General features: G+C 34.9%; 6 protein-coding genes and 1 pseudogene across 9 annotated transcripts in view; 4 read left to right on the forward strand and 3 right to left on the reverse strand.

Annotated features, from left to right (window-relative positions):
- Nucleotides 1-6,027: 6,027 nt before the first annotated feature.
- Nucleotides 6,028-6,525, forward strand: LOC140800167 (VQ motif-containing protein 11-like). The gene has a single exon (XM_073154828.1). The coding sequence runs from the start codon at nt 6,028-6,030 to the stop codon at nt 6,523-6,525; it is 498 nt and encodes a 165-aa protein (XP_073010929.1).
- Nucleotides 6,526-9,277: 2,752 nt separating this feature from the next.
- LOC140800385 (protein REDUCED CHLOROPLAST COVERAGE 3) lies at nt 9,278-29,900 on the reverse strand. The gene is made up of 23 exons (XM_073155135.1): nt 29,650-29,900; nt 29,405-29,466; nt 29,227-29,319; nt 29,065-29,137; nt 25,510-25,848; nt 25,352-25,410; nt 24,598-24,729; nt 24,310-24,351; nt 23,684-24,202; nt 23,433-23,587; nt 22,574-23,078; nt 20,990-21,052; nt 20,799-20,900; nt 20,381-20,698; nt 20,210-20,302; nt 20,016-20,117; nt 19,811-19,915; nt 19,256-19,389; nt 16,198-16,381; nt 15,603-15,734; nt 15,405-15,517; nt 15,245-15,326; nt 9,278-11,602 (listed from the first exon to the last, which is right to left on the reverse strand). Exons 1-23 carry the CDS (start codon nt 29,717-29,719, stop codon nt 9,911-9,913), a joined length of 5,169 nt encoding a protein of 1,722 aa, XP_073011236.1. The 5' UTR covers nt 29,720-29,900; the 3' UTR covers nt 9,278-9,910.
- A 10,719-nt stretch (nt 29,901-40,619) lies between these two features.
- LOC140800389 (uncharacterized) lies at nt 40,620-45,066 on the forward strand (annotated as a pseudogene).
- Nucleotides 45,067-53,450: 8,384 nt separating this feature from the next.
- LOC140800320 (proteasome subunit alpha type-4) lies at nt 53,451-54,976 on the reverse strand. Of its 3 annotated transcripts, none has more exons than XM_073155044.1 (2): nt 54,851-54,976; nt 53,451-54,361 (listed from the first exon to the last, which is right to left on the reverse strand). In XM_073155044.1, exon 2 carries the CDS (start codon nt 54,347-54,349, stop codon nt 53,597-53,599), a length of 753 nt encoding a protein of 250 aa, XP_073011145.1. In that variant the 5' UTR covers nt 54,350-54,361; nt 54,851-54,976; the 3' UTR covers nt 53,451-53,596. The 3 variants fall into 3 exon arrangements, with proteins under 3 accessions (XP_073011145.1, XP_073011146.1, XP_073011147.1); XM_073155045.1 differs by having other exon boundaries at nt 54,702-54,857; XM_073155046.1 differs by lacking the exon at nt 54,851-54,976 and adding an exon at nt 54,598-54,662.
- Nucleotides 54,977-77,149: 22,173 nt separating this feature from the next.
- Nucleotides 77,150-89,876, forward strand: LOC140799867 (putative clathrin assembly protein At5g35200). 2 transcript variants are annotated; one of them, XM_073154374.1, is made up of 16 exons: nt 77,150-77,454; nt 77,855-77,992; nt 78,094-78,163; nt 79,552-79,649; nt 82,918-83,059; nt 83,138-83,238; nt 84,588-84,671; nt 84,779-84,829; nt 84,931-84,996; nt 85,074-85,139; nt 85,963-86,043; nt 86,165-86,242; nt 87,906-88,073; nt 88,159-88,234; nt 88,318-88,439; nt 89,274-89,876. In XM_073154374.1, exons 2-16 carry the CDS (start codon nt 77,894-77,896, stop codon nt 89,637-89,639), a joined length of 1,668 nt encoding a protein of 555 aa, XP_073010475.1. In that variant the 5' UTR covers nt 77,150-77,454; nt 77,855-77,893; the 3' UTR covers nt 89,640-89,876. The 2 variants fall into 2 exon arrangements, with proteins under 2 accessions (XP_073010475.1, XP_073010474.1); XM_073154373.1 differs by having other exon boundaries at nt 77,414-77,569.
- Nucleotides 89,877-99,319: 9,443 nt separating this feature from the next.
- Nucleotides 99,320-116,850, forward strand: LOC140800073 (uncharacterized). Its single transcript, XM_073154716.1, has 3 exons — nt 99,320-99,847; nt 107,106-107,293; nt 116,142-116,850. Exons 1-3 carry the CDS (start codon nt 99,460-99,462, stop codon nt 116,664-116,666), a joined length of 1,101 nt encoding a protein of 366 aa, XP_073010817.1. The 5' UTR covers nt 99,320-99,459; the 3' UTR covers nt 116,667-116,850.
- Nucleotides 116,851-123,930: 7,080 nt separating this feature from the next.
- Nucleotides 123,931-144,179, reverse strand: part of LOC140799501 (26S proteasome regulatory subunit 6A homolog) — a 22,820-nt gene continuing 2,571 nt past the window's right edge. Inside the window, exons 3-10 of the mRNA XM_073153818.1 lie at nt 143,435-143,542; nt 142,743-142,934; nt 142,379-142,570; nt 134,049-134,167; nt 132,243-132,330; nt 128,326-128,445; nt 127,280-127,420; nt 123,931-124,237 (exon numbers count right to left, since the gene is read on the reverse strand). Of these exons, the coding sequence (XP_073009919.1) occupies nt 124,160-124,237; nt 127,280-127,420; nt 128,326-128,445; nt 132,243-132,330; nt 134,049-134,167; nt 142,379-142,570; nt 142,743-142,934; nt 143,435-143,542 (1,038 nt within the window). The 3' untranslated portion in view covers nt 123,931-124,159. The remainder of the gene's footprint in view (nt 124,238-127,279; nt 127,421-128,325; nt 128,446-132,242; nt 132,331-134,048; nt 134,168-142,378; nt 142,571-142,742; nt 142,935-143,434; nt 143,543-144,179) is intronic.

Genomic DNA, 144,179 nt, shown 5'->3' on the forward strand with positions numbered 1-144,179 from the left:
GGGCGGTTCCACGGGTGGAAGTCCCTGTAATCGTTTCTCCCTCCTCTATTGGGAGAATCTCTTCTTCATCATCTCGCCATGCAGCCATGGATCTGGTTGTCGTCATTGGAAGCGCTTGTCTGAGGAACAATGGCTCTGATACCAGCTTGTTGCGATCACGCCTCTGGCTATGGAGCTCTGATACCAGCTTGATACGATCTCGCCTTTTTGGTGAAGGGTCGATCTCTTCCAATTCTTGATCTGGACTAGATCTACTATGGAAGTTTGAAATAAGATCCCGAAATATTCCGCCGTCGGATCGACGTGAAATTTTGATATATTTTAGGCCCGGAAAAGAACTTTCCAACAAATCTAGTTGTAGGCGAATCGAAGTTGGGGATCTCACGATATCGTTCGTTTAGTGGACGAACATCAGGATGCTCTATTTTGGATCCGTGGATGGAGGCACGAGATCCTAGGTAATGGTGGATGGTGGACGACCGGCGTTAATGGGGTGGCACCGGTGGAAAAGTGGTGGTGGAAAGGTTATGGATGATGGAAAGGTTAGGGCAAGTGTTGGATAGATTGGAATAAGGGGGAGGAGAGGGCCACTCCTAAGGGACTAGGGTGATTGGCTAGTCGAGGGAGATTAGAAGCGGCGTCGCCGGGGATTGAGAGAACGGGAGCGAAGAAGACGAAGGAGGCAAGGCAAAACTCAATCTCAATAATCAATAATGCATTTGGTTGCCTACCACATCCTTTTATAGGCTAACCAATAACTCAAATTAACCCTAAAAACACAATTTTTGTCGACAGCGTTCGAACTCGCCCGACCGCGTTCGAACGCACCGAGTTCGCTCTTCTGGATTTGCGAACGCGATGCAGGCATTCACAGTGCGTTCGAACGCACAATATATTCTCTTCACCACGTTCACAACCCCGTTCACAAACCGCGTTCGAACTCACTCCACCCACGTTCGAACGCGACTTACAGAAAATTTATTTTAATGGAAATTAAACACTAAAACATGAAATAAAAACACTCCTAAAGTAAATCCATGCTCGAGACAACGTCGGTGAAATCCGAATCGTATCAAAAAGAAAACGAATAGAGTATTGTTTTGTTGCTACGGGAGAAGAATAGATAAGACTTTATCCGCTTAATTATGTATAAAAGTTTTAGGGTCCTTTTAGAGTTAAAATGGGTAAAGATATAAAGAAAAACTAAAATGAAAAGAGACGCAAAATTATAAATTATATTGATTTATGGTGCAAATTGCCCAAACTATTTTGAATTATTTCATGCAAATGGTCAAAGTTAAAAGATCATTTAACTTATTTGATAGTTAATTAGAAATTACAAATAATCTGCTTGACTGTTCCCAAATGTTGAGAAGCATTGGATGTTGACCAAATTGGTACTCCTCAAAAATTTATTTGCCCAAATAATTTATTTTACAAATTTTAATAGGCAAGACTCTTGGCAAAAAAAAACATAGACCTTGTCAATGTTTTGTGTAAGTTATGAAGTTTTATCTCAAATATAAAATATTGATCTTGTCACTTTATTCTTATTAGGAATATAGATACTAAAAATGAAAAGATTACTCTTTAAATTATATTTATCTCTTAATTAGATAAATTAGAAAAAAAAAAACTAGACAGATCTTTTAACATTACTATTGGATAAACCTAGAAAAGATAAATAAAAATTAAATCTTCTCACCCTACTCACTCTCCTCACATATCCTTATAATTAGTACACAATTCTTATGTAAAGTATTAATTAGATCAACATTCCATCGAATATGAGGGCAGCAAAGACCCACTTATTTCAAAAAATAAAAAGGGGTTAAAGTTTCATTCTAATTAAAAGAAAAAGTGAGATTAGAGAAAAAGAAAGAGAAATCTTGATAGGGGAAGAAAATGGTTTTCTTGAAAAGGTTGTGAAATTCATATTAAGAAAAGGAGGTGAAGATTTAACCAAGTCATTCTCAAAGGGCTTTGAGAAGCATGATACTAAATTGATAAGATCTCGAACCAATTTGTTAGGCTCTGATACTAATTTGTTAAGCTATGATACCAAATTGTTAAGCTCTGATACCACTCGATAAGTACTTGAACTAAAGATAGGCTACACAACAATCCCTTCAAGATATGGATGTATTATAGGAATTAGTTCGCGCAATTGTGGGAAAATATTTGTCAGTCAAAAAATTACGAAACTAATTGAGTTAGATCCGTAACTTCTTGATTTACAACTTTCGTATTTATGCCCTTTACATATTCGAACTGTAGCAGGGACGAAAACACGGAATAACGTGGGTGATGATGGTAGTGACGAGTAGAGTGGATGTTAGGGTTATAAATGGATATGGAGATGAAGGTGAATTGTAGATGTGATTTAGGGATATAGACGAAGAAAACGAAGTGGTCGAGATCCCAAAGAAGATGGGTGGCTCGATAGTCGAGGGAGATTAGAAGTTAGAAGAAATCTTGCCAACGATAAAGGTGGAAGGATGGTGAAGAGGAATGAGGGAGAAGTCTAAAGAGAAGATAGGAGGCAAGAAATTAATATTCCAATAGCATAATGAAGTTGGCTGCCATCCACATATTTATAAAGGCTAGCCAACAAGTCCTAAAATAATATGAAACCCTAATTCTAGAGGATTCCCGTCGATCGCGTTCGAACACGCTCGATTACGTTTGAATGCACCAAAAGACGTTCTCTATATGTGCAAACGCGATGCAGGCGATTCGAAGGCGGGCATTCGAACTCGTCCGACCGCGTTCGAACTCACAATATGTGTTCTCTATATTTGCGAACCTGATGTAGGCGTTCGCAAGGGCGTTCGAACGCGACCCCTCCTGCATTCGAATACGACCTACAGAAATTTTATTTTAATAAAAATAAACTCCTAATGCAATAAGAAGAGATCCTAACTAAGTGTATCAAAGCACTTTGTGAAACTCATCATTTTTAGTAGGATTGTTCTCATTCTCCAGTGAAGTTTTAGTCCCCTTATTTGATTATTTCTCTATAGTTATGATCTACTAAGGTGATACTTGATTTGTGATCGTCTAACTTTGCCTTAAAGAACTTTATTAATCTATTATTTTAATAAAGAATTTTTAGAAGTTAAATTTCGAGTGACAAAAGGTGAGTTCTCTAATTCTTTTTTAAAGATTATCTTTCTTTTACATCAAATCATTTATTATTTTCTTATGTTGCTCCTTCATTTTGGTATTTTTATCTACCATCGCTTCGAGTCTTTCTGAAAGCTTCACATTAGCCTTTTTTTTACATTATATAATTCTTTAAATAATTCAACGTAGGCGATTTGGATGTTCATCTCTAGTAATCATCTAAATCGTATACATTTTGTTCACCTACACTTACACATCTCACAAAAATTAATTATCCAGTTTATATGGTGAGAGACTTGTACAACTCTACTATTTTCTTATGAGTTCAAATTTTTAGCAATATGACTATAGTCTTCGCATTCATAATATTGAATTACTCCTCTTTGATTTTCGCTCTTAGGCTTATTGTCCGAACTATTTTTTGAACTTTTAGAAAAAATTATTTAAATATTTTCATAAAGACCCCCATCAACTTAGAATTAATATAATTATCATCACCTGACTCTAGAAAAGCAAGCAACTTGGTTTTCCAAGATAAATACATTAATCTTTTTAAAAGGGAGGTCTAATAGTGGATTTATCTCTCAAAAAATTTATCTCGTAAAATGGGAGAGATCTGCTCTAATACCAATTAAAATTACGTGAAACTAAGTATGCTCTAACACTAATTAAAACATGTGAATCGATGTTAAGCTCTAATGCCAATTAAAAATTTTAGGATAACCCTGATTTAGGAGATAACTAACTAACGTAGAAATACAAATATAGGCAAATAACTAGAAATAGATATGAAAGCAAACACAAATAATCTTTACGTGGAAGATCCTCAATTTGGATAAAAATTATAAAATAATAATGTGTAAATGTAGAACCACTAACACCGCCCACTAAATTCATAGCTATATCTGAAATTTTCTTACTCATTAAAATTAGTAATAAATTACTTTAAGTAGTTGATCCATAAATCTCAGTGACCTTTAACATCCAAAGACATGTCTCAATGACCCTCGAGGCAACAACTCACTCTAAAGAAGCTCAAATATTTCATCTTCTCTTATCACCAATGAACCCTACAAAGTCTCATCTAGGGCTTCGAAAAATGTTCTCTTGTCATACAAAAAAATATAAATTCTTGTAAAGTATTTGTTAAATATAAATTCAAGCGGTCTATAATATGCTAATACAAACTATTTTAAATACATACAAAAAAAGATTTTTGTATAAGAATTGCCAATACAAAATACTCACAACTATTGGATACCTTTTGTGTTCTTTGTGAAGCATATTAAACATTCTAAAATATTTTTTTTAAAAAGGAGGAAAATGATATCTATTAAGGTCCACAATTACAAAAAGCTTCGTTAGAATCGAAAGTCAAAACTACATAAAATCATAAGAAAAGGACCCAACTCAAGTACAACCATAACATATGATTTTACCCTCAATTAGTAAGCCAATCAGTAGCACGATTAGCCTCTCTAGAGACATTATTAATTTTACAATTTTAAATATTGCTAATTATGAATTTTATATCATCAACAAGAATTGAACGGTCTAAGAAATTTTCGACCCAACTTTTAAGCATTCACGAGTAGGAGAGAGTTGGATTCAACGATAATGTTAGAGATATTATAAACTTGAAAAAGAATTAGTACCTTTAGTCAAATTATTCCTTCAAAATCAACCATAATGATAATTTAAAAAAAAACCCGAATAGTTTCACTATTAATTACCATATTTTACGGCAATCATCTAAAACGAATAGGGGCATTTATATAAAAATATCTTTTAGTTTTCAAAATAACAAATATAGTCACTTGTGCGCATCTCTTGTATAAATTATGCGCACTTTATTATTAAAAAAAAAAGTGATTTTTTTTTCAGCAAATAGTCTCAGAAAAAAATAACTTCCCATTTTTCTTTCTTTCCAAGTTTCAATTGATGTATGGATTAGCACTTAGCAGCCAACTAAGGAGTGCAAAAGTAACCCCGAGCGCACTAAATTCCAGCATTCAAACCTGCAGACGATCCTCTGACCCTTGTTTCTCCATTCACGCAAACCTCCTCAGCCTTCTCCTGAAGAGAGAGAGAGAGAGAGAGAGAGAGAGAGAACGCAGTACTGCAGCAGAGAAGGAACTCCTCTCTCCTCTCCTCTCCTCTCCTGTTTCTCTATGAGGCCTCAATGCCCGTACTACAGGGAGCAGTAGCATGGAAAGGATGGCAACATTAAAGGCAGGGAAGAAGAAAGAGAGTGTGTGCATCTCATTTGCAAATAAGCACTTACAGTACTGTAGTAGTATATATTATGGAAGATCGAGTTAAAATTAAGTTTGACTGCTTTAGTTTAGTTAATTAAGAATCATCTCTATCGTTATCTTTGAATGGAGAAAGGGAGTTAATTAAGAGTAGGGGGTGTTTATATATATACAATCAAGATTTTAGTTAAAAACATTATTGTCTTGTGATATAAAAAAATTAAAACCACAAGAGAGTTAAACATCTTTTGGCTGGCCGACTACTATCCGATGACAGAGGTAATGAGTTCAAATTGCTCGTAGGCATTGGGCATAAGAATTTATAATTGATCGAGTTTTTATAATAGCATTACATGTGCATCTCTTTTCGTATTTTTAGAAAGATTGATTCCGTTATTCAATCTATATATTCGAGAGGGTTAACCTATGTGATTTAGCTAGCTAGACTCTGAGCTCATAATCTTTTTAAAAAAAATACTATTTAACCTAAAAAATTTATTGAAAAAGAAAAAGGTAAAAAAAAAAGGTGGTAATTTGCAAAACAAACCTCCAAGAGCTACCATAAAAAGGCACCCCTTCCACCTCCCACATCTCAAACCCACACTCCTCTCTCTCCTCTCCTCTCCTCTCCTCGTATTCCATTCCCATGGCTTCCACCGGAGACTCCGACCCCAACTCCCCTTCCACTACCTACGTGCATGCAGACCCCTCCACGTTCCGATCCATCGTCCAAAAACTCACAGGCTACCCCAACAACTCCCCCCATTATAATGTCCTCCCCCATAACTACCCCCCTCTCCCTTCCGCCAAGCGCCAAAAGCTACAGGAGAGGAGGAAAGCTCCCACCAAGCTCGACTTAAATCTTCTCCAATCTCCACTTCATCTCTATGGGTTGTCGTCGCCGGTTTCTACCGTGGATGCCTCCTTCTTGGTCTCGTCGTCGCCGAGTACTCCCACCACGCCTTCCCCTTCTTCCTCTTCGACTACAAGCTTGGTTGCTTTGAGATTTAAGAAGGAGATCAAGGAAGAGAAGGCGATAGTGGAGAAGGGATTCTACCTGCATCCTTCGCCGAGGAGCCACGGGAAGAAGCCACCCAAGTTGTTGCCTTTGTTTCCGGTGGATTCGCCGAGGGATTCAGCTTAATTTAGCTTCTTCTTCTTTTTTATGTTTGTTTCCTTCTTGTGGCTGGATACATTAGGCTTAATTTTCTTATTCTGCTAGCTTAAGTTTAATATATTTTAAGACTTAACTTCTGATGGGCATTATAAATTATTCGCATATCGATCACAACTTATATTTTAGTCACAAACCTTTTTCGGGTATAAATAAGGGAGTATCCATTCATATATTATTTTTTAATTAAATTGTCATTCGAGTTGTGAGAAAGGGGGACACAGAGGAAACAAAGATATAATTTGGTCAGACATAATTAATGGAGGTAAATTGAGTATTCCTATGAAACCATGCTGATGTGGTTAAAAAAGAAGAAATAAATACACCAAAACGAATGAATTATTTTGAAATTTTTGCAGTGCTGGTGAAATGCAAAAGACCTTGTATACTCTTGTTATGTTGGAATTAGCCTACAGTGGTGTGTTTGAATTGAAGGGGAATTTACTGACTGTGTTATAGATGTAATAAATGAGACAATAAATAAATATTTGGTTCTCAAGGCCAGGGAGTAATCCAATATTAATATCTACAACATGGCCTTAGTTGGATCTAAGTAACAGCTATTGGTTCATGCTGAGCCTTGTAAGAATTTGAATGCAAAAAGTTTTAACTTTTGATTAATAAGTCAACTCATATACTACGTATTAATTCACGGGTCCTCGTATTTATTAATATGGAGAGATTTGGAAAAAAAAAAAGGAGTTGACTGGTTCTGGAAGACATGACATGACATGAGATCTAGCTTACTGGCAGTGCCTATCTTAATGCCTGTGCTTGAAATCTGACCATAGTTGACACTTCAATGTCTATGAGTTAATGCAGCACTATCAATATGCCGACATCAAGCACTTTTTTCAAATATTCTGCAATCAGAATGACCTGGCAAAGGAGACCTAATTGGACTCCGACTTGCTAAAATTCTTGTATTAATTTTTAGAAATTCTTGAAATTAATTTGGAGGTTTTTCTATTAGTGTTACTTTTCTTTGCATATTATCCTTAGGAAGAATAATAGTTATCTTTATGTGGTTTTTTTATAGCGAACTAAGACTCTTTTATCTCTCTTTCTCTCTACGAGAGCCGATGAATATAAGAGGATTTTAAGAAAATTTAATACGGCACACAGTTTAATATTATAAAAATCTATGAGAGATCCTATAGGATTAGAGTGAAAATATAAAGAGAGAATATAAATTAAATTTTTGGGTTAGGTCGAGAGTGATTTCTCTCCTTATAATTTATTTAGTGAAAGTGGTGGAATTTTTGTGGACATAGGTAAATCATGCACATACAAATTTTACTTCTCTTGTGTGATTATTTTTGTGCTTTTCTCCGTATTCCGTATATTTAGATTTGTGTGATATTCTTAAAATATATCAATTCTTAGGCACATTTTTGGTCTTATTTATAAATAATTTTTGTATCTCAATTGAGGGGGTGTGATAAAATTCTCACTCTTTGATGTAAGTTGCACCATATATGTATAGTTTGTTTGTAGAATGTATGTAAAATATTTGTGGATATTTTTTCTTCACAAATTATTTACACCACTGCAATACACTGTTTGTAGTACGTATGTTTACACTTTAGAGACTTCCATTCTAAATATATTTGTGTTGTTAATGTCTAACAATAAGGGAAAATATTAATTTCTTTGCTCTTTGTTATGTACAGTGGGACTGACTGATCTTTTTAAAAAATAATTTTCTTTATAAAAAGAATAGTCGAACGTAAAATAATACATTGGAATTGAGGAAAACAAAATATTATTTTTTAAGTTCAAATTTTTGACCATTCTAAGTCCTTGCACCAAATTTAAGTACTACGTGAACTAAAAGTGGCATGCAAATAAATAAGTTTGAAACTAATAACCTACTTAGTTTTTTGAGTTTATTAAAATATTATCCTTTGCACTGTAACACTTGTCCTAAAAGAAACTCAGAATTCCTCACCTTTTTATCCCAGTGAAGGAAGCCGATCGAAGGCCTTTCTTATGATGTGATACCATTGGTGTCTTTTTTATGCTCACAGTGTTAGTCCACTTGTACTTGGCTTTGCCTTTCTCCATTTCTTTCCTCAGATAAGGATAAGAAAGTAGAGATGCTACCAGCACTAACTGCTGCTGCTTAACTTGTAATTCAAGACTCGTAATTAATCGTAACAAATCATTAAAGCCAGTGGTTAGACACATGATTGTCTCAGTCTTGTAGGCTCCACTCAAATTGAAGGGTAAATTATGATTTACACATCTGTGGTGTTAGGCTAAAATTCAAAAATGGATGTATAAATTTTTATTTTTTATTTTATGTATGTCATTTAACCCCTGGTTGTGATCTACGTGCAGCTATTAGTTTTTCTATCCAAAGATATGGGAGAAGATATTTTTCGTCTAAAGTGTAAAGCATTTAATCATTTCCATTTTATCTTCTCTCCTTTTAGAAGATTTGTGACGTCCAAAAAGAAAAGGTGAGATTTTTGAGATGAAAGAAGTTCAAAACTCTATATTTTCACACCAAAAAAAATCTATTTTCTCAACTGGTTGTTGTCAATCATATAGAGCATTTTGGTCTTTTTCATATTAAAAATAACGTCTACCAAGTGATTGTATATATCTTTAAAAAAATTCTCACAACCACAAGGATGATCTCATTTAACCCTCATATGTGAGCATACATTAAAGACGGATCCTATATTAGAATTCCAAGTATCTATAGTAGGCCATATTATGCATGAGCAGAAAAAGCTCTGCAAGTGAGTATTCTAGAATATAGCAATTTATTGAATACAGATAACTCATGCTGAATACAAATAACTCATGAATTGAGAATGATTACTTCATTTGCATATTTAGCCTCGCATTGCATTATTTTCCTCACAGTACCGTACAGGATTCACATATTGCTTGCATATTTCCAGATTCCACTAGGAGTATCACCAGTCTAATGGATACAAAGCAACTATGAGCAAGAGTAGGACAGCTCAATGAGTTGCCTACAAAGGCAACCAGCATTGAAAAAGTTATTAGATGACCAAAATCATGTTCCCCTGAGAGATTTCGTGTAAATACTGTTGTAACCATGCTCTTGGAGGCAGCATTTCCAAATTTGTCCTTTTTTTTCCTTTCCTGGAGATATTGCTGTACTATGTCCGAGCACCCACATCGTTGATACAGATATGATGCCTCTGAGAGATCCACAAGAAATAAAAGCTCCTTTGCAAAGACAAGCTCCTCTCTGTAGAGTAATACTTGCATGGGCTTGAAAGCTCCAACACCAAGAAACTATATCAGTAACATCTTATATAACAGCATTATGTTCTTCGATGATCATATGGGCCGTTAGAAATGGGCAAACTATTCAGCTGACTGTCGTGCATATAGACTGCTGACTATACAATCCACTAACAGCACTCATGAATTGCTGTTTGCTTCTTCTTCTCTTTGAAACTACTGTAAATCCTTCTGTATCTTTGTTTCCTTTATGCATGTCTGTTGAAGCTTGGTCACCAGATTCATTCTTCAATGGGTTGCCACTCTGCTCTCTACTTGCTTTGCTCTCTGATCCATTTTGTTTTGTAATTTCCTGAGTTTCAACTGAAGTGTCCAAACTATCATGGACAGACCTCACTATGAAGTTAAGCAGAATCTGCCTAGCAAGCTCTGTCTTGTAAGAATTTTGTGTGCCACCTTTACCTTTGCTTTCCCTAGCTTTACCTCCATCACTGACTTTATTATCTTGTCTTTTCTGTTCTGTAAGAACTGTGTCAGCTTCCACCTGCTTTGTAAGGATTGGCAGATTTACCTCTGAGCTTAAATTAGTTACAGGATTTTGAGCATCTGGATCTTTGTTGGTATCATCTGGTTGTTGCCAAAGTTTCCCAGGCACAAACTCAGCAGCATGAGGATTCATGATGCTGGGGCTGGGACTACTCCTAGCAACAGTGTTTTGGCTGTTTGAGTAACCTTGCTTTCTACGGAAGGTATGACCACTACGATAATACAAAGTTGACCTAGGACCCCGAGGTACTCTAGTATCAACAGAGTGAGGGGAGGTGATTTCCATTCTCTGGCTTGGGGATGTTGAATGAGCAACTCTCATGTCATAAATTGCCGCTGTATTGTATGGATGAGGCATAGACAACAGTGAGCCTGGACTAAATGGAGGAGCTGAAGCTGAAAGTTTGCTTCCATTTGTTGTGTCTTTCTTTGGTCCTGATGGTTGTTGGTTCTCATTGCTCTCAGGAGACTTTTCCATTGTACTGACCATCTCCACTTGACTTGAGTGAATCTCTTTCTCACCATCATCACTTGTTATTTCCTTGTCCAATTCTACTTCTTTTACTTTTTTCTCTTCATCTTCCGATGTCTCCGGCAGATCAGTGACTTCCTCAGAATCAGGATTCTCCTCCTTACTTTCTTCTTGTTGCTCCAAAATTGGCTTCAAGACTGTGCCAGGAGGTGATACTGCTACTTCTTTGTATGATATCAACTTTGATGCAATAGTGGTGAGCCGACTGGAACCAGACACTTTCATGCTTTGTTCTGATTTAGCGTACAAATCAGAGGTCCTGGTCTGCAAGTTATTTGAGTCCTTTTCTCCTGTTACATATACAACCTTCAGACCTTTGCCAGGTGCAGAATCATTAGAAGGGATTCTTGGTTCTATTATGTTGCCTCTAAGTGCAGGTGATGCATTTTTCCTTTTGTAGCTATTACTCACATAATGTGTATTATCCGAGCTATCGATATTTAATTTAGCAAGATCTGGTCTTCTCCAGCCAAATTTTCTTCGCGTATGTCCAGAGCGTCCTTTTAATGTGGCCTCTTGCCACCCTTCATCAGAAAATTCTTCAGGGGATATTAAATATGCTTGTTGTAACTCATTGGTAGTTAACACATTGATTTCTTTAACCTTTTCTTGTAGGGGCTCTTCAGGTATTCTTGCAACAGTCTGTTTCTCTATTACTGTTTGACTGTTTGGGGATTCCACATCATGCTGGGAATCATCTACATTTCTGATGGATTCGTCTTGATTAGATCTGCTATTATTCTGCATTAAATATATTATAATGTGAAAAGGCAATAAAAATTATCTGAGGTCTCAGGTACATAATAAGACAAAGAAAGGGAAACACAAATGATTTTGATATTGTGAAAAAAATATTTCAAAACTGGTTATGCAATGTACTGGCAGAGAGTAAAACAAGTTACATGTGCTGAACATTTTTATCCAAAAAGATAGCTAAGATTATCTTTTTCAAAAAAGTTGACTGAGAATCCAAGGTAATCTAATTGTAATGCGGACATCAGTGACATATTACACAGACACATGTATTAGGTGCTATTCATTCTACAAGGGATTAGTTTTGAGTCAATTAGTTTTATTATACATCTATTATTTATGTGTTTAGAATTATATTTATTTTTAACAATTATTTAGGGTGTTGTTTGCTAATTATCATTGTAAGGTCCATATATATGCCAACTTTTTACTGAATCGAGGTTAATAAAAAAAATAAAGATTTTTTAAGATTTATCTCCAATGTAAATTTTGGGTATAAAACCCTAGTTGAGGATGGAGATATGAAACCCCATTTCTTTTGAATATGATGAGTTTCGAGTCACATGAAGAGATCACCATTTTGGAGGAACAAAAAAAACCCATCATCACTGCGAAACCACAAAGTAAGATCCAATGGTCACTAAAAGTGAAGTGTTCATGCATCATCCAATAGTTCATCATCACCTAAATCAATCTTTTTCTTCGTCAAAGGTGAGAAAAGAGAGAGAGTATGCTTGAAAAAGAAATTTTGAATTTCAAAATTTTAAGAATTTCGAGCAACCTAAACTTTGAAATTTAAAATTTAAAATTTTGGTGACTTATCATTTCTTTGAACAACTAATCTTTTTATCTTCCCCTAATCTTCTTAACAAATCCTAACTATGCAAAAACAACCCAAGCCTATCTCAAAGTTCAAATGTTAACTTTTCCCCCAAAATACAAAAATTCACTTTCTTTTCTCCCTTACCATAATTTCACATTTTAACTTTTTCCGCCAAAATACCAAATTCCTTCACCTTTTCTAACCGATTAAACCCAAATCCATATGAATCCAAACCTACATAAACCCAAATCTACCTAAATTCAAACCCACCTAAACTCAAATCCACCTGAATCCAAAGTCCAAAACCACCTAAGCAAACCAACTCAGCTCACCAACTCAACCCTATCCAAATCCATTAGGACTTAACCCAATCCAACCCATTCGCCTTAACCCCAAACCTATTCCCACCCATTAGCCTTATGTCATCTTCAACCTCAGTATATCTAAACCTACCCCAACCCCGACCCGGTTCCTTTCTTCACCAAACTCTCTACTCCAGCAACTTCTCCATCGATGTCATCGCCGCAACCAGTGCTCTCCACTAACGTTGACGCATCTTTTCTGAACTCCATTGCCTATCATCGTCGGCTCACAACCGCCAATCCCCATCTACTGTCGCAGCGTCCCAATCGATTCCCTTCTTCTCTCATTCCCATGATCGATGCCCATTCTAAAACTTAGGACAAATATTGACATGAAGAAGATTTAGGTACGAAACCTTAGCTTGAAAGTGAATGTGAAACGTATCCCTAAATATGATAATACTTAGCTCAATTGAAGTGACTTAGAATAATAGGAGCCCAATAGGTTATAGTATAAGAAAAGTCTCAACACATTGCTCAAAGTCACTAAAGACAAGTTTTATTATCAGAAAGATTTGAGTGCAAAATCATAGCCTGAGTGGATGTGTGAAATCTATGCCTAAAATCTAATAATATTTGGCTTGATTGAAGTAACTTAGATTGACAGGAAACCGTTGGATTGGAGCAAGACGAGTACTACAGAGGATACACTCAATAGAGTCGAATTCTCTCTCACCTGGGAGGTATGATGCAAACAACACTGATATATTACACGAGCATATGTATCAATGCAACTCCGCCTTCAAAGAATTAATTTTAAGTCAATTATTTTTATTATACATTTGTTATTTATGGTATTTAGGTTTTTTTTTTTTTGTAGTTGTCTAGGGTATTATGTGCTTCTTGTCATTGTAAGATCTATATTTAATATTTAGGCCAACTTTTTACTTAGTCGAGGTTAATGAAGAAATGAAGATTTTTTTAGATTTATCTCCAACGTGAATTTTGGTTGAAACCCTAGTTGAGGATTGATGTGTGAAACCTCATTTCTTTCTCCTTTCTAGCATCATCTTTCTTAGAATCCGAACAATCCCGTTGTTTCACATCAAATTGGCCTCTAAGAAAATTGGTTCTACCATTCTGTATAAGGCTATAAATAGATGGGTGGTAGCCCTCGTTATTGAGAAAGTCACTATCACTATCAAGGTCATCAAATCATGTGAAATTTGTCCTAGGAGACAAATTTCCTCACCTCTTCAACTGCGTAGTAACTCATAGGGTGATTGCCTTACTTCCAATTGTCACTACTAAGAATAGCACCTTATATACCTCAATTTGTCAAAAATGCATCAGTATGACAATGATTACTCAATAGTGTATGAAATGATGAATGTATTCATACTACTTGTGATTGAACCCTCCATCACAATTTTCATATGGTCGCACTGTACTTTGTTTTCATGCTACCAATTTGACATTATCACTGAAAGAATATGAAAATGGGAGCAAGATGATACCCTAGTGGCAAATTAAGGAAGATTTGAAGCCCCAACCCTAAGCTCAAATTAAGGAAGATGATACCCAGCAAGTATGTTGAGGAGAATGATGCAAAAATAATGAAAGCACAGAATGCAACAAGATTATGGCCCAATAAGCCATGTTATTGAGAGGGCTTGCTCATGTTGTCTAGCTCACTTAACCTATGGCCTCTGATACTAAGTTAATTGTTCTCCAAAAGCTCAAGTCTAACATTGGCAAATCTAATCATGGTTTTGAGTTCCAGCCAACGTCGATGGATTTTATTTGAGAGCATCCAAAACCACTCAAAAACCGGTAGAATCACTGACTCTAGAGCATCTTTCGACCTTTGGTCAATATCTGCTCATTCGAAGTACCAATTTCAATTACTAGTTCTGTTTGAAACTGCCAAAACCGAAAAATCCATGATTTCAAGTTTGATACTTTTGATTAAGTTAGAGTGTAAGATTTCTCTCTCACCTCTCTCTCTCTCTCTCTCTCTCTCTCTCTCTATAACCGGAAAAAAATTGAAATTTCTAATAATATGTACAACAGAATGATCCACTGTGTTGTCAACCAATGCATTCCTTTTGTTTCTCTTAAGTATGCAGGTTCTTTATCTTTGTTTACTTACATCCTTCTCTAGCTAGAAGCTCATTTGGTCAAAAGCCTATCAATCAGTATATGCGTTGGCTTTTGGATGTTCTTGATTAATTTCAATAACTGTTGGATAACTTTCAGTTTCAAAATAAAATCAGATTCCTACAGCTACAGCTTTATCAACATTGTGGGAACAAATTCTGCAGTTCAATAATTTTTTCATAAGATTTTCTGGATAATAAAAATCAAATTCTTACAACTTACTAACATTTTGGGAAGAAATACTGCATTTACTTTAGTTTAACTCATGGTACCTTATTTTGTTGAGTAACTTCATGTAACTTATATTGTTTTAAAAGAGAAATAACAGGAAAGAGACATAAGCACCTTTGCACGCCGATGTTTTCTTTCTGCATATCTCTCCTTTGCATCTTGATCTGGGCTTATGTAGTCAAGGAGATCTGATACACTGAAAATTTAAAAGTTCTAAATCTGGAGAAAGATAATTTTAATTATTAAACAGTTAATAAATAGTAATAATTCATACCTGAGGTGACCTTTGCTTGCAATAGATGAATCAGGCTTTGGAATGCCTCTTCGAGAAGCCTCTTGCTGCTCTACAGCTTTTGACTCAAAATATTCGAGCCACGCAGCTGCATCCTGGATGAAAGATACAACAGTCAATTTCCAGTTGCACGCACAATATGTGCATTAATATTTACATATAGAACATAATTAAAGTAACCTGAGTACGAAGATCCTCAGATCCAAGTTTTGCCTGAAGTATCTGTAAAGTCGTTTGTTCATGTTGCACACTTAGGGAGTATGCTTCCATCATAGAAAGAGCTATAGCTATGGCATGGTAGCTTGCAGCAGTCTGTCATATATAATAATATCAGCAAATAGAAATGGTGTTAGTGTTGGTGTTGCAACAGTGAAAGCTAAGAGGATATTTAATATTTATTACATTCAAAAGCTTCTCATTTCCAATTAATCTGTACTTTGTATATCAATTTAAATGGCCATAGATGCCCTTCCATATGCTTCCAGTTTTATTTATGTACTTCTTAAGTTCTTTCTAGTTTCTATGCATCCTATACTCACGTATGTACCTATGCACCCAGAAATCTACATAATAAAATAAGAAAATCATACACACAAAGACAAACACAAAGGCATACATGTCTGCACACAAAAAAGTAGGAGAGAGAAAGAGAGAAACTGACATATGTGTGTGTGTGTGTGTGTGTGTGTGTGTGTGTGTGTGTGTGTGTGTGTGTGTGTGTGTGTGTGTGTGAGAGAGAGAGAGAGAGAGAGAGAGAGAGAGAGAGAGAGAGAACCTGTATGTGATCAGCTCCCAGCAATCTCTTGTTGCACTTAAGTGCCTCATGCAGGTATCTGAGTGCAACATGAACATTACCCATGCCCTCTTCCATCATTGCCACATTTATATAGGTTGCAGCAGAATTTGGGTGTGACAGTCCACATGAGAACTGTAGAAGATAGAGTGCACGATTCACATACCTGGAAATGAAGGCATCAATAGTCATGATCTTCTTTCATCTAATACAGTACTAAAAACAGATACTACTGCCAGCTTTTCTTTGACAAATGATGTTCATAATTTGTAGGGGTCCTTTTCAAATAAAGAGGTGAAGACTATCACTTGATAGTAACACTACCAGGACATACTTCTCTATGCGCATACATGTGAATTTTACATCTCGGAGTTAAAGACCATCTTAACAGAAAGGTTTTCCAGATTGTTGCATAACAGTACCATAAGATTGCTTTACGAAGTCCGAGGACCTTTAGTACCATACCGAACCAGCAGCCTTCGTGCCAAGCGACGACCGCCCTTGTCCCTTTCCTTTTTCCCAAGAATTTAATTCTAATTAAATAAGAGAAATTGACTCAAGGGTCAAGACTGCCACCAGTATTTTCTCAGTCCATCTCATCTCCAGAGTTGAGAAATGAGAGTTTATTTATGTTGCAGTTCTGTTTGAATATTTTTGTCCTCCTAGCCTCCTAGGCACTGCCTCTATAGGAGGCTCATGCACTAGATAAATTTTTAAGGTTCTGATCTAAATTTCTGCTGATAAAACTCTTAACACTTAACAAGACTTGGCTTGCTTTTGAAAGCAATCTCTAGATAGGATTCAGCAGTTTTGACTTTTCAGTTTACACAAAAGATATTATCCTTAGATATACTAAATTGTTCAATAAACACTTTCATCAGCTAGCTTATGTTACACGGAAGATTTCTACATTCAGAAAGTCCAGAAACTTAACAGTATACAGAGTCATAAAAGTTGCAAGGCTAAATTTAATGAAATATGATGCTCGTGTCATGTTGGATGGATGAATATCAGAGCAATGCTCAGGACCTACCCCACTAATTATTCAGAGGCAGTAATTTGTTGACTTAAAAGATCCTTAGACCAAGAACATAACAAGGAAAACCATGCCAGGCAATGAAACTAAGAAAAGAAATCAAGTAAGACAAAGGGGCCTCAGGTGGTGGTGAAATACAGGTTGACTGCGGTGAAGATTTCTAAGTGGATTACCGAGTCTCGTTATCTGGTTTCTCAAATATCCCAGTCTAGGCTATTTTACCCATATTGATCTGAATGGATAGGCTGACCAACTTAGACCAAACAAATCCAAAGAATTTTTTTTTTCTATGCCAAGTCCATAACCAAGGTTTCGGGAATGGTTTGCAACTTTGCATTTGCATATTATAATGCATTAACTTCTAGCTAGTTAGTTCATCACTGTAATGAGAAGTGATCAAAATTCAACTGAAGTTATCAAGGTCTATCTGCAGTTTTTGCATCTGTTCCTATTGACCAGTGGCATTTAAGTGCTAACCTTTGGCCATTCCATGAGTCTTCCTGATTTCTCAAACAAACAAGGAAAGCATTGAATGGAATCAACACCAAGGAAATATTGAACAGCTTCTAGCACATAATTTATATGAGAGAAGAGAGAATTTGATAGGTAGATAGACTCCCATAAACTGCTGAGATGCAGATTGGCGCATGGGAACTGTACTGCATGTGAAAGAATTTAATGTGAAGGATTTAGTAGATGGTCACAGTCTCACAGATTCAATTGTTGACTGTGATTAGTGATTACATATATAATAAGTGCACGGTAGTATGGCACTCACATGACCTACATGCAGTTATAACTTATAACCCAATTGCAGTAACTGCGGACAAGAACAAAGAAAACTAGAAGATGAAATTATGTCCAGAAGTGTAAAGAGAACAAGCTAGCTTACAAGGATAATTAAGATAAAACAAGAAATATATGATAGAAGAATAGATAATGCTAGGAACCAAGGGAAATGTTTACAGGTCTGCTTGTTCACTCACAAAGTATTAACTCAAGACTAGAGTTGTACGTCTTCACCACCCAAAGATGAAAATTCCGAGGCTCTACACTCCAAGGTAGAGGCAACAACTAGAGTTGCAGAAATAGGTGGGTCAGATAATCTTGAAAAGGGTGGTTATACTAAATCATAGTCATAACAGGTGTGGTTCTCTGAATGAAAGTTCAAAAATCCTCTAAAAGACTGATAAGGGCTACTACCTCACTGAGGTTTTGTGCATTCAAGTTAGATAGACTTATTGCAATCATCAGGTCATCAGAGGCTCAAGTGGAGAGTTGTAGATCCAGAATCCAAGATTAAGTCCACAAAGACAAGAGCGCAGGTCGTAATTTTTACAAACATAAATTCCTAGAGGTTATGGTAGAGTAGGGGGTCTTCTTGTGGCTTCACTGCCTTAATCCTCATGGCCTTATACTGTACTACTGCTGCCCACCAAAACATCCAACAGTGAGTTGTCATTATCGTTGCCACCAAAAACCGCTCCCTCTCCCTCTCCATCCCTTTTCACTTTTTCAGTATATTTTAACAGCTCCACCAGCAGAACAGCAGTTACATGATGTTGGCGCAAAGATTAGCGCTCTTATAAGTGATAAAACTAGAGAAGTGAAAAACTATGACATGCAGGTAAGAGGCAATGTCATTACGACATTTAGCATGATAATAATCTGAAATTATACAGCATCAGTTAGTACATGTAATTAATAAATGTAATTACTGAAAGCCAACGATAACATAGCAGGAAATTGGCACAACTATTATTCAGCGAGTACTGTTCAAGTAACCCATATATGATGTAAAGATTCTACTATAGATACCTGATTGTTTCTATTTAACCCTATACTTCCAATTTCGTTTGGCAAATTACTGAAGGAGACAACATCTAGTTATAATTGAAAGAGAAAATCAAACAGAGAAATATAATACCACAGATAGGATACTTAAGAATGGTAACTGATCTTTAAGTAAGACTTCTTAGAAGGAAGGATTCTAGCTGAACTTACTTCAAAGCCAATTCAATGTGTTGGAGTCGATAGTAAAAAACAGAAAGATCCCCATAACTTTTCATTGTTTCAGGATGGTCAAGGCCAAGCTCCCTTTCATTGATATCAAGAGCCTTTTGCTGATATATAGTAGCCTATAAAACACGAGAGGAAGTTCAGCACAATCTGACTGCTACTCATGACGGCTTATCATTCATAGTCTTAGGATCTTAGGTTTTAAAGATTTAGTATTCATGCCAGAGAGGGAAGGTGATAGACTGATAGCAAAATGATCATAAAAACAGGATATGAAGAAATTGAGATATGCACTATCATGTCTGATTTCTGAACAGTTTTGAATTGTACTATTATTCATGCACATAACACAAGATCAGAAGGCATGCAAGAATCTAGTATTCTTGACTGTCAAAGAAAACCATAATAATTTTGATTCTCATTTTAATCTGTGCTTATATAAGGAAAAACACAAATTGATACGGTACATCAGCAAATAAGCAGTGTAGCACATTTGCATGTAAATGCCATCAAGAATATATATAGCTGCTCAATTATTACCTGATCAAAATCTCCAGTATGATAAAGAACTACTGCCAGTAGACTGTATGCATTAGCAGTCATTCTATTATATGGCCCACAAACCGCTATCAATTTCGACAATGCCTTCAAAATAATGTAGAAAAGGTGTTAGAAGATCATAATGACAAATTTTTTAACTGAATCCACGATCAAAAAAGGTGAGAGCTAGAAATAGTTCCTGCACCTTTGTGCCATAACTGACAGCATCATCTAGCTTTCCTTTATCCAGTGCTGTCTTTGATGATTCCAGTAAGTTCCGACCATCTGCAGAGGAACAGACCTTGTGCTGTAGCAAAGAATTCCAGTATTTCAGCAAACACAATTGGTAAAAGTCTTTAAAAAAGAGTTGTAGTATTATATTTATATTCTGGATCTTACTTTGTAAACAGGAACCATGCTGATAATATCAGATTTCTCAAATGGGCTAGGGCTATTCATGTCATAGTCTCGAGCAACCAATTCCAGTCCAACCTGTATCAGATCATGTCAAATATATCAGTTTTAAGAGGGGATGACCAAATATTTGCATCTTACTCTAGATTTTCATACCTTATTGCAAAGTCCTCTGAGAATTACAAACTTCCGTAGGTGCTGAAATTCATCTTTTATCCTCCAAGAAAATCTTTTTGAAATAAAGTTTTCAACCCACTTCTTCATAAGAGTTTGTTCTGTAAGAGAATCTTGGTTATCATTTTCCTCTTTTGATGAACCAAGCAAGATGTTCAATGTTTCGGCAATTGCAGAAGACAACTCTGATAAATTCTCGACTGCTGAGACAACAGCACGTATAATGTATTTGAAAGCTCGAATAACCATCTCATGAATGCATAGTGATTGTATATGGGGTTGCTTCTCTGCAAGCTCAACCTATTTATCAAAGAGAAAATCACAACAAGTGCGTCTATTCTCAATACAAGAGAACTTCAAGGAAGGCTAAAGGACCAGTAAACGAGATACTTGTACTCACCACGTGCCCTAAGGAGGACATATTAAGTCCCCGTGTATGCATAAAATCAGTTAGGGTTCTTCCGTCAACTGGAGAAAGCTCAAGTGATGCAAAATCTGCTACCTAGAGAGAATGTTAACAACGAAGTTAGTCATGAAGGAGTAGAAGAAAAGAAGTGAGGTTTTAAGACAGCTACCAGATCAAACATTTACCAGCTTTGGAAGTGCAACATCATCATAAAATTTATGTGCCATCTTGATGAGCTCATCCGCTGACTGTTTCAAGCACCAATACAAAGCCAAGGGTGAAGTGACTTGTAGGAAGACTGATACCAAAAAGTACTCTTGCAGCATCCACTTAAAGATTTGATAGGTAACAGATATTACAATCATTATTCATTATAAAATCTATCGACTGACAATAATAATCTAAAACTTCCTCCTTTTTTTGCATCCCAGATGATATGCTACATTTACTTGGTCTTACAATTAGCTATATAATGATCATAACCAATATCCAACTAGGGAAGAACATCATTTCATACATAATGCGTATAAATGTGCCTTCCGCAAGACATGATCATCAACATCAACATTACTCTCATCTAATAATTTTCCAAACAAATAAAGGTAAGCAGTACAAAATGAGAATTAAACGACAACTGTTTATGATAATTAAATGTCAACTACTTATAGAAAGATTAACCACATCTTTACAATTGCAGATGAAGACATTATATCTATAGTTCGAAGTATTGGTGGAAAATGATAAAAATCGACCATCCGAAGGTGTCGGCCATCAGCAGATACATATCTGTTGCATCAACCGTATCAGCCGAAGATAAACAATTTTAATACCTTTTTTAATGCAAACTAGATGTGGGCTGGATCCTAGGTTGGGTATGACTTGAATCCAACTCGAGACATCAATCCTAATGTCTCAATGTGTCTCGTTTTACATCTCCCACCCATTTTTTTTCTCTATTTTCCTTTTTGTTGCTATACTTCTTTTTTCTCTCCATTCTACTCTTATCAACCTATTTCTTGTAACACCCCCTACGCTCAACTCTGTTGTAAAGATGGTTGTTAGCGTCATCAGCAAGTGGCTTTCAGCCACCTTTTATTGCGAATGTGATGATGATGCAGAGCATATATACTTACTAAAATAATCTGAAATTCAATATTGTCCCTAACATTTTTCACTTTTCGATTTATGTTGCCACTATCTTATGTGAGTAATCTAAATTTTCTTACTTGTCTATCATTTTTTCTGAAGTTTTTAAGATCTCATATGTTTTATATCATTTCTTGAATTAAAGTATTTAAAAAAGAGACTCAAACCAAGATGTATGATACAAGGGCAATTATTGTCAAGACATCATTTTTCCAACGACTATATGTATGCTATTACAGATATTTAGAAAAACCTTGATGTATCCTTGTCTCCACCATCCTCATATTTTGTCAAGCTACCTTGTTCTACTTTTCTTCCTAAAGTACTAGATCTGCTTTATAACAAACTTTATATTGACAATTATTTCTGATTTAATTATTGTGTCTTTGTGCCATATGAAACATTTTAGTAATATTTGATTTGTATGTGCATGTTTTCTTGCAATATAAGTTATTTGAATTCAACAAAGGGATGCTCAACTCATCAAAAGATCCTTAACGATCATATGTCGATGGCATTTTTAAGTACTTAACATTCAATACATAGAAACAGATGGATGAATGCATTCAAGTTTGACTTCACCAAAAATACATATTTGCTAGCAATCAGGATCGTTATCTTACCTTCTGATGAAGACCAGTCTCAGAATCTTTCAAACGGGAAAAGGCATCTTCCTTAAGAAATTTCCTTACTTCAGTATCTTCATTGGATTCAAACTGTTTTAGATTCTCTAAGTCAGGTGCAACTGTTACAAGTATGTTGCTACTCACAGTCTCTTCCTTTTCAGACCTGCTATACACATCTGTTCTCTTTTTTATTTTCCGTAACTGCTCAAAATTTTCTCCAAGACCTTTAACAACTGATTTAACCTGAGGATCTTCACTCTTTCCTTTAGGCTCCTCTGCTGCTGGCGTCTCCTTTTTCTGTAAGTCTTGCAACCAGCAAGCACCAAGTTCCCATCTGATAGACCTGTCGGTAGTGCTAGATTCTTTCTCTAGCTTGATCAAGCTATCACTAAGTACTCTGCGCACTAAATTCCTGATTGCACTAACAGTATGACAGCCAGACAGGCACTGATTTCCCTCATGTCGATCCATATTGGAAAACTTGCTGAGGACAATTCTTAAGCTGAAGAAATATTCCACAATGAGTTCACATATACTTTGATATGATTCAAAGAAATTAAGGGAGAATTTAAGGTTATAAATTTTATTGAAAGAGAAAAATTATATGAAACATATAGCAGAGGTTCGCTCTCCATTGTAAGGTACACGAGAAACATCATGACAAAGATGGTAGTAAAACTCTTATTATTTCTTTGAAAATTTTTTTCTTTTTTTGGAAGAAACTTGTTTCTCTGATGAAATGACATCTTTTTGGAAGTTATTGCAGCTTGTTTCCATGTAAAGAATCAAAATATTTTGATACATTGTGCACTTTAAGACAAAGATTTGCAAATGCATTAATATTTATTCATATAACCTGTTGATGTTCAGGGCATTGGAACCTCCATCTGGTTGATCATCTACATCGATGTGCTGAATGTCATTTTTAGTGCTCCTTATAAGTCCTGAAACCTTAACAGTTGCAGTATATCCACAATGCTTAAGAATGACAGCTCCTAATGTGGGTGTGTCCTGAAAAACATGTGTTAGATCTATTGATACTAATTATGGCAGGTGGTAGTATTAAATAACCAACTTAAGAAGAATCACTGAGCCGTGAGTTCTTACTTTAACAACAGCACTCTCATCAGCAGTCAATCCTTTGAGAAGATTTCTTAGGGCGACATCCTTAGGGCACATATTAAGTAATGCACTCCCATCGACTTTCTCGTCCTGCTTCAAGCTGGCATCTGCCGGATCCCTTTTAATAATTATGCACAAGTCACCTGTTTGTTCTTCATGAATAATACCTCGTGAAGTAGTTAACTTCAGATTGGAGTCGATGAGACAATGTATTGCTGAAACAGCCTTAAATATTGCTGTATCCACAAAAAGACTGTGCAGTAAGAAGGCCTTCCTGTCTCTTACAAGTCTCTCCTCTTCAGTTTTACATGGCATTCTTGCCAAAATTGAAAACTCTGTTGCCCACCGTCGTTGATCATATTTACCATCTCGTCCATGACCACCTCCATTCCCTCCCCAATTCTCGTCTTCTATCGGCAGTGAGGGGCACTTTGAAGAAGATTCAACAAATATAGGAGGGACAAGCCATGTATTGGCACGGAATCCATATGGAAGATTACCAAACTGAAAGGTGTAAAGATTTTATTGTCAGCAGAAAGTTCTACAAAAGAGAGCATCATCATTAGTTCAACTTTGAAGCAAATTACTGTAAACAAGTTTGGCGTAAGAACCTTATTATGTTCAACAAAAGCCTTCATTAAGGACTCATAAGCCTGCATGTAACAAAGAATGATTATGATATTAACCTTCCTTTCCAAAATGGAAAAAAGCAAAGAAGTGACAGGTATTTATCCTAATCAGAACTGGGACATTTTTTACGAGCAAAAAAGTAGCAAAGCAAGAAAATTCTTGTATGTAACTATTCTGTGTATGATGAGTAGTTAAGTTGGAAAATGACTGTTGACATTGGAAAATATGACTCCATTTGTATAGAGCCAAAAGGTAATACAGTCACACACATTTGCAAATGCACTACTGAGTTGCTGCAGAAGATCAACAAGGGAGTGCCTCATAACATGTTGTTTCCCGGTAGTACAAAATCCTTGGGCAGAGGATGTTACATTTATAATCTTCCCATTACAAACTTTCACCTGTGTAATGCAAACAAATGCAACCTTAGTTACTATAAAAATGACAGGAAGATATTTCAATGTGAATGAATCAGAACCCATCATAGTAGAGAGGAACAACCTAAACTGTAAAGTAATATATATATGATAGTATAATATAATTTAAGAAATCAACCTAAAACTTTTAGAGCATTGCTAGAATATTTCATTCATCTATTATATCTACAGACACCTTGGATAATTCGATTTAATATTAAAGTTCATCAACCTGTAAAACTAGTGGAATGCAATCTTTCTCATTTGAATAAGGTTATAAATAAACCAAACATATGACAATCAGGCCACTTTTGGTTTTCCAGAGAACAATATGTTCTTGGAACAAATTGTAAGTTATATGGAACATAAAACTGACCAAGCCGAATGCCAGTGAGCTACGCCAATCTCAAGATTAGCTTATTTATTAATTGATTCTCTAATGACTCCAATATCGAGCCAATTTTAAGACGAATGACACCCTAATTTGACCGTCACAGTGTTAAGGACAGGCCAACCAAGCAACAGGTTTACAAGTATAAATTTCTTTTGAGCATTTCCACAAATAAGAAATGTGCGCCGTTATGAATACATTCCACGCGAGAATCACCTCAATTTCAAAATAATCTCCTCCCCGCCTCCTTCCATCAATCTCACGCCTCCGCAGAACTGCCAATAAAAGGTAGAAACTTTACCAATACCCACCAAGCCAAAATCCCAAGCAACACAAAATAATCATCGTATGAGAGAAGAAAAAAAAAATCGTACATTGGATAGGAGAGGTCAGGTGGGAGAAGGAGAAGAAGTCGTAGAAGTCGGCAAGTTTGGGAGGTGGGTGGATGGCCGCCATGTCGAACTTCTCGGAGATAGCGGGGATCGACTCGGGATCTCCGGGGACCGGAGAAGAAGACCCACGTGGCGATCTGCCATTTGCTGCAGTGTTGACGGTAGCTGTTGTGGGCGTAGTAGCGGTAGGAGGAGAAGACGAATTGTGCTTCCGCGATTTGCCGACTCCATCTTTGTGCTTCCCGAATACCGTGGTGGACGCCACGATATCTAGGAGCCTCCGCACGTGCGCGATCGCCTGCTCCTCCGTCGAGTAGTCCTCTGCCACGTGCAATGCCGATTAGAGAAATGTTACCTACGTTAGAGCCCAATGGCCTCGGCCCATGGGCCATAATTAAGGGTGCATCGAAAATCGTGTGCTATCTTTTTTCCTATGAAAAATTTATACCTAACACCCTACTTTCCAACGTAATTGTATTTTATACCTTACATTTTTATTATTTATAAATTGAGCTATGATTTAGCTAATATGTGTAAAACATACCTAAGGTTAGATTTAAACTAACACCATGAGAATATTCCATTAAGTAGAAATAATTTATTTCTAAAATAACTAAAATGTCCTTATTTCTAAAATGATTAAAATACTCTTAGTGTGACTTGGTTGAGGGTATTTGCATAATTTTCTTAGTATAGTTAACTTAATTCAGATATTTTCTTAAGTTTAACTAACTAATCTAACGATAAGGTATTTCCTATATATTTACTTATTAAAATATAATAAACTATAATTTTATTAAAAGATAAAAATGTTATATACAAATATAAAATATTATATAATTATCATTAAAAACATTTAAAATATCATAGTTGCATTGCATTCTTTAAAATATAAAAATTACGATCAACATCATATAACTCTTTCATAAATGTCATCATATCAGTTAAATCTATTAAAATACTATTAAAACTGAACTTGAATTATAAAGGACCGTCCATCTTGCTCATATATAAATTACTTTAAATAGTTATAAAATCATACAATGTTAGACAATATCAAAAAAAAATATAGTGATAAATATTTTAAACTCTAGACTTCAACAAAGAAGAATATATCCTAATTAAATGTAGTGATAATTAAAGTGAATTAAAAATTTATTAAGACCCTAATTTTTGACCCAAAATTAAATACTAAAATAAGTTTATTTGAGTGCGGCCTTCGTTACGCTAATAAATTCGACATTTTACTTTTTAAAGTTCGTCAAAAACTCTTTACAACCTCCAGATTTAAAAGCAAAAGAGGAAAAGTGTTAACGGAATTTAATTTTGCATAAAAAACTGAGCAAAGCTGCGGTTGTTTTATTTTCCATTCAACCCCCTAATTTTTTGTGGTCCGTAAGATATACGTTGGGGATTGCGATAAAAGCGCCCATAAAATTTGACTGATTGGATGCCCGAGTGGATTTCATATTTTGTAGGGTTTAAATTGTAAAATATCCGTCTAACTAATATTTGCTATCGACGCCTCCCTTTTTCTAATTATTATGCAGGAAAAGAAATTAGTTAATAGATCGTAAGAAAAAGAGCAGGGGGCGAAATGAGAATAACGGAAAAGGAGAGGGGGTTAAAATAAATATGCAAAACAGGAAAACGTGCACGACAACGACGTGACGTGCTCCGAGTCCCGACAACCACGTGTTATTCCACAAATATTCCCGAATTATATATATATATATATATATATCTATATATGAGCTAGAGAATAATATATCCAAATTATTTATTCACATATTATTTAGATTAAAATATTATAAAATTAGTGATATAAAAAATTATATATTTCTCTATATATTTAGATTTTAAAATTTTTAAAATTTATTATATTTATATCATAATTATAGTAATTAAATTTATTATTTTTGAAAGGAATTCATCTCCCATCCCAAAGATTAAAAACTCAAAATCTCTTATTTTTTTAGTTTCAAGGTGAATTAAACACACAATAAATAATTAAAACAGCAATAAAAAAAATAAAAAACTCTCATAATTGTAGTACATTTTACGCGTTAGGTGGCCATCTTGTCTCATTAGTTATTATAGCTTTAAACCAAACACTCCAAACGACAAAGATGACAAAGATGTGGTGAAAAATTATGGCCGTTGGCAGAGGGGAAAAAACCAAACACGTCAGTGATAGCTCCTGTCTTTCCAAAGCTTCTTCTTAATGATTAGGTTAGCAAAAAAAATTAAAAATTAAAAATTAAAGTGAAATTAAATTAAAAAAATTTACGGCCCATTATGGAGTCACTGTTAATGCTAATATTTTATGGGATTATTTAATGGTCTACCAACGGACTAGGCTTTTTTAAGAGAGAATTAATTTAAATTATATACACACATACATATATATATATATATATATATATATATATATATATATATATGTCACTATGTAAGTCTAATTATGAGTTCTGGGAGAATCTTTAGATTTGGTAACGTCCAAAATGGCACCAGATGTTTGAAGAATTCCTTACCGTCAAAGATACTTCTAATAATCTTTTAGGAAATTTTATAATTTATACCTTACCTTCCCTGTTATTATCAATTAACATCTTTATCATATGAATAGCTAAATAAATAAATAAAATTATATTTCATCCATTTTAGAAATAAAAAAAGGTTCACATACCTAAATATCACTCTTTCCTCCCCCCAATATTATTTAAATATTTTGAAATATTCTTTGATGAACTAATAATTCGACCCGAGAGCCAATAAACCGGTGACCTAATTTCTAACTGCATCAACATAGATCCAATTTCCCTAATTAAACTTTTTTTAATTAAAATTTCCCTAATTAAACTTGCATATGGTCCATTAGCCAACCAATTGAAAGGTGCATGGATGATAGTTATTTGTACGGTTAGGGATGCAGGGAATCCAATCATACCTAAAACGGCATGTACGTAGTTAAAGCCTGACGTACCCTTCTTAAATTCCTCCTCAATATTTCCAACTAAAAACTCCAACTTGATTACAATTTGTCTAATTGCAAACTATATTCAATTGGATATTATAACATATATCTCAACAAAATACCCAAAAAAAAAAAATCTCAGAATTTTATCAAAAGCACCCTACATTTTACCTTTATTATTATTATTATTATTTATATCATACTATATTTTTTTCTAAAAAACTTATTCAAGGATATTAAGATCATTCAGCCTCTATTGTTAACTTATCTCATTTTTTATGTGATAATAAACAACAATGTGTTTTCAAGGCATTAAAAGTAAAATACAATGATTGATTAACGATAATAAAAGTAAAATAAAGGGTGTTAATGACAAAGTTTGCTTTGTTTTTTATTTTTCTTTAAATCGTATCAAACCTACTTAGAACCACTTTTTGAAAATCGAATAACAAGTTATAAGGCAGGTTTACCGTGAATACTAAAAGACAAAGTTTAAAATGCGATTAACAAATAATATAGGGTGCGAAACGAAAAATATACTAGAATCAGTCACTACTTACCTTCCACTATTCTCAGAACCGATGGTTTTAGAGTCACGATTTCCACGCCGTCGGTTAACCGGTGCCCACGGACCTGCCATGATAATTAATCCCCCATTTTTTACATTAGCAAATCCTAATCCTCCCCTAAAAAAGATAATTATGAACACTAAAAATAATTACCACATGAGACAGTGAATAATTTGTGAGGTGGCAAGTCTCTACATGAGAGCCCAACAACTTCCTCACATCCAGAATCCTATCAGTAGATATTCCCTAACAAAGAAGAAGAAATTAGCAATGGATTCAATTTAATTGTTCCAGAGAATATAAACTTAAAGAAATGAATGGAAAACAATACCTTGAGTGTGACCTGGGAGTCATACGGGGTGACCACTGTGACATCGATTACACTCGGAACAACTGTAAAGATTCATAGAGAGAGTTGAAAGATAAGGAAGGAGGAAGGAGGAAGGAGGAAGGAGGAAAGAGGAAGGGGGGAGGAATAACTTTTGCATTCGTATCCAGAAAGTTTGGAAATTAACAAAACAAAACCAAAAAAAAAGTATTAAAAAATAAAAAGATTTCAAACGAAACCAACGAGACCTTTCTCCTCTTTCTTCTTCTTCTCTCCTTTGCCTCTGTTTCCTTTGCCACGGCCAGCCTTCGGAGCCATTAGAGAAAGATAAAAGAGAAAGAGAAAGAGAGGAGAAGAAGTTTGAGGGGTTTTAAGAGTAAAGAAATAAGAAGAAGAAGAAGAGATAGATAGGATAAGGAGATGTGAGAGGGATTTAATCTCACTCACGGATTTCTCTTCAATCCTAGCCTCTCATTCTTGGGTTTTCTCTTCTCTTCTCGGCTTCTTCTCTATAAAAGGCTCTAATAAATGGGCCCTAGGGGGGGGGGGGAGGCCTGAGGACAAGATGGTCAGAGGGATATTGGGTTTGAGCCACGTGGAAGGCACGAGGTGATTAGTTGGTGGATTTGTTCTACTGGGTGTCAGTAATGGAATCTGATTGAGCCAATCAGGTGGAGGGTGAGCCCTAATTAATTCATGTGGTTTGGGTCTTAATCCATTGTGTAGTTTTCTATCACTGGGGTTGTCCTGGAATACTATTTTTCCTGAGCTTTGGATGTTTGACACCTGTCCTCACTTTTAATCTGGACCGCCCGAATTACGAGTTAATGTTGTAATATAAGAACAAAAGCCTACACTTATACTCCTTATATTATTAATTCGGATTCACTTAAGAAGACCGTCGATAACGATTTCTCAAAGCTAAGGACTGTATCCAATTTGAATTAAATCAAGCCTAAATATGAAAGATTGAGATTTAGTGCGGGCCATCATATATACTCGATCACACTGGCTAAATTTGTATTCTTTCTGGTGCACATCTAATAATACACTCGGACCGACTCACATAAGTCGGTCTGCATCAAATCTAACGTCAAATATAATTCTTAGTGCAAATTTTTGTAACATATATGGTAACTTTTTATTCAAAAAGGAGCGAAACAAGAAGAATAAAAATGTAGAATTGACTGGGTCAAGAAATATATTCCATCCAAATTTAGGTTGTTATTAGTTGAAGGGTATGCTAGTTGCTTGGTATTAAAGATACACTAGTACAGAAGATGCATATAACTACTCATCAAAGCTAAAGAAACTTGCTAGTGGAGTTATTGTAGAAGTTAATAGTCCATGACTAAGACCTTGAAAGGGTTCCCACCTTTCACGTTCTTGAAAATATTGGTGCCTTTGATTAGTGGAAATTTTTAGTAATTGTTATAGAGTTATAATAAATTTCAAATATTATAATCATCTTTATATATATAAATTTTTTTGAGATATTATAATTGTTGTAGAAATTATTAGACTCTTTTAGAATTGTCATTTCTTTATTAAATATAATTGACGAGATATAAAATTTAACTAAATAATAATTTACTCTTATATAATTCGTTTGTAATTGTAGAACATAAAATGTAAAATAGGATCTAAATCACGATCAAACTATCTTTTATTTTTATCTTTTTATAGAAATCAGTGATATATTTAACATTCTAAATATTTTTGAGATAGAAGAGTGTTTTTGTTATTTAGAAATATTTTTAACTTTAAAAGCCATTTGTTTTTCTATCCAAAATTAATATGCTAGTAATAAAACATGAGGCTAATTTTTTTTACTCTCATCTGTGCCAAAATAACTCTCATCTTCCTCTCCAAACTTATAGTAAGCATTTGTATTCTATCCCTCTAAATTTTTGCCCATCAATTTTCTTTCCTAATAACTATTACTCTTCTTCCTCTCTAACTTTTTCAAATTCCCAATCTCTATCAGTTTTCTTCCTAAATTCTATCAATCTCTTAGAGCCCAAATGTATATAAGAATTGAGTGTAAGTTTGTAAAGGGTGTTTGGAATATCCCTCTAAATTTGATATTTACCCATATATTTTTCAAACACACGATTTTCATATGTATACCTCTGTGTATACTTTTCAAACGCACGGTTTTAATTACCTAACCGTTAAAATTTAAATAATTTAGACATAGAAAGACCAAACTATTCTTATTCTAGTTTTCATTAAAAAAAAATTGTTAAGAGTAATTTTGTCTTTTTTTATTAAATTATCAAGACTTAACTTGAAATATAACTAAACACATATCTATGCAAATAGCATATATTTTGATAAATATATATTTATATACCCTCACAACTTCTTAAGGTATATAAATAAATAAGAAAATTTTGAAGTGTATACAGGTAAAAAAAAAAACCTTTTATAAAATTAAATTTTCCGCAAATGATATAACTCTCTGAAGAGATTATAATAGTTCAAAGAATTTTAATCTCACAATTAAAATTTTTCATCAATGGGTATAGATGGTACTTGGTAACAGTGCAGGGTCTACCCTGAAATTTAGCCAATAATTTTATTACCTCTTAGTGGGTTTAGTGGGTTTAGTGGATTTATGATATTTAGCCACTATAAAGATTAGATATTAAATGGTTCAAATAAAATCTAATCTAGTGCCATTTCTGAGTAAGATTTAGATTTAAGAATTCTCTTTTGAGGCTACATATTACATGCATAAAAAGTCTAAATGTCCGCTAACTTTCAGAATAGGAATAATTTTATTCTAGAATAAACCTTCTTATTTTGGTATAGTAATTAAATAACAAACTATCTTATTCTGGTATAGTAATTCATCATTTTATCTCATCTTATTTCATATAAATTTTAAAAATAATTTAATAGTAACTCATAATTATTCTTTTGCTCATAAATTAGGCAATACTTAATTATATATCACCTGAACTATAGTTGAGATTCCTATCTCTTCACTATTTCTTCTCTTAAATATCGGTCATCTCAACTATAGTTAAAATTTTCTCTCTACTTTATTCTTCTCTAGGTATTGGTCATCTTTACCTATTGTTGAGATTCCATCTCTTTCCCAGTAAATTTTGCAAAAGTGAAAAAATATTAAGCTTGTCCTCTTTCTACATAGTTATTTACTCGTAATATTCTGAAATATTATAGAAGTACGAGGTTATTTTTCTCAGAGTGTAGACTTATAATCCCGCATTGATCTAAATTATCTTACAATACATGGTTATTTTCTCGTAATGTTCAAAAATTTTATTGCAATGCAGGATTATTTTTCCGTAGTGCGTGCTTATAACCACATAGTACAGGGTTATAACTCTGCACTAATCTAAAATTATTCTACACTGCATGGTTATTTTCTCGTAGTGCATGGTTATTTTACATAAAGTGCGAGGTCATTTCCCTACGATGCATGTTTATAACCCTGCATTATTTATAGTGCATGGTTATTTCTTTGTAGTGCAAGTATGTATAGAGAGTATTTTAAGTCCACAATTGTAATAAAAAATATCATAATTTTAGATAAATATATATTACTACTACTAATTTATATCCGATCAAGAGTATTTTTATTATTTGGTATAAAATATCAATAAATTTCCAATACAAATTCATTATTCTTTAATAATTTAATATCAATTTTACGTCACATCAAATATAATTATTACTCGTTATATTAGTATTGAACTAAATATTATAATAGTTTATACTAGTATTAGCTCTCTCTTTTTTGTATTAAAATTACAATTATTTTATCTTATTTTGCTTAATGAATAAGGCCTAAAATACCAAATTTGAGTGAAATTTGATCTGACTAATCACTAGAAAAAAAAAATTTGGTATTGTGTTACGATCCGACCACATGGGTTAAGTTGAGTCAAATCGAGTCGAGTCAAATTAGTTACTTAGCTTTATCTTTCTATTTTGAATTTCAAATAAATTAGATAATTTGCATGTGAATCCGATAGAGATTTTACTCCTATAAATAGGGGTGAGCATGTGTTGATAATTATCATAAAGAGAAATGTGAGTTTAGCCAGTTATTATTTTCGTCCTTATCTTTTTACCTTAGCTGATACTTTTTAAGCATCCAAATCCCAGCCACCTCCTACCTCCAGCCGTCCACCACCCTCCGATGATCGCCACAACGTTAGAAATTACTGTTCTGCCCTCCTTTACCTATCTCCACTATTTTATTTTTATCTTTTTATCCCGATCTTCGATTTAGGCGAATCAGAGCCAATAGAACCTTAACTCACAAGGCTACCTCTACCTAAATTTTCATAATTTTTTTACAAACGGATCGTTCCAGATCTGGTTCGTAACATGTTGACTCATCCTAGGGTTATCATCAATTTAATCAATCTAAATGGCCCAATTATTAGAATGGTGTCTCTTTCTTCTCCCAATTGAGCTACAATCTATTTAAAAAATACACACAACTAAGAAGATGAAAACTTTTTTTTACACCCTCCCAATTGTATTACAATCTTTAGAATGGTATTTCAAACGTACTCCATTGGACACAGTGATATTAGATGGCATTAACTCTAATATTATTTTAACCTAATCATAGTGTGTTATAATTTGTATTATAAGATTTCAAATTTAGGGTAAGATCATTCTGAAATTTTACGAACGATAATAAAAGCAAAAGAAGGCAGCAAAGTAAAATTTTATTTAAAAGTTTCAAAATATTCTGAACTACAAAGGGATAATAGTTTTTTTCTCTCTCTCTCTCTTCTTTCTTTTGATAACAATTACATAACTAGATAGTAATATGGAAAGAGGATTCATAATTAGAATAAATTTTATAGATTCTCTTTTTCTTCTTAATTTGTTAGTAAATTAAACTAGATAGTGAATGGACTTGTCCTTTGGTGTTGAGATTTGGTCACATGATCAATTTCATCTTTAATTAGATAAGCAATGGACTAGCTTGCCCTTTGTTTTGAGATTCATCATCTTTTGGGTCCTTACATAGAGAAACTTCACATTCCAAGTTGTCACATAATAAATATGATCTTTAATTTAAGGAAAATTGATATATACCATCGTGCATTTTGACGAAATTATAGTTTACACTACGTTTCAATTATTTATAAATCGAGAACTATAAATTTAAATTTAGCAAATATATGTAAAAAAACACCCTAGGTTAGATTTGAATTAACACCGTCAGATTATTCTGTTAATTAGAAATATTTTATTTCTAAATGACTAAAATGCCCTTCGAATAAGTTGGGTTTAATTGGGTTGAATTTATTTGGGTTAGGTTAAGTTACTATATGTAAGGTAATTATAACTTGGCGGGAGTATTTTCCTTCTTAGTATAGTTAATTTAACTCAAATATTTTATTAAATTTAGCTATCAGATCTAACATCAGAGTGTTTTCTGTATATATTCACTAAATTACAAAACTCGATTTACGAATATATAGGACGTAAACCATAATTTCGTTAAAAAATAGGTCTCATATATAAATTTCTCTTAATTAACGAAAAAAACTCAACATCCAAAGTCGTGGAGGCCAAATTTTTTTTTTAAAACAAATAGTTCGTAGCCCAGAAAATGACATTTAAACCAGAGTTATAGTTTCCATCCATAGGTGGATCAATCCAGGTTTTTTTTTTACTAACAAGCGAAATCCACCTCACACATTTATTAATTACATTGAAAATGGTCCAGTTGATATTAACTATCAACTAAGAATCACTAAAGAGCAGCCAACACAAAAGGAGAGTTCTTTTAAACCTTTTGGAGGTCACTTTCTTTTCACACAAAATGAAAGTCTTGTTCAATAAATTTTCATGCATACATTAAACATGAGCCTAATTGTCAAGTAGGTGGTTAATAATATACTTACATTAAAGCATTAAAACGTGATAAAGAAAAGACTTTGATCACTTATTAGCATTTTTCCCCTTTATCTTTTCTTATCTCAAATTTTGAGATGCTTGCAATATCCAAAATTTAGAATTAGTGAGATTTGGGGGTGAATAGAAGCCTATTTCTTCAATTGATCACCGTAATTAAAGCCTATTTTCCTTTAATTAAAGTTGATATCATAGAATTAGTGCTTGACTCTTTTTTTCCTTAAACTTTGTTGCTTGACCTAATTGTACTATAAATTGTCTAATTTCTTTAGTAATTTGTTTATCATTTTTAAAGCTTTTCATTGGTGGTGAACTACTCATGAGTCAAAAGTTTCTTATTTTTTTTATCTTTATTATTGAAACACCAATTCTATCATTATTTAACTAAAGGATTGGAACTTGTATTGTACTTTTGAAAAAAAAAGTTGATTAAGGATCATTATTTATATGGAAGTAATCTAATAAAAATTTCACATGTTGAAAACCAGTTCATTCTCAATATGTGATTAAAAACAAGAGCATAAATAATTTGGTACACATTTTTTGTCTTTAAATATTATGTGAAAGATAGAATTTATCCTAAATCAAAAAAAAATTATAATACTTAATCATCAATTCGGGGCTTGAATAATAAAAGTTAATATGAAAAGTTTATTAATTATAGTTGGAAGAATTTAAAGAAGAATTTGAAATATTTCTATCAAAATTTTGAGTTGGATGAACATATGGGTTTTTCCTTATAATTGGTTAATATTTGGGTCCCTCTCAAGGCTTGATTAAATACTGGACAAAGATTAGAGCAAGAGTGCATAAGATTGATGCATAAGTTCAATCTAGTAATAAAAATGAGATTGGGCATAATGCTTGGTCCAAAGTACTACATTAAATTAGAACGAAAGTGATTAAGGTGGAGATTTATATATGAAAAAAACATTACCTAATAGAAAGATAGTAGGAAGTGAAATTAATAGATATGAACTCATTGAGCATTCACTGAGCCCTATTCATTTTAAGAATGATTTTTTCTCATTCTAAAATACAATCTCTTATTATAAAATAACAGTTAAATATAATGATAATCTCATTCTAGAATACAAATATTATTCATCAAAATTATATCTTATATCACACACTAATCGAATTACTAATTTATCCTTGATATCTATCCCATCAACCACTATTTTTTTTTTACTTTATATCACATCAGAAGTAATTAATACACTTATTCTATAATACAAGTGAACATAAGAATAGTTATTCCATAACTAAAGACATCATTTTGGTAATAATAAATATGAATACCTATTCTAAAATTGATCTTATTCCTAAAGTAGATGAGGTCTTAAATGGCTTAAGTTATAATGTTGGGCATTTAATAATATATATCATATCATTAAAATGTCTTTTTATATGTGACCCATGATATATAATAAAATGTACATTCCACTCTACCGTATTCACTAAATAATTTTTTTAATGATATTTCACTGTTACTTATTACTCTTGTCAATTTATGATAAAAAATAGAGGAATTTGTTTAGGAGAGAAATGATTTTCATCAATCTCATGAGCATGAATTTATGATTTTATGTTCGATTATTCAAGTTTGGTCTTACTTATATATTTGTAAAAAACTTGATACGACTTATATGCTACAAGCTTATTGTATATCTTTGACTTAGTTATGAAATTGATTCTAAACAGATTGATTTGCTAAAATTTAAATATGAAAATTAATTTGAAAATTATTTTGAAAAATATGTATCAAAACATTGTCATCACATATGTTTTTAGTGGGGTTTCTAGTATTTTTTTTTCTTCATAGGGATTAAATGCAAATATTTAAAGTAAACTTATGTGTCTTAACCTTAAGATATTTTATAAACTATAGAGAATTGTTAGCAATTATGCTTCATCACAAAATTATTAAGAAAGAGATTGCAAGTATACTATTTTTGTAATAACATATTCATTGACAAAATTATATGTAATTAAGTCTAGATTTAAGTGTATAGTCAAATCATATAGCTTATGGAAGATTAGATTGTGTGAATAAATCAAGATATTAAAAGCAAAAATTATAATTTTATAGTAATTTCAAAACCTTATTTGATTAGGGTCAATGGAGTTTGAATGGCTGAAATAATACACTTAAGAAAACTTAAGGAGTATTCAGATAACACACGCAAGACAACAAAGAAAAATTCAGATTCAGAAAATTATTGGAGATTCTTTTGGAGGATTTTCCTAGTACAAATTATAAACATTTTTCTTATCTATTTAAGTGAACTAGAGGAAGGCGTCCAAATGATTTATCCAAGATTTTTAGAAATTTTTAGTCTTATATTAAAAGAATTCTTTAATTTCTTTCTAGAATCATATGTCTATCTAAGTGTGAAGAGAACTTTATGATATATTTGATTGCTTAAGCTATAACTGAGGATGATCCATATACATCGAAGGAGCTAAAATATTTACAGACATCTACTATCACTATAAATATTTGCATTTGAGATTGATACGTCACTTAAATACTTATTGGAGAGAGGTTTTCTACTTCATATGGATAATTAATCAAACAGTTACTATTTAAAGAGATCACTTAAACACTTTAACATTAGAGTATCTAGAAATGTTACAAGTCTTATTTCTATTGTTTAGTAAAATAAATTGATCACATTTGGAAGGGTCCTTAGTTTTTTTCTCTTTATACGAGAGATTTTCTACTTTAAAAAAATATGTTATAGTGTGTTTGTTGTACTTATTTTTCTTATCATTATCTACTTTTAGTTTCTTACATGTACTTATTTTTCACTCATTGACTTGAGTTCAAATTTTTTAGTTTGAGTAGGATTCAAATTTTATTTTCTTACTTAGCTTCAATTTTTAAAAATACAATTGTAAATTATTTTTCTAAACCTATATAAGATTTAGTATTTCCCAAACAAATCAAATTTTGTTTTTGACTTTCATATTATCTAAGCTTAATTGTACTAAGAATTATATATCCACGAAATTTTATGCCTAAAACTATTCATTTTACTTCTCCCATTCTCCTACAATTAAACACATTCTTACATATTTAAAAAATCTCTAACCTCAACTATTTATGTCTTCTTTTCTTTTCTTCGCAAATCAACCGCTAGCGATTGCGGACCATTATCTTATCTTGTTATCTTTTTTATTTCTTGTGCTCCTTGCATTTATGTCATGATAAAGCATCATAGAGATTTACATCATTGTCGTAGGCATTATAAATTTTAGGTTTGTATTTTAGAACAAAAAATCTTTGTGGTTTATATGTTTTAGATGTTTGCTTTTCATAGATCTTAGATTTGTGTAGAGTATTTGATTCTGATTCTTCTTTCTAATTGTAAGAATTTGTAATCTAATGAATGATATGATGGAAGTTATTATCAAATCACTTACGCTTAGAAATTAAAATCCCCTATTTTTCTTGTATTATCATTTTGGTTGTTAATAATAGATGAATTAATGTTATTTGTGTTTTCTATCCATCTTAAAATTTTTACACTTTTGTGAGTTACAACAAATAATACATCTCAAATAACATTTTTGATCTTATGAATCCAAATATCATATCCATATTTAAACTTCTCCTAGTATACTTATATTGTCACCCATATTTCCAACTTTAAATTTATCTTCTTCTAAATTTATTCTTATTTTGTTTTCATAAAGAGTAAGAGTAAGTGAACAAAATATCAACACACAAATGAAGCTAAACTTTTTAAATTTAATTAAATTCATTCAAACTTTCAGGGTTATTGCTAAATTTTTTATATATAAATAGGTTATATCCTAATTTTACTTATTTTTATTGCAATAATATTACTTTTACTTTGTTATAGTTATTACTACATATATATAGTACATATGGATAAGATTCTACATAAGATATTTTAGTAATTATGCTTGAGATAGACCTATAACTAATATATGCAATCTACAATGATAAATAAATAATTAATTAGCTATTTGTTGGTTAATATAAGCTATATTATTATTTGAATATAAAATATAAAAACTATTATTCTCATAAAGTTTTAAAGTTTTAGTTTTCGTGAGTTAATATGGTATTAGAGTAAAAGTTCTAAGTTTGAATCCTATCATACGATCTCCACGTTATTTCAATTTATCAAATTTCTATCTATTTAAGTTAAATCAACTTCTTGGTCTATCAAAACATTTTTTATTTAAAAATAAGAGAGAATGTTAGAATATAAAATATAAAAAAATTATTCTCTGAAAGGTTAAGCTTTTAGAGTAGTTGGTGAGTTAATAATTACTATCTAGTACTCTTTCAACCACCAATAATATAGTTCATAATGGTAGAAATTTATCATAATTAGAAATTTATCCTAAAATTATAAAATTATAGTATATGAAAGTATAATTTTATAAATATTTAATCTTTTTATAATTATCGTTGTTATTTATCTTACACATTATGATTAATATTTATAAATATGTTTGAAAGAAATTTCTAAGACAATATTGTGCATAATTTGCAACCGATGGTGAAAATAAAATAAAAATAAATATTGTATTCTTGAATGAAAATAATTTAACATGGTCATCATATGAATTTAATATAGAACCACTAATTTTCAACAAAATAAGATCATATTAAGCTTCTAAATAATAAATTATTGTTTGGTGTGAATTTTAAAGATGATTAGTGATACTTTTTTAAATAGAAGGGTTCTAGGTCACCATTGTCGCCCAATGTTTAAGTTTTACTATGTTGATCATGAGTTTAAATTTCCTTATAAACATTGAGGTTGATATTTAATAGATTTTCTATCAAAATATTATACGTATGCTTTAGCTTGTTGTGACCCAATTGTCCGACCTATTTATTAGATAAGTCTGACCCTATTATCTAGTCTATAATTTACTATAAATGATCTATACAAATAATATAAAAATAAATATAAGGGTGTTTTAATTTTTGCCCAAACTTCAATTAAATATGTATTTAGTTGCTAGAAAGTGTAGTTCAATGAAATGTTTAGTTGCTAGAAAGTGGAGTTCAATGAAATGACTCACTTTAATGAAGTGACTATTTAAAAAAAAATGTCAAAAAGAGAAAGTGAGACTATTTTTGGTAAGTCAATTTTTTAATTTATTTATTCTAATTAAAGATTAAAAGTAGAGAAAAATTGAAAAATAAGTACTTTCTTCGTTTAATATTTTTAGAAACTAAACTCGCCCTAAATGTAACTTCCCAACTATATATTTCTCGGGCCGTGCCAGTTTCCGGTACTACGCGGGCCGGATGGCCCACGAACCCACGAACCACCTCCCCCTTCCCAAAAACCCTAACCACCAAAACAACCCCTCGCAAACCCAACCCAACACTCACCTCCATTTCTTCCTCCTCCTTCCATGGCTCTCCACCTCAAGCTCAAACCCCACCCCGTCTCCACCTCCTCCCCGTTCCTCTCCCTCCCTCGCTTCTCCTCCTCTTCTTCTTCGTCGCCGACTTCTTCTTCTCCTCCTCCCCAAGACCCCAACTCCGGCGCCGACAATGAGCCCTCCCCCCCTCCTCCTCCTCCGCCTCCTTCCTTCTCCTCCTACTTCAGCGACATCAAGGAGCGCCTCAAATCCCCTCCTCCCCCTCCTCGCCGCATCCCGACCAACCCTTCTCCTCCGCCCTCCTTCTCCTCCTCTTCCCCCTCCCAAGCCTCCTCCCCCACCTCCCTCGACGAGATCCGCAAGCATCTCGCTAGCTTCCGCCGCTCCTCCCCTTCCCCGTCCTCCTCCGTCCCCACCATCTCCTTCCAAGATCTCCTCAAGAACAACGTCCTCACCAACCCCCCCAACGCTACCCCCGGCGGCGGCGGCGCCGCCGGATCCGGCGAGGAGCACCGCCTCTCATTCGACTCCATCCGAGAGAGCCTCCGCCAGTTCCGCCCCTCTCCGAACGAGCATTCTGCCCCCGCGCCGCACCCTTCAGCCTCAAGTCGTTGCAGGAGAGCTTGCGGAGCCGGGTGGCGGAGTCCGACTCTTTGCCGGAATCGATATTTGGGAAGGAGAAGAAGGACGACGGGGATGGGGCGGGGAAGGCGATGAGGACGGAGTTCGTGAAGATGTATAGCTATGAAGAGCTCGGGGAGAAGCTGAGGAGGTTGCGGCCTGAGGATGCGGGGAAGGGAGGCAAAGATTGGTTTTCTTTGGAGGAGTTGAATGAGAGGCTCGTGAAGCTTCGGGAGTTGGAGGAGAAGGAGACGGAGTCGAAATTGGGCGGGGTCTCGTTTAGGGATTTGAGGGAGAGTCTTGTGAGGCTTAAAGAAGCGGATGCGAGCAAGAAGGCCAACAGTGAGTCTTCAAGTGCATTTTTACGTCAAATTGTTAAGAAGCAGGACGTTTAAGTGCATTTGTTGATTTGATCATGTTTTCATCTTTTACTTGTGAGCAGTGCAGAGATTGTCCATCTTGGCGAACATTGGTGGGCAGGCGACGCCAACTTTCTTGCTCAAACCACCACAGGAGCAATTACTGGAACGGGTAAGCGGCTAAGGTTTGATCGCCCTCTGGGTGATTCTCTTTTGTTACTTGGTGGCTCCAAATTTTAATTTCTTTTAGTTATTTTCTGCAGTATTTCCATCCCGATCACATGTCCTCAGCAGAAAAGATGAAGTTAGAGCTCCAAAGGGTCAGAGATGAATTCAAGATGTCAGAATCAGATTGCGGTTCTGCACGAGTTCAAGGTAAAAGAATGGATTCTCGCTTTTTTCTTCCCAGGTTTACTTTAAATGAGATTTATGAAATGAGGCATAATACCCATCCAAAGTTCAAACTATATAAACTTGTACAATTGTATTCTTTTGGTCACATATATCATGTAGAACTTTTTCTGTAGGCTGTTTTCTTAAGTATCCCACTTAAGTTCAACAACCATCAAGAGAGAAAGCTCAAGTTTATGAAATATGTTATTCCTCATCCATCAATACGATGACTGTAGAAAAGAAATAACACTTGCTTTGAGATAACTTTTTTTAATCTCGCAATAAAACGACTGCAGAAACTAGAAAAAAAATAATGCTGGCTTTGACATGATATTTTTTAGGGTTGGAGCCAAGATTGAAAACCCAATAATTAAACTTGAGAGAGTTCTCTTGAGAGATGTCATGCTATCTGTATATTTCCATTTGCGGTGCAACTTAAACCAGCCAACTCTGTGACCTTGGTGATACTTGGAGAAATTGCATTGCTGATTATTACTTCACAAAGTGATCTTTCATGTTTGCCTTATTCCTTAGGGTGGAGGTGGATAATGTAGATACAGACCTTTTTGTTGGCATTATGAGGGGTTTATACAGAACAACTCAACTCCACAATTAGTACTATGGCCAACATGTTCCTCCGTACATCAGCTGACGGTTCACTTATTGTTACAATCCAACTCAACTTTGCAATTATTTGCTCATTTGTACAATCAAAACCTGGGATCAACCCTCTATCAATGGTGCTAGATTCTTGGCCACAAAGATCATGCAGTGTATGGGAAATGCAATAAAGGCAGTAAGTCAATTGGTGGATAAATGATCTACTTTCGTGATTGCAGTTAAGCTTATACAAGCTTGGAGCAAACTCTTTATAAAATCATGTAGTATTGTATGGAAATTATTTAGACAAGAGGAAAAGATGTTGGCTTATGATTTAGTAACTTGTCTGTCTCTTTAAGGTACAATTAGAAAAAGTGGACCGAGTTAAGCTCAACCCCATGGGGCTGTGAGTTGATAGGAATTGAGGCTGGTGCGTAATGTCAACTCAGAAGTCAGACCGATATAAAAAATGAGAAATGGCCAAATTAATGAGTTATATTTTTATAGCTTGATGTTCCATCTTATATCTGGTCAAGTTTGCTCTCTAATCATCAATTTATTTTAGTAGCTACCATGACTGATTACGAGCTGTATTAAGTGTGAAAAACCTAACCTCTTTAGGTAGTATTAGTACAATTAAAACCTTAGTTGTACTAATACTACATGATTGTTCTCTCGAAGAATTAGGCATGCAGAGCTGAATGATGGATAAGAATTCATATGGATGAATATAGATCTTAAGAACAAGAAGATACGCTTTTGTTGCTTCTTTTAGATTGTATCTAGATAAGCCTACCAAATTGCAGACTTAGTAAGAACTATGAACAATTAATAATGCGGATAGAACTACATATTAAGTACCAGATTGAGTAAAATGTAATTATGCTCTTTATATCAATGCACTTCTCTGTTCTTCCTATCTTGGTGGAGAATCACATCTCAAGTGACAAACAAATGCTTGTTGGCAATTTGGGATGAACCAAGTTCTCTTTTGAACATCCAAAAAGTACAGCATGTGGCTTGCCTAAGCTTCTGAGGTGGTTTCTTTTTTTTTTCCCTGAGGAGATAAGCTTGCAAGTCCTGGTGACACTTAACTCAGACTTGAACCACCAACTACTGAGAGCTGCTTATCAAATGAATGAAATGATGCATGTTGGTTTACAATAAATTTCTAATACATACTATTTTGCACCTGTACTATGATGGTTTGGACATGTCCAATCAAGACTACATAGTGCACTAGTAACAAGGAATGATTTTAGTCAAATAGAAGGTTCCTCACGAGAGAGGAGGGAAGACCAATAGTTACACGGGGAAATTAGTAAGAAAATATGATAGCATTTGACTTTGTAACAAATCTGATGTACTAATGACTGAAGAAAAGGGATCCACAGCAGAACTGATCTCAAATTATTGATCTTGTTAAATTTTGTTGGTCGTGTTGTGGTTTCAGCCATCCATGTTAATACCTCTCTTGTTAAGTCAATTTTAGCTAGTTGGCAGTGATGTGTAGTGTAGCAACCACATTTTAGCTTCTCTTATGTTTTATTTGCTTTTTTTTTAAATGTATTAAACACCAATATTATGGTTGTGTGTCTCCAGATTTTGTTCGCGTTGTGTCTTTATTTTCAGTTTGTTAGGATTGTCAATGTGCAAAAGCTGGGCCAAGCTAGTGCAAAATGTAACTAGGCTGGATTGCACAGCACAGTCTAACAACATCATAAATTAGGTTTATTTGTTGGCCAGTTGGCATATCTAGCTTGATGATTAAATATCGTCTATCATTGATATGCTCATTTTGTTTTGCAGTGGCACAACTAACAACGAAAATTAAGCATTTATCAACTGCTTTACATAAGAAGGTATCTACAACAAATCTATTGCTTCTTTTCTTATTTTAGCTTCACATCCTTAGTGGACCCCCTTGAATGATCTACAAGTTTGATGGTGCAACTTTGTGACAATTTATTCTGATGGACGACCCCCTTGTGTGAACTTTACTGTGGTATAGGACAAACATTCCAGAAAGGGACTTCAAGAGATGGTCCAAAGAAGAAAGAAGCTTCTCAAATATCTGCGAAGGACAGACTGGGATTCCTACACTCTCGTACTGTCAAAGCTCGGACTTCGGGACGTACCGGAATATAAGGCGCCCGATTATAAGATCAAGTCATAATTTTTCAAGCAGGACTTCTCTTCCACCTTGCGAGTTAGCCTTCTAGCCTTGGAAGACATGCGTGAGGAATAATCCAGCTGGTAGCCAAAAAGTTTTAAGGCCTATTTCATCAGGTCTTGTAACTTATCATCCTTTTTTTCTTATGTAATAGATCCTTGATAGCTTGATAGCATTTCTATCAGCTTTTGCTTTTATAAGAATTAAATCTTTCGAAGAAATTTTGTGGTGGTCTCTCTTCATCGTCGTTTCATTAACTGGGACATTGTTTGCTACTTTAAGAGGAAACCTTTTTATTTTTTTATTTTTTTATGATGAGCTTATATTTTCTTATGTTATTCCCTTTTGTTGCTTCTCCTGGAGTTCATTGTATCAATTAGCTTCCTATGCTCTGCCATGGGTTTGGTGTTAGCTAACCTTTCTGTGAGCAAATAGAGTACTCTCAGCTAGCTGAAGATTAGAGGGAACATACTTCAAGGTGAAGTGTCCCTCGGTTTACTAACTCACGAATGTAGTGATAATCTACTGCAATATGTCTTGACCGAGGTGGAGTCTGACTGGATTGTATGCCATTAAAATGGCACTTTGAGCGAGAGCAACCGTGCTTTGCTTCTTGTCCCTCCTTGAGACTAAGATTCAGTAAGACCTTCGTGTGTCTTGGACTGCCATCCCAATCAGCATCTAAATATCCAAGTAGATCACGAGTTGAGTTGGTAGAAAGATTTTAACCTATGATCATATGTCTCTTTACATAGCAAAGAATGCGCTCGAGAGAGCTTTGAAGTGGTCCATGGTCTGGGCAGTGGGCATGCATTTATGGACACTATGGGAGAGATCCGGTCTTGTGATGGTTAAGTACTGTAGAGCACCAGTAAGAGATCTATATTTGGTAGGATTATTAAAAGAAAGCACCATCACGAACAAGGTGTCGAATTTATGTTCGCTAGGATCATCACAAACAAGGTTTTGATAGACAATGGAAGGAGTACTAATTGGAGCACAAACTAAAAAATAGGACATTATTTGGTATATGTTGCACCTCAATACCAAGGATGTAGTGGAGTCTACCGAGATCATTCATAGAGAACTCCATACCAAGACGAAGAATAAACTGACGAAGAAGGGCAGGGTTGCTGCCTATGAGTACCATATCGTTGACATAGAGAATAGTATAGATAATGCCATCTTTTGCTATGTGAACAAACAAGGAGGGTTGGAGGAGTCAGGACTTGATTGAAAACCAAGCTTGAAGAGAAATGAGCTGAAACAGTGAAACTATGCTCAAGGAGCTTGTTTGAGACCAATAGATTGTCTTTTGTGAGCAACAAACATAATCTTAAAAAAAATGAAGATGAGTGTACCAGGCGATTGCCCCATGTATATATACTGTTTCTTAAAGATTGCCATGCAAAAAGACATTTTTAACATCAAGTTGATGTAAAAGCCATCACAACATAGATGACCTGAGTATATACCCTTTAGCCATGAGACGAGCCTTATAGTGCTCGATAGAACAGTTGGCCTTGAGTTCAATTTTGAACACCCATTAGCAACCAACCACTTTATAATCACAATATCCCAGGTGTGATTCTGATGTAGTCTAGTGATCTCATCATTCATAGCTTCAAGCCATTAAGGAGACTTAGCAACATATTTGAACTCTTTAGGATCTTTAGTAGCAAGAGGTAGAAGTGATTTGGTGGTAGAACATGCATGGCATGATAGGCTCTTGGCTTAAACACCTCACACTTAGATCTAGTGATCATTGAGTGACTATTAGAGAAGCCAAGTGTTGCAGTAGAGGTTAGTACACTTGGGTCTTCGAGCACGGTAATAGATGTCTCTGAACAGAAGAAATTGACAATAGGTACTTCCACAGCTACAAAGAATATAATATTAGCTAGCTCATGAGGTATGTCGTATTTTTATTCTTTTCTTTTACTACACTTTCAAAAAAAAAAAAGAATAGAAAAAATATTAAAAAAATTCCTCCCCTTTGAGCACCTTTACAAGTATTTAAGTCAGCTTCTATTATACGATGATTATGACGATTAATCACCTCCGGAAGGCCTATAAGCATTGCCACCAAAGCTTCACCTAGCAAAGGAGAGATGCTTGGAGTAAGCTTCTACTCCTGCCTGTAGCAACTAAGCCCCCTGGAGTCCCAGATGACAAACACTGCTCTCCCTTGGTAGTCCTCCACATATGACGAGTTGTATGAATCATGATCCATCCCGCCAAGAAGGGCTCCCAAAGAACTTTTTTTATTTTCTTTTATCTTTCAAGAGCTTTTGAAGGATAAGCATATGCTAAACAAAGAGCTAATCCTCTCTAAATACAAAAATATTTAAGCTCTAGTAAACTCTAGCTAACATACTGAACTGTTTAGTTTAGGCTTCAACTCTGTGTATGTCACCGAGTTATTACTGCGAACTAAATGTGACGCTACCGAGTTGCTCCTCCAAGTGACCGCACCGTTGAGTCATCAATTGAACCGAGCCACTAAATAATTTTACCATAATAATTATAGGGTTGGAATCTATCATGCGACCTCTTTTCGTATATAAAAGGGTAGATTTATAAGCTAAATACCATTAGGTTATGGATTCTCTACAACCTAGGAAACTAGAACTCTAGATAATCTGAATACATGGTAGAGAATTTGCAATTACCACCCATCCTTGAGCAATTTTGTAATTCAAACCTTACTCCGTTGCTACAAACCTCTTTAAATCTATCTGCCGTTAGCTTTGCATGTATACCCTTCTAAATGCGTATACCCCCCAAAATTCATATATATATATATTCCCGTTCCTCAAAACACCTGATTTTTGGTACCCTTTAAACTTTTATTTCTGCATAGATATCTAAGAAAGTTAACAGAGAGTTATATTTTACGTTATATATTTTTACTATTTATAAATCGAACTCTATAATTTAATAAATATGTGTAAAAAAATATCTAAATTAGATTTGAACTAATACTGTAAAAATATTCCGTTAAATATAAATATTTTATTTCTAAAATAATTAAAATACCCTTATTTCCAAAATAACTAAAATAACTTTAATATGACTTAGTTGAGGGTATTCTCGTAATTTTTTAATATAATTAATCCAGAGATTTAATGAAATTTAATTAATTGATTTAACGATAGGATATTTTTTTTACATATATTTACTAAATTATAAGGCTAAAAATATAGAGTATAAACCGCAATTTTATTAAAAGACAGAATTGCAAATTTTCCTATATTTTAATATATTTAGAATTGTTTACAACAAACAAATAAAGAGCTTATGACGGGTAGAGTACAACATGCAAGAAAATCCTAAATTTTAATCAGGGAATGTGGTTAAGCTAACAATAGACTTAAGCTTGTCCTTAATTAAATCAGGCCTACATACGTACTCAATGCTCTCTTTCCTCTCTTTTTCTCCTCTATCGTCAGTAGAGAAACTGATAGTTCTCTCAAGGAAATAGAGAGTGAAATAGGTTACCAGTTTCTTGGGTAAAGGTATAATAAAACTAATACAGCTTCAGCAAATAATTTCTTCTATCGATCCCACTCAATTTTACAGCTGAACAATTATGCTAATCACTAAAACATTGTTGCTTGAGATTTGTCATGATTTAAATAAAAAGGAACTCACAATCAATGGGATCTTCAGTATCCACAAGCTCTCATTATTATCTACTAACCAGGAAGTAAAACTAAACGCTCTGAACAAGCATTCTAGACTTTTGAACCTCTTTTAGGCTTCGAATTGCGATAAAGTAATCCTTGATAACCTACTGAAAGAGTGAGAATGATTTTTCTTGTAAAGAGAGAGAAAATCTAATAACAAGGACACACTCTGGTCTCTGAAACTGGTAGGATTAAGATTGCAAGCATTCATACTACCTTCACTACAAACTAGTGTCCAATTGAGACACCCAAAAAATATATCAGAATAAAGCTAGAAGCTCGAAAGAGAAGACTGTCAACCAGAAACGGAAGAGGGCAACTAGCAGGTAAATTTTCAAGCCAAACTCAGCATAGTATCACCAGGAAATAAATATAAGAGAGTACTGGAAAGGAATTACTGCATCAATCTGCATGAAAATATCAATATCTGAAGAGAGGACTACTAGCACACGATGTCTTCAAACCATATTCAGAATAATATAACTAGGAAATAAATATGCAAGTTTCCTAATTAGGAGAGTATTGAAACGGAATTACTGCACAAATCTGCATGGAAAAGATCAATAGCTGAATACAAGGCAAGGAAATTGAGATGTTATAACCAATTACATTTTCTGTGGTTAAGAAGTTGAACCCCAAGTTAATGGATTTAATGTAATGAGTCATGATTACTGGACAATACTAATGGGAAAAGCCCAAACAACTACCTTCTGATAAAAAGAAATGAAACATGCGCTAAAATAGAGCCAGTAGAACATGCAAGGCTAGCATGACAAGGAGATTAAGAAGCAAGGTAATGGAAGAGAATATAGAAAAAGAAATGACCAACTAAAGGAAAATCAGAAAAAACAATATTAGCTGGTCAGAATAAAATGTTTTAATTGCAAAATAAAAGGCAAAAAGGTCAAGGCAATCATATCCACATGCCAATCATTGGACTGCACTCTTCCAGTTGAATGAGCAAAGGTAACTGAGAATAAGAGGTGACAGAATTCCTTTCATTTCTTGGTCAAGTTAGACAAAGGAATGAAATTGGAAAAAGAAATCGGTAGTAGAAGTAAGAATAATCGTAGGTTGCAAATAGGGATGGCAAAAGTTGTCCTGACCCAATAACCAGACACAATAACTCGGATTTTAAGCAAGTTTGGATTTAGTCTAATTATTATTATTATTTCTTTTTGAAATAGTAAGCTATATTTAGCTGGTTTCATTCTGTCTATTTACTTGGCCAAAAGAGTCAGAACACAATTTTAGTACAAAGATCAGGGGGAAAGGGGTCATCCGACCCCCAGAGCATAAGCGCGGAGGACTCTCTAGCCTGATTTTCTGTGCAGTCAGCGACTTTATTAGCCTCCCTAAGAACATGAACAATTAAAAAAACTTGAAACTTGCTAAGTAGATCTAGGCATTCAACCAACATATTCTTTAGCCACCATGGGCCTTTGTTTTCCTTGCAAAGAATCTGAGTCGCTTCCAAGGAATCTATCTTCAAGATTAATTTAATTAGGTTTTGGTCATAAACAGGTTATAACCCGCCTAACTCAATTATTAAACGGTTTGTGTTCGTATTTATTACCTCAACCCGATTAACCCGTTTATGACCTAACCCGCTAACTCATTTATAACACGATAACCTATTTATGACTCAACTAACCTCTTTATGACCCAATTAACCACACGAATGATCCCATTTACAACCCGAATAACTTCTAAAATTTGAATATTTTGTGTCACTCAATGACCCGTTTATGATTCGTGTAACCCATTTAACAAACGGGTCGTGTTGATGTTTGCATTATCATGACCCGACCCAAACTCCGCTAACTTGACCCGATTGCCATCTCTCGTTGCAAACTGCCTTACTTGTCCTAGTCAGCGCTTACCTTATAAGCTAAGGCAGAACACTTGAAAAACTAATTAGGCCATTAAAATCAGAATTACCAGAATCACTATTTTCATTTTCACCACTATCATATTTTCTTGCATTTTGACTCTTAGTTGTGCAGTGTAGATATAGCTTGTTCCTTTTCCAAATTTTGCTCCATCTAGCATAATAGTAGCATATAGTATTCCTTGTCCAAATTATTATCACAATGGTGTAGAACAGTAAAAGTCTAACAAAGTTTCCTATAATATATGGCATCCACAACTACAATATCACAAGTATAGGACTAGATTACTTGAAAACCCAGAATATGAATGTAGGTTTTAGGAATGAAGGTAGTGTGTTCCCAAGTGTCATTAGGTGGCTTTTGACAAAGCTGATGTCACAAAACAAAAGGACTGATCTGTGTTATCAGGTGTCTTGTGATTTATGTAAATTATAAATAGGTAATTCTTTTTTATCTATGTTCTAACAGAAAAGAGAGCAATTGTGGCAACTCTAAGGAATGTGTTTATAGCTAGTTAACGGCTTCGAAGCCCTCCAAATATCAATAAATTAGATTCTGAAATCTGTCTAGATATCCTTTAGATTAGATTCTTATTTCTAGGTGCTATGAATAGATCAGTGTGATTCAGTAGGATAAACAAAGAAAGAAGTTGGTTTGCTATGTTTTCCATTAAATGAAATTATGCATCAATATGTTAAGTGTGGGGACAAAAAATCTAGTCTGATCATAGTATATATACCATATTTTCCTTCTATAATCATCTCCCTCTAGTTTTTCTTTTTCCCATTCTATGCCCCAGGCTGCATTATAATTCCACTATAATAACTGGCTTTCATAATTCAAAGTCAGCAATCTGATGGACAAAGGATCATAGATATGGCAAATAAAGTGTCACATGACATTAAGCATATGAGAGACTTGCTATAATGCAAATTAGTGGCAAATATTATAGAAAAACCTAGCGATCTAAACTGCTTTAAAATGGAATCCATAGTGAAAAAGATCCTCAAACGGAATGCACATAACAGATTAAAAAATGAAGCTACTCAATCCTATAAGTGGATGAAAAGAAAATATGTAAGCCATGATTACAGATTTCATTTATATGCCCTAGTTATTAGTTATCCGACTAAGAGTATACAATACGACAGGTCAGTAACAATGTGAGAGATCATTAATATGCCAACGGAACGTGTCAAAAAAGGGTATTTACCTTCTAGCACCAGCTATGTTATGAATACTGGTCAACAAATTCCAAGTTCCAAATAAAAATCTAAACGCTATACATTGTGGGGGCACTCTTAAGAGAAGTACATCTCAAAAATCTAAAAAGATATTGTACACCACTAGCAATTATTCGAAACAAACCCATAAATCTGTATGGTAAAAAGTTGTCCAAATATAAATGAGATCCTTACATGATAAGCATGAAAATGCCATATTTTTACTAGACATCCTTTCTCCATTGCTATTTGCTAGAAACCACTAAAGCTAAGTAACTAACCCATGATGAAATCAAAATCAATTATTAGACTAGAAAGAAAAGCCATTGAATTCATTGACAGAAATAAATTTATATCCCAACAAAGATCTATTGTGATCCCAGTGTGACCACAGTGTGGCAATTGAACACTCCCTTCAACATTCCTTAAATGATCCAATAATTGAATATTCAAAGTTCACACTAAGACCCTTAGTTTCTAAGATAAAAATATTTTCATAGTAAACTATCTAATTCTATGCAATAAGCATACATAACAACCTAGGGAACACTATACACATTACCTTCACAATCATTATCATTGAGAAAAGTCAAAATAATTAAATCAAAGCAATCATTATGATAACAAAAGATTACCTACTTCATTGATCAACTTATCATCCAAATAAAAAACAGCTTCCCTGTTTAGTAGACTCTACAATTTAGTCAATTCAATTTCCAAACACACATTAACTTTGATGATTTTCAAGGTACTCTTTTGAAATAAGATTATGATAAACAGCTTCCCTTTTGAAATAAACCATTGTTTTAAAATTTCAAATCAAACAAAAAAGATTATGATATGGAAATGTTGCTTTAGATTCCAGGGTATAAAGTAAGCATTCTAATGTGCTTTTAGTCAATGAACTACTCAGATGTTAGATATTGTATTTATATGCATTATCAAATGTCTTGGAAATATACTTGATTTCCTTTGGATCTGTCTGTTTATAGTTGTGCATACAATAGTGCTGCATCTTCATTTTGAAATCAACCATGTTTGACAGAAGGAAGAATCATTTAAGAAATTATATCTACTTCATTGATTTTCTAGCAAGAGACTCAGTCACCTCCTCACTATATAGCAGGGAACAATCGTTTCTTTGATAAATCTATTTCAGAAGTTGGTTTCCCCTCAATAAAATTAAGCACTTGGCTATCTAACAAGGAATAGGACAGCAGTATTTCTTAAACTGTGTTTCAAAGCCTTATCTACAAAAAAGACAAAAAATGAGTACCTTACAAAAGGATAAGGTATGAAGATTTACCTGTATTAACTGACAACTACTATTTCCATATTCTATCTTGATCTTAACCTGCTTTAGTATGGAAAAAGGGAATTTTACATCATTGTAACAACTAATCTAATTCGTGGCAATAAAGTCTTTCATCACCAAGACATCCTATAGGACAGTTTGGTAAAGCTAAAAATTGTGTGAACCTACCTTAGATTATTTGATGCTTCCTTTGAATCATAAAACATATTATGTAAGGAAATGATAGATCCTTAAAACTTTAAGCATACTACAGAAAGATGAGATGATGCTAAAATTCGCAAAGTTGTCCAGCAACAACAAATAACTATAAAAACTGAAATATAAATGTAAGTTTAAACATGACCAAAAGTATGTTCAACTTAACCGGACAATAATTTAAACACCCTTACTTATGGTTCTAGAGCAAAATGTGTAGCCCAAATGATGCAAGCTGGTACATTGCTTTCAAAAAGTATATCAAAATATATGGGAAACACAGCTCACAGATTTTAGAACATATCATTTAACTCAAATTCTGTATTAAATTCATTCAACATAATCCAACAGGCAAAGAAATTGTCTCAAATGTTTAAAACAGTAAAGCATGTCCATTGAGAAACCAGGAACTTACTACGATTAATCTAAATCCAAATTTAAGAGGACTCTGCCTGAGGCTGGGCCAACCCAGATTTCACAAGCAACTCACCAAGCGCCTCAGGTGAGCAAACCTGATATTTGACCTCCCCTGAAGGCACCAAGAAGACCTCCGCAAGCTCAAGCTTTTCTGCAGTAAGGCTTGTGCTGTCCATCGTCTTGCTCAGCACCTTGAGCGCTAGTGCTACTGCCTCCCCCCTTGTGATCTCCTCCTTGTAGTCCTGCTTCAGCATAGACTGTGCCGCCTGGTTATTAGCACCGATAGCCGCGGCCTTCCACCCTCCATAATTCCCACTTGGATCACTCATGTAAAGCTGGAAACCATAATTCTTATCCCATCCGGCAAACAAGAAGGAGACACCAAATGGACGTAGGCCACCAAATTGGGTGTAGCCCTGCTTGGTGTCACAGAGAGATTGCACAAGCTGCTCAACCGGCATTGGTTCCTGGTACGCAAAGGTGTAGCGCTGGGCCTGGACACGGGCGGTGTTGATGAGGATGTTGGCGTCGGACATGATACCGGCCACGGCGCATGCCAGGTGGTCATCGATCTTATACATCTTCTCAGTGGATTTCGAAGTCTGGAGGAGCTTGGAAGTCACCTTCTTTTCTCCGACAAGCACAACGCCATCATTGGCGAGGATGCCAATTGCAGAGCCAGCGTTGCCGATGGCCTCCATTGCGTACTCCACCTGGTACAAACGCCCCTCCGGGGAGAAGATCGTCGTCCGGCTATCATATCGGCGAGACATTTTGACAGATCACTGCGAGATAATTCAAGAAATGATATAAATGTAATTGGAAAAGAAGCAAAAGAAAATTTTGGAGCAGAAGAAATCAACAAAACAAAATCCTAGAAGCTGGATTTGAGGGGAAACGAAAGAAGAACAAAAAAACACCAGATCGGGAACGTAACCCTGAGATTATCGCAATCTTTCTCGAAATATCATATCAAAACCGATCAAATTGAAAAAAAAATATATATTAAAGGATGTGATACCAAACACTTGCGGATTGATGAAGACTTGGATCTAAAGGGGAAAAATAAATAAAAGGTTGGAATCTGATCTAAGGGAACTCGTAATGAATCCTAGAGTCAAATACCTTCAGCTGGGAAACGAGTTCGAACTCAAGAAACAGAGAAAAGGAAAGCAAGTGATGCCAAGAAATATTTATTACGGTTTGCTCGAGACTTGGAGCTCAAGAAAACCAAAAAGAAATGGATAGAATAAATTTATAAACCCTAGAAATACCTGCGAGGGGAAATCGAGTTCGAACCGGAGGTGGAAAGTAGAATGCTAGAATGAGATGCTAATTCGCGTGCCTTCTATATGGAAATTGGATTTGGATCGGATGTGATATTAATTCGGGTGTGAACGAGATCCGTTTAATTAGAGCGAGTAAATAAAGAGTTCAAAAATCATTAAAGGGTGTGTTTTGTAGCTATAAGTTGAGGCTTTGACCAAATTAGCTCTCATCTAAACTTTATTTACCCAAATAGACTATCATTCAAACTTAATATTCAAAGGAGTATGTGTTACTATAGCTATTAGTAAAAGCTAATAAGTTCAGCATTTTACTATTAGATGAGATCTTATAAGTAAAGCGTTGATTTTATAAACATTTTTATTAAAAAAAATGATGAAAATTTAGTATTGTATTTAGAAAATATGATTCTATCTTTTCCACTTAAAATATTAAATAGTTAAGCATCTCACTGTTAAAAGCGCTAAGTTTGTTCACTATCTTATTCAGCTGTTCAGCTACTCAGTTTCGCAAGTCATAACTTTCTAAACTAAAAAAATATAGATAAAAATATAAAGAAAAAGTTAATATTGTGCTCAATTATCCATCTTAGTCATAAAATATGTCGTTGTGAAGATATGTAAAAGATATAATATGTCACATGAAAAACGATAGTTCCTCCAAATTTTAGTTTTAATTTTTTTTTAGTTTTTTGCTAATAAAATGCTAAATTATTTACTGTTTTCTAAAAAGTAAGATGGTGAAATGTTTAACATTTAATAAAAGAAACATTTTGGCTTTTCCTTTGAAAAGTAAAATGCTAATAAGTTTAGTGTTTATTAATGGTTACAGTAAAACAAACCCATTTTGGTATTAAATTTGAGGTATTATTTTTTTCGGTAAACAAAGTTTGGGAGAGGGCTAGTTTGGCCAAAAACTCGCTAGACGTTCAATAAAGTAATTGACGTTAACGAAGTGGCTAATAGATAGAGTTTTGTAACTGCTTTATCTATTTGAAGTCGTGTAAACTAGAAATAAATTAACAAATATGAAGCAAGACCTACTCTTTTGAATAAGGAAGTCAAATGAAGAAGTGGATCTGCGCTTCTGATACGTAAGAAAGTCATTTCTTTTATTTTATTTTCTACAACCAAACATCAAAAGTAGAGATGTTTCTAAAAGTAATATTTTTTCTCACTTTTTGGCAACCAAGTACTCACCCTAAAAGATAGTTTTAGACAATAGTTTTTTTATGCCGACACGACCTAGCCGTACAGAAGTCGAACATGTCGACTGTGTTCATATTCCAGTCTTGTTAATTTTTTTTTTGTTGAGAATAGTGAAAATCTTGTTAATCCATCAATTCTAGAAGATGATTTAGTTTTAGACTCTTGTCTCATAATTTGAAAGAAAGCTTATCAATTTGATGTTGCGGATTCTAGCTTGGTCAAATACTTCTTGATCTACATGTCATATTTGACAACTCATAGAAAATATTAATAAATTTATAATTTACATAAACTAATTTAATCTTTAATTTTTTTAATAATCCATTATATAAAATAATTTATGAATGTTAATTATCCTTGTTTATTATCATTACTATTGCTCTATAAATAGAGCTAAGAAAATATTATAAAAAATATTTAGTTACAACAAATATGTAGATATTTAGGAATGTTAGGTGTAACAAAGTTTGGTAGAATATTTGAAATTTTGTTACGTAGAGGGTGGAGATGATAGATGACGTGGTCTATTATTCTCCCTCAAGTGAACTAAGTTGGTACAAATAGTTAATTTGTGCCGCAGAAATTACAATCTTTGTCTACTTAAGCTCTTGGTAAAGATATCGTCAGCAATTTGATCGTTGGTGAGAATATATGATACAACAAGTGATTTGCGTGCCACTCATTTGCGTATGAAATGGTAGTCGACTTCGATGTGTTTGCTTTATCCATAAGAAATAGTGTTCTTCAAATATCTTAGAATGCGTTTGACAGCTACTAAATGAGTAGTACGTGGTGTATGAAGAAACTTACAAACTTGTTGCACAATATACGAGATATCTGGACATGTGAGTGCCAGATACTGCAAAGCTCCAACTATGCTGTGATATTGAGAGACGTTAGTTAAGATCTCTCCATCATGGCGTGAGAGTTTGCCACTAGAGGCTGTAGGAGTATTGATTGGTTTAACTCTTAATTTAAAAAGTTGTAACAGATCAGCAATATACTTGCTTTGGGATAAATGCAAGTGAGTGCCCATACGAGCTTTAGTCCCAAGGAAAAAGTGCAGCTCACCAAGATCCTTCGTGGCAAAGTGACATCCAAGGTAGGTAAGCAATTAGTTAATAATAATAGATGAAGAGCGAGTGAGGATGATGTCGTTAACATAAATGAGTATAAGGAGAGTGCCATGAGAGCTGTGATAAGTGAATAAGGAGGCATCGGCATTTGATCGGATGAAACCAAAGACCAATAAAAAGGAGCTAAGTTGTTGGTACCAAGCTCGAGGTGCTTGCTTGAGACTATAAAGTGACTTGTGTAACCAACAAACATGGTTGGGATAGTGTGGATCGATGAAATCTTGAGGTTGTTACATATAGACTTCCTCGTGAAGAACACCATGCAAAAAGGCATTTTGAATGTCAAGCTGACAAATTGGCCAATTTAGAGAGAGCAATAGACAGAATAATCCGAATGGTGACAGGTTTGACAACGGGACTAAAGGTGTCGCCATAGTCACAACCAGCTTGTTTTGTAAAGCCTTTAGCGACTGAGCGAGCTTTGAAACACCCAATAGAACCATCTTGTCTGTGCTTGATGCGGTAAACCCACTTATTGCCAATAATATTTCGGTTGGTTGGGGTAGGAACAAGTGTCCAAGTTTTATTTTTGATAAGAGCATTAAACTCCTCTGTTATTGTTGCATGCCATTACGGGTCTTTAATAGCATAACTATAGCAAATGGGCTTTGCCAAGGTACCATTGCTAAGGAACACAAGGGACAGTGGGTATTTAGTTGCAAGGAAAGACTTTTATTTAAAGGTCCCAACTATGCCACGGGTTATCATGCTATGAGTATGAGTAGTAGGCTGAACCAATGTAGAGGGAGATGATGAAGATGAAAATCAAATTGGGTAGTAGTAAGAGGAGAATATGAGGCTGTGGTGTGTTCAAATGATGAAGAAGTAAGGTTATGGTCAGTTTTTCTAAATAATGATGAAGAAGAGAAGTCTAGTGAAGGAGACAATGTAGGTACGAGTGTAATATTTGATTCATGCTATAAGGAAGATATAGACAATGAGAAAGAGACAGGAAAAATGTTGGAATTCTACATGTGAACTGAGAGGTGATGGTGCAGCAGATGGGAAGGAAGTCTTATCAAATACCACATGTCTAGATATATAGCAGTGATTAGTTGGAAGATGTAAATAAATGTAGCCTTTGTGACTTGTAGAATAGCCCAAGAATACTCATGGTAAGGATCTGAATTGCAACTTGTGTTGAGTATAAGGAAGTAAAAATGGGTAGCAAATGCAGCCATATACCTTGAGAGCATTATAGTTGGGTAGGTGGCTGGTGAGTTTCTGGAATGACAAAACATAATGAAGAGACTTAGTGGGAAGCTGGTTGATAAAATAAAACGGCAGTAGCAAAAGTAAAGTCTCAATATTTAGTCGGAGCAGAGCTTGAACTCACAGGAGATAAGTCGGTCTCAATGATATGGCGATGGCATTGTTCTGCTGAGCAATTTTGTTCAAGTGTGTATGAATAAGATTGTATGTGTATAATGCCATAGTGATCAAAGAATTCATGAACAGATTTATTCAGATATTCTTCACTATCATCTATTTGAAATTTTTTTATTTGTTTATCATATAAAATTTCTACCATGTTCTTAAATACCATATAAATTTGCTAACTAAGGGATAATACCATATAAATTTGCTAAAAGCATCAACAAAAACTACATAGTAATAATACTCTTAAGTAGATATAACGGGAGATAGTCCCCATATACCAGAAAATATTATTTCTAAAGGACTAGAAGCTAGAAAGAAACTAGGTTGAAAAGGAAGCCTACAACTTTTGCCCTAATGACAAGCTGAACATAAGTTAATTATAGTAGAATTGCCTTGAATGGAAAGATGATACTAACTAAGAACACGTCTACAAATAGGAAGGGTTGGATGTCCCAAACGTTCATGTCATGTGCCCAAAGAAGCATGTCCACCAAGCAAACATTGACCACTATGTCTTTTATTCAAGTTTAGCTAATAAAGTCTATTTTTAGTTGGTCCCTCCAGAAGAACTCGCCCTGTGTGCTATTCCTTGACAAAAAATTTGCACGGATGAAATTCAAAATAGTAATGATTATCCTTTGTAAATTGAGAGACAAAGATTAAGTTCTTCTTGATGTAAGAGACATATAAAACATGTGGTAGATGAAACGTAAAAGTGCCAGATGAGAAAGATAAAGAACCGACGTTATGAATATCCAAACCTAAACCATTTCTAACACGAATCTGATCAGTGCCTCCATATTCAGAAAGATCTGAAAGAGTTTGGACATCACTAGTAAGATGATGTGTGGCGTTGGAGTCGGGATACCAATTATTATCTCGTGCAAGATCATTGATAGTAGTATTGGCTTGTGGTGTTGGAGCAGCAAGTTGATAGCTGTGATCAAACCGATGATGTCACTGAAGAGCATTGTGTCCATACCGATCACAGATTTGGCACTGAGGATGTCGTTGCTATTGATTATCTTGGGTTGAGTAAACACCCGATTGTTGCTATGGTGCACCACATCCATGATTACCTCCGCGGCCGCGAGAGTTGTTGTATCGACCATTGCTTCCGCAACCTCGCTGAGAGGAAATGTGTGGAGAGGTACCAATGTTGAGATTTTCCATGGACAAATTGAGATTAGATGGAATAGGTCGGGTGGCAACATCAAGTCGCATCTCATGGGTGAGGAGAAGGCTATGTAATTCGTCAAGTTCCACTCGTCGAGACTTGGTTTCGATGGAAGTGACAAAAGCATCATAGTCACTGCTCAATCCATGAAGATTGAAGAGCTGGAGATCTTCCTCTGGGATGGGATTGCTACAGATAGCTAAAGAATTTGCAATAGCTTTAGTTTTATCCATATAATCATTAATGAATAAATTACCTTTTTTCATAGAGTGAAGTTGTGCACATAGATGCAACACACGTGCTCTGGATAGTGAGGTATAAAGAGTCTCCAGGTGGATCCACACCTCGCGTGAGGTGGCCAAACCATAAACATGGCCTAGAGCACTAGGAGATAGGGATGACAGAAGATTTGTAGAGTCAAGAGTGGCTAATATCTTGGCAGGTGGTGCAATGGTAGTACCATCAACATGGCCAAGTAGTCGATGACTACTAGGAATGGGAGGAACTGAGAACACCACATTAGATAGTTGGAGCGTTCTAGTTTGATGGAGATAACATGATTGATATTTTGTGTTAGTGAAAAAGTGGGAAGTGAGATGGTAGAGATAATAGTGGTTGATCGGTTTGGAGAGGAAATTGACATGTTGATATTCTTCATTCGTTGACGGACAAGCTCTAATACCATAAAATAGTTTATGAATGGTAATTGTTCTTGTTTATAATCATTACTATTGCTCTATAAATAGAGCTAAGAAAATATTACAATAAATATTTAGTTACAACAAATCTGTAGATATTTAGGAATGTTAGGTGTAGTCTGGTATAATATTTGGGATTTTGTTACATAGAGGTTGGAGATGATAGATGATGTGGTATATTATTATTCATTTATTGTGATTTTTAAATAAACCACGATTGTTGAAAAGTTCCTATCCAGAAAGATAAGAGAGTTTTTGTAAGGCAACACCACCTTATTAAATTGTTAACAAATAACTTTTTTAACGATGATGTTTTGAATATTGTCATCGGATGCTCTTTTATAAATAGGTGGTTGAGTTTGATAAGTATACCTCATTTTCTTTCCAAGCGTTTATATGCATCATACAATGATTGGAAACAATAATAGTCTTATTATCTATTTCACCTCTAAAATAATTGACCAGCTTTCTAGTAGCCATTATTTGTTTATTCTATTGCATTTTAAACAACAATGATTAGCTATAGATATGCAATAACGGTTATGTATGCACTTAAACTTTCTCACTCAAGATAGAAAATATAACACCTATCTTTTGGTCACACTCACCCCCACATGCCCATATCATAAGTGTGACACACATAACGGTCAGAGTTGATGTTAATCTTTAAACAAATCTAAACTCATTATAATCCATTCAATAAATAACTGATACTATTATCCAGATAAATATTTCAACAGATATATATAAACCATCAATTTACAACCAACCCAAGTATAAAAAATTATAGACCAACATGTTTACTTGAATTTTTATTTGAATCAATCTATTTTTCTATCTTCATACTTTTTACTGATGTTGGTTTAGACCTCACTTAGAAAATTTTACTTTTACATGAACATTGGGTCTACTTCTTTGGTTATACTTTTTATTTTTTTATATAGATCTAATATCTAGTCTTTCTATGAATTTTGAACTTTAAAGACTTGAATTATATTACTGGATCATGTTATAAATGTGTCAATTATACATTTTCTTATTAGCATTTTATTCTATATCTTAGTATTCTGAAATATAAATATTCTAATTGTGTTCAATTGTTGTTATTTTCAAGACATTTATTTTTTTGATAATAAAGTAGGATGTGATGTTCATTGAATGATTGCATTATTCCAAGACATATCATCTATGTGCATTTGAAATTTTATTATTTTTATAGATGTTTAGTATACTTCATTTATCTCAATAATTTGTAGCCTCTCTAATTGAGCATGATAAATATATAAATAAAGATAATGTTAAGATATAAAAGGCGTAAATAAAAAATATAGTAGAAAAAGGGAGAAAAAAATTTCTATGGTTTAGAAAGTTTTTGATGAAGTCGAGCTATTAAAAAAGAAATAAAGTGACTAGATATAGATATAAATACTGTCAAAAGACATACTATAAATAGAAGATATGATGTAGTTTCACTTTAAAAATGCAATTGGTTGAATACAATTATTCCAAAAGCAAAGCAAAAAAACAAGGGATGCTCAACTTTCCTTTATATGAAGCTATTAATTTAGAGATTCTTGTGATTTTTAGCTCGACTTCATCCTCTTTTAATCATGCCAAAATAAAGAAAATTATAGCAAAAATGAAAAATTATGCATGAATATATTTCTAGAATGGTTGAACATTTTTAGTTTAATAGGCTGATGAAGGCATTAAATTTTTGTTATGAAAGGATATCTAAAAATACCACACGAAATGAATGTCTATAATTTATGAATCATAAAATGCGAAGCTAAAGAAGAGTCTCCAAAAAATTAATAAAATCTCATTAGCATGCAATTATTGGACTTTTAGTCAAATAATTTGTTATATATGTTTGACAGCATGATTGACAATTGCATTATTAATTTGATTGATTTGGAGCCACTGCTCACTGGTATGATTATTTCTGGTGGTATTTATGAATGTCTCTTGAATTGAAAAATTCATGACAAAATAGATTATATTATACTGGGCAATGCTTAGTAATGATATAGCAACTAGATATTTGAGAGCTAATTTTGATTCAAGAGAAAAATTATATTTTAAAGCAACATTCTTTCATGTGCAGAATTGACCAATAATATCAGAGAGAGTGAAATACTTGAAGAAGTCTCCTAATTGTTTATTTAAATTTATAAAATTGCTAGACTATTTAGCTTAACTACAACAATAGGTGATTATATATTAATATTCCTCCTATGCTTGATTCTGCCTTCAGATATAAAATGATGTTTAGCCTTTATACAGATAGAGATGTTAATTATAGGTGACTTTTCTATTAAAGAAGATTAATATAAGTTTAAAAAATTTCGGAAGATATTATCAATTATAAATAATGTGTTTTTTAGATCTACAATCTTTTCACTAATCAATTCGTTCCAAAAATTTAAAATATTAAAAGAATATTGATAGAGAAGTCAAATTCTTCTGATGAATACATAAAGACAATGATGATAGTAATAAGAAATAAATTTGATAAATATTTAAGATATAAGGTAAAGCTTGTCAAGTTCTCTTCCACGAGAATTTATTTCAGAAGTGAGGTTGTTGATGTTATTGATTCAATTCAAATTACTTTATGTAACAAGAGACATATTATAAGGATCACTTTAAAATTTAATGATTTCCTAAAGTCTTTTAGTACCATTGGACCTTTCAAATCAGAGTAGGAGATATATTTGCAAGAGCCCCCAATGAAACATATAATTCTAACACTTTTTGATATATAAATTTGGTAAAAAATGAAAACACTAAAGTTTTCTATTATTATGTCTAAGATGACTAATGATATATATTTTATACTAATCACTGTTGTAGCATCGTAATCTGACTTAAGTGCTGGAAGAAAGATATTAGATGATCATTAAAGAGTTCTGCAATGCCGCAGGCAATGGAACCCTTGGTTTGCATTGAGAATTGGACTAAAGATACTCAAAAGAGAATGAAATGTCCATATGTAAATTGATTAAATAAATATTTTAATATTCTTTATTTTTAAAATTTTAAAAAAAGTTAAATCTTTTTTATTTTAAGAAGAACATATTGAATAAGATGTTCTTTGTATTGACTTGCTAGATTGTTCTAACACATGTCCAAGATGATTTATATAACATATTCATATTAATAATGCGAAAGATTGTATTCATATTAATTGTTTTCATTGACTAACTTTTTTTTTCCAATCACTTGTAGATTGAAGGTGACATCGGTGATCAAGATTTATTGGTATTAAGCATGGAGTGTATCAATTGGTTAAATTTTTTATAACCAAGTATTCAATTGTTCATTTTGTAACCCTTATGAGAATTTTCAAGTGATCAATAGCTTAAACATATATTGCTAGAACATATAGTGCTGGTTTCTATAACCCTTGTGGCCTTGTGGGGATCTTTGTTAGTTTGTTAGCATTACTTTTTATAACCAGATGAACATTCAATCACTTGAACATATATTATTGGTTTTGATTTGCTGGTTCTGATAGCAAGCAATTGTTTTGGTGACTTTTGGCTACCTTTAGGAATAAATATATTGGAACATGTATAATTATTGATAGTTCTTTATGTAGCACTAAAGTCTAAAGGTGATCATTTGGCCCAATCCACTCATGCCCAAGGTCTGGCTCTGACCTGGTTTAGGTCAACTAGTAAGCCTAACCCGAAAGCCCAGCCCATTTGTCCCCTATAATACAATACTTCTTTAAATAGCTTGCAACTAGGCTCAGCAATCTAGAGTATATTCCAACGGTAATATAAGTACATGAGAGATGTGCAGTACTTTTACATAATTTTTAACATTTTTTTTCTTCTAAAAATAGGACCAACAGATATATTTTTTAAAAATTAAGCCCAATGGTATTGTATAATGGTATTATTATTACAAATAATTTCTTTATTTTTAATATGAATTTTTTGATGCTTGTATAGAATTGCAACCGGAGGGTGAAGATTCAATTCTTACAATGGTATTGTACACACGTTTCTTAACCTCCATCCTATTTAGAAACTCTGGCTTCCTCGTAAGATACTTCTAAGAGGTTAAAGTCTATGGCTTGGAAATATTTCAAATATATTAAAATGATGTTCAAGATATTGTTATAAATTGTAGAGTTATATGTCTTCAATGTAGTCATAATTATTTTTTGTATTAATTAAGAATGACACTACTCACCTAATGAGACATATTAAAGAAAAACATAAAAAAGGTCAACATGATATTAATCAAATGTTGCTTAGTCAAGGTACTTCTAAAAATCTTTCTAATTTTCAATAGAATTATAGAAATATTCATAAAGAATTAGTAAGATATATTGTTTGTAGAAATAAATATTTTTCTATGAATGATGATCCGGAACGTAAATATTGTTACAAAGAGTAATGTAAAGATAAACGCCAAGACTTTTACATGAAAAAATCCAAAGGAAAAAAAAACTACGAATCCAAATTTGGATCAAAACCATTAAACTTGTAGCGGTTTATTGACTTACAAAAATAACCCATCAATACACACGACTTTGTTTAACTGAATCTTGTTCGCTAGAGCCTATGATTCACTGCTTTATGTGATTGATCTCCAATTTAGTAGCTCTCAAGATTGATCATTCGTCTAGATTATCCTTAAAATGAAAGCTTGGTGCGTTGAAGATAAGACGGACCTTGTTGGTGAGTTGTATAGGTTAACAAGATAAGGCCAAATCAAAGTTAAAGAAAGTCTCATGGAAGTCTAGAAATATTATATTACGTAGGACGTTCGAACGCGGCCCGAGTGTGTTCGAACGCGCTGACTTATTTTTCCAAGCGCATTCGAATGCCTTAGGGTGTGTTTGAGCGGCCAAAACACCATCTCTGTATGTGCGACGCTTGAGTTCGCATTTGAACGATAGAAATACCTTCTATGTATGTGTAAATGCTTGAGACCATTTTGACCCGTTTGACCTATTTAAGTATACAGGTTAGATTAGGTTGGATCAACCTGCTAACCCAAATACACACACACACACACACACATATAACCCAAATCCCTAATAACTCACGCACTCTCACAGCCTCACTTCACTTGTAGCTGTCTCCCATTCTTCCTCACACAATTGTCTCCCACTCCTACTCTTCCTCACGCCGTTGTCGCCCCCATTGGATGTCCTCTCCGCCCTTCTCCTTCCCCAGCGCTTCTCCTCCAATGGCGAACCCCTCCTCCCCTTCACCGACCACAAGATCAAGCCCCTTCTCGCTCCGTCGACACCACACCTCGGCGAGCTCCTCTCCTTCTTCCACACTGATACATTTAGTTAGGATCTTTTCTTACTGTATTAGTTATTTATTTTTATTAAAATAAAATATCTGTAAATCGCGTTCGAACGCAAGAGGGGTCGCATTCAAATGCCCTTGCAAACGCCTGCATCAGGTTCGCAAATATAGAGAATGCGTAATGCGCATTCAAACGCCCTTGACTATTTCTTCCCCTTTATCTTTATCCCTTAAACAACATCACTCATCCACCCTCATCTCCATTATTATCCATAACCCTAATTTCCACTCCACCTGTCACCACCACCATTATATAGACTAAATCGTATTTTCGTCTTACTTGCAGTTCGAATCTGCGAAGGGTGTAAATAAAAAAAATCATAGATCCGGGAAGTTACGGATCGGTTCCATATGGTTTCATAATTTTTTGATTACGGAAGAATATTTGTTGAGTATTTCCCCTCGGTTGCGCGGACTGCTTCTTGTAATAAATTTAGATATCAAAGGAATTGTTCCATAGCCCATCAATTTGGTATCAGAGCCAAGCGAAACTCAGACCTCTATTAATGGTTGAAACAAGGATGATGACATCCATAAGGAGACCAATGGAGAGCACACCGACAATGGAAGACTCAATCCACGATAACCCTAACCGTGAGGCCAATTCCTTTAGAGCGACCACGACAGGACCAAGTCAACCAACGTCCATGGGTGTGAATATGGGCTTGGCGGATGAACTTAGGTGCATGTTCCAAACCTTGTTGCATAGAGTGGATGCAATACAAAAGGATCACAATGATCCAAAGGAATATGTCATGAACTGATTGGCTTCGTCATCTCCTCGACGAAGATCGGTACCTCAAGAAGGACTAGCGGTGGAACCACACCGATCCGATACCCCACATGTCCAGGTGCGACATGTTAGTGTCAATGATCCCCTCTTACCTATGCCTACAAATCATCCCCCACTTCCGATACAAAACCCAAGACTGACGGCGGTGGAACCCGAGAGGTGTGCGGCACTGGTGCGCTTCGTTGATGAGGAGAATTGACACTTTGATGATGAGGTTGATCCCTTCGGAGATGGTGATGGATGTGCTTGAGGATTTAGAGAAGGAGATCAACATGCACAAAGGTTCAGACTTGAACCAAGGATCTTTCACGAACCCGACAATGCTATTCAAGGGAAAACCGCAAACTTGGACTTTCCAAAATTCCAAGGCGGTGATCCACGGATTGGGTGTTTCAAGTTGAATAATACTTTGATTGTCAATGGACAGTGGAGGACACGAAAGTCCAGATGGCAAGCTTTCACCTCCAAGGAACGGCATTGCATTGGTATAGATCGGTTATTTGTGGTGAAGAATTTCTCGATTGGGCTGATTTTTGTAGGAGGATTATATGCAGATTTGGGACATCAGTATATGAATATTTTGCTGTCACATTAAACTAGATGGTTCAAAGGATGACCGTATTGGAGTACCAAGCAGAATTTAAAAGAGTTAGTAGTCGTTATGAGCCACCTTGGCCCGAACCGACATTGATGAGCACATTTATTTCAGGGCTGCGAGAGGAGATACAGGCAGATGTTCATGCTCTATGTTCTACCACTCTTGAGGAGGCCTTTAAGAAGGCCGTGAGGATGGGTAGTTTGCACCTAGAACGCAGCTGAAAATTCTACAGGTTCAAAGATAGTGGCTGCGAGTACTAGACTATGACCACATTTGAGACCTTCTTCCGATGTTAGAGGAGGCACAAGACCCCCCGTTCGAACTCTCGCACCAGCCCAGGTAGAGTAGAAAAGAGCGAAGGGCCTTTGCTTTCGATGCGATGAACGTTTCACCCCCGGTCATCGGTGTTCCAAACCGATCGGGAATGTGATGCTCATCGACGGTCTCAAGGAGGATGATGAGGTAGTTGATGATGGAGCATGTCTAGAGGAGGTCCATGAGGAGGCCATTGAGGAGGGCGCAGAGGAAGATATCTAAGTTGAAATATCAATGCATGCATATTCAGGTACTTTCACGCCGAGGATGTTATGGGTGGACGGACTCGTTAGAAAGCATTGTGTGCACATCCTCATTGATTCGGGGAGTCCACACAACTTTCTAGACGAGAGGTTATTGAGGAGATTGGATTTGGATGGCGAATCGATCACGAGGTTTAATGTTGTTATTGGAGACGGCACGAAGCTTTAGGGGAAGAGCTTGTGTCGCTGGGTCCGTATACGGGTGCAAGGACACGACATCATTGTGGACTTGTATCCATTGGCGCTGCGAGAAGCGGATATTGTCCTTCGCACTAAATAGTTATAAAGCTTAGGACCCATCACTTTTGATTTTTGAAGCATGTGGATGAAATTTAAACAAGGAAACAAAGATATGCGGCTTGATAGCGTTCGATCTTTACCGATTCCTACGATGCAACCTATGGTGGGGCTGCCTTGTGCGTATGATTTGGCCTATCTTCTTCAATTAGGACCAGCAGGAGATGAGCCTCAAATGAGTTTAGGTACTTCAATTGAATTGTCTAATTTATTAGATAACTTTTCTGGACTGTTTGAAGAGCCATATGAGTTGTCACCGAGGAGAACGGCGGACCATCGCGTAGAGATTATATCCGGGGCTGCACCGACAAATGTGAGGCCATATTAGTATCCACATGTGCAAAAAGAAGTTAATTCCAATATGGTAGCCAAGATGTTGGAGCAATACCTCCTTCAACCAAGTCATAGCTCATACTCATCCCCCGTGCTATTAGTGCGAAAAAAAGATGGAACGTGACATTTTTGTGTTAACTATCGGGCACTAAACGCTATTACCATCAAGGATTGGTATCCCATTCTGGTTATAGAAGAGCTACTGGACGAGCTTGCAAGGGCGACCATATTCGGTAAACTTGACTTGAGGGCCGGGTATCATCAAATTAGAGTTCACTTGGCGGATGTGCATAAAACTGCATTTCGAACTCCGGATGGGCATTACGAGTTTCGGATGATGCCTTTTGGTCTTACCAATGCTCCAGCTACCTTTCAAGGCCTCATGAAAGATATATTTCAGCCTCTATTGTGAAGGTATATCTTGGTATTCTTTGACGATATTTTGGTGTATAGCATGGCTGAATTAAAGCATTTAAGGCATTTGGAGGATATGCTGAATTTGTTGAAGCAAAATCAATTGAAGATCAAGAAGTTCAAGTGCCTATGGGGAGTACCACAAGTGCCACATCATATCAACGGAAGGTGTATCAGCGGATCCTCAAAAGGTTGCATGCATGACCGCTTGGCCTATTCCTACTACCACTACTAGATTGAGAGGGTTTTTGGGGCTGACCAGATATTATCACCGCTTTATCGCCGGGTATGGTAAGATCGTCCTCTCACTTCTTTGTTGAATGACTTTTTTAGATGGACGGATGAAGCCACTACAGCCTTTGAAAAACTAAAAATAGCAATGACGACGGTGCCTGTTCTAGCTTTACCGAACTTCACCAAAGAGTTCGTTGTGGAATGTGATGCGTCGGGAGTTGGCATAGGAGCTGTACTAATGCAAGGAGGATAGCCCATAGCCTTTCTTAGTAAGACTTTATCACAAAAATCTTAGCAATTATCGACTTATGAGAGAGAGATTTTGGCAATTCTGTATGCGGTGACAAAGTGGAGGCTTTATTTGATCGGTAGGTGATTCATCATTTGAACTGATCAAAGGAGTCTTCCATACTTTATGGGACAACTTATAAACACTCCAGCATAGCAGAGATGGTCACAAAATTGCTGGGGTATGATTATAAAATACAATACAAGAAGGAAACGGAAAATAGAGTAGCGGATGCACTATCACAACAATCCGATACCGTCGAGCTTGTAGCCTATTCTTCTCCTACCTTTCCCTTCCTTGACGAGCTGATGTATGTATGTACATCTAATCTGAATGTTTAAAGATTGTTGCAGGAGGTGTTGGATGATCCGGAGCGCCATCCAGAGTTAGAGAATCGAGGCAGTTTACTATTGGACCGCAGATGCATTCGAGTGCCCGCAAATGAAGAATTGCGGTAGAAATTATTGGAGCACTTCCATCAAACTCCAGAGGCTGGTCATGAAGGTGTCTTGAATACTTATAGGATGATATCTCAGAGTTGTATGTGGCCAGGATTAAAGCAGGATGTGAGGAGTTTTGTCTGTGCTTGCGAAGTCTGTCAAAGGGCTAAGGCAACCACATTGAAATCGATCGGATTACTATAGCCTTTAGCTATACTGGACCGTGTTTGAGAAGATATTTCTATGGATTTCTTAGAGGGTACATTGTTATTCTGTTATCTTTGTAGTGGTTGATAGATTGAGCAAGTATGTGCACTTTTCGGCATTGTCACAGCCATTTTCAGCTAAGTCAGTGGCTAAAATTTTTATGAGAGATGTTGCTCGATTACATGGCATGCCACGCACGATTGTCTCCGATCGTGTTCATGTATTTATGAATGACTTCTGGACTAAGTTTTTCAAATTGTATGGGACTCGATTGAATTTCAGTTCGACCTATCATCCACAGACGGACTGCCAAACCGAGATGGTCAATCGAGGCATTGAGTAGTACTTGAGGTGCTTTGTTGGAGAGAACGCGTAATGCGCGTTCGAGCACGGTCGGGCGAGTTCGAACACCTGCATTGCGTTCACACATATAGAGTACGCCTTTTGTGCGTTTGAACGCGATCGAGCGCGTTCGAACGCGATCGGTGGGAATCCTCTAGAATTATGGTTACTTATTATTTTAGGACTTGTTGGGTAGCATTTATAAATATGTGGACGGCAGCCAAATTCATTATGCTATTGGAATATTGATTTTTTTGCCTCTCTATCATCTATTTACCCTAATCTCCCTCCTCCCTCTTCCCCATCCTTCCACCTATACCGTTGGCAAGGTCTCTCCTAACTTCTAATCTCACTCGTCTATCGATTCCTCCCTCTTCTTTAGGATCTCGACCATTTCTTCGCCTTCATCTTTATCCCTTAAACAACATCACCCATCCACCCTCATCTCCATTGTTATCCATAACCCTAACTTCCACTCCACCCATCACCACCACCATTATCTGCAGTAAATTATATTTTTGTCTCAGTTACAATTCGAATCTGCAAAGGGTATAAATATAAAAATTGTAGATCAGGGAGTTCTAGATCGATTCCATTTGGTTTTGTAATTTTATGATAAAGAAAGAATATTTGATAAATATTTTCCCTTGGTTGTGTGGACTGCTTCCTACAATAAATTTAAATCTTAAAGAAATTGTTCCGTAGCCTATCACACACCATGCCCTTCATCTTCCGCATGGAAATCGCTGTCGACTCCCTCTACAAGGCCAAGAACAGGTTCGTCTTGGTCGCACACAGCGATCTCACCAGCCCCATCCCCGACTCGATGGGAAATTGCTCCAAGCTCGTCGGATTTGACCAAACCCCACCCATGTCCTCTATTTAAACCGCTAATAATAAATATATACAAAAAAGACATCATCTCTTTCTAAAACCCAAATCTCTCCTCGTCTCTTGATCTGTCTCCTCCTCTTCCGTTTAGGTTTTAGTGGTTTATCGGAGAGATGAGCTTTGGGGCGCAGGCGCTAGGCTTCCCAACCTCCCCAGCGGCAGCGCGGTGACGACGACTGTGAAGCTGGCATCGTGCTCTACGACGCCGCCAACAACCTATATAACGTCGAGGGAGGCAACCGGGCCATCATCTTCAGTTGAGTCTATGGCATCAAGGACAAGGTTTCTTCATGTAATAACCTATCCGAAAAATTAAAAAAAAAAACTGTGTTATGGGCACGACGTGGCCGGCCTTGTGCCCATGCATTGGTGTGTGGCTTAGGGGTGCCACGCACCCCCTAGCGTCACAGCAGCCAACCGGCTGTGGCCTGCTGGCCGCGGCGGGCCCCAATGCCGCCGCAGCCATCGCCAACCCCCACTGCCTCTCTATCTTTTTATTCTTTCCTCTCTCTCTCTCTCTCTCCATTGTCGACCCGCCACCGCTGTCGTCATGCTACCGCAGGTGATCCTCCTCCTTCTTCCTCTTCCTTCTTCTCTCTCTCTATCACTATCTCTCTCTCTTTCTCTTTTTCTTACTTTGGGCTCGGGCTCGTTAGAGCCGAGCAGTCGGCAAGAGGCCGGCAGCTGGCTGGCCACCAGCTGTCAGTGCCCTCCCCGCTGACCCGGGTCCGCACCTCCCTCCCCTCCTCCCTTCTTCTTCTTCTTCTTCTTCTTCTTCTTCGGCTTCTGCTCCTTCTTTTTCTACACAGTGCTCGGCTCGGCCCAGCACTATAGCAGGCAGTGTTTTAATTATTTATTTATTTATTTATTTATTTATTTATTTTATTGATGTTATTTATTTATGTTTTTCCTTCTTAATTAATGCAAATAGATTATTTAGACATTAATTATTTTAATAATAATATATTTTCTTCAATATGATTAGTATTAATTATAATTTGTATAATCAATGATTAATTAGGTATAAATATAAGTAATACTCATATTTATTTATTTATATCTCTATTAGATTAATATAGATTTGTAAATTATAATTATCAAATTTATATACTAATATTTTTATGAGATACATTTTAAATATACATTATTATTTTGTAACAAATAAAATAATCGGCCTATGTATTTAATTATTATTTTATAAAGTAATGACTACATAGTCCCTAATTAATCAAGATATAATTTAATTATAATTAAGTTTTTATCTATATTTATATTTTTATTTATAATTAAAAATCTAGCTAGTTATAAAAATAAGTAGAAATTCTAAATTCTAATAAATCATCATATTTTACTCGAACAGATTATAATGGGATAAATAACTAACTTTATGTTACTTAAACATTTTTAGATCCCGAACTCCTTATTTGAGACCCCGTGGATTTTGCTAGCGATGAGTGTCACTCGGTTGATAGGCGGATGTAAGGGATACGTGGTTTGTATCTTCTGATTAGTGTGAGTAGTCTTATCTCTTAGACACCTTTCTCAAATTAGGTTATATTATATATTATGTACATGCATGTTTTGGCCTCCAGCATGATTAAATGATTTTATCTAGAGATGATTACAGTCGAGCATATTTTATCATGCATTTGATTATGCTGATTTGGGATATGAGTACATTAATGATATATATAGAGATGATTGAATATGATTCTACTATTATGATTGTATATCGAGTTGATCTGTAGCACGAGTATGCATGTGTTGACTACGTAGTAGAGACTACATTGTATCATTTTTCTCATGATTCCTATTTTACCTAAATTCCTATTATGCAGTGACTTATTATCGTACTAGATATATGCATATGATCTGTCATTAGGAAGAAAAGTATGAAATGTGATTGATAGGATAGTTGATAGAAAGCGTGAGGATACCCGAGTGGGCGTAAGGGTTAGGACGCGCTTGGTGGATGATTGATTGCTCGATATAGTCGCGATCCTGTTAGCCTTACGTCCGAAGTCATTAGTCTGTGTGCGCAGTAGACATTCGGACACATGCCGTTCGCTAGGGCATATGCGGCGAGTTATCCTCACGAGGTTTTTATCAACTAGGAAGGGTGCCCGGTCTGGATGGATGTTGATACCCTAGCGGGTGGCGGGGTATGGTTATATTTGAGATACTCTTGCGAGTGGCGGAGTATGCTTTAAGCCTTCGGATATAATGTTGAGACCGGGTACCAGGTGTTGACTGTGCACAGTGGTCTAGTATGATGATATTATACCGAGATGTCGGTGATGATTGTAATGTTGAGAAATGTATATGATTTCATTGTCATTTGGTTACCTGATTATCGAGTGATCAATATACATCATATATGGTTGCATTTGATATCATAGCATGGTCATTGTCGGCATACATCATCTGTCATATTTGAGAGAGAGTTGTAATGATAGTATGACATGGAGATTTAATTATACATTATCAATGATTATATATATTTTATCGGTTATAACATGACATGTTATTTATTTTTCATTTATGTATTATTGAGGAACATTCATATACTCATTCATGATATGATGCTTTTTCGATTCATATTATCCAAGTACATGATTAACTTTCTATTTGGCATCACTGATTCATGGTAAGTTATATTCACTGAGCCTTTTGCTCATGACTCTCTTATTTATTTTCTAACCCTCTCAGATATATGGTACGAGATAGCGACTTGAGATATTTTGACGAGATAATTTAGAGTGAGGATAAGGTGAGCTATAGACGTGAGATGGTATAGAAGATAGTTTAACCAGATATTGAGTTGTACAATTATTTGATATTTATACTTTATTATATGAGATGGTGATTTGTATAATACATGTCAGATTGTAGTGTACTCGTGTATCAGTTGTTTAGTTATATTTTGATGGTTTGTTATGGCCTGTGTGGGTCCTGCCAGATTATGTAGTGGTCTAGTGTATATTATTGTGGATTTGGATATTAATAAGCTAACAAATTTACTTGGTTAATAGTATGATTTATTTGGTGTTGGATTATGTGAGCATGGTTATGTTAGCAAGTAGTATTTGATGATGTCATGATATATATGCATATGAGTGTATCTGTTGCGTGATGGGCCCCCCGTCCAGTCGCGTGAGCCGCGCGTGCCATGTGGGCGCATGGGTGTGCACATGCCTATGCGGGGTGGGGGTGTTACACTTCAAACTATTATTGTTATCAATTTGATGTGTTTTGCTGCTGATTTCGTTGATAGATTTGTTTAATATTTTAAAGGAGAGATCGACGAATATGTAATCATCTCTAGATTAAATCATATAATCATGCTGGAGGCTAAAACATGTATGTACATAATATATAATATAATATAATCTAATTTGAGAAAGGCGTCTAGGGGATAAGACTATTCACACTAATCAGAAGATACACACCACGTATCCTTTGCATCCGCCCATCAACTGAGTGACACTCATCGCTAGCAAGGTCCACGGGGTCTCAAATAAGGGGTTCGGGATCTAAAAATGTTTAAGTAACATAAAGTTAGTTGTTTATCCCATTATAATCCGTTCGAGTAAAATATGATGATTTATTAGATTTTAGAATTTCTACTTATTTTTATAATTAGCTAGATTTTTAATTATAAATAAAAAATAATATAAATATAGATAAAAACCTAATTATAATTAAATTATACTTTGATTAATTAGGAACTATGTAGTCATTACTTTATAAAATAATAAATAAATACATAAGCCGATTATTTTATTTGTTACAAAATAATAAAGTATAATAAATTATTAGAATTATTTAAAATGAATCTCATAAAAATATTAGTATATAAATTTGATAATTATAATTTACAAATCTAAATATTAATCTAATAGAGATATAAATAAATAAATATGAGTATTACTTATATTTATACCTAATTAATCATTGATTATACAAATTAGAATTAATACTAATCATATTGAAGAATATATATTATTATTAAAATAATTAATGTCTAAACAATCTATTTGCATTAATTAAGAAGGAAAACCTAAATAATTAACGTCAATAAAATAAATAAATAACTAATTAATTAATTAATAAAAACACTGCCATCAGTGCTGGGCTCGGCCCAGCACTGTGTAGAAAAAGAAAAAGAAGAAGCCGAGGAAGAAGAAGAAAAAAAAAAGAAAGAAAGAAGAAGAAGAAGAAGAAGAAGAAGAAGAAGAAGAAGAAAGAGGAGGAGGAGAAGAAGAAGAGAGGAGTGGAGCTGAGGGAAAAGAAAGGAGAAAGGAATAAGAAATAAGAAATAAGAAGAAAGAAGGAAGAAGAAGAAGAAGAAGAAGAAGAAGAAGAAGAAGAAGAGAAGAAGAAGAGAAGAAAGAGAGAAGGTGAGGGAGGGGGTTTGCGGACCTGGGCCGACGGGGAGGGCACTAGCCGCTGGTGGTCATCCAGCGGCCAGCCTCTCGCCGACGGCTCGGCTCCGGCGAGCTCGAGCCGAGGCAAGAAATAGTGAGAGAGAGAGAGAGAGAGAGAAGAAGGAGGAGGCTCACCTGCGGGTAGCACGACGACAGCAGCGGCAGGTTGGCAGTGGGAGAGAGAGAAAGAGAGAGAGAAATAGAGAAAGAGAGAGAGAGTTTGAGGGAAGAAGGAGAGAGAGACCAAGAGAGAAAGAGAGAGAGAGAGAGAGAGAGAGAGAGAGAGAGGCGGTGGGAGGGGTTGGCGGTGGCTGTGGCGGCGCTAGGGCCCACCGCAGCTAGTTGGCCGTAGCTGGTTGGCTGCGGCGACGCGAGGGGGTGCGTGGCACCCCCCACGCCGTGCCCCATTGCATGGGCATGAGGCTGGCCACACTGTGGCCGGCCACGTCGTGCCCATACAAAGATTAAATTTTTTTTTTAAGGATAGGTTGTTACAGTTGGGCTGCTCGCTAAATCTAACAACTATATCTCTAGTTCTCTTGATCACTAGAACCTATGATAAATTTTTTTCAAGTGGTTGATCCACCAATCTTAGTGACCATCAAGATTAAACAACCAATCTTTGTGACTCTTAAGACATCAACTCACTGCAAGAAAGAAAGCAGTAATAATCAATCAAAAATCTTTGATGAATCTCGTCTCTTATTATCTTCTAACTGTCACCAACATTTTAACAAAACTCTTCTAGGGCTTCAAATGTTTTCAATCAGCCCTTGACTTAGGGTTGCTTGGTTTTTATATGTATAAAGAAAAAGACCAAAATCCTAATTGAAGTTGGATAGAAAAAATTTATTTTTGGCTCGAGTGTATGAACGCTCGAGAATTCGTTCAAAGTGATTGTTCCAACGTCCATGGGTACTTTTTTTTGTATTACTCCAGACACAGTTTGAACATTTCAAAGACTATTTTCATATAAACACCTTCTAATGATTTAGAATATAGTTTTAACTCATCCCAACTCTTATAAAATATATTAAATATAAATTCAAGTATATAATCATGCTTATACAAAATATTCTAACTATATTCAGATAGGTTTCTTGTACATGAATTGCTAATACAAAAATCTAATGGGCCTTTTAAACTATAGAAAACCTCTCACCTCCTTAATAGTGTTAATGGAAAATATCAGAATAGCTATTTCACTCTCAACTTTTTTAATCACGTAATACTCAAATATCCATATATCAGTTTTTAACTGAATAATTTAACAGATAACTAATAGAATAGACATTTCATAAGTTTTCTATAGTTAAAATGGTCCGTGTCATTTAAAAAAAGTGTGTTGTCCATAAAGAATTTAGCACCATTTTAGTGGTCTAAGTATAATTAATTATCTCTGCATTCAAACAACAAGATTATGTAGTAGATTTTATTTCAGTTCTCTTATTTTCCAAATAGCAGAATTCGTTTCTACATAGAATCAAAAAACTGAATTCTACTCAAATGAAATCAAGAACCACAACGAAACCCACTGTATCTTTGATTCTTCTCATTGTCGGCTCTGACCATCAGCTAAGGAATGACATGTACTCTTCAGTTCTATATGCATTTGTACAGCTGTCACCAGCCTGTTTCACCTCCACCTTTGACTCCGCCGCCTCTCTCTCTCTCTCTCTCTCTCTCTAACACAAACACACACATGAACCTTCGCTCGCCTCGTCTGCCTGGCTATCTTTGTCCACATGAGGGGTAGCCGTTTAGACAAAATGGAACCCACGGTGCAGCGGAAGTAGTCGCCTTGAGAAAGGTCAGCGGACCTTCCCTACCTTTCCCTGGTTTTCAAAACTTGGACCTCTCATTAGCTCCCCTTTCCCCCTTCCCCTTCCTCTCTCTCTCTCTTTGCCGTTCTTTTGAGATTTTTGGTGAGTTCTTTTGCTCCGTTGTTGATCTCTGGTAGCTTAATTTGGCGTTTTTCGATTTGGGTCCTTTTCGATTCTTAGTATTGAGATAAGATCGGGTCTATTATTTATCTGCTTGTTTCTTGTTGTTCTCGTTGGTTTGATGCATCGGCAAAGATTGGTTTTTGTCACTCTTGACAATTGCGTAGATATGTTCGACGAATTGACGGAAGAATTGTGCTTCATATTGATGTTTGTAGAGTAATTTAATGATAATTGTCACCTAATTATGCTATTGGTTTGTGCTAGCTTCTCATACGGTAGGATCTTTCATTAGTGGTAGAGAGGATGTCAGGAGGGGGAACGCAGAAGAGCTTGAGGAAATATCTCGGGGCCATTAAGGATACAACAACTGTCAGCTTGGCGAAAGTGAACAGTGATTACAAGGTCAAAAGTCATGATAGATGTGATGAGTGCTGTGTAGAATTTTTCTTCGTTTACTTCACTTATGGAGTGGATTCTTATGGTTCTGTACTTCTGTGTATCAGGAATTGGACATTGCAATTGTGAAGGCCACGAACCACGTTGAGCATCCAGCCAGGGAGAAGTACGTAAGAGGTGTGTGGCATTTCTTGCAATGCTATGTTGAAAATTGATAGATTACTAGAGCTTCAATTTTGCTGTCTGGTTCATCCACAAATTTGCATCTTGTGACATTGTCTGATATAACTTCATATGACAATGGAAAAAATCTAGGGTGCGGTAAGATAGAGGAGGAGAAAACAAAAGAAATTGACAAAGAACTCTAATGAAATTAAACATTTGTCTGATAGAACTTCATTATAATTCTATAATTTTATTTTATTTAAAGATGCTTAAAGTTGATGTTTGACATCATTAAGAAATTGATCCTACATTAAGCATCTACTTTGAAACTCTGAATAGTCTTTTTTAAATATAAAACTCCTTTTGCCTAGTCTTGGTTATTTCTTAACTTTCAATTAATAATTTTTTGTAGCAAACTTTCCTCTTCCATTACAAAATATGTAAGTGTTTCCTGTTTGTTTCTTTCTTTTCCTTCTGTCTGTATTGGTTTGTGGTATGAAGGTAATTGATTGGATTTTTGCATAAGACATCATTACTTGGACCAATCATTGTCACTATTTGCAGCTGGACACTTCCATTTGCAGAAGATCCCCAAACAATCCAATACACAACGCAAAATTCTGAGATATCCTACCATAATTTATCTCACTAATTTTCGCCAAACTAACAAATATGCAACCCAAAGATCTGTTTTGTTGGGATCTGCTAACACCACTTGGGAAACCTTGCCCACCTCTCCTTTGCCTTCTTCATCTGCATTGTCGTCCATTTCCTCTTGTGATTGACTTTGTTCTCTAAAAAAGCAACTGTTTGTGAAGAGCGGAGATTATGGGTTCGAAGTTCTAACTGATAACCACAGATATCGAATATATCAAAATATTGTCTTTCATCTTTTCTTTTCATAACAAAATATCCTTCATTGTTCATATATGTGAAGTTCCCAGACAACTCAAATGAACATGTCCTATACTTTTTCCTTTTGTAGATTATGATCTATCTCTTATTTTGTCTCTGTTGTTATTTATGTCTAATAATATATTACTTATAACTCCAGTTAATGGTAGTTTGAGCTTATGGATTTCATTTAGTTGGCATGAAATGAGTTTTCCACTACGGAGTTTCTGTTAGTATAACTACAATGCTTAATTTGAGTACTAAACCATTTCTTCTGAGTGGATTTGTGTGGATAAGTAAATGTTTGTTTTGTATCTTAATCAAGTCATCTTCTTTTTCAAGTTATTCATTTCAGCGCAAATTTAATGCAATACTTCAAGAGTTATCTTTGCACAAATCTGGTTTCCTCTTGCTTTCATCCTTCCCTTGTTTGTTTGTATACCTAATATGATTTCATGGAGACCATCAACTCTACCTGATACAGTATTCACTTTACTGGTTTGCAGCAATTTTTGATGCTATTTCAGCTGCAAGACCTCGAGCAGATGTGGCTTACTGCATTCATGCTCTTGCTAGACGCCTTGCAAAGACACACAATTGGGCAGTATGTTTCCATGCACATTCTTCATTTCATGTTTACCATTTTTATAGAGTTTAAGTCAGTTATCATCAGCCGCACATCTTTCATGCATTTCTTACTATTTATACACATTCTGTCACGACCCAAATTAGGAGTTATGACCAGTCATATATCGCAATAGACTTGAAATCAAGATTCTGAAACTTAGTATTAGGATCAGGATCGGCCGTTAGAAAAAACGATATGTATCGGTTGTATCGGCTGTATTGACTATATCGGCTGTATTGATCTTCTTGACCGCCTATTGGATCGGACTATTTTTAATTTCGTAAATTTTGAATATTATTAAATGTAGAAAAATTTCTAAATTTAAAAAACATAATAGAAAAATAAGAAATAAAAATTAGTCATATATGAACTTTAAAAACTAAAAAAGAAACTTGCTCAATTATAATGAATTTTGACTTAAATTGGATAAATTTTTATACTCGTAAATTATTACTGCAGAACAATATGAAGAGATATGAAGAGAGAGATCTTTCTTTTCTGCTATTCAATAGCAATAAGAAAAGAGGAGTTCAAAAATGAGTGAGAAAGAAGAAGAAAAATAAGAAAAAAAAACTCATCCGAGTTCACCAAAGTATAGACTAGCCAAAGGACTCATCTGAACGGCCGTTAAATAAACTCAGTGAAGCGTAAGAGGAGAGTGCGTGTGAGATATGGAGAGTAAAAACGAAAAATTTGAAAAAAAATAATTAATGACATCAATTATTAATGTCTCATATATCAGATATATTTTAGATTCGACCTGAATCTTAAAAAAATTAATTTCAGTCGATATTGTTGTTTTCAGTTGATACGGCCAAAACTGCCTGATATTGGCCAATACTGGCTAAACTGACTGATACTGGCTGAAACCGGACCGAAATCGGTCTGGTTGGGATCGGTTATGGCCGATCCCGATCCGATTCGGGATCAATCGATTTTTGGATCCATGCTTGAAATACACGAAGCCTTAACTAATTATCCATAATATAATGAAACTCAATTTATTTAATAACTCCAATTCAAAAACCTTCAAAGACATAAAATACCTAAATCATACAATCAATATCTTCTAAATATTACTAAGGCAACATTTATCCTTTTAATTTAAATATAAAGATTAGATATTAAATGGTTCAAATAAAATCTAATCTAGTGTCATTTCTGAGTAAGATTTAGATTTAATGTTCATTCGCCATGTGGACTAGTAACGATGACTTGCTTGGTGAGGGAATTTTACTCCGACAATAGCAACGACTTTGGTAGTGAAGGAAAAAGAAAGCTAAGGGGAAGAAGCAAGAGAAGGAGAAGAGCTCATACCTCCTGAGGAGGGGTTTGTTAGGCTTTATAGGTAGGGCATTGCGGAAAATCCAGTAATCGCCCCTATCCTGAGTGGGAGAAGGAAAGAAGGTAAGAGAAGGAATGGAGGAGTAGGGTGAGGCACGTGCCTCACATGCGCCAGCCCTCTCCTTTATTTTTTGAATATTACACATTTGGTTTGCAACTATGTGTTGACATAGGCTCTGGAGATCAACATTAACTTCTTCTTGTTACTAAATCCTATAAGCTAATCCAAAATCACCTAATTGGTTTCTTCGTGCTAAAATTCACATCTTGTTTCATTTATAATCCACTGTTTTAACCCTTTAGGTCCTCAGTTACACTCTTACATAAGAAAAAGTATGCAATTATGTATCACCTAAGTCAACAACAACCTTCATCCACAGAATTAAATTGATAAACCTAAAAGCCTAAAACCTCAAGATAAGTTATTAAGTTCCAAAAGTTGAAATAATTGCAAGTTACTACTTATTATCTTGTTGTTTCTTACTAAGCACACATTTTTCCTTGTTCTTCATTTTAACTTATAAAATCTAGTTGTTGTCCTGCGCATCTATATTTTAAGTTTGTCTTAAAACACAATTGGTTTACTTCTTGAAATATGAGATATAATTGGAGTGTTTCTATGTAGCATTTGAGAAATGGCTAGATGTTTTTACTTTTTAAGTAATTGATGGGTTCTCTAGTGTATGCAAAAATTCCCATCTGCTATGTTTTCTGCAAATAGCTCAAGCTGCTCAATACACATCTCATAGAAGTTGGTATCAGCAAAAGTAGGAACATATTTACTCACTACTTCGTCATTCATAAGAAAGATGTTTTTCCTTAAAAATTGGATTTGCACACTCTACTTAATTGTCTAAAGTTTCATTTCTTGTGCTTTAATTGTTGTGCTAGGGGCACGATGCGTGTTGACATTTGCTCGACGCGTTAGGTATAGCCGGCACGTGCTGTACTAAGCCGATGTGTTGTTAGCATACTAAAATAGTGTTGACATGCGAAAAAATAATCTTTAAACCTTTTTAGGGCCAAAATAAGTCTTAGGAGCTAAATTAAAGTCCTTTAATGCTAGATATTAGTGTAACTTGTAACATATTTAATTAGATTCTAATCTCATGATTTTCCCAAATTTTCTCACTTCCTCTTTGTTGAGGCAAATAACTTGGGGGAAAATGAAATTTCTCTTGGATTTCTAAAATTTGAAGTATAATTTATATAGATCAATCACCAAAATACAAAGAAGTATTAGAAGTGATGAAAGCACCTATAAATTAGGTTTCGCTTAAAATGATATGCTCAATTACACTAGATATTAGTGTAACTTGTAACATATTTAATTAGATTCTAATGTCCTGATTTTCCCAATTTTTCTTGGTTCCTCTTTGTTGAGGCAAATAACTTGGGCTTGGATTTCTAAAATAATTTATATAGATCAATCACCAAAATACAAAGAGGTATTAGAAGTGATGAAAGTGACTATAAATTAGGTTTTCTTAAAATTATACGTTCAATTTCTTGTTGCACACATCAGTATGAGTGGCTATGAAGGAGTATCGAGATACTCACTATGAATCAGTGCCGATGATTCACTAGTATGATGCATATCGACCTCTGCTGACTGGCATGACAATCTATACTTCTAAGTACCTAATGAGAATGTGAAGAGATAAACTATAAACTATTTTGTTGTAAGCCATATACCGTTGCACTTGTAGTTTTTTAGACTGTTAATAAATTGCAGAACTCAATGTATGTTCCATGAGTTCAATCAAGTTGTCTTTAATTTCTTAAATTGGGTTTATTGATTTCTTAATAGTAATCTTTGTTGTCTCTTATCTAGTTAAATAGCAATGCAGGTGTCAGTTTCCTATAATGTTTCCTGATTCATGAGGTATTTTCTCTTAAGGTCGCACTAAAAACATTAATAGTCATACATCGTGCTCTGAGGGAAGTTGACCCCACTTTCCGTGAAGAACTCATTAATTATGGAAGAAGTAGAAGTCATATGCTCAACTTGGCGCATTTTAAGGATGATTCCAGTGCAAATGGTACTTAGATTTTGATCAAATAATGATGATGCAAATAGTGCGAACTGTTCCATGACTTATTAATTTTTTGGTGTTCAGCATGGGATTATTCTGCATGGGTACGCTGCTACGCGTTATTTTTGGAGGAGAGACTTGAATGCTATCATGTTCTCAAATATGATGTTGAGACAGACCCCCCGGTATGTGATCTAATATGCTTTTCCTTTTCCCTTTACCCTTCAACATCTTTCTGTATTTTCATGTGCCATGCAAACTATCATGTGGTTCTCATTCTAATTAAGATACGGAAGCATTAGAAGATTGGAAACCTCCACATATTTCAATTGTTTCCACCTGGAGTTTTAGTAGACAAGTACCGCAAATTATATCTTGTTTATGTAACAAAGGCTTCCCATTTGGTGTGATGGTATGGCTTGCCCTTTGCATCCAAGAGTTTATGAGTTTAAGCCTTGGAAACGACCTCTGGAAGTGAGAATAAGATTGCGTATATTGCCTCCTCCCAGACCCTGCATAGGCCGGATCCTCGTGCACTAGACGCCCTTTTTCTATGTGGTAAGTGCAAACTTAGGCCCCTTAAGTATTTGTGATATAAACAACACAAGAAATCTCCCTAATGTGTACCTTGAATTGAAAAAGATGATAAGTTGTTCTCCATTTCACAAAACCATCCAGTTACACCCCTTGGAGAGCTTATCAAGATGTATTACATGATATCAGAATTTATTATGGTGATTAGCATGGAATTCATTAAGGGCTTGATTGAAGATTAATGTTATCTGGTTACTGATAACCATCATGGATTCCTTTTTCTATGTGGTAAGTGCAAACTTAGGCCCCTTAAGTATTTGTGATATAAACAACACAAGAAATCTCCCTAATGTGTACCTTGAATTGAAAAAGATGATAAGTTGTTCTCCATTTCACAAAACCATCCAGTTACACCCCTTGGAGAGCTTATCAAGATGTATTACATGATATCAGAATTTATTATGGTGATCATCATGGAATTCATTAAGGGCTTGATTGAAGATTAATGTTATCTTGTTACTGATAACCATCATGGATTTTGTAACAATCGTGTCTCAATGCACATCTTCTTCATGAAATCCTAACGCTTCGTATGTTGGGCTAGGTGTTTAGCACTGGGCCACTCGCAAGGAAAGATCTGTGGAGACAGGATTTCTGTGTTTCAGAAAGCAAAACTTTGATTATCTGACTTAGGAGGAACTATTTGATTAAATTCAAGAACATTGAGATAAAGTGATTTTTTCTGATGGTGGTTACATACAGTCAGAAGTCCAATAATCATCTTGTCAGTCTCCAACTCTCCATGCCTCTTATCTCTGTCCTTTCTACTGACTATAGCAAAGCTGGATTGACATGGATTGCAACAAAGAGTCATTTACTAAATCCACTGATTTTTCAGTATTCTTATATAATTTATGAAGTAGGAAATTCCTCAGTAGAGTTTTATTAGCATAGTTAGAAGGAAAATTCTCATCTATATCATCTTATTTATGTTACACAGAGAACTCGAGATCTTGATACTATTGACTTACTGGAACAACTGCCATCATTACAGCAACTTCTGTTTCGCTTGCTTGGTTGCCAGGTAATCCACTTTCTGCTTTCTTTTAAAAGTTTTTTATTACTGACTCTCAAGTGATATCTTTTGATATAAACATAACACTTCTTTTTGACATTGGAACTTGATGTTAGCCACAAGGGGCAGCATCCTTCAATGTTATAATTCAACATGCCCTTTCCATGGTAAGCTTTATAAGTTTATATTCAACTATGTTGAGTCAGTTTACTAATTATCTCTATAATCAATATCCAAAACCTTAACTTTATTTTAATTGTTATGAAAGGTTGCTCTGGAGAGTGTTAAGATCTATAGCGCCATTAGTGATGGCACAATCAATTTGGTTGATAAGGTACAGCATTCTTTGTTCATTTTTGGCAAGCCAATTTTCCCACTATGAACTGTGTTGGCTGACTGATCTCATGGCAGTTTTTTGAGATGCAACGTAATGACGCCATCAGGGCTCTTGATATCTACAGAAGAGCAAATCAACAGGTACTTCTTTAAGAGTTTTCCTTGTATAGGGACATTCTCCTTTCGTTCATATTTTATGCCCTAGATCAGTCTACTTTGCATTATCTGAACCTTTGATTGCTCACTATTGTGATGATTAGTAGATCCAATATGGGCTGATCATTGCTAGATAGTTCAAGCTTTCGGTATTACGATAAATTGATAATTGCTTATAACAATATCAATGAATCTAATTGTTTATTATTGAAGTAAGAGGAAATCTTAATGTGATATAGAGCACACATTTTTGTATGTTTAGATAAGGGTTTTAAATTTTTAATGAGTGCTTATATGAGCTACATGTCCTGTAAGGGTAGCTGGAATAACGTCTTAGTCTTTTTGTTTGATGGCAAAGACAATAACAATGTGAGGCTAACTTCTGGCAAATGGTAGATGGGCAGAAGATGTATTTAACTATTTATTGCATTGTGGTCATGAGACACCTTCAATTAGATTCATTTCTTGGAAGACTTGTCTTCAGACTTAGTCATAAAGGACATGGATGATCTGCAACCAATAACTTATGGACACTAACCTTCTCTCTTAGGACCCCGAGAACTGAGAAGTAAGCGACTACTTAAAATGCAACTAGAAGTCCAAACTAGTGTATCTAAAACAGAAAAGGTGAAGACAGATGTATTTGCACTCAGATACCCAGACACTTGCAAGCAACCCCCAAAAATAATATATATACATATGCATATGTGTGTGTGCATATAGTTATAGACTCTTGGAAAAACAACTCTATTTCAACTTTACATATACTTATGCATGTTCTTTTCTCCCCTTAACTTCTAATTTGCAGGCAGAACGACTTTCAGAGTTCTATGAAGTCTGTAAAACCATCCATATTGGGCGTGGAGAAAAGTTCTTAAAAATTGAGCAGGTTTTGGATTCAAGGCTATGCCTTCTTTATTACATTTCTTTCTTTTGATCTTTTACCCTTTTCCAAACTACTGATGGCCATCATATGATATAGTTAAAAGTAAAATTTAATTAATTTGCAGCCACCAGCATCATTTCTCACAACTATGGAAGAGTATGTTAGAGATGCTCCACGTGCTTCAACCGTTCGTAAAGATCAGGTTTGTAAGTTCTTAGTGGTTTCTTTAACATGATTATGTGCAGCCTGGATCATAATATAGTATTTGAATGTGCATACATAGACTTAGTCGCCTATGGTGGAACCACTGTGATTATCTTGCTTTAAAGCCATCAGTTGTTTAGATATTTTACATTTACTAGTTAATCACATGTGCTTCATGCACCAGTGGGGTTAGGTGAGGGAAAGTGTCAAGATGAGGATAACAAAAGGGGAGACACTAATTTTCCATCTTCCCCCTATTGTTTGTTTGCCAAGATGGTTCAGTTATTAGGATCCCCTCTATCACGGCACTGCTGTCCTCTTTTAAGCAAGGGAAGAACCTGCATTATATATTGCAGTAGACTATCAGTCACATCAAGGTTCCGAAATTCCTTTTGCTGCTTCTGTGGATCTTGACATTTGTTATGTTATGGTTTTGGAGGAGCATTGACTGACTTATTCGTTTTCATCTTCTATATTCCTTCCAGTTGTTGTCACCATCAGGTGTAGGCTATTTGCTGACTTAAAGTGAATTTGTTTTTTTTCACTGGGTGTTTGCTAGAACAACCAATAATGGGCATATTTAAAAAATATAAGTGTCTGTTTAACATCGCATATTGTTGCCAGATACCTCTATTACTTGATTGTTGAATAACTTGAATTAAGGAGATAAACGTATATGAATTCTTCATCTAAGGCTCTATAGATTAATGATCCCTAAAGGTTCATGTCTTTAGGTCCATACACTGGTCTAATAGGATCAGAACTTCAATTACTTGTTCAAAAGACTATTCCTTGGACCTGTCTTTGTTGATCTTGGCAAATTATTGACAGGCCTTGTATGAATGGGAATTTCTCTTTTACCTTTTGGTCAGGGGTTCGGGGTGCATGCTACAATCATGAGGTTAAACTAGCTGTAGAAGATCTATCATATAGATGGACATAAGACTTTGGTAGAGTGGTTATATGAAAATTGTTTATTGAAGTTTTGCACAGTTATGGAGAGCGGAAGTGAATCTTCAAAGATTAGCAGGAATCTTTTGTTACCTTCTCATTATCCATTCAGTGCTTTGAACAGTAGTGGATGTGTCTGCCGGGATGCCACATTGTTATTTTTATTAGATAATCAAGTAACTCAAAAACTTAAGCTATTAGATAATAGGCCAAATACTCTTAACACACCTTCTCGCATGCGACTCCCATATACTGCATGTGAATAGATGGAAGATAACGAGTGTGCTGCCCTCCACAATGCTAAAAAATAGATAGTAGAAAATAGAGATCAAATGAGGCTATATGAAGTTTGAACTACAGACCTCTAGAAAACTAAGTTCTGATTCTGTGTTATATAATTAGTTGACCCAAAAACTTAAATTGTTAAGAGAAGGACCAAATCATAATAGATAGAGAAGAAATGTGCTTCTTCTCACTATATTAAACTTTTATCAGACTCTAAATCCTAACAAATGGTGAGAAGATAGGTAATCTTTGTGTTAAGGGAGTTACTACTCAATGGTGGCAACAAATTACTGACGAACAGTGGCTTTCTAGTTACTGCAATAAAATTCTTGTTTTGACAATTAGTCATACTGTAAAATTAAAAATCATCTATGATCTTCATTATCCTCCTTTACTTCTAAATTAGAATGTTGACCTTTATTCAGGCCATAGAGGCTGCTCCAAAGATACTGGCAATAGAATACAAGAAAACAGCTGAAGCACAAGAAGCAGCTCCACCACCACCACCTCCAACAACAACACCGCCTCCACCTCAACCTCCAGAACCAGTTAAAGAAGAGGCCCCCATAATTGAGGAGCAAGTAGATTTGCTGGTAACTACATATTTTGCGCAAGTTATTCCATAGTTTTGAATGACAACAGTTCCTCTTACTAATAGTTTTATTCATGCTTCTTCAGGGATTGAGAGATCCCAGCCCTGATACATCTGAAATAGATAATAAAAATGCGTTGGCGCTTGCCATTGTCCCAGTCGGTAAAATCCTTACTGATATCCATCTAGTTTCACTACTCCCAACTAAAAAAATGGCCCAATATTTTCCTTCCTATTTATTGCAGATAATGTATCTACTACTGCACCTTCTAGCAATTTCAGTGCAGAAAATGGCACTACTGGCTGGGAATTGGCTCTCGTCACTGCACCAAGCTCAAATGAAACTGCAGTCACATCACGTAAATTGGTACGATTTAGTGTTTACAAATTTGCACTGACTGGAATGATGATTATGTGAAGGAACCCCTTCTGGGAAGCTAGTCAGTTCATTAGGCAGGGCTTGCCCAAATAGATGGCCATTTAGGCAGTCGCATAGGGCACTCATTGGGGCATGAAAAATTACTCAAACTAATAGCTTATAATTAACATATAAGGTTAATTACACTTAGACCCCCGTGAATTATCATTCATATTTATATGGACCCTTCTCATTTATTTTTACGACACTTTGACCCTCTTACTATCTTATAGGTACCGCCCCCCAACAGCTGTCGGTGGAAGAAATTTAAACTTTAAAGACCATTTTAGCCTCAATCTCTCTTTCTTTCTTTTCTTTTCTTTTCTTTTTAAGTATGTCCTTAAAGTACCTAAATTGATCACATTGTAGCCACATGACATCTATTTAACAGAAAAATCAAACAAATAACTAATAGAAGGGATATTTGAGAGATTTAACATAGTTTATGAGGGTCAATGTGTTATGACATTTGAACGTGGGATTTTTGTAAAAATGGGCAATAGTTTATGGGGTCTAAGTGTAATTATCTCTAATATATAAATTGGAAAGATCGATATTGCAATGTCGATCACATGACCTCAAGATAGTGAAACTTAAACTCCAACCAGTTCGCTAACTACATATTATGGGATAGTAAGAAAGAATTTATATTGTTGACATTTAAATATTGAGCTGAAATGGGCCCAAATGGGTATTGTCTCAACTTTGTCTTTAGGGGACTAGTTTACTTGCTTTCATTTCTGAAATTCTTTGAAATCATTGATGCATTCAATTTGATGACAGGCTGGGGGGCTGGACAAGCTTGTACTAGACAGCTTATATGAGGATGCAGATAGACGAGCAAACCAGACCGCAAGCTACAATCCATGGGAGATGGCACCAGTGGCCGGTCCTTTGATGCAACCTCTGGTTCAAGACCCATTTTATGCCTCCAATGCAGTGGCGGCACCTCATGCAGTACAGATGGCTGCGATGGCCCAGCAACAACAAGCATTTATGCTGCAACAGCAGCAAATGATGATGATGGGTCAGCTACCACAGCAAGCCACTGCAAATCCATTTGGAAATCCTTACACAACTGGTAGTGTTCATCCCTATGGCACAGGGATGCCTCTTAATTCATCAAATACATATACAAGACTTATTTAGAGACCAAGTGGAAACCATTTTTACTTAGAAATTAGTAGTCAAATTGAAGGATCCATTATAGTGTGAGCATGAATATATTGGTTAATTCTTAGTCGACGGTTGTATCATATGCCTTGTATGTGCAGGTAAAAAGCATTTCCTAAAAGTGAGGAAACTTTAAGATTTGATTATTTGCAATCATAAGCTGTAATATTGTGACATTCTTTTTGTGAAATACTAGAGATTTTGGCCTTTCAATGTCTTGAAATTTTGATGCAACTTGATTGTTGGCTTGGGCGTAACTATGGAAAATGAGTTGATGTCACTCCAATATTCTGCAATAGAGCTGGGTTATCCTAAGCTAACATACCGTTTGTACTCTTTCACTGCTCTAGTAGAAAAAAATTGTTATAGAAAATTCTGGTCTTTTAATAAACCAGAACCAGTCTATGCAGATATCGTGTAAGTTTATAGCTTTTAACGTGGAATTTTTTTAAAATCTCATCATTGAATGTCTATCCTACCACAGTTGAAATTTTATTCATCAGGCTTGGATATTTTAAAAGCTTTAGGGAAATTTATAAGAACAAAAATAACCTATATGTACTGCTTTTATTATCGACAACATCTTGCCATATAGATATTAATTATTAAAATGCTTTCAATTTGGTCATTGGCCACATATAACAAATATGATACCCTTACTCATTCACGGGAGCCGGCATGTTTACCAGAGCTATCAAATTAGTCGCACCAAACTACTTCAGAGCAGTTTAAAATTGCCGACCTATCGGCTTTGATATCAATTGTTAGGGAGACGAGGAGAGTCATAGTTCAAGTGTAACAACATAGTAATTAAAATTAGCCTAGATGTAGACTAATAAATCGATGAACTGACAAACCAAGCTAATTCAGTTTTGTTATAAGACCGAAAAAATAATTGATCCATTCAAATCGAACAACTAGGCTGCTCATATTTTTAGGATTACTTGGTTGTTTTTAATATCTAATTATTCTATTTTTTATTCAAAGAGTAATTTAATACTAAAGTTAAAGTAATTATATCTTTAAAAATTAAAGTGTAATTAAGATATGATTTTGTATGTGATTTGATGTACTTAAACCTAAAAAGAGGCTAAATAATAGAAGAAATTTAATTATATTGCTTTTTAGCCATGTTTTTTTAGCTTTTAGAATGAATTAGAACTACGAATAAATATTTAAAATATTTCTAGATAGATAATGATTCGCCCAGGTAACCCACTAGTTGAACATTAACCTAGTGACCCGATATATAATTGATCAATGTTTGGTCCGGTTCAAACAAATGTATAGCAAGGTTTAAAACAAATCTTAAAATCCAACTCAATGTAAGACATTTTAGCTGTTCGGTGAGGGATATATATATAAAATCTTTTCACTTTTTTTTTATCTCTTTTTGACGAGGGACTAAATCCTTGTATATGATAATGAGTATTTACTTTATGACAGTAAATCATTGTTATGACACTACAAAAAATAAGCTTTATTTTATTCTTATTTTAATATTTTCATTGTGAGAACTGAAAAAAATAATTTTGAGAGAGAAGAGGGTGCACGTGCAACCCCCTCCCCTCTCCCCTCTCCCTCTCCGGCACGCGATGAGGCGGTCGTACAAATCTGGCCGAATCCAAATCTAATTTAGATTTGGATTTTTACTCTATAAATTAAACCCTAACTCTCTCTCTCTCTCTCTCTCTCTCTCTCTCTCTCTCTCTCTCTCTCTCTCTCTCTCCCCTTAACCTCCAGCCTCCTTTCCCTTTTCTTCTTCTTCTTTTTCTCCTCTTTCGTTTTCTTTTTTCTCACCGTCGGAGTCACGCCGTGGAATTAGCCTGCCGGAGTGCCACCGGAGCTATTAGAGACCACCACATGACTCCTTGGTAAGCCCTCTCCCACCCCTCAAGTTTAATTTCATTTCAGTTTAATATGTTAAAATAGAAATACCTAATTTGTGAGATTTTAACTTCATCGACGAATCATGCCAACTTGCGGCTTCGGGTCGCTGTCGCTCCACCACTAGAAGCCTCTTGTCGTGGGCTTTCACCTTTGGAGCCCTCGTGGCTCTGGTCGCCGTCGACCATGGAGTCGATCATTTTCTGTGGTTTCTCCTCCACCCCGTGAGGACGACAGCATCGCGAGAGCATCGAGGGGCTTGAGGTGTGGTCGTTGAACCATCGCCGGCGGTGGTCGCCGATGGACACTCCCTCTCTCTCTCTCTCTATCTTCTCTTCCTTGCGTCGATCATGGGGGAGAGATTTGGTTGGGCTCGAGTTATGATTGCGGGTTCGAGTTCAAGTTTGGATTTCGGATCCAAAGACTTGACCTGAATCACTTAAATGGAGGGTGGGCTGTGGGTTAGCCCGCAGCCCAGTCCATTGCTTTTTTTGGCTAAGCCTTGGCCCAACCCGATTAATTTATTGGTGTGGGCTGTGGGCCAGCAACATCCCAGCCCAATCCATGGGTAATTTAACCCATTTTAGTTTTTTTAGTTTTAAATTTTAGAAATTTTGATATTATTCATTTTAAAAATTTTATTGAATTACTAAAGGTGGTGATTTTTAGTACGTGAACTAGAGGTTAGAGATTTCAGTTGTCTTGCTTAGACTCAAGTGAGTGGGTTCACTCACATATTTATTTATATTATACTTTATACCTTTGTCAAACCATGTAATTTGTTGTGTGTAAATTTATTTATTTTATTCTTACGTGCAAATTTATTTATTATATTTTCTATGTGCATTTAATCATTATACTCACTGTATCACCATACCTTATGCAAATTACAAATTTTAGTGAAAAGAAAAAAACTAGTATTGGTATGACTTAGATAACAGTCTCAGTATAGGTCGCTTGTAGCTTTCCGTGGTGACTCAAGTCTGTTTGAAAGTCCAGGGGAAAGTTTTATATCAGATCACTGCGGTGACTTTCTTAGGTGACTCTGGTGAGGTTAAGGAACAATCCCAAGATGAATCAAAATTTTTCTAAGGTGATGCTAACCTCTCTCAACGGTTAATGAAAAAGATAGAGTGTGTTGATCATATAGTGACACCTCATAATGACCATAACTAGAACAGCTATGAGGAAAAGTCCCGAGCATCATTTCAAAATGAGTTCTAGTTGATGTGGATCCATAAAGTATAGACTTATTGAGACAAATGATATTATAAACATTGAAAAGATGTTAATATATTAAAACTAAGCAAGGTTACAAGTTATGACTCTCTACTGTTATCATCGTCATTATTTTAAGAGCATGCTTGTTGGAAATTGTCATTTATCTTGTTGAACTTGGATTTTATTTAACACTATAAAATTTAGAATTATGTAGTTTTCGAGTGGATTCCACTCACTCAGCTATAGTTGTTGATTCATGGATTTCTTTTTTTCTCTCCTTTATTAATTCAGGTAATGCTCAACGTGGCGACTGAGTGAGATGCACCAGGACCCTACCTCCACTTAGGACCTTCCTATTTACCTTTTAGTTTTTTTGGTCTTATATTTTAGATTAATTGTTAATTAAATTTCGTTTGGAGACATAGTAATAATAACATTGCTTTATTTTCATTACAGTTAGTTTAAATTAAATAAAGCAGATCCTCTCCATTTATTTATTCTTGTCATTGTACACTTAGGAAGTATTAGTAAGGCTTTGTGTATCTCAAGCATATTGAGGTGCATGGACGATCATGATTCCAATTTTGGGTCGTGACATTCGTCGTATAATAACTATAATAAAGTTTTAGAAAAAAATAAATTTTAGTTAATTAGGTAAAATTTTCAAACTTATTAGAGAAATATGTGAGTTTCTAATTTATTTGTAAGAATAGATTACCATTTCTATGCTGTCTAAGGAAACACTATTATCTATTGAGAAAAAAAATTGCTGACGTGCATAGCATGTGCGACCCCTTTCCTCCTCTCGTTCGTTATGCGAGGAATTTCGACAAAGGATTTCTAATTTCAATCCAAAACGTACATATAAATTAAAACCCTAGCCCTAATTCTTCTCATTATGTTGAGACCATAACGCGACTCATTGGTGGTGATTTTTCTTAGCATGTAGGCAAGAGATTTTAGTCATTTCACCTAGACTTAGATAAATGGGTTCGCTCACACCATTATTTTGTTTCTTTTTATTAGATCACATATTTTTATATGTGCAAGTTAAATATCATATTTCTATGTGCAATTTAAATATTATATTTTCTATGCAAATTATACTTTTGTGAGTAGATTAAATATTATATTTTGTGTGCAAAATATATGACTTAGTGTAACACTCTCGCCCAGCAAGGGCATGTGCTCGCCAACTCGACTACATGGCATATGCGGTGCACACGACAGGACGGATGAGGTACTCATGCACAGATACACATGTATTCAATATAATCTATCTCAGAGATAAATTATACTATCAGCCAAATAAATTTTTTAATATATGAATATCTAAGTCCACAATAATATACACTAGACCGTAATATGATTTGGTAGGACCTGCACAGGCCACAACAAACCATCAAGATATAACTATTATAATATTGTTTAACATGTACAATGTTTCATATTGTACAAAACATAGTCTAATATAGTGAAATATAAAAATATACAACATTGACATAATTCAATATCTATATAAACTATCTTCTATATCATATCGCATCTATAGCTCACCTCATCTTTACTCTAAAATATTTTCTCAGGATATCTTAAATCACTATCACGTACCATATATCTGAGGGGATTAGAAATGAATTAAATAGAGTCATGAGCTAAATGCTCAGTGAATAGACATTATCCCGAATCAGTGATGTCAAACAGAAAGTGAATCATGTATTGGATAATATAAATCAAAATGGAGCTTCATGTTATGAATAAGTATATGAATGTATCTTCAATAATATATAAATGTATGATCGATATCATGTCATAACTGATCAAGTATATAATTCTTGACAATGTATAAATAAATCCCCATGTTATACAATCATCATAACTCTCTCAAATATGACACATATTATACATGCCGATAATGAACATGCTATGATATTAAATGCAACCACATATGATGCATAATGACTACTCAATTATTAGGTATATTAGATGATAATAAATTTATATGTATTTCTAAACATCTCAGTTATCAATATTGACTATGAATAATATCATCATACTAGACCACCATGCACGGTCAACACCTAGTACCCAATCTCATCATCATGTCTGTAGGCTCAAAGTATACCATACCATTCGCTAAGGGTATCTTAATTATAATTATACCCTGCCATATATTAAAGGCATATTAACATCCATCCGGATCGGGTACCTCCCCGATTGATAGAAATCACACGAGGTTAACTCGTCTCATGTATGCCTAGCAAACGACAGGTGTTCGATTGTTTGTGTGCACTAGATTCAACTGATCTCAAACGAACATGGGCCACAAGATATTGCGTATCACCGACCATAGTTATCACATCAGGCACCCCTAACCCTAGCGCCTACTCGAGTATCCTCATACTTTTTTTCTATCAACTTTCATATTATTGAGATTTATGTATTTTTTTATATAGTAGATCACGTGCATACATTTAGTACTATAACAAGTCAATGCATATCACGAATTTAGGTAAAAGATGAGTCAAAAGAGATATAATGCGATGCACTCTCCAACCATAAATCTAACACATGCATGCACATGCTAGTCTATCACATGCATACTCATGTTAGAGATCATTTTGATATAAAATCATAATAATATAGTTATCTCTAATCATCTCTATATATCAACAATATATTCATATCCAAGATTAATCTAATCAAATAAATGAAAAATATGCTCGATTAAAATCATCTCTATATAAGATCATATAATCATGTTAGAAGCTAAAACAAAATGCGTATATATATAAGTATAATATATCATAACGGGAGAAAGACATCTAAATGGTAAGACTACTTACTTTTGATAAGAAGATACAAAACACATATTCCTATGTTCGTCAAGCAAGGTCCATGGGATCTCATATAAGGGGGTTCAAAATCTAAAAATATTTAAGTAGGATGACGTTAGCTGCTTATTCAATTAAAATCCATTCGTATAACATAAGATAATTTATTAGATTTTATTAAATAACTAATTTATGTTATATATATAATTATGATAACATTAATTAGTTGTTACTATAATTTATATTTGTTTATTAAGGACTCTAGTTTCCAAATCATATATTATGCGTATAATAATTAAACTCTTTGATATAAAACATAAAAGGCCAAATATATAATAATATAATTAAAATATAGTACATACAATATCTAATTCAATTATTTTGTGATTACTACACTTACTTAATTAATCACAAATTGTACATAAATAATTTTTATCTGATTATATCAAGATAATTATCATAGCTTAGTATTTCATTTTATAGAAAAATAATATATGATAATAAAATTCTAAAATAGTTATATATAATATAAACATGAATATAGGATTATTATCCACATAAAAAGCTATAGATATATTTATATACAAATATTTATAGTTATAATAATCATTATTATACTGACTATACTTAGCTAATAATCATATTAGAGGGTATAAATTATCAAAATAATTACTCGCTAAATAAACTAATTTAGCTTATCTTTAGAAAATAGTTATATATTTAAAAGAGGAGAAAAAAGAAGGAAAAATCCCTTTGCTACGGTGCTAGAAAGAGGAGGAGGATTAATCAAGGAAGAAGAAGAAGAAGAAGAAGAAAGGAAGAAAGAAAGGAGAAGAGAAGAGGAAGAAGAAAGAAAAGGAGGGGGCGGTGCGGACCTAGGCCGGCGGCTCGGCTCCGGCGAGCCTGAGCCCAAGGGCAAGAAAGAAAGAGGGAGAGAAAAACGGGGGATGAGAAAGAGAATAGAGGAGAGAAGAGAGAAGGAAGTACATCTCGGGGTGTTTGAAAGAGAGAGAACGAGAGATTATTTGAGAGAGAATGAAAGAGAGTATGAGAGAGAGAGTCATACACATGTAGAGAGAGGCGATGGGGAGGGAGGATGGTGGCGGCGAGGCCCACCGCGCCAGCTATCCCGGCTAGGTTGGCCAATGTAACACCCCCACTCGGCACGGGCACGTGCACGCCCACACGGTATGCGTGGCTCACGCGATAGAACGGGCGGGGCCCGTCACGCATAGATACACTTGTGCACATATAATTCATTACCAAATAAATTATACTATTATTCAAAATAAATCTGTTAACATATGAATATCCAAGTCCACAATAATATACAATAGAACACAAAATAAATCATGACATCATCAAGTTAAACCTGTTAGAGCATCTCCAAGGCAGGGCATATATATATTTATATATTATATTTTAAATCACTTAATAAGTCATCTTCATATTATTATTTTTTAATAAAAAATATATGGTTAGAAAACTCTCATTGATATCTTTGTAATAAGACTAATATTCAATAGTTTTAGAAATAATTTTAAATTAGACTAATAATTTTAAAAATAAAAAAATTTAAATAACTTAAATAATTTAATATTAGACTCATTTTAAAGATCTCAATGAGACCTATCCAATGGTACTATTTTTGTTAAAAAGTAATTAGTAAAATTAATTATATATTCAGTAGTATTAGAGCAGGGCTCCAAATTTTTGGATGGGGCTCTAAATTTGGAGCTCCACTGTAGCTGGCTCTAAATTTGGAGCCCCATTTGAAGCCCGGTTGGAGCTCCACCGGGCTCCAAATTTGGTGTTTTCGAGCTCGGTTAGAGATGCTCTTAACAAATCCATATCTATATCCACAACAACCATAATAGAAAGCTACATAATCTAACAAGCCCCATATAGGCTACAACAAAATATTAAAATATAACTTATAACCACTGACACATAAGTATAATATAATCTGACATGTATTATACAAATCATCGTCTAATACAATGGAGTACAAATATTAAATAATTATACAACTCAATTCCTATATAAACTATCACCTATACCGTCTCGCATCTATAGCTCACCTCATCATCGCTTTAGATATCTTCCTAGGATATCTCAAGTCGCTATCACGTACCATATATCTAAAGGGGGTTAGAAGAAAAATAAAGAGAGTTATGAGCTAAAGGCTTAGTGAATAGATTTTACCCCGAATCAGTGATGCCAAATAAAGAGTAAATTATGTATTAGATAAGATGAATCAAAACGAAGCATGATATCATGTATGAGTATATATATATGTATCCTCGATAACATATATATAAATAAAATCAATATTATCTCATGAATGAGCATATTATATCATCAATAAAAAAAAATCTCATGATAAAATTATAATATAACATCACCGAATATAACAACATATGATATATAACAATCATAATCCAGTGATACTAGTCACATCAAGGATGATGCATGATGCATGCCAACCATTAGTTAATCATATATGTCAAAGCTAAATATAATTCACATATCTCTTATTATCATAGTCATCCATCTCAGTTTTGAATATTATCCACCATGTTGGACTACAGTACCCGACCCCAAACTCGATACACATCATGCCACAAGCTGAGAGTATACCCTGTCATACGCTAAGGATATCTCTGGAGATAATCATACATTATTATACGCTAAGGGTATCTCAGAAGATAATCATACATTGCCATACGCTAAGGGTATCTTAGTGAATAATCATACTTTGCCATACGCTAAGAGAGCATACCCTGTCATACGCTAGATATTTGTGAGCTTTAGTGATACCTAAGTGTGAGGTTGAATGCTATGGTAGTTGTGATAGTGCAATTTTATAGTAAAGAGTTTGAGTGAATGAGTAAGGGCTTAGTGTGTGTGGTACAAGAAGAGTAGGTATATTCATGAAAATAGTGAGTTGGTGAGCTTAGATGGCATGTGAGTTGTGAGATTGAATTATGTGGGAAAAATATAGTGTAGTGGTAGTGAGATTTTAACAAGAGCAAATTTTATACTGTTATGATAATTATATTATTAGAGTTCCATAATATTCATTCCATTCTACAATATCAATTGTCTTATTAGTAAAACTAAGGGCTATTTTAAAATTTCCATTCTATAAAATAAAAAATTTAACTAACCATAATTAAAAAAACTAAACTTAGATTATGAAAAGACCATTTTTTTGTTTGTATAAAATAATTTAAAATGGACCAAAAGCTATCTAATAATATATGATTTCATAGTACAAGAGAATAAAATTATATCTTTTGCAAGAAAAATATCAAACATAAATATTCTATATTGGGCGGTAAGAAAAATGTTATTTTAATCGTTTATATCTATTTGTTAGGTTTAAAACATCATTTTTAGGAAGAGTAAAAAGATATTTTAGTGGTAATTATAATATTTTAAGATATATAGTGTCGATTATAATATTTTAAAAGTTCTTAGTAGCATAAAAGGCTCCTGGATATTTGCATAAATTTTTTTAAATAGTAAAAAAAGTTTTTTGTGAGCATAATCTCTTATATAAATTATATATATTTTATTAAAAAAATATGCATTTAGTATGAAAAATAAATAAATTTAATTTTAAGAGTACAATCCAGCTATTATTAAAATTTGTCAATTTTAATTAAAAATTCGTCAGTTAAAAAGGATACGTTTCCATCGTTTTTCCTTTCTTTCCCCCGATTAAATCATAAAATAATCCCACAATCCACCCCGATTGCCGATTATTCTTCCCAACCTCGACTATCCATGAAATTATCCTCCTCCTACTCTTCTCCGTATCCTCACCCCTTCTCGTCGAAACCCTAGCCATGGCTCGCGGGTTCCGGGGCGTGAGGGACGACCTCTCCGAGCTCGGCCGTCACCTCGTCGATGTCGCCTGCTTCCTCCACCCTCTCCTCTCCCCCTCCTACGTCGACTCGCCGCCTTCCACGCCTCGCCGTTCGCCGTCGCCGCGGCCGCCCTCGTCGCGGATGATTGCTGGAATCCTCGGCGACCTCGCCGAGGTCAGCGGGGCCCTCCGCGGTGGCCTTTCGCGCCTTTCCGTCGCGATTCGTGGATCTCCCGAGAGGGGCGTGGGGGCCCCGGACGATCGGGCGAGGGTTGTTGGAATCTCGGATGATGTGCTAGAATTTGTTCGTGATCTCGTGAAGTCCCCTGAATCCTGGGTCGATTTCGCGGTGCCTGTGGGTGAAGATGGTAAAAATCCTAATTCTTTTATTGTAGTTGCTGTGAAGTTTTGCATCTGTAGGGTCTTATTTGTCAGTTAAATACAGCTTATTCTTTTACGTTGTATCCACTGCTTCATTCAAATTTGGCTAGTCCTAGATTCGCTAGTTGCTAGTTAGTACGGGATAAGATAATTAAGCCAGGCTCAACAATTCTGTTGATTGGATTAGATAATTGAGCAATTAATGTTAGACTTCCTATTTGGTCGGACTGTCAACTTACTGTCTTCTAAGTCAAGATTGAGAACTAGCTATGCATGATCACTAAATGTTCCATAAAAGGCTTGCGATCGAGTCAGTATAGTTCTTTTAAGTCCACTGGACCAACAACTGATTCACTACAACAGAAAGTAATTACATCTTCTTGTTTTAGGTGAATGGCATAGCGTGGGTATGGATACACATTAACAGCAAGGTTAATGTTCTCACTTCTCACACCTAAGATTATCACAGTGGACTTCTGTTGTTTCTAATGAACTTTTGGAGATCCTGTATGTATGTCATGGTGAAGAGCTTCGTTATGGTTGATTTGCAAGGAATAAGCAAGAAAAAGAGGACAGGAGGATAGGGAAATTTAAGTAACATAATAGGCTTATCTAAACAAGACAAGATAGTGTGCAAGTACTAACAATATAGCTATGATTTGTCAAAATCATTGTTTTAGAAAACTTTCGCCTTAATACCTAGACTCCCACCTTAGATAGAATGTAAGTAGGCTCTACTTAGGTCCCACCTAAGTGACCGGCTTAGCATCTCATAATATTTTAATATGTAGATTGACTTCAAAATTCAAAATGATTGTACATGTTGATGAATTACTGGATTCAAATAGCTTATTATATATCTTAACAAGAATAAATTAGTGTATTGTTTAGATCACAAGTATTAATTTTAATTTATTCTCTAACTATTATTTCATTTATTTATTTATTTAATTTATCTTTAATTGTCTTAAATTCTGGGTGCCCACCTGGCACTTAGGCTTTGCATCATCCCTTGTCCATCTGTCTACCACCTACAGTCTTCTAGAACCTTGACTAAAATAATGATGAATGCCCTGTAACATTGGTGTTTAGCATGTTGTTTGAAGCTACGAATATTTAAATACCACATGTGAATATTGGAGTTGCCTAAACAACTAAAATTCTTGACCATGGATATGATTTTTCATAATAATTTTGGTAACTTCTCCTACCTTTGACCTTCCGCTCTTTAATCCATGGAATGTTTTTGCACTGCTTCTACCTCTTTTATCTTGAAGTCTTTATTGATTTTTGGGTACTAGTCATGTTCTGTCTCACTTGTGATAGTTGGCAATTGCATTTTGTTTTGCCTCATCATAACGGCTTTTTCATTCTGTGCTTTAACAAATTCTGTTGCTAGTTAATGTTATTAAGAGTCTCATTTGTAAAATTTAGCACATGCCATAAAGTTTGTGTTATTTGGTCTAAGATATGCAAATTCCAATCCTCAAGCCAAGCTCATCTTTGGGGTAGATAATGCAAGTCATTAACCATATGTAACCTTGGGCCCTGACAGTTTATTGAAACTAACATTGCAATAAAAAGTTATTGGGATTGCATTAGTATTTCTGCTCATTAACCAGAAGCTTCATAGATGTAATGGTTTTGTTAGATACACTAGGCAACCACAGTAATCTAGTGGTGAAAAAATTAAGACAGTTGCTAGATATTTGTGTGAATTTTAAAATGTTCATTTTCTTACTACTGTGCTGTTGCATTTAGCGGAAAAACAAAAATGAGGCACTTACAATCTGTAAGGATAGGAAGAAACCAAATTTAGGATTGTTGTCAGTCATGCTAGCTTTAGTCAGAATGATTTGTTTCACTTAGGCTGTGGTCTTTGGTGTTCTTAGATTGGATCTGGCCCTGATTAGTATTAAGATGACAGAGCACTGCTGTTCCAAATTTCAGAAATCAGAAAAAAACACAATTGTCAAGAGCCACTTTTCCTGGTTAATCAGATATGTCATTTTACGATCAATCCCAACTTCTCCATAAAGAGACGGGTTGATATCAAATCTTTTCAGTATTACTTTGTCTTTGATTGTTTTCTCCATAAAGAGACGGGTTGAAAAATCGGTATTGGGATTGGCCTTCAGAAAAAACGTTACGTATCGGCCGTATTAGTCCCCTGGACCCGATCGATTTTTTAATTACATAAAATTCTAAGTATTATTTAAAAATGCAGAAAACTTTCTAAAAATTTAGAAAAAAGTTTACCAAAAATAAGAAAATAATGAAAGAAAAATTATGGTGTAATAAAAAATAAAAAATAAGAAGAGATTAGAAAGAGAGTGAGTCATGGTGCAGTGAAGAAGAAGAAGAAGAAGAAGAAGAAGAAGAAGAGAGACGAAAAAGAGAGAGTGGAAGAACTAAAAAAACTGAGAGAAAAATAAAGAAATAAATTAAAAAATTATACACCGGAGTTCCTCGGAGCTCCTCGGAGTTAGATCTCTTCGTAAGAGAAACAACGATTATATGGTAAGCAGGAGAAAAAGAAAGAAAGAAAGAGCAAAAGAAAGAAAGAGAGTAAGAGAGTGAGAAGAAAGTGTGAAAGAGAGAGAGAGAGAGAGAGAGAGAGAGAGAGTGAGAGAGATGCTTTGTTTAAATTTGATTTAGCATGATTTCTTAATCATTTCTTCAAGTTTACTTCATGAACTTTGGTGTTTAGTTCGATCATCTTTGTTAATCTCTCTATATCGAATTGGTGGTGGTTCCTTTCCAAAATTCAACAATTATTTTAATTTCCTCTTATCTCTTATTCCTTATTATTCTCTATCTTCCCATTGCAGTAGGACCATGCAGGTGGACAACATTATACACCTATTATACTTAAATAATATGGTTGCCTTAGTGCCTTGTGTCGATATTAGATTGGCCCCTTGTATCAATTACCGTATATCTTCAAGTCCCCAAGCCAAAAGCCACTCAACTTAAGTGGGAGAGAAGATTAAAGGGCCTACATTTTATGTGAGAATTCCCTGATTTTCATACTAGGAAGTTTGAGAATACCAAAATTGGTGAACATCGAAAGGTGAATCATTTAGATCTATAATTTGTAGATTATCTCATTCAAGAATTTAGGGTGAAATTGAATTTCTCCAAATTGTTTATGTCACAACTTGAAATCGCGGCCACATACCCCAATAGACTTGAGATACATGAAGCATTAACATTAACTTTCCAAATCCACAAGATAAAAGAACCCAATATAAATTAATAACTCTTAAGTCAATTAATAAAAATTCTCAAGGTAATAAAGAGGTTCAAAGTATGACCAAATGTCTTCCTGAATATAATATTAAAAGAAACTAATGTGACTAGGGAAAAATTAAATCCTAAGTGGAGGTAAAAGGGGTCCTAGTGCACAATGTTCATTCACTATGCCGATCAATATTCAAAATTAAATTTGTTAAGATAATTTTATGAGCTAACAATTTTAACCCAATAGGTGAATCCACACAAAAAAATAAAGCCAAACATGCTCATAACAAGAATACTAAAGCACGAGTATAATAATACAATGGTAAATTGATAACATGCTCAAGTATCATAATATAGAACTTCTCAATCTCAAATAAATATCATATTTCTCATCTTGGGCCTTTGCCTATGGATCTATATCAATTAGAATTTAGCTTCGGGATGATGCTCAAGCCTTTTTCTCGTAGTAATCTGGTTAGGGTCACCATAAAATATTACTAAGTGATAAACACACTATATTTTTTTTCTAATCATTGAATGACTAGAGTCACATCAGGGAGATTTTTGGTATAGTCTGGAACTATTCCCTAACTCTGTCAGGGTCGCATAAACAGATTATCGTATGATCAATAATCTATCTATTCTCTAGACTTCAAAGTAGACTCGAATTACTATAGGGAGATTTTCGATCTAGCGTAGGACTATTCTCAATGTCTTACCTACCCATAACTAATGTTTCGTTAGATGCACAAAGAATAACATTTCACAAAGTACAACATTGTCTGAAGTATACAATTGCACGGAAAATAACATAACGCGAAGAATACCGTTGTATGAAGAGTATGGTAATTAAAACAAGTAGTATATATATATATTTTGCAAAATATGTTGCAGAGTAAAATTAGGTGAATCCACTCACCGGTGATCCACATGAAATAGCTTAAATCAATATTCCAAGTACAAGTAAAAATCTTCACTTTTATCCATAAATAAATTTATATTTTAATTTAACAATATACTAAAATTACAACTAATTAACTTTCGGGCTTGCAACCCATCTACTAATTTGCTTGAGCTGGGACAAGGTCCAAACCCAACTAAGAGGGGAAAGTGGATTGGGCCTTAGCCAGCCCATCCTGGGTCACAGGTTAGCCCGTAACCCACACAATCTTATCTTATGGGTTAAGCAAGGCCCAATCCTTACCCTTCTTTTTCTTCAAAGGAGGGGCAACAAAGGAGGGGAAAGCGAGGTGCAACTAGGGGAGGTAGCTATCGGCCCTCTGTCGTTGGTGATCCAAATCGACGATATCGAAACATTCCTCACTGTCAAGGCAACCAAGATGAGGTGGAAGGAGGTCTTTCAAGGCAACTGGCCGCAAGAAGTGCACCATCTATGGCCGACGACCATGGTAGTAGACAAGATCTCGCAATAGGCCTAAAAGGCACCATCAAGCAACAACAACAGTCTCATGCAGAGAAAAACTTGTTCAGAGGGGTTGACGCGATCGACATTGATATTGATAGCCATATGTGGGAAGAAAACTCATCGGCAGGAGGCTATGTGGTGTATCTTCCCCTAGAACTCCAAAGTGCGTGAGAAGGCACGTGCGCTTACTATTTTATTTTATTTTTTTTGGAAAAAAATTCATTTTGTACCTGTGTGTGTGTGGTGGGAGGGACGGGGAATTGATGACTAAAACTCATGATTGTCGAAGTATATATCTTGTAGATCTGCCCTTAAATTATTTATCCCATACTAATGTTGTAAAAAAGCAACTACTTAATCTGGCAGTGAAGCTTTCAATTAGCTCACATATGGTGCTTGCACAAAGGTAGGCTCTATTGTGTAGCTGAACAATGAAATATTAAAAATGCTATACTAAATGTTTTATTATTAATAAACTAGTAAATATGTAAAAATAACAACATAATATATGAACAATTGTTCAAGCTTCAGTTTCAGCCGATCTTGACCCATGATGATGTTGCAAAAGATGAGACGTTGACGTAACCAATGTGGTTGTGCTGGTGGGTATAGGCGAGGCAGACAAGGTTGTGACATGTGTAGGCGGTGCCGTAAGTGAGATGAAGTGAGATTTTTTTTTATTTTTTTAAAATGAGAGTGAGATGAAGTGGGAGACATGATAGAGATAGGGAGAAGGAGAATGGGAGAGAGAGTGAGGGGAGATTAAGAGAGTGAGTAGGAGAAAAGGAGATCTTTTATTTATGTGAGAAAAAAGAGGGTGAGTTAGGATAGAAATTGAGAAAGTAGTATCTTTTTTAGTTTTTACATTTTGAGTAATTTATATTTTATATCTTTTTAAAATTTTTAAGATTTTTCACGTATTTAAAAATAATTTTTATAATTTTATGTAATAAAAAATTAGTTCGATATCGGTAGGTTAATACGTATCATTTTTTTGGATAGCTAACCCTGATCCCGATATTAGGAACCATGCAATTATCTTCATCAAAGCGATCCACATGCATAATAATAATATGATCTCATGATTACTCAAGTAAACCAAGAAGTAATATTTCTAGTAAATTTGTTTAATTGAATATCAACAAAATTTTAATCATCAAAATCTTAATAAAGATAGATACATTAATAAAAACAATCTAGAGTGCATTTGCATATTTGATTCCCTAGTAGGACCTATATGTGGTCTAACTGCATGTAAGGACCACATAATGCATATCTGGGGCAGTTTACCTGTCAACACTGCCTATGCAACCTCTTTAAGTCCCATACAATCCTATTAGATTTAAGGCTAAATTACACCTAGACTCCATGAACTCTGGTCAGATACCATTTATATCCTCTAAATAAAATGTGATGCTAAGGCCTCCTGAACTATCATAATTTTTATAGAAGGTATATTTTTAACATAAAAGTTAATTTTACAAAATTGCCTATATTGTTATGCATATTTTGACTGGAGGGAAAGAAAGAAAGTTTGATAAAGATCGAGAGGGAGATAGATTGAGAGAGTGGAAGATGAGAAATTGTATCATGATGGAGCTTGGGATTGGGGGAGAGAAAAATATAGGAAATAAGAGTTTGATAGAGATAAGAAGGGAGACAGGTTGAGAGAGTTTGAGAGGAAGAAGAAAAATAGAAATAATATCACAGTATAAGTTGTTTTTGGGAGGGGAAAATGTGGGGAGGAGATGAGAGGGAAATGATTGGCAAAAATTGGTAGGAAGGGAATGTGAATGTTTTGGTAAATTCGGGTATGAAGATGAGCGCAGTTTTTGGTACTAATGAAGGCAGCCAATCACATGCCAAATTTGGATGGCAAAACAAATGGTACGCTAAGAAAAGGGGTCATCTTTTAACATTTGAATAGTTTTTTTTGGGTTGGTTGGGGGTGGGTTTCTTCTATAGGGGATTTAAGCGATATGAGTCATAGTTCAGGGAGTTTAGGAATAATTTAGCCTAGATTTAATGTAAAATTTTGATGAAATGGGGAAACTATATTATACCTAATTTCTAGCATGTTGGTAGAATAACAAACCCTTTGAAGAAAGACTAAAGCAAGCAGTAGTATTACTTGATCATTTGTGAATATGAATTGCATAATTTTAAAATCAAAGACTTTCATTAAAAAGCTGCATGAGGGATGCTGAGCTATGCCAGCCATGATACTGCAGTCCTAGTAGCAAGACTGGACATGTCCTTTGGCACCGCATGACATTTATTAGCTAATGCCACCCTAACTGTAAATGCTACAAATTTCTTATTTCTTCTCATCATTCCCTGTGCAGTAGACAAATATTGCAAGATTTTACCTGATAGAATCAAGGCAGTCTTACAATCAATGGCTGCCTAGCTTTTCTACACTTTTCTAACCCTCAATTATGTTAGCGTTTTCAAATTGCCTTCCCATGGAGCCCTCAATTGTTATTAGCCTTACCAGAATTTCCAATTTGTTACTGGTCCATCTTATGTCATATTATTTACCACGTAGTTTTTGTGCTATAATTGTATTGTTGCAGATTTTAATATGTCTCATCTTCAAAGAGATCATGTAGCAGCTGTTGAACGATTGTCTCCAGAGTTAGCAGAATTGCGTGTTAGACTTTGCCCTGCTTATATGAATGAGCATTCATTTTGGAAGATTTACTTTGTATTGTTGCATCCGAAGCTGAATGAGCATGATTCAGAGCTGTTATTGAGTCAACAGGTATTAATTTAACTTATGTGTCATGCCTAATCATTTTCAATTATTTTTTTATATCCTAATAGTCTTATCAACCAAATTACATTATTTCTTGTTGTTGCATGATTTTTTTTGTTTGATCGTCTCCCTAAGGTCCTAACTTATTAGACTCTGTGTACCTTTTTACATATCCAAGCAAAGAGATGTACCAATTTGAGAAAATTGTAAGATTTTTGTTGTTCCTTTTTACTAAAAAATAATGAGCTTTAAGTTTTACTCAACACGGTTGTCTCTTGATTTCCACCTTTTCCTATTGGTAACAATATTGTCAAATACGACTTTGCATTTTGCACCTTTCCTCTATATATTAAATGAAGTCTTGCTTTATTAGATATTATTAAATTTATTGATATTGTTTTGGAAAATGACCATGTTATTGATTATTCTTTAGTTGCCACCTCGGAAAAGCTTAGTGGTTATCTTAGTTTTTTGTGTAATGTAATGTTTTACTATGTAAGATAACCTTGAATTTTCAGAACAGTTAGCAATGTCACCAAACTGATGGATATATTAAGGTTTCTGTTCGATATATGTAATTGTCATTTCTCTTTTCTAATTTGTATATTTTTCTTTTCTTTTTTTTCCTTCATACTATTTTCTAGAATTTTTTAGCTGCCTTAACGTCCAGACTTCTCCTTAGGTGCTCCCAGTCGTTGGAACTAGGTGGTCTTTAAAACCTTAATATTATTAGATAATTTCTCTGGTTATTGTTATTTTATGCTCATATCATAGTTGGGCAATTATATCTTGCAAGTATGTACTTACGATTTCCTGAAGCTTGCTCGTGTATTTTATTGAACCTCATGAGTCACAAGTGTCCAAAGATGATAAATTTCGACCTTGTACTGTAAAGATTAAATCTTCCATTATGTTATTCATCAGAATTTATGATTTCTGCGACTCTAATTATCCTCTTTGAAGTCTAGCTTTCTAGGTTGCCTTTCTTGATTTTCTTTCCAGGAAGTAAGTATGATGCAGAACCTCATTTTTTTTCTCTAACGTTTCTGATTCTTGTTATCCATAAAACTTGTTGCCATTGAAAGAGGTTATGTATATCTTGGATCCATATCTAGTTACACATAGAACTTTTTCTCATTTTTTCCTTATTCTTTGTGAAACCTTGTATCAATGTTTTGAAAGGCGTCGATGGTGGGCGATTACCCCACCACTTAGCGCCAAGGCAAAAGGCAGGTGATAAGGAGGTCTAATATTTTTATATTAAAAAAATAAAAAAATTGTTATATAAGATATTTATAATTTTTAATACTAATATCACATAACATAATCACAATTCACAATTCACAATTCATAACTATAATAAGTTCACAAATATCACAGCTAAATTCCCAAAACAAATGACATGATAAAAAAATTAAAAATTATCAAATTCATAAGAATCACAATCAAATATCCAAAACAAATAACATGATCAAAATTTTAAAATTATTAAATTCATAACAAATTCATAATCATTAGATCCAAATATCTAACAAGTTCATAATCATCACAAGAATCACATTCATAATAAGTTCACATTCAAAATTAGACTTCTAGTTTTCTTTATAATCTTTGGGTGGAGCTTTATTTATTAATAATTTATCATTTGAATCATCATCAAGCTCTAACTCAACATTATCATCATCCTCTATTTTCTCATTTGACTGGATCAATTGCTCATCTAGAAAAGTGGAAGAAGTGCTACTAGTAGTAGTTCGAACAACTCTAGCACTCATCCTTGATGATAAATTTTTTTCCGCACTCGATACTTCTATTACCATTTCCCGAGTTAATCCTTCATTCGGGAAGACCTCTTGCTCTTGAGGATTATTATCCAACTAATCAATTGCATTATTTCTCTCTTTTGAAGCCACAAGATCCTTTTCTTTTGATATCTTTCGATATTTTATTCTTACATTAAATTGTACATAAACTAGATCATTTAATTTTCACTTCCAATCTATTTTTCTTCTTTGAATGAATTTAAAAACAAAGACCAAATTAATATTAGTCGATTATAATTTAGAATTGACAACTTCATCTTTTTTTTTACATCCGGATGAGCTACATGTCAAATAAAGAATCTTAAATGTCATGGTAAGGGGTACTAGCTTTATATACACTCTGTCAATGAGCTAATAACCATACAAATTAGAAAGTAATTTAGTAATATATTAGCATACATAAGTAAATAAGACTAAAATACATGCTTTATTACATATGTTGAACTGTTAAATATATCTTGGTTGAATTTATCATTATTAACTTCTCTTGCCAATCTTGCTAATAGTCTCCTAAAATTTTTAGTGGCATCCTTATATGCTTTCAACCCCATATTTGTAATGTACACTTGAATGGACATATCTGGATAAAAGTTCTTAACACGACTAAGAACGTCATCTATTACATTTAAATCACTCTTAATTTCATCACAATCTTTATAAAAGTAGTATGAATTTAAATAATATACATCAACAAGAAGATGTGTATCAAGCTTTTCATTTGTGTAATGATTAATTGCATCGAGGAAAGGCTTGGAAGAAGTTTCATTATTACTGAAAATATTCTTAATTTTCTTTTTAGCATCTTTCAACCCACCATATATAAATTCTATTGGTGGCTTTCTTTTACCATCAACAACTCAAAGCAACTTCACCAAGGAAGTGAAAATATTAACCGCTAATGACACTTCCCTCCAAAATTGATTATTGAGAATAGTAGAGTAAGCTCTCTTAAAATTGATTATTGAGAATATTAGAGTAAGCTTTCTTAAAATTGATTATTGAGAATATTAGAGTAAGCTCTCTTCCCCTTAGTAGTTTTTAACCATTTGTATGTTAAATATTCATTAAAAGTAAACATAATTCTTAATTTTTCTTTTTTCTCCAAAAGACTACAATGTAAGAAATTAAGTGACAAATCTTGTAACTCCGGACTTCACAATCTCCTTTTATTGTGTAAACTGATATATCAAACTCAATGTCTTGTGATGTCCATAAATGAAGATAGTGACTTTCCTCCCGCCTTCAATTGAACATTTAATCATTCCTTTGGTATCATCTCTAACATTAAATCTATACAGTGAGCGGCACATGATGTCCATTATATACAAGGATATATTTGCTTTAGTAATCTTGTAGCTGCTAAATTAGCAGCAGTATTATCAGTAACAACTTGAAGCACAACAATATTATGGATGTACTCACCTATATGTGAATCTTTAGAACAATCAACTGAACGTATAAAATTAACCCCTAGCTCACAATTGACACAAATTCATAATGTTTTTTCCTTTTCGATCCGTCCAAGTGTCAGTCAAAATGGAGTAATCATTTTTTTTCCATGCATCTCTATGATTCTTCAAATTATCATTTATTTTCGCCACTTGCTTATTCAAAAGTGGCTCACATAAATCATGCATAGATGCTGGCTTGAACCTCGGACCATACTGACCAATTGCTTTCATAAATACATGAAATGATTTATTAGTGATATCATTAAAGAGAATGCCACACTTATAAACCTAATGAGCTAAGTCCATTAGCACTCTATCTCTTTGTTCTTTTGCAAAAGTATCTTTTATACTTGTTTTTACCATCTTATCCTACTCTCAAATTGCAATTTCTGGATTAATAAAGGTATATTTGTCTAAACGACCTCTACTTCTTGATCTTTTACTTCCAACATCTAAAATTTCTTAATCTTTTCTTTCTCCAAATGTCACTTCTATCCTCAATTCTAGTTCCTCTTTTGATTTATCCTCTTTTCTCTTTTTGTTCCCCTTTATATGCTCTTTAATAACTTTTGTTGCCTCATCAGTAGCTTTTGGATAAGGCGCAACATCGCCTCTAACATATGTAATATGCTTATTGAATATACGAATTTTTGTCTTTGTGACCTCACAAAATTTGCATTTTACTGTGTTAGCATCAATTTTGTTTGGAAGGTATCCATATTGTCACCCAGGATCATTAGAGCCAACAAGCACAAAAAACTCGGATGATGTTGATCTAGCTATGGATGGCTGTGCCAATAATGGCACGACACTTGGCATTACTAGCACGACACTTGGCACGGGGGTGTGCCACTGGCACACCCCCGTGCCGACTCGTGCCGATCTGCACGGGTGCATGCCGACCCGTGTCGGTCATTGTGCCATGTGAAGCCCTATTTTTCTTACTTTTATTAATCATTATCGAATCAACTGATTAGTTGATTATTTAGAAAGTTTAGATACAATTAATGATGATGATGGTGATGATGATGGTGATAATGACAAGACTTAGTCTAGTACAGTGATGATAGAGATGAGGCATGCATTTCTGTTATACAATCTTCTCAAAGAGGTATTATTTTATAAAGGATTTGAGTCTGTAAGTAGCAGCACATCAGGAGTGGTGTACCCATAGGATAACATGAGTTCATTATAATTACCATCATATCAATCATACCCACTATAGCTAGAACACTCATATTATACTCTATATCCATAATCTGCATATGCTTATGGTGTATCTATACCTATTCAATGACATTCATTTTCGTGCATGTTCAATATCCATATTATATCATAGGAGAATTGTAAAATTTCTATTTGTATGAAGATCATGTGAGATATTATAATGAGCAATACTATCAATGAATGAGTTTTAAAGAATATCGACAGTATTTAATGTAATATTCTCGTATTATTCTTGTGCCGATAAATGAAGTCTTTGATCCTCCTCGTCATTTTACGTTTAACTAGATATAAATTTTAATTATTAAACTATTATCAATTGATATTATGTCTTCAATTATACTATGGAGTATTCAATTATATTATAGTGTTCAATCATTAATATTAGTTTTAATAAATGTCTTCAATCATAGTATGTATTGAATAATATTTATATTTAATTGTTGCTTTATTTTTAAGGATAATGGTAACCCTATTATTAACTAGTTCATTTTTATTTATTAATTTATTTATTAATTTTATAGTAATAGAAATAGATGTCCTACCAAGATAGAATTTGTAACTTACTATCCTTTTGCCTAGCAGGCAAAGATCTACCTCTAATCCTACTGACATTGGACCTAGTGCTCAGGTAGTTTGGCCAATAGTAGGTTAAGAAATATTGAACGATAATGTGGGCAGGAGTTTTTGAGGAATACAAATAACCTCGATTTTTTTTCTAAAATATGTCATTTACAAAAATAATCTAAAGATAAATCATTATAATGTAGATTTCAAACTTTTAATACATATATTTAAATTAAAAACTAAATATTGACATATCTAAACCAAAACATCTTTAAATATCCTAAAAAGTTTATTAAAAATATTATAAATGCATGCCGGTAGTACGTAGGGGCATGCCATTGGCACGGCCGACTGGCATGCGCCATGCTGATTGCACTAGCACAACAATGGTTGGATTCAGCCATAGATGCTGTTTGAGAGGAATTAATGACCATATCTGACTATTTGTGAATGAAATTGGGCAAACAAGGTAAAAAGCAAATATAATTCATATTTCACATTTTTAATTCCTCCAAATAATAATCAGTAAAACACTAATTAGTGAGGATAACTCTAATACTGTAATCAGTAAAAAAACAAACAGTAATTATTAATTACTGTTCACATGAATCAGAATTACATTTCAAAATCTTCTAATCAGAAATTAATATATACTTAAGTAGCAGGCAATTAACTGCAATTCCCCAAATTAATAATGCAAGACAGTGAAAAAAAATAATAAAAAACTGGTAATCTTAAATCTTAATTCAATAATTCATAAACCAATTAAGCAATTAGCAATTAACTTTTCTAAATTTCTAATTAATTCCTATAGCTGGATACCATAGTAGATTAAGAGTAAGTAATTGAAAAATTAAGCTAGGGAAAATTGGGAAATTAAGCTAGTAAACTCGGGAAAGACTGACTGACTGACTGACTGAGAGAGATTGAGAGACTGGGAGAGTGATAGAGACTGATTCACTGGGGAGAGAGAGAGAGACTGATTCACTGGGGAGAGAAAGAGAGAGAGAGAGAGAGGAGGACCGTTGTGGGAGACGCAGGCTTTTGCCAGCTGCCGCACTGCCGCGCTGCCGCGCTGCTGCCAGCCGCTTGCTGCCTTCATTGTGGGAAAGATGGTCCCTACCTTTATTGTCGCCGGTCGCGGAAGGGAAATAGCCTGTAGGGTTTGCAACGAAAAAGTGAAGAGATATTACTACGGGAATCGCTTTTGCTTTCTTTTCCTCTGGCTACTAAGATGTTTCAGTTCGCCAGGTTGTCTCTTGTCTGCCCATGGATTCAGCAGCAGTTCGAAAGGTTAACCTATTTGGGAATCTCCGGATCTATGCTTATTTTCAACTCCCCGAAGCATTTCGTCACTTACTACGCCCTTCCTCGTCTCTGGGTGCCTAGGTATCCACCGTAAGCCTTTCCTCGTTTGAACCTCGCCATTAACGTTTGAGAGAGAGAGAGAGAGAGGAGTTGGATTTTTTTTTTATATATCGGTTAGTTATTAAACCTGATCTGCTATAAAACCTGACCCGTTTCACTTATTATCTGCATTCAACTTGGTAGGCCGAAGCGCCGGCCTGCCTAGTGCTATCTAGCGCCTAGGCGGCTGGCCGTCTTTCGTCATGCATTTCAGCATATGGCAGCCGCCTATTCCACCTTTCAAAACATTGCCTTGTATACAATTCATTTGCTTGTACAATCTTCGATTTACTCTTGGATGCTTCTAGGGTTCTTATATACTTTCGAGAGTTTAAAGACAGTCCAATTAGAGTTTTTCTATTAAGTGAAGAAGGTTCTATTTGCAACAATTATGACCCTAAATGTTCTTTTATTATGTATCTTCTGTGAATTTGAATTTTGAAGGGAAAAAATATTGGGATTTCATGCCATAAATGCATTATGAACTCATGACTTATAGATAAAGTTTGTTGCTTGTAATATAATTGTCTAACAGTTGCTATACATAATTAGCTTTGTCAGTGAATAAGTTTAAGATGGGCTTAGGTATGTATATTGTCACAAGTTACAACAATAATAACCTCAATTCAATATAATATTTTATGTTTGTAGAAATAAATATACATATATATGCATATATATATACGTATATATGTGTGTATCTACACCTGACATATCCTTGGTGTTTTGTATGTATCCTTGTTTTTTTAAGATTTTCCATATATAGATAATATCTGCTTATCTGTATCGTAGCTTATTAGTATCCTATATCCATATCCATGCTTTATAGATTATGTGCTTACTGTTGTTCATGGCATGTTACATGTATGTGTTTTGTACTGTTAATTATGTTTAAATTTATGACTTTTATATGTTGAAGTTTTCACTTTATTTTTCTGAAAAAAAAAGTGTATCGCATTCTATAGTGCAGCTGTTCATAAGCTTGATGATCGTCCACTACACGTTTTGGTATATCAAGATAAGTTTTAACTCGACATTGATTTCCTGTCAATTATAATTTGAATTAGGTATTCAATTATCTTTTATTATATTAGAACCTATAATAGCCTAAAAATCAAGCTTGATTTAATATGACATTAAGCAAGCTTGGTTAAGCTTGGAGTCAATGTTGATCTGAATTTGACTCATTTAATTGTTGTGTTCTGCTGCACTGGAAAGTTGCTCAAAATCACGATCAGAACATAAATTTAATAAGCCAACCTGCCAAGCTTGACTATGAATCTCAGGATCAAGAGGAAAAAAAAAACTCAAAGGTTGATCTTATGTAGTCTAGATTGTGGTCAGCTTGCTTGCAGTCTCTATCTGTGATGATTACACAAGGCATGTATGTGAATCACTGCTCTGCTTTAACCATCCTTCATTAATTTGATGATTTATGAATATTACCATCTTGTATCCTCCTTGAACTTGGAGCAATCATTTCAACATTGCTAATTTCAAAATAAAGATCATGATTCTACATCCTAAGAACCAAGATATTCTTGAGCTGTTACATTTTGATGTTGTCCATAATTCCGGCTTACAATTGATCCTCTTTTTAGACTATACTGATTATGAGAATGAGGCATCTAATTTGATTAAGTTACTGATGTTGTATAAGAGCTCATACCAGATTCTATCTGTAATTTTCTTTTGCAGCTTCCAATTGCATATTGGCATTGAACTTTGCCTGGAAGCAGCAATGTTGGAAGATGCTTAATTTCCAAATTGATGTTAGTGTATTACATTTGCAACATAGATGGAAAACTTGAGCACATAATATGCCTACTGACTTCAGTCAAAATTTTATTGGCTAGAAGCAATATCTAAGGCAATCCAATTATCTTTAATATAGGAACATGACCATTTCTGACTTCTCACAGCTTTTTGATGAGTCATAATGAAGAATTGAAAAATGAATTTGAATTCACAAAATTTATCTATATATTTTCATATTAATGAATGTAGAATGCTTGTATTGGACCACCTTCCTTATCTTTATATTGGCCAGACTACAACTTTTTGAAAAGTGAACTATTTTGTAGCCATTGGATGTGCCTTGAGATTTGTAAAATCTTATCTTGAGGTAGAAAGAAAGTGAGAGAACTCTATATCTGCATCTTGGGATAAACTTTTTATGATCTTGGGAAGTAATCAATGTCATGAAATAAAAAGTTCTGTGCTGCCTGTTAGCTATGTAGCAGAATTTGAGCTATGTAGATTAACCTGACCTGGGGTTGGCTGTTGAAAGATCTAACATGAAGTACTTGGAGGTGGAGTTATATATCTATATACTGTTGATATTCGTACTTGAACTGGAGTTTATGGCTGTTCCTTTTGCAGATTGTAGACTCTATGCATGTAGTGACGGAGATGCAACAACATCATAACTCCGAGACAGAGAGCTTGCCTATTATGCACAACAGGGAAAGTCAAATTGTACAAGAAGATGGTCAATCTTTGGGGTCTCAGACATTCGTTAAGGTAAGGTCTGATCAAAGCATTGGTAAGCAGGTGTTCACCAAGACAAGATCAGAACAAAGCATTGATCAATGGTCAGAGATACCTTCTGATGTGGATGCTCTCAGTGATGGTAAAAGACAGCTTAGAACTGAAGACTTGTTATCCAGTAACATAGATGGTGGCAATGCTGTTGTTCTGGAGAAGTACATGGACTCACTTTTAGTAGATGAAAACAAATTGCAATCTCTTAGTCCATCAATTAAATGGGACAACATAAGAAGAAAACCTTCTCACTTTGGTGATTATAGTAGTCATGCTCAACAAGCATCTCATGTTAGAGTAATATCAAGTGATGAATCGAGTGACTGGCATGCCATCGGAGATGCTGAAAATGACATTATCTAGAAGACACAAGTTAAAGAAGATCATTTTGAGTCCTTTGGCTCAGTATATCTTGTCTTCATGCTTGGAAGCTGTAAATTTGTATATGACGTTCTTGGAATAATGCTTGTTCAGGAAAAACTAATTCACCTATCATATGATTATAAAGATCTGTGCATACATATAAGCTCTTATCTTTCATGCTTAATTATAGTTTTCTCCTGTCAGGATTCAAGATACATCATTTTTGAAGTTTAGTATCACAGTATGATCAGGTGGTTGTCTTGGGGTTGCCTAGAGGCGCAGTCTGAATTTTTTTTTCTTTTTGTCTATTTTGATGTATGGTCAATGTATTATTATGGTAATGTGTAGATATGCAAATCTGTTAGAATTGGGTCAGGCTGGGGATCGAATTTTGAATCGATCAACCAACAACTAGACCAGTTAAGGTAATTTTGTACTCAGTGATATGCTTCTAAGGGTACTACAGTGATTTACTAATTATGATTTTAATTTTATTTGAAACCGAGTTGGTCTATCTGTAGAGAATTAATACCGTGGAGTTTAGTATATAGTAAATTGGGTTTAGTAAATTTAAAAGCAGGGTTTGGATTAAATTTAACACAAAAGGGGTCTAAATAGTGTTTTGGCCTTAATGTCACGTTTTCCAAGCCTACCTTTTGCCAAAATTCACCCTCTTTTAATTTGTTTTTTAAGAAAAAAAATAAAATATATTAATTAGCTTCCGGAAACCCCAAAAGCTGCAACGAAGGATCCAGCGATATATCTTCTCAGGTACAGCCAAAATTAGAAAGGCAACTCGAGTTTGCCAATCAATCTGTATCTGAACCAGCTTCTCGGTAAGTGTGAAGAACTTTACATTATTGGTAAAGTTTGATGAGAAAAAAATGTCAGCAATCATGTTGTCAATTGCCCAAGTAGGCTTGTGAACTCCTCTCAGGATGTTTGCTCAATAGCAGGGAGTCCGTCTTGATGATATATGTGGGGAATCTTAAATTTCTGGTGACCAGGAGTGCCCATCAAACTGCCCAAGCTTTGATCTCTAAAACAGATTTGAAAATCATGCATCTGTTACCTGCTCATAATGACTGGGGAACCATTAGGCAGTTTAGCTAAGAAGCCCATTTACCCCAGCCACTGTTTGATCGATAAATGATTCGTTAGTATTTAATTTGATCTAATCAGGAGTGGGGTTCCCACTTAATTAGGAAGTTGGGGGGATTACGCTTCCTAGGCCTGACAAATCTGATCGAAGTAATCAGACTGTAGAAACCAAGCTTTATCCCAAGTCTTATAGATATCGTTCTTACGTTGTTAAAGAGGGCTTTATTACGCCTCTTATAGATAAGGCCCTAAAGAAAGCTACCTTGTCCTCAAGTAGGCTCACATAAAATAAGAGCAGGTTCTCCATGTTCCCACTAGAGATACCTTGTGTTCTATTATGCCAAACCAACTAAGGGTCAAGTCCCATAACGGGGATGCAAAAGAGTTGTAGTAGAACTGTGGTTAATGGTCTCGCTGACAATGCCACAATTTGGACAAGTACTTTTAGGGCTAAGGTGAAGGCTATATTACTTGTCAGCAAAATCTATTCTAAAAGAGCTTTCACATAATTTTTTCTTTTGTGGGGGTGGGGTGGGGGGGTATCCGGCTCTCCACTGAGACTGATTATGAATACTAGACTTTCTAAGAAATCAATAAGCAGTCTTAGCAATAGCAATACCTCTAGGATGGGAAAATCAGATCCACCAATCAGCCTTATGGATGATGGCAAAATATTTTTCACACAAGGCATAACAAAAAATATTAAGGATACTATCTTCATTCTAAATCCTATTAGCAATAAGATCAGAAAATAAGGTGAAATTTTATAAAGAGTGCATATTAATAAAAATAGGTCATTTGCTAACAAGGATGCTAGATAATCAAAGATCAGCCCAGATGCTAATGCTGGTGCCAAATTTTCTTGGCAACAAGTGAGAGTCTAACTACTGAAAGGTCACAAATAGCTAACCCCTCCCCCCATCTGGCTTAGGCCTAGTGGTTTTGTCTCATCCAATCAAATCAAGGACCTTAACTTGCTTGCCCCAGATAACTTGGCAATGGGATCAACCACACTCATAGGAGTCTAAGAAGATGAGAGAAGATGAACCGGCATAAATTTGATAACCGAGATACTCAAGGTAACTCGCCTCGCTTTAGAAAGCATGACTCATTTCCAACCTGCTAACTTGGATTCAACTCTTGCCAAGAATTCCTCATAATATTTAATTAAAAAACGCCGAGGCAAGATCTTACCACTAAGGTAATTGGAAGAAAACGAATCCTATTGCATATTAAGAGCACTCAAGATAACATATTTTCATTTGAAGGAAAATTTGTAGGAAAATATTTTTAGATTTCTCAATTAATGCACAAATTTGTAATCCTATGATACGATTGAAAACATTCATTAATGCACCACAAGATTGCATGTTAGCTTGCATAGTAATGAGGAAATAATTTGCATACATGAGATGACTAACATGGCCTCTATTGTTAACTTAAAAAGGAAAGATATCACTATTTAAAATAGAATCTCTCATTAAAGTAGAAAATAACTTGGTCACATCGATAGATATGAGGACAATGGATCCCCCTTGCCGAATGCGTCGTTTGCTATTGAATCAGCGAGAGGCACTACCATTTAAAACCACAGAAAAACTAGAAGACGAGATAGCAGTAGCAATCCACTTAATAAAAATATCTAGAAAACCCATACGAGTCATAGAACTAGTAATGACTTCCCAATTAATACAATCATAGACCTTTCATGATCAATCTTAATCGTTATGAATTTTTTAGAAGACCTAATTCTATTTAAAGAATGAGTATTTTCCTAAGCTACCGTAATATTATCATAAATATGCCTACCCTTAATAAATGATGTCTGCTCAAGGCTAATAAGATTAAGAAGTAAGCCTTTCATTCTGTTAGCAAAAACTTTAGCCAAAATTTAATAATTCAGGTTGCAAAGGAAAATAAGTCTATAGTAATCTTGGCAGCGTTAACCCTCTTATAAATGAGGGAGATATATGCTTGTCTCCAACTAGAGGGAGAGAACAGGATGAAAAAAAAAAATGGCGGATGGAATGGACTAAATCCTCATCAATCTCTTCCAAATATTTCCTATAGAAATTGGCTTGAAAATCATCCGAGCCATAAGCTTTCCTACCCGACATAGATCAAAGAGTCTTTTTTGCCTCCGACTCAAAGACCTCTATAATAAGATCATCATTGCAATTTCATTTTCTTACCTTGGACCTTCTAATGCCAAAGTCTCCAATAAAAGTCAAGAAACTCATCCTCATTATCCTTAGTCTCAGAAACCTACCACCCCTCAGAGGTAGTTAGAGAACCAATAGAATTATGATGTTTGATGTTGCATGCTATTTTACTTTTTAGAACTTATTTAAATTAAGACATTTTGAAACCTTGTAATTCCATTGTTTAATAATATAAGTTTCAATATATATATGTATATATATATGTTCTCTAACTATTGAGAGATGCCAGCAGTTCTAGGGACTATCTTTTGTTTGAAGACCAAATTTTGATAAATATGTCATTTATCTTTCTAACAGTTTTGCCAACCCTCACCAAAGATAGAATTAGCTACAATCCTTTGGTACGCCCTACAACCGACTTTCTTTCTATATATCTTAGAGTTAAAATTGTTGGCCATACAAACAAAGTGAGGAAGTCGAGTGATATTGTAGAGAGCATTGAGAAGTGGCTTGTCGATTGGAAAATGAACTCCCTATCTAACCTCACTCACAGCTTCTTTTAAGACAAGGGTGGAGATTTGCTATTGATGGGCAACCTAAAGGAGGAGCAAAGTGGCATTGATGGGCTCTCCTAGAATGCTCTCTCAAGGGGAGATAGTTTATGTAGTCTAATCATCAATCATATCCTACCTTATCAAAGCTCGGTAGGGCTCTCTTGTTGTCGACCTGGGATGCTTCCTTCCTAGGAGCCTACTTTAATGCCATCCCATGCTTCTCCTTTAATTGCAAAAATTTGATTGATTATTTGGTATAATTGCTATTCCGATCTATCTCGACTCAGGCTGCATTCCCCATCCTCCTAAGCTATTCCATTTTGAGAAGATTTGGCTTCTTCACTCGAGCTTTGACAACCTCATATGCCAATGGTGGGACTTTACTTCTTCTTCTTTAAATGCAATTGTTTCCTTTCTCCTTAAGCTTTGTTTCTTTCGGAATATACTATAGTCTTGGTGCCTCGTAGATTTTTATAGTATTTGTTGTTCGAAGGCAGCTATCCCCCTCTAATATTCTCTCTTGATAGATAGGAAGATGTGGCCCCCTATTCATGGCTAACCGAACAATGAGAGCCGACCTCTTTTGTAGGCTTATTGACATTCTCACCCAAGAAGAGGTCTTTTAGAGTTAGAGATCTCCTTAACTTTGGCTCAAAGAAGGGATTGCAAACATCAAATTCTTTCAGTCTTATATAAATGATAAACATACAAATAATTTCATCTTTTCCCTACTGTTCGATTATTGTTAAGTGTCTAACCAAGCAAAAATCTGCAACTATTTATTTTAAACCTATAAAGATCACTTCAACTTCTCCCTCTGTTCATTGGTTTTCTTGATTATCTAAACCTCTCTTCCCTATTGAGGGCTTTGATCTCTCTAAGCTTGCCCTTCTCTTCTCGGAGGATGAAGTTTGCAAGGCTATGTTTGACCTTGGGTGCAAACAAGGTTCTTAGCTCAAATGACTTTCTAATCATTTTTATTAGCGGTTCCTGGACACTGCAACTTCAAAATCTTTATGAAGATTTTGGCCTCTCTTGTCTCTGACTTTACCTTGAGAATTTGGTTTTTGACTCTCGGCTAGGCTCGCTTCGGGGAGTCATAATCAAGCTTGAGTTCTCAAAGGCCTTTGATTGCATAAGCTAGGACACTCTCCTCCTTATCCTCTAAGTGCATTGCTTCTTGCCAAAGTGGATCAAACGGGTCATGCTATGCCTCTAGTCTTTTAAGGCAGTAGTCCTTGTTAACGAGCATCCTTCGAACCTTTCTTTTTCCTTGAGGAGGGGCCTTAGGCAAGAAGACATGCTCTTCTCTTGCTCTTCATCCTAATTATTAATCTTTTTGCTCACTTCCTTTTTAGAGCCCAATGTCTAGATCTAGTTGAAGGTTTGGAAAGCCCCCTCTTTTGCCATGCCTATCCTACAGTTTGCAAATAATCATTCTCCTCTCTTCTAGAGTATCTCCTTGATCCTCAACCTCAAATATATCACCCTACTCTTCGGTCTCATTTCCAACCTTATTATAAACTTTGATAAATCTTGCGCTATTTCACTCAACCCTTCTTCCAATTCTTCTTTCTAGGCCTTCATATTTGGTTGTGCACCAGGTTCGTTCTCGATTAATATCTCAGCCTCCTTGTTAAACTTGAAATGCTGGCTGTCTCAGAATGGTTTTCGATCATTGACAACTGTGAAAAGAGGTTGTCAGCTTAGAAGGCTAGGACCTTTTCTTTGGGAGGATGGTTGACCTTTGTTAAATAGGTGCTGTCGTCTATTCCCACTTACTTCCTCTCAGTTTTCTAGGCTCCCAATTGAGTTATAAACATAATTAATATCCTTAGGCAACCATTCTTCTAAGGAGGGGCAACAATATCTCTAACTTTCAATCTTTAGAAAATTGCGAGAAAGTAATCAGTCAAAGTTGTATAGTAGGCTAGGAATCCTTAATATAGCACCGTTAGGCAAATGGTGACGGAAGATAATATCTCAAATCTTGCTGAGTCTTTGGAGGTCAATCACTCTTGATTTTCACTTCAAAAGACATGTCCCCTTGAAGGATCACCGTTAGTATACTCCTTTATGTGGAAAGGTACCATCAAATCTTCTAAGGCATTTTTGTCTACTTTATGACAGATGGCAATTAGACCAAGTTCTAGATGGATAGGTGGGCTAGTGGTTTGCCTCTTTCAACCTTGTTCCCAAAAGCTTTTGTCATGTCATCCTATTAGGGCATCTACTTCTTGGATAGAGGATCTATTTGTTGCCTAGAACAATTGACGAGTGACTTCCTCATAAATTTTGGCTCTTGAACGTCTTTTTTCGGAGATTCCTCCTCCCACCCCAAGGGCCTAACTCAATTCTTTTAGCCTTCATTCACTTATGAAATAAGGGTGGAATGGGCATAGCTATTCTAATATTTAATACCAAAAGAAATGAGGTAATACTATTATAAATATAGTATAAGGTGTAATAATTACATTTGATATGCCATAAAGTTGATATTAAAATAATAAAATTATATTAAGAATTAGTGATGTTTTAATCCAAATGACAAAAATACCCTTAATATATTAAATACTATGGAATGACCTTTCTACTACAGACTTCCTTCCATTATATTGTATTTAAAGCATACTTCCTGCATTTCCCTTTTCTCCGTATTATATTGCATTTAACGCAAGGCGGTTCTAAATTGCAATTTGCTTAACCTCTCTTTGCATCTATAACAAAAACATCGATTTGCAACTACTTTGAAGTTTCTCAATCAAATGGACAAATGCAAAACAAAATGCCACATTCACCCAGGTAAATTTATACAAAACAGTTTGCGTAAATTCACTAATCCCCTATCTTGGATTGGATTAATGCAAGGCAAATATTCCTCGCCAGGAGGGCTATAGATGATCAATTAGGCACTTTTTGGTGGTTAATTTGGAAGGAAAGAAATCGAAAGATTAGACGTGCACTCCCTCCAGCTTATGATCTCCTGCTCTGAGATCTGGCGCCAATAGAGCTTTGCACTTCCCCCTCGCCCTCCCTTGTTGACTTTGATTCCTCCCTCTTTTCTCTATACGTACTAGGGCTTTTGCCCGGATTTCGTACCCTTCTGTTAATAGATCTAATTGGGCTAAGCCACTTATTCTCACTAATAATAAAAAGAAAATAATCTACAGCATTGTTAAAACCCATGGGTTTCACTCTCATTCATTAAATAAATCCGTAAAAGAGGAATTCATATGCAAATGCTAGAAGATAAGATAATCAGGTATAAAGCTAGTGCCTAACTTCGAGAGACCCTATTTTTGTTTCGTTTCCTGCTAATAAATTATGATCCAACAGGATTTTTTTTAAGGAGAGTACGGAGGTAAAATGAGCCCTACTAAATACATGTGGCAAGTAAGAAAAATGGCGATATTCTCTGTAAGTATTTGCTCAAACAAGAGTCAAACGTTGTAGAAACTAAGATATGCATCTCAATAAATTGAAATTACATTAGCCAGTTTCATAAAAAGTTAAACACCACAATCTCGAAATAACTAGAGAGAGGAATTACATTTCTAGATGCAAAGCTACAAATTATATTATACAAGAAGCATATCTCGTAGAGGCATAAAAGAATACTGAAACAGAAAATTCTTTTAAAAGTAAAAGGATATCTGTTTGAAACCACACCGAACTATTAAGCATAATAATTTAAGCTGGATTTCTTCTTCGCTTGGACTTGTATGATCCCTTCATTGAAATCCTCGTGTGTCACCTGCATGGGCACAAAATAGAAGTTGCAGATGTTTTTAAGTTCTTGACAACTAACAGACAAAGTAGAACTCAAACATTAGGTTTCTACTATTGCTTGGATGTGAGACAAGAAATACAACTAACAAGCTGGCTGAGCAACTGAGATACTTCTATATTCTTCAACTTGTTTTTCTCCACAACAACAACAATGAAGAACACATTGTTCAGCTTGTGCAAGCAAACAATGTTTTGAAAGGAGTTAATATATGCCAGTATTACAATGAACATTCTGAGATTACAAGAGAGATGAAAGAGCATATTACTATGACAAAATCTGACAAGCAGCAAAGACAGGTGGGGCCATGTATTGCCTACAGGATGTCATGGGCCTCCCTAAAATCATGTACATTATTTAGCAAAGGACAACAGTAGGCTGACCAACTGAAGTACTTTCCACATCCTTCATCTTGTTTTTCTCAACAGAAAAAAAAGAAAAAAGAAAAAAAAACAGGCATGCTTCAGCTTGTGCAAGCAAATGTTTTGAAAGAAGTTAATGAAGTAAATATATGTTGGCACTATCAGACAAACATTCTGACGTATCACAAGAGAAATGAAAGAGCAGGGTACTATGGCAAAGTCTTGGAAGCAGCAAAGATAGCATAGTCATGTATTGCCTACGAGAGGTAACGAGTCCCACTAAAATCGTGTACCTTAATTAGCACAGAACATAATTTCCTTTAAAATGTGATAAAAGAGTTACTGTAAGTGGCCACCACATCTCATGGAGACAATACACCCTGTTCTTTATTTGAATAGGAAGTCTCTCCATCAGTTTTTTCTATTTAGCAATTTAAAGGAATCAAACTCCACCCACCTAGATTTGGCATTTTCTACTACAGGATTCCTAAAGATATGGTTTGCTTTGATGGGTTCCCCATTAGGATTAGTTACCTTAACTTCATTGTGCACTTCACAATTACTTCTCCACTATTTCGAAAATCAAAAGGTCTAGGCAAGAATAGAGGCTTAGAGAAGAGAAGTTAGATTATAGGACTATCATTAATTTGCTAGTATATGTAGAGCTAATTGGCTTTGTATGAAAGAATTAGTGATATGCCATGAAGCACGGACACCTTGTCCGTGTCGGACACCCTTCGGACACGTGTGGGACATGTGTCCGACACGTGTCTGAAGTATCCTTAATTAAAAAAACATAAAAAAAATATTGGACACGGGGAGACACTATGGGACACGGGAGGGGCACGGCGGCGACACGGGGGGACACAGCAAGACTGATATCAGTGTTAAGGGGTCAGGATTGGATCCTTTTTATTAATCCAAATCAGTGTTTTGAAAATCGAAAAAGGTGGTCGCCATGGCGGGGCGGTGCATCGGCCGCCCCGCCATTCGGTATGGCGCTCGCATAAGGCGGGCTGCCGCCTTGGCGAGTCGCCTGAGCGCCAAAAGGCGCTAGGTGGGCCGTTCACCCGATAAGGCGGAATGGCGGTTCGGCCCGCCAACCAGCCTTTTCAGGTTATTATCTACTAAGATAACTAACTCATTAACCTTAATATAAAAACTCTTCTCTCTCTCTCTCTCTCTCTCTCTCTCTCTCTCTCTCTCTCTCTCTCGGTCTCGCTGCTCTCCTCTCCCGAGTCTCAGCAGAGAAATTAGAAACCCTAAAGGGCCTAAATCTCCGATCCTCTTCAGCTCTCCCATCCACGACTGCCAACGGCGAGCTCCAAGGTAGCTAAAGCGGCGGCTAGTGGCATCGTGCAGCAACAGCAAGAAGCGGACAAGTTGGCAGGGAGCGAGAATGGACGGCGAGAAGCGAAAGAGGTACGATCCTCTCTCTCTCTCTCTCTCTCTCTCTCAATTGAGCAAATCGAATGTCCTTTTCTTTAAATCTATTTTAATCAGTTAATCAGTTATGATAGGCAATTAGACAAAATGACAAGTTAAAAGTCGACTAAATTATCTGTTGGAGAAGAAATGCTTATAAAGTTGTAAATTAGTAATTATTTATTAATCACTTAATCCGTTGAAATGTTTTAATCTGTTAAATGTTAATCACTTAGTAATTAGTCTATCAGTTTGTTTGTCAGTAATTAATGTATGTAATGTATATTATATATATATATTTATTTATTTTTATTTTTTTATATTAAAAATACTAAACCGCCTTGTCGCCCGCCTTCCGCCTAGGCGCTAGGCGGTGGGGTGACTGCCCGCCACCCCCGGCCGCCTTTCAAAACATTGATCCAAATCCAAACTCAAAATTAATTTCCCCAAACCCTACCCCAGGAAATCTCTCTCTCAGCCCTAAATCCTCACCTCGATGAACGAGCAGTTGCGATAAACTTTTTCTTTAGATGTATCAATAATTATATATATTTTATTTATTTATTTATTTCGCTGTGTCCTATACTGTGTCGGTGTCCTATTTCTTCAAAATTTGCCGTGTCGTCGTGTCCGTATCGTGTCCCGTGTCTATGCTTCATTGGTGATATGCAATTATAATATTGATTTGCAGTTTAAGTTGGCAGTCCACAAAGATCCACCTATGGTAGGAGAAGTTGACAATGAAGTCTATACGTTGGATAAGACAGCCTAGGATTCGGTGTGGGACAACCTGTCTAGGCTGGTCCGAGTGAGCAATCGGATGAGCGTCACCGCATCAATCACATGCATCTAACCACCCCAATTGCATCTGAAAACGAATATAGGGGGTTATAAGACTAGAGCGCATATAATCAGGACCATTAGATGCATGTGGTCGATGAGCTGGTTCGCATCCTATATCTTACGACGTGCCCGTACCGATCCGCAAGGGATCGGCTTGCACCAAGTCCCAATCTAAGACCCCTCACATTTCATGATGAAGGTGCACATAAATATAAATGAAAATTTTAATATTGGGTGATCAAAGGACGAGAAGGAAGAATGTTAATATTTCTCAAAAGAGAAATGTTAAAGACAATAAGACAATAAGAAAGACAGCAAAATAATCAAAGTTTAACATGAAAGTGGAATTACTATGTAAATGAGGAAAAGAGATTCTAACCTCAGTTGCATCTCGCCGCAATGCAAGCATACCAGCTTCTACACAAACAGCTTTCAACTGAGCACCGTTAAAATCATCTGTTGAACGAGCCAACTCTTCAAAGTTGACATCAGGGTGCACAGTCATTTTCCTTGAGTGTATCTGAATAATAAAAGAAATCAAAAAGGTCTTTCAATTATTTCTGAAACATTCAATCAGATAGTTCTTGGTTATTAGGAAAAAAAGTGCTAAATTACTCCATGTGATTTTCAATTATGTAAACTTAGTCCCCATTGTTCCACATATATAGAATAGATCCCTGTGGCTTGTAGCTTTATAGATTTGATTGGTTTCATATCTTTAAAAAAGAGAAATCCTATAGTTTAGTACTAATATATAATAAATCCTTGTGATATGTGACCTTTTCAAAATTCCCTCTGACATTAGGTTAGGCCATAATAGGAAGTGGAAGAAAGTGACTTTTATAAGTGAGCTTCTAGAGATGTCACTTTCTAGGAAATAGTTGTGACTTCCTAGTGTTTGCAAACTTGTAAGTGTTTGATGAGATTGGTAGCTATGGTAAATTGGTAATTATGTTCAGATGCAACATATATGAGGCGGTTAACTGTCACTCTCTCTTAAGGATAGAGCTGATTGAGTCAAAATTAGAAAACTTGGGTGGTTTCAAGGAGACCATTTTCCAATCTACTCTCCATTGAAACAATAGGAAGTGGAGCAGTTCCAAATATTGTCACTTTCTTCCCTTACTTCAAACACAACGTTATAGAGGGACTAGGGAATAATCTTTATGGTAAAGTAAAACATAGAGACTAAATTGCTGCAGAACATAGGAACCCTTTTATAAAAATAATACCATAAGGCAATTTATAAAAGTTGCAAACCACAGAGATCTCTTCTATAACAATGAAACCTATAGGACCAATTAAACAAGATTGATTTAGTTTTTCGTTCTTTTTTTCCCTACTCAAAAGATCTGGATGTGAACAATGAAAAGAACATAATGAAGAAAAGTGAATTAGGGATGTTATTAGGAGTTTTAGGACCACCTGCAAGATTCGGGCTCTTGCTTCTTCAGTTGGATGAGGGAACTCAATCTTTCGATCCAAACGACCAGATCGCATTAGAGCTGGATCAAGTATGTCAGCTCGGTTGGTTGCAGCTATGACCTGTTAATCATCCACAGTCATGTAAAGAAATAAACAACTAAACTGACAAGAGACTAAAATCTAACCAGATTGTTGCTTAAAGAGAAGCATTTACTTCACTGATTTGAAAAAACATAATATTTAAGCAAATAAATGACAGAGTTTTTGAAGGTGTATTTTAAGTGACAATAAGGTCTACCACCATGGACTGATGGTGCTCCTTAAGTCATGGAAATAACATATATACTACAAGTTATTGACCGAAATATTGCTACAGTATAAATTATTTCCTAAAGCACATTACTTTAAACTATTTCCCACTACTACAACAGAGAAATCGTTGTCTCAAATTATGATTTTTCGTGAATTAATTAATTTTCCAATACACTGGAAAACTATTAGAAAAATCATTGTCTTAGGCAACGATTCTAAATAAAACGTTTTCACAGAAAATTTATAAACTATTATATAAACAATTTGAAATTGAAATTTGGAGCTATGATTTTTTTTGCAGTTTCGAGGACAGTTGGCTGCCGGGAATGATTGTAATTCTAATTTATAAATCTTTTCCAATTCACGATGTTATATTTTATGACTAAAATAAATAGCCCAACGCAAAATTACAATAATCTAAACTTTATCTTTATATTTTAGCCTATATCTTTCTCATCCAAGGTTCAATTAAACTTTGTCATAATCATTACGTTCATTTCTCTTTAATCTTCGCAACAATATATTATATGTCCAAAATGGACTTCTCATTACAAAGTTATGCCCTTCCAAAGAATAATTTAATAAGTAAATTATTTTATCAAGTTAAAACACATTGATTTCTGAATAAATCGCTTCCCGGGAGAGTGATTTACAAATTGCCTTCCAAAGAAGTGATTTATTAATCACTTTTACTAACAATTTTTGAGCATATTGGAAAACTAATTAATTTACTAAGAATCATTGTCTAAGATAGCGATTTCCTTGTAGTAGTTTGGGAAATAGTTTGAACAGTATTGTACTTTAGAAATATTTTTTACTGTAGTAGCACTTTGGTCAAGAACTCTATACTAAAGTCAACATTGCTTTTATCTTGTTTTCCATATAACCCACCTTGGCAAGATCCTCAAGCACTAGATAGGCTTCCGTGATGGGTTTTTGAATTTCTCAATCAGACCAAAAGGTAATTAAGGTATATTGTTGTACCATGTATTGAGACAGTGAAATTAAACCAATTAATATCAATGTTCCAAGCTAGTCATTCGGGTCCAAATATAATCACACTGAATTCATAGTCCCACACACCATAACAAAGTATGTCAAATGTAGAGAAAGGAGAACTATTTGACATTATTCCCGGAAGAAGGAAATATATAATGAGGAATATTATCAGTTTAAATAACAAGAATGCCTCTCCCACTGCAAAGATTGGTGCAGACAAAACTTCATACCACAACTAGTTACAAACTTGAAAATGGAGATAACATGTGAAAGAACTAAGAGAGAGAGCTTATTCATAGGTCGGCATTATTTATCATCAATTAAAAAACAAAACCTCAATAGGTAGTAGTAAACTCTTAAGTGTACCACCATAATTCTGACAGTACAAGCCTTCTACAACTAGGACCATTTTGTGTATGTTTTCTTTTCTTTTATGTCAATTCTGTAGTTATAGCTTTTGGACCTTCTCTAGCAACAATCTTAACAGTTCGGTATAACACTAGCATGATTTTGGATTGTTACCCATATGGTTGCACAATCCCTCACTTTGCTTCCCACCTTTACATGTAAAGCCAGGTATATTTCCAAACAACGAAGACAACATTGCATTTTCCAATTCTTAAAGATAGCAATTTGTAACATACTTGCATGTATGTTGAACTTAAATCAGTTGCATACATCTAATTTCACTATTAAGTCAATCATTTCCCTCTGTTGGTTGGGATATTAAATGTGTATGATATATGCCCACCAAGATCAGATCCACAGGTCAGACAGTCTGTCTCAAATGTTTCAACAGTCTAAAGTCATCAATCTGGAGTAACAATGTATTCATTGACAACATAACAATTTCCATTCAGAAGATACTTTTAAAGCAATACAGGTCAAACTATATATGATACTTATATATAATTATATATATGCATCATACATATGGATATAGACATATAGACAATAGACAAATATGACAACATACAGGAGAAAAGTTCGAAAAAAGGGGACCTTACTTTGCCCCTTTTTTCTCTTATTCCTCTAATGGTATAATCTTTATGTTTCTAAGATGGGCTATAATAAGTGGTCCAATAATCTAGTAAAAGTTCTGTAGTTCAAGAGACTGACTTAAATAAAACAGAATCTTTCTCTGACATTCTTTCTTTTCAAATCCCAAACATCAGTATTTCTTTTCAATCTAAATATATATAGGTCTGAACTCACTTCAAATGTTAATGAGACTTTAGCAGCCCTATCGACATAGTAATACTGCCAATTTAGCTTGTTCTCATAACTATAAACACCAGTGTAATAAGTGCAAAAGAAAGTGAGACATAGAGAAAGGGAAACTTTTCTCAATACATAACTTGACATAACAAATGAACTCAATAGGGAGCCGACTAAAGAAGGTGCTAAGCATAGTTTTCAAGTTAAATTGAGTACCAAACGGTTCCTAAATGAAGAATGTAGAAGATATAGGCCAAGCTGAAAAGTTGCGAATCAAGGTTCCATTTCATTGGATTCAACAAATTCTTTATCCCTCATTCCAATGTTTTCAAACTTGAAAACTATATCGGATTTGATTTCCATTGTGCCTGATCCATGAAATAACTCCAGAAGTTTCATCTGTCCACATTCTTATGAATGAAATCAACTGTAAGTTCATTTTCAGCCTATTGGACATATATAGCTATAATAAAAGCTATATACCGCACTATACAAAACCACGAATCCCACAAAGAACACACTTATCATCATATTTTCAGAAAGCAAACGCATAGGCATTGGTGATTGGGAAGCTGCCCTGCATATGCATTATGCAGTTATAGTACATATGGGCTGCATACGTGGACAATATATGCATATGCACCCCTTAAATTCCAACCTTTTGGTCATTCAGAAAAGGAAAGATATGTTAAGAGCTTGGATCAGTGCCCCAATTATGTTTTGCTTCTCAACTGTGCTCCCGTCTGGCCTTTCCCTCTTAAGTCATATGAATTACCAGTATCAAAAACTAGTGTTATGTCCATGTCCTGCAATCCTACCTATTACCGCTGAATTTTTTGAATCAAGCATGATCACCTAATATGGTAGCATGGATAATAAGTAGCATCTAAATTATAATAAAGGGTTTTTTTTTTCATGTATACCCTTAAAAAATCCCTTATTTGCTTATATACCCCACTAAAGTTGAAATTTGTATTTATAGCCTCAAAACACACGTTTTTGAATGTATACCCTTTAAAACCTTATTTTTTGCATTTATACCTTTCATAGTTAACTAACTGTTAAAATTTGAACAATTTAGATATAAAAAGGACAAAAATGTTTTATTCTAGTTTTCACACATTTGTCTTAGTTAAGGTTTTTTTTTTTGTTTTTTCTATTAAATTATTGAGGCTTTAAGCCTTTAACTTTATATTTATTGATAAGTAACTGGGAGTGTATCTATGCAAAAAATAATAATTAAGTTTCAAGGGCTATACATGCAAATATCAACTTTAGAGGGGTATACAAGCAAATAAAGAATATTTTAAGGGTATAAATGCAAAACCCTATAATAAAACCAAATTAAAACCATAGTAGTAATTTTAAAATAAACAAGATACACCAACCTTTATGCGGTCATCATTGCTAAAACCATCAAGCTGATTAAGCAATTCCAACATTGTCCGCTGCACTTCCCTGTCTCCACTTACTTCACTGTAATAGAATAAATAAATGAAGGCATTACACAAGTAAACAGTGCACCAGAATCCACTATGCTACTGGTCCAATTATTGAGAATATGTAAGCTCTCATACCTACGTCATAGTGCTCAGAGTTCAGAAGGATCACTTATTAATTTGTAGACTGTATATTATTATCACTTGTATCAAGATAATTCAATTCCTTATGTTAAAATCATAATTTTAGGTTTCAACCACAAAAATGGTAACCTAAGCAGTTTCAGGCTGGTCTCAGCTGGTTTTGGTTGATTTCACCATAACTGCCAAAACTAGCTAAAACTTATGGTTTTAAGTCCTATTGTAGGTTATTAAGTTTAGAATTTGGGTATTTCTCTGCCCAAATTCAATTAAATTTGAACAAAAACAAATTACGTGCTCTCTTTCATCTCAAATCAGTGAGGAAAGATGATCGTTAAATTGTATGTCAACTGCACCAACAAGTCATCAGAAAAAAAAAATCATTTCGGCATTCAATATTGTGCACAATTTTTTGTGTGGCAATTTTACGAATTTCTACATTGATTTTCTTCCCTTTCTGCACGTCTATAGTGAGATCTTTCCGGAGGCTATTGCTTTATATTTCCCACAATTGCAGGCAGTAATAGACTACCTAGTGAATGATCCCTCCTAGAATTCCATATTATCTAAGTGATAATTGAATAAGCCAAGTAATGATTTCCTAGTTCCTATTATTTTTCTGTAATTGTCATCTATTTTTCTGGATCTTTTTTTTCATATTAAAGAGACCAAAATGCAATTGATGCCAGAACTAATGACAGAAGCTCTGAAATTATTCATTCGCCTCACTGAACAAAACCAAAAGCAAAACCGAAACTTCAAATCTTGGTTAAAATGCTTCAAGAATTAATCATCGGAGCTACTCCAACATCGAATAGGTTGTAAATTGATAAATCTGTGATGCTTATGAAAGACAAACCATGCCTTCTTTCGCATTTCCAAAAGCATCAGAAGAGATGTGGAGAGTCATATTTGTAAGAATAAAGGAGTTTCTTAACTGTCAATGAGCAGTATAGTCATCAAAGGCACAATACATGCAAAATAGACCCTCAGTAACTAACAAGACTTTGTTAATCATGTCTCTTGCGTCACTGACATATCTAAGTTGTTCTCATTGCGAATTCCCAGCAAATTAAAACATGTCTTTTCATTTGTTTTCTACTTCAAAGAGAATGAACATGCCTCAAGAGATAAACAAAAATAAAAAGAAGCAAGCATGTTTTAGGAATTACAGAACCAGAGAGCTATCATAACCAGAGAGCTAAGGAGAAAAATATTAGACTAATGAATTCCGGCAGCTGCTATCATAACCTGCAGAACAACGTAACATGTCCAACAAATGAACCAGAGAGTTGCGGTTTAAAGATAAACTTCATTTATAAAATACTGGCAGCAGTATTAATTCTTCAATGTCAGAAGAGTTTAGAGTTCTAAGTATCGGAGAAGCAGCACATCAGTAGTCACATGTGAATCATAGAAGTATTTAAAACAATATTGATGAAAATAGTTACCATATATTTCTACATTTTCAAAAAAATCATTTGCTCAAAAGCTAAGACATGCTTATGTTGTTGGATGCATAAAAATTCCAACCATACTAGTATATAAAAAGAATGAACGTTTAAAGTTTTAATATTTTAACCAATATAAAGATTGAACTCTCACAGGACATACCTATCAAATCGCTTAGTTCCTATTGCATCAATCTCGTCAATGAAAATTATACAGGGAGACTTTTCTTTTGCAAGCAGAAAAGCATCACGAACAAGTTTTGCTCCATCACCAATAAACATCTGGACCAGAACATGAATGCATTAGCCTTTTTTTGCTGATCATGGTTAACAAAACCAAGAATAACCACTTTCTGTTCAATATTACAGTGGATAAATGACATTTATTTTAGACCTTCTCTTCTTTTTGAAAACAGAACAGGTGAAGCAACTGTAGAATCAACAGTTGGTATTTATAATTTTATATAGTGAGTCATGACAGGACAAAACAAATCTGCATGATATGGTACAGTTTTGCAGCAGTCGGCTTATGAGACAATGCCTCTTGATCTTATTTAGCACATTACTTAGTCCACAACTTGGAGACTATAATAGATCATCTCATATATCTCTGTGCCATGCAATAAATTAGATATTGCATTGTTGTTCCTCTGCACAGACCTTTCCACCTGAAGGCATGATCAAATTAGATATTGCATCGCTGTTCCTCTGGACAAACCTTTCCAGCTTAAGGTATGATCCAAGAAGACTGACTTTTAGTAGATCAAGGGTAGCAGATTATTCGTTGAAAAGATAATCCAGTAAGATAATCATCTTCTTCATGATAACTTCTCTTGGTAACCCCAGTAGAGTGGTGGAACGTGGCATTTAGACCAAAAGATCGTGAGACTAGAGTGATGGTGGCACTTAATTCAAAACTGATATCTTACAGATCATATGAGATTCCTCAATTGAATCATATCACCATCATCCAAGCTTTATAGCAGCCTTATATAGTAGGAGGGACTCACTTGAGGAGGCTACATCGAGGTTGACAAATTTATGAAAGTTGAGAAAAACAATTATGACCAAATGTCAACCTCTTGAAACATTATACCTGACTTCTGGCCAAAGGATAAAAAAGAAATAGAGGCTTTATCAGCAAAACCTATAAAGCTAGTCGCCAAATAAGTTAGCTATCTTATTGCCACCATTTAGGCTCACAACCTAGAGTCTCACCAATAAAAAGTTACTCATGGGATTAGGACACTTTGCAAATCAGTGTCCTAATATGAAAATCAAGAGCAAGACAATCAAAGCTACATGGGATGATTCGAATGATTCAAAATCCGAGTCAAATAAGGATAAGTACATTCCTTGTACTTCCTTATTGTCCATTGACAAATCTTGTGAGCAAGGATGGCTGTCCCGATCGGCACTTACAGTGCCGGTGGCGTACCGGCACATGGCACGAGAGGTGCTGCACGGCACCTCTCCTAACAGCCTTGTCGCTCGCCCGCTTGCCGCATTTGCCGCTCTCAGCAGCTCGCTCACTTGCCACGCTCGTCGGTCAGTGAGAGTGGCGAGCGGCGAGTGGGCGAGCGCAAGGTCAGCGATGGCGGTGAGTGCAAGGTTAGCGACGATGACGAGCCCATTCTCCCTTATTTTTTTCTCTCTTGTGGCATGGCCAGCAAGTGCTGTGCCGATCGGTGGTTGGCACGGTCCGTGCCTATGGCACGACCATTGTTGCTTATGAGAATGTCTCAGATGATCATACGGATGATGGGGACGTCGACACTAATATTCAGATGACCTACCATACGTTTTTCCGTGAATCGTACATATTGAAGAAATCCAAAATGAAGATGACGGAAAAACTTAAAGTGGCCAATGATGAATGGATGTATCTCACAAACCAAATTGAGGATCTCACAAAAGAGCTTAAGAAGACTAAAGAAGAGAAAAGCTAAAAAAGATTGTACACAAAGATCTAAAAAACAATCTCTCTTTCTCAATTTTCTTAAATATGAAATTCTTCTCTTTTGGACAAAATTTGGTTTTGAAGATGAATGTGCATGAACAAGCTAGTGCAAAAGAGAGACTGCTTGAAAAGGTCAAAAGCCTTGAATCTGAAATTTCTAAGTCTAACTCTATACTCCAAAAATTCCAGAATGGCTTACTCAAATTAAATCAACTCCTTGGAGAACAAAGAAAGAACAATATAAAGGAAAGACTTGGCTATGTCGGAAGCAACACCTTAGATGTACCATCGACTTCAAAAGGGAAGGTAATGTATACTCCTTCCCGATGTTTGTAAGCCTCATGTATGATCATGATGTGCATGCTATGAGTAGGAATGATCAAATTAGAAAATCTTCGATTCTTACATGTCATAGATGTGGTATTAGAGGTCACACTAGAGCTAGGTGTTTTATTCCCTTGTACGCTTGTCACTCACACTTAGGATTTGATTGTGACTATATACATGTTACGTATGACTCTATGTTAGGAAGTAAACCAACAGGTAAAAAAGAAAATTGCCAAAAAGCAAGAGTCAGTTATGAGCCGAGCCAGCGAAACTTAAAAAGGCAAGTACAGTGGGTCAATTTCGAATATACATGTTGTTTGGATTAGAAAGAGCAGCATCAGTGCACTCCATTGGGTTGATCCTTGTGAGTGATCCACAAAAGATAAGTGACCCTTTCATGAAAATTACTTAAACCCTAGATTTTTTGTTTTCGGGCAAATTTCATTGTTTCTATATTTTGGCCTTTGTTTAGATTTTTTGTGGATTTCATTTGGCTTGATTTGATTCTTTTTGTTTTGAAAGATTTGTATTGCTATATAATGTGGTCGAGATTGTTTATATTAGTTTCCTTTTTGGTGCATTTCCTTTTTATTTCCTATTTTCAGAACAAATATAAAAATGTCTGAAAAAAATGAAAATACCAAATAGACTTTGAGACAGAAAAGGTGTCTTGATTGTCTATATGTTTGATCTTTATATCTTGGTCTAAATATGTCATATATTATTCTTCTAGATAGCAATTGTCATATATGATTATTATATGTTGGTTTGAGAGCACATGATTTAGAAAAGCGTAGATATTAAATCTAGAATTCGACCAAGTATCCTCAATGTCTAGTACATTTGCATGATATCCATATTTGATCATACTACATTGACATCATTAGCCTCGATGCAATTGCATATTAAAACAAATTATATTGCATTGAATACCTTAAAAGATAAGAGTGAAAGCCACCTTGATATGAGCATTCAAAAAAAACCTTGACTTATTAAGATTTTACAAAGTGGTGAAATTATAGAAAAAAAAAATCCTGCAGAGGAAATTGAAAAAAAAAGAAAAAGAAATTTTTTTGCATGAAAGCATTTTGAGAAAATACAAAAAAATGACTACTTAAGATAAGTTTGCAAGTTATTATTATTCATGCATTGTTATAGGTCTATTTGACTTCTAAACTGTTGAAAGCCGTCATTGCAAGTCATTATTATTCATGCATATTGTTATAGGTCGATTTGACTTCTAAATTGATCATTTAACATATGTGTACATACTAGTGCATGGTTGGATTTTTATTGAATTTTGGAACTTAAAATCATGCATAATAGGGAAGTGCTAGATTTCCATACATTTTGACCAATTTGACATTTCTAATCAGAGTCTAATATCTTTCTATTTATATTAGAGTATTTTTGATTGAATTTGAAACATATCAAATCAACATAAATTGAGAAGTTTCAAATCACGTATCAGGTTCTACTTGACATTTTTTATGTGATTTCTGTGCTTTCTGCAGATTTTTGGTCTTGGATATATATGAGAAACTATGCTGTGGGCTTTGAAAAAATTGGTTTCTCGAAATTTCTGGATTTTTGGCCAAAATTGAAGATTTCTGGAAAATTTTGGACTGCATTTGACATCCCGACGGGCCCTAGACCGTGCGGACGGCATTTTGAAAAAACTGCAGACGCCCTAGTGTCATCCGGAGAGCACTCTCGTGCGTCTATACGCCGTTACCACTCTGAGAATAAAACCATGCAGGTTCTTTGGTTTTTCTCTGAAAACTCTTCCCACCTAGCTTGTCCTCATGTCGGAACATTGATCTTTACATTTTTTGTGCATTTGGCTTTGGTTTCATTCTCTCTTGCAATCTAAGGTATTTTTGTGGAAAGTTTTATAAAATCTTGGGGTTTTCATGGGGTTTTTTCAATCTACAGTTATTAACCCCACAGGCAAGAAAAAGGTCAGTTCCCCCAATCTATTTTTCTCACAAGTGAACCAAAAGTCCATTACAACACATTGTTCAAGCATCGGCTTGTTTTTATGGATAGAAAGGTGATAAATAGAGAGCTTTCTAATGAGGATATTCCTCACATCTTCACCGCTCATGGGCGGAACAGACTATTGACTCCACAAGGTCCAACATGTTGATTTGATCCGAGAATTCTACACTAATGTATCTTATACTTCAAACTCGGTGAACACTTATGTCAGAATGGTGAAGTTAATAGTCACCACGAACACTCACCTCCATTTTCCACTTTCCACAGGTAGAGCATCCTGGCTATCCCTACCTGCATGGACAGAAACCAAAAATTGATGCAGTGTACAGGGTTGTGTGTCAGGATCCAATTGAGATGGTTCCTTGGCAAACGATGGTTTGATAAGGCGATCTGAAGCCCTACTATAGATTGTTGAGCTTAATTAGTTTCTACATCCAGCTGCTGAGGAAAAGAATGAGATATCTAAATTTTGATCGAATTTATTTCATTATGCTAAAGCTAGCGGCATTCCAATTGATCTAGGGGAGTTGATGCAGTGATATATGATGAATATCATCAATTCAGTTCTACTGTTGAGAGCTTACCCCCATGGAGCTTTCATCTGTCAATTGTGCATTACAAAGGGCATTGTCGTGGATCAATCTGAAGATGTAGACGCCAAAAGTGAATTGACAGTAGCACTATTTGGAGACTGTAACTAGGATTCGATGAGTTCAAACTCACATTAAGGAGATCGAGTCTAAGGGGGAGGATGAGCCAACACCTGAATCTGAATCCGCTTTATCGAGTGACTTCACAACTCAATTTGATCGACTTGACTTGTCGATTCAATGTCTGGATGAGCAGATGGACAGTATGATAGCTCAATATGATAGTCGATATTGATAGTTTGGATGGAAGGATGGACTATTGACTAGTAGCTTCTAGGACTTTCTCTCCAACTTCTGTCAGTACTACCCATCTCCGTCCTAAGTTAGTTTACTTTCCATGTCTACATCCTCCTTGCCAATTTAAAACAAGAAGGGGCAAGTGAATCTTATTTATATCTCTGGCTAGAATTTGTAGTTTACATAATCTTCATGAGTTGACATTTACTTTGGCATGTACTTGATATATTTATTCATGACTTGACATTTAATTTAGCATGTACTTGATATATTTGACTTATTTGTGTTAGTTGCATTGCCTTGCCATGATATGGGGTGTTTGATTTGTTTGTCATGTTTTATATGACCTATATGTGCTAGGATTTTATTGCATATTTTTGACTTAGCCATGAAATTGATTTTGGACATATTGATTTGCTAAAATTCAATTAAGAAAATCAATTTGCAAATTGTTTTTTTTTCTAGTGTTTTTGGTCTTCATAGGAATTATTTGCAAAAATCTGAAGTTCATGTGTCTTGACCCTATGAAATTTTGTAAACTCTAGAGGATTGTTTAGGAATTGCATTTTATCACAAAGTTGCCAAAGGGAAGATTGTCAGTGCGATATTTTGGTAATAGTAAATTTGTGAGCAAATTCACATATAATTGAGTTGTAAAAAATAGATTCATGTGTATGGTCAAGTCACAGCTTTTGGAAAATCAAATCATGCAGAGAAATTGAGATGGAATGAGAAAAAATTAGAATTCAACATGCATATTTCGAGACTGCATCCGGACGGGATCAGTGGCTTCCGGACTGGTAGACACTTAACTTAAGAAAACTTAAGTAGCGTTTAAACGGGATTAATGGCGTCCTAGCAACGTGTGCAGGAAAATAAAGGCAAGTTCAAATTTTGAATCGAATTTAAAGTTTCATTTGAAGGTTTGTCCTAGCACAAATCATAGAATCTAGAGAGTTATCATGTTCCCTTATGGATTATATGTTACATATTTGAGTGAGGAGAACTACTTCACATGTCCGATAACCGGTAATACAACTGAGGATGATCCTAGAGTATCGGAGGTGTTGGAACATTCGTCTACCATATTCTACACCGCACGGATTGAAGAGTCAACATGTTGCTTAGTGGCGCAATAAATTGGAGGCTTTCTACTCACAAAGTAGTTAATCGAGAAAGATCTTTCAACATAGATCTAGCATTTTGATGTTAGATCTATAAAAAAATACTCTTTCAAATATAAGAACCAAAGAAAAATTTTGATTTCCTCAAATTCAAGATTTCTTCAAATCCTATCAAAAGATTTTTTTTTTTTTCATTCTCTTAAGGTTTTTTTACACTTTAAAAACTAATTTGGGATGTACAAATGAATCTACAAATTTGCTAGATCTATCATTTGTAAGGATCTTTCTACAGATTTAGCATTTTGGTGTTAGATCTATAAAAAGTACTCTTCAAAATGTAGGAATAAAAGAAAAATTTTGATATCCACAACATGCATATTGCTATGGCGTGCATGTGTTGGTATTCTCGTGTAAGTTCAATATGCATATCACGTCATGCAAGAATTGCATACTTCATATTTGTATGAAAAGTATGTAAGACATAATCACAAGCATTACTATTAATGAATGAGTTTTGAGAATTATCGACAATATTTGATGCAAGATTCCTGTGCTGATAAATGAAGTCTTCAATCCTTCTGGCCATTCTACATTTAACTAGGTTTTGGTATTAATTATCAAGCTATTATCAATTAATGAATATATTTGATCATATTATGCATTAAATCATGTTTCTATTTGACTATTGCAATATCTTTAATAAAATAGATAGTTTAAATTTTGATAACGGACTCTAATAGACTTTAATACGTATCTTCAAACCAAAACATATCTAAATATCCTAAAAAAGATATTAGATTTGTGGCAAAGGCGTGTCAATACGTGCAACCGATACACAGGGCATACCAATCGGAGATTGGTAGGGAATGCAGGGTATACCAATTGGAGATTGGTAGGGCGACGCAGGGCAAACCGGGAGAAAATAGACATGGCATGTGCCTTTGGAATGACAATCCTTGATTGGAATGCATAGGCAATGTGATCTCTAATAATTGTTTGATGCAAATCTAGTATGAATGCAATGGTTTGGAGAATAATCGACCAAAACAAGTAACTAAAATAAAATATAGTAAGCAATAACCGACAATAAGTTAATCGATTAAAAGGGTCACTACTAGATGAAAGGAGAGAAAACTGCTCAAATAAGACAATAACTTTCTCAACTCTCAAATAGGTATGTTGACAGTAGAAAGGCCTAAAATATGGTGTAAGGAAAGACTTTAGAGTTTAGATTTACCAATAAATGAAATACTAGTACTTTTACTTTGAAACCAAGTCTTCCTCTTCATGTTTGAGCACCCAAAGATTCTCTTTCACTACTGGAATCTTCTGAACAGCAATAGTAACCAATGAAAAGTAGAGATTGAAGAAGGAGAGAGGTTTAGAGAAAAAGTAGAAGAGATTAGGGAAGAATCTTAAGATGGAGTAGGAGGAAAGGGGGGAAAGAGAGAGAGAGAGAGAAGAAAAAGACAACAGGGAGATAATAAGAGATTTCAAATAAATCTTATTCAATCATCCCTTGTTTCTCATACAATAACTTTTAAATAGGTTAACAACTTTGATTCTAGTTGACTCTAGTAGGAACTTATTTTCTAATAGGACTCTAATTGATTATCTTACCTAAATTGACTAACTCAATTTAGGTAATAAATCAATATGGACATCCCCCACATACCATAACTATCAATTGAGATTCTAATAGGAATTCATTTCCTAATATGACCCTAATTGATTAGGTCTTACCTAAATTGGCAACCCAATTTAGGTAATAACTCAATACGGACATCCCCCACATATAGGCTTACCATATCTATCAATTGACTAATTCAATTGATCATTTGAATTAAAAATCAACTTAATAAATTAAATGTGAAAATAAGTTGAGCCTAATTAGCTCAATTAGACCAAAATTGGACTCAAGCAACTTTATTTTGGACAAATTGAAGATGATGCCCACAACATTGTTCAAAGATTGAATATTAAGCTCTGAGGCCTATTCTTTATGATTGAATAATGAAGTTGTCCAAAGAAGATTCAACAATAAACTAGGTGACCACTATATGAATAGTAGAGACCAGCATTAACAGATGCCAAATTCATTCAATAAAAATATGCCAAGAGTTTTCTGAAGTATAATTTGATATTAGAGGCAATACTAAATTAGCTTATAAGAAATTTAAAGTGAAACGAGTACCTGAACAAGTTGTGGACCTGCTAGCTTTAGAAATGTTGCATTTGTCTGCGCAGCACAAGCACGAGCCATTAATGTCTTACCAGTTCCAGGTGGTCCATACAAAAGCACTCCTTTAGGTGGACGAATTCCTAATTTCTGAAATCGATCCTTATGCGTCATCGGCAGAACAATTGCCTCGACAAGTTCTTGGATCTATGTAGACAATAACAGGCAAATTAGTAAATGAAACAGAAATTCTGAAGAATTTAGGTGAATACATCACAAACGACAACCATAGAATCAGTTTAAACAGTTTGAGCTATCTAACTTCTACATTGCATATACAAGTTAAAGTTTTCCAGAAGATATCAAAAGCCTGACATACCTGCTTCTCAAGGCCGCCAATGTCATTGTAATCTTCTGTTGGTTTTTCATCAACCTCCATCGCCTTTACTCGTGAATCATATTCTGAAGGAAGGGTGTCCAATATCAAGAAGCTGTCTTTATTTACTCCCACTAGATCTCCAGGCTTCAACTTGTCAGGGTCAACTAAACCAATGACAGGAAGGAATATGGTCTGCCACAAACAGAAGAAACAAGTGGAAGTCACATGACCTCATTTTATGACCAAAAAGATCTGCACTAAATGATTCTCATAGTTCTCAAGATAATATCGTAAGAGATCGCCAAAAAGTATCACTGGTATTACAGAAAACTCATCGTTATCTTGATTGCAACAACATTAAGCAGATAGCAGCATGCAATTTGTTTTAAATATGACTAGGGAAGTTACAGCAAGTATAAATCATTGGAAAGAAAAATAAACTACCAATAAAGTTTTGCTATCAGAATTATATTTTATGACTATGCTACTCAAAATTAGATATAGTATTTCATAGTCAAGTATAAGCCAATCAGAAGCATCTCAGTTAACAAGCAGCGGCAAATGAAATAGGTTTGCCAGTATCACTAAATATTTCACTATTTATATCCACGACATAATTAATAGAGACCAGCCTCTTTAGTACTTCGCAATAGTTTTTTAGAAAGCAGATATTTATAGGATGAACTGCTCACTTGTCGGGTCGAAGTCTTCAACACGACGCATTTTCCCTTTCTTTGTGAGTCTAGATCAACATTTGCCCCATCTTCTTCAGCCTCATCTTCTGGATTCATCTCCAAGATCTAAAGCAAATAAGAATATGCATAAATCAATAGAGTGATAATGTGATCCAATTAATGCAAGGAAAAATAAACTAGAAAGACATTCGGACAATTATTAAGTACTAAAAATTGAGTAACACCAAGCAAAATAAACTAGAGAACTAAATAATGTAAATTTCGTGTGTATAGATACTTCCATTCTTCAAACAAAGCGTGCATAGTACTAACTCTTAACAATTTTGTGTAGCATGTCATTTGAGTAGGAATTCTGGATAGACTTACATCTTTGGTTTTGTTCTAGGTAATAGCTTTGTTGTGTCCAGTTGCCCCAAGCATCCATTTCAGCTTTCTCACACTAGATCTAACAATGCATGATTGTGGTGAAATCTAATATTAGGTTTTGGAAAATGAGTAACATTAATTTATTACGATGTTCTTATTTCCTAACTTTTCTTTTCTGGAGTGTTGATGTTAACTTTCACCTCTCCAATATATTTATTACATAACTTGTTTACATCAGAAAAGACTTGTCCTCTATGCATCCACCTAAGCTAGGAGTGTGTAACTGCTGCAATATGAAACGTTTAAGCTAAGGGATGAACAAGCAAAATCTTAGCAAGTAGATTGTTTTCGTGCTTAGGAATTAAATTTAATTGTA

The sequence above is a fragment of the Typha latifolia genome, chromosome 13 (genome assembly GCF_019914945.1).
Source record: "Typha latifolia isolate L0001 chromosome 13, TyphaL0001v2, whole genome shotgun sequence".
Classification (NCBI taxonomy): Eukaryota; Viridiplantae; Streptophyta; class Magnoliopsida; order Poales; family Typhaceae; genus Typha; species Typha latifolia.

Coding starts and splice junctions, on each gene's coding strand:
- LOC140800167 (XM_073154828.1), top strand. CDS start 6,028: ATGGCTTCCACCGGAGACTCCGACCCCAACTCCCCTTCCACTACCTAC.
- LOC140800385 (XM_073155135.1), bottom strand. CDS start 29,719: ATGGCTCCGAAGGCTGGCCGTGGCAAAGGAAACAGAGGCAAAGGAGAG. Junction 24,203..24,309: donor CTTTTGTTGAACATAATAAG/GTTCTTACGCCA, acceptor TACACCTTTCAG/TTTGGTAATCTTCCATATGG. Junction 16,382..19,255: donor CACATTGAATTGGCTTTGAA/GTAAGTTCAGCT, acceptor CTTCATTTCCAG/GTATGTGAATCGTGCACTCT.
- LOC140800320 (XM_073155044.1), bottom strand. CDS start 54,349: ATGTCTCGCCGATATGATAGCCGGACGACGATCTTCTCCCCGGAGGGG.
- LOC140799867 (XM_073154374.1), top strand. CDS start 77,894: ATGTCAGGAGGGGGAACGCAGAAGAGCTTGAGGAAATATCTCGGGGCC. Junction 77,993..78,093: donor AAGTGAACAGTGATTACAAG/GTCAAAAGTCAT, acceptor TCTGTGTATCAG/GAATTGGACATTGCAATTGT. Junction 88,440..89,273: donor CAGTCACATCACGTAAATTG/GTACGATTTAGT, acceptor ATTTGATGACAG/GCTGGGGGGCTGGACAAGCT.
- LOC140800073 (XM_073154716.1), top strand. CDS start 99,460: ATGGCTCGCGGGTTCCGGGGCGTGAGGGACGACCTCTCCGAGCTCGGC. Junction 99,848..107,105: donor GGTGCCTGTGGGTGAAGATG/GTAAAAATCCTA, acceptor GTATTGTTGCAG/ATTTTAATATGTCTCATCTT. Junction 107,294..116,141: donor AGCTGTTATTGAGTCAACAG/GTATTAATTTAA, acceptor TTCCTTTTGCAG/ATTGTAGACTCTATGCATGT.